The following is a 144,179-nucleotide window of genomic DNA, read 5'->3' on the forward strand; positions in this document are numbered from 1 at the left end:
CCGTCGCCTCGAGTTCACTGTCATCGATCTTCCTCCATACACTTCCGCCTTGGCCTTATACGGTTTTCATGTGTTTCCAAAACTTAAAGAACATGCAAATACAGTAGAGGCTGTGGCACTGTCAACATAGTCAAACATTGTACAGTGATGGTATAAACAAACTGGGCTCTAGTTAGAAGAAATGTGTTTGTAACTGGGATGAATATGTTGAGAAATAAGGCCTTGGATTGTGTAAATCATGGAATTCTTTTAGATAAGCTAAATCATTATGGTTTGAGTGGGGCAGTGCACAAATGGTTTAATTCATACTTAACTGGAAGAATGCAGAAAGTTGAAATAAGTGGTTCATGTAATGTTAAAGCAACAGCTGATTCCTCAAACTGGGGGGGCTATCAAGTACGGGGTCCCACAGGGTTCAGTCTTAGATCCTTTACTGTTCTTGATATGCATTAATGACTTACCAGTCCACATTGATCAAGATGTAAAGTTAGTTCTTTTTCCTGATGATACAAGTATAGTAATAACATCCAAAAACCAAAAACTAAGTGATGTAATTGTAAATGATGTTTTTCACAAAATTATTAAGTGGTTCTAAGCAAACGGACTCTCTTTAAATTTTGATAAAACACAGTATATACAGTTCCGTACAGTAAATGGCACAACTCCAGTAATAAACAGAGACTTTGAACAGAAGTCTGTAGCTAAGGTAGAATTTTCAAAGTTTTTAGGTGTGTCCATTGATGAGAGGTTAAACTGGAAGCAACACATTGATGGTCTGTTGAAACGTCTGAGTTCAGCTATGTATGCTATTAGGGTTATTTCAAATTTTGGTGATAAGAATCTCAGTAAATTAGCTTACTATGCCTACTTTCATTCACTGCTTTCGTATGGCATCATATTCTGGGGTAATTCATCGTTGAGTAGAAAAGTATTCATTGCTCAAAAACGTGTAATCAGAATAATTGCTGGAGCCCACCCACAGTCATCCTGCAGACATCTATTAAAGGATCTAGGGATCCTCACAGTAACCTCACAGTATATATATTCGCTTATGAAATTTGTTGTTAATAATCCAACCCAGTTCAAAAGTAATAGCAGTGTGCATAGCTATAACACCAGGAGAAAGGATGATCTTCACTATGCAGGGTTAAATCTGACTTTGGCACAGAAAGGAGTAAATTATGGTGCCACAAAAGTCTTTGGTCACCTACCAAACAGCATCAAAAGCCTGACAGATAGCCAACTAACATTTAAAAACAAATTAAAAGAATTTCTAGATGACAACTGCTTCTACTCATTGGCTGAATTTTTAGATATAAATTAAGGGTGGGAAAAAAACAACTTAAACATTAGTGTCATGCAATATTTTGTGTAATGTAATATCTTGTACAGACATCTTTTATTAACCTGACACATTCCACATCATTACGAAGTGTCGATTTCATGATTTATGGAACAAGTATTAATCTAATCTAATCTAAGCAAGATGATAAAGATGTAAAACGTTAATAACGTTTTGTTCTATTTAAAGGCTTTAGTAATCACACAAAAATTTGGATGCATTAATTTTCAGCACGCCCTCGTTATCTTCTCTTTCAAGAAACACCATGGATGTTTTCTCCTTACATGATGTCGCAAGTCTGTAGTGCCTCCTTCCGTCTTCAATATTTTAAGACAAATGTACTTCCAAACTAGGGATGGTACCGTTCTGCAGTACAACAGATGTCTGGGTAGGTTAGCGCGAAACTGTCGTATAGATCGGGTTGGGAGCTAAAGGAAGGAAGGAAGATTAAGGTTTAACGTCTCGTCGACAATGAGGTCATTAGAGACGGTGCACAAGCTATGAATGTTTCAAGGATGGGGAAGGAAATCATTTGTGTCGTTTCAAAGGAACCATCCCAATATTCACCTAGTGGGAAATCACGGAAAACCGAAATCTGGATTGCCGGATGCAAATCTGAACATCTCCCTCCCAAACGCGATTCAAGGGTGCTAACCACTGAGTCACCTCGCTCGGTGAGGTGGAGGTAAGTCTTGCACACTGGGCATTCATGCGTACCGCAACGCCACACGGCAACCAATTCGTTATTGTCAGTGCGGAATTGCGCCGATTCTTATGTCACGTGTTTGTTGCTAGTTTTTAACAGTAGGCGTTGTTATCAAAATAGTGCTGATAGCTTCTCTCAGTTTCTCTAACAATCGAATATTTAAAAGCAATGTAAACTGTATGAATAAGCATTGCCTGTTTTCTAAAAAAGTTTTATTTAAAAACCAAAATTTTCACCATTGCTGCATGGAAAACAGATATGCCGCTTTTTTACACGGTTGTCAACAGAAAATGAAAAAAAAACCTATATAACCAGGACCAAACAAATGTCGAAAAATACCGGTTACTGGGAACTAAAATACCGGTATCGGTTTTAACGTTCTCCCATCTCTAGAAGGTTAAGTGGGAGTGGTTCTGGAAAGAGCCATTTAGGTGAAATATGGAACGAGTAGCCATTGTGATTCGATAAAGGTTATAGGATCGCTCGAATCTGTTAAAGGAGGTGTCCCACGATTTACCTTCGCGTTGGGATTAAATACTGCAGATGTCTCTGCAGTGAATAACTAATTCTTTGAAAATCACAGATCATTTCGCAAATCTTAACAAGACCCCTGTTCTTCAACCATGTCGGTGGGAATGTTGTACACTTTACTTTTGAAACGACCCCACAGAGAAAACTGCTGACAATCGAAGAGTACAAGGTAAGCTCTGCTCAACCTGCGCATCTTCAATAGTATCACTACATTCCCTAACAAACCACGGTCATAGGATCAAACTGGTGAAGTGCACTGCCCCGCCATAGAACTACCTTCATGAATTTTTTCCTACACAGAATTAGACAAACTTCATCATTTAGTGGCTGAGTCTACAAAACGCATCATTGAAAAATTTCCCTTACATAAACTAGGTTGATGAAAAATATTGCACACAATAAATTAAATGAATCAGAGTTGTAAATAAATTACTAATTGTTTAAATTTTATGAAAAATTGAAAATAAAAAAATCTGTATCTTGTTGTTAATAGTAGATTTGTATTAAAGTGTGCACTCTTTATAATAAAGAATATATTCTTATTTGATTCTCATAAATTGATTATTCATTAGAAATAAATTAAAAGGGCTATTATTAAGAGTTAAGGAAATATCACTTTACAGAAATTGTGTTTTCATTTTAGTAACAGTTTACACTTCATTGCTTTGAGCAAAGCAAACTAACACTGTCTACAGCACCTTTGACGTCCTACATTGCAGCAGGAGTCCATTGTTGAACGTGAGCAAACAGTAGGCGGCAGTAGGGGGACAAGGGTGGAGTGGCCCCATTCTGCATTGTTGCCAAATTTATGCAAGATGGCGTATCCAAGATGGTGGCGATCGATTTGGCAACATCGCAATGATGTTGTGGTGCAAAGATCAAATTTTTTAGAAAGATAGGTCAATTGGGCTACCTCCATGAACCTAATCCCCTTCCCTCCACCCTCTCCTCTCCCCCATAAAACGGCGGGAAATTCAAATTTTTGCGGAAAAAGGTCACTTTGGCTACCTCCAGTAACCTGAGAAAATGGCGGGAAAATAAGATCAGTTGGGCTACCTCCACTAACCCAAGTCATCTGACCGCCAATTCTTCCTAGGAATTGGTGGGAAAAGGACTCAGCTCATGCTGGGCTGCTGGATAGGATGGATATAAGTCTTTATTTTGCAGGCAATGTTTATTTAAACAATTTGAGTCAGTAGTTACATCCAGTGTGTTCACCATGAGGTCTGGAGTCCAGCAGACCTAGGGCACAGTACTGCCACCAGAGGACGCTGCCATTCCTTCCGTGACATAATCCAAGATGACAGTATGTTCTGGGCTGCTGTATACAAAGAAGAGTACTTTATTTATTTTGGAACAGTTTATTTAGGAATGAATTTCATGTAGTTTATTTATTACACAAATACAAACCACTTGCTCTGACATGCTTGGGGTCACAATATACAGCCTACAAACACAACCTGCAAACTACTCAGAAGTCACTGAAATAATGCAGTACACTGATATGCACACACGAAAAGAACTCGTAAATTGGCAAAATAATGCATGCAAAATGCTCTGCAGACACACTCACCTAAACTGTCCAAGTAATGCATAGCACAGCCTACAGCCCTGTTCACAAAATAATGGAACAGACATGTCCACTGCATGTGAAATTGTCAAAATAATGCATATATAACGCTCTGCCAACACTCTCACATGTTTAAACAGCGAAAAACAGTGTAGTGCACAAAAACGCATTGCTTTTAAAAAACGCTTCAAAAATACCGTAAATCACAACGTAACAGAGGCTCCAACGCACACACGCGCCGACGATGCTGTGAGACACCGCCAGACAGATGAACATGGGGACGCAAGCCATTACTCTCAGGCAAGACACCCTTTGTTCCAGGACATAGCTACTTAACAGTGAGAACGTTTGCATTTTGTGTAGATTTTCCCACCATGCTATAGTTCTGGGTGGAGATTTTAATTACCGGGTATAGACTGGGAGACTCAAACGTTCATAACGGGTGGCAGGGACAAAGAATTCAGTGAAATTTTTTTAAGTGCTTTATCTGAAAACTACCTTGAGCAGTTAAACAGAGAACCGACTTGTGGCGATAACCCGAACTATTTGAAACAGTTCACGCAGAACAGAGAATCAGCGATCATAAAGCGGGTACTGCACTGATGATTTCAGCCGTAAATAGAAATATTTAAAAAGGTAGGAAGATTTTTCTGTTTAGCAAGAGTGACAAAAAGCAGATTTCAGAGTACCTGACGGCTCAACACAAAAGCTTTGTCTCAAGTACAGATAGTGTTGAGGATCAGTGGACAGAGTTCAAAACCATCATACAACATACGTTAGATGAGTATGTGTCAAGCAAGATGGTAAGAGATGGAAAAGAGCCACCATGGTACAACAACCGAGTTAGAAAACTGCTGCGGAAACAAAGGGAACTTCACAGCAAACATAAACATAGCTAAAGCCTTGCAGGCAAACAAAATTTGTGCGAAGCGAAATGTACTGTGAGGAGGGCTATGCGAGAGGCGTTCAATGAATTCGAAAGTAATGTTCTATGTACTGACTTGGCAGAAAATCTTAAGAAATTTTGGTCTTATGTCAAAGCGGTAGGTGGAACAAAACAAAATATCCAGACACTCTGTGACAAAAATGGTACTGAAACAGAGGATGACAGAGTAAAGGCCGAAATACTAAATGTCTTTTTCCAAAGATGTTTCACAGAGGAGGACTGCACTGTAGTTCCTTCTCTAGATTGTCGCACAGATGACAAAATGGTAGATACCGAAATAGACGACAGAGGGATAGAGAAACAATTAAAATCGCTCAAAAGAGGAAAGGCTGCTGGAACTGATGGGATACCAGTTCGATTTTACACAGAGTACGCGGAGGAACTTGCCTCCCTTCTTGCAGCGGTGTACCGTAGATCTCTAGAAGAGCATAGCGTTCCAAAGGATTGGACAAGGGCACAGGTCATCCCCGTTTTCAAGAAGGGACGTCGAACAGATGTGCAGAACTATAGACCTATATCTCTAACATTGATCAGTTGTAGAATTTTGGAACACGTGTTATGTTCGAGTATAATGACTTTTCTAGAGACTAGAAATCTACTCTGTAGGAATCAGATGGGTTTCGAAAAAGACGATCGTGTGAAACCCAGCTCGCGCTATTCGTCCATGAGACTCAAGAGGGCCATAGACACGGGTTCACAGGTAGATGCCGTGTTTCTTGACTTCCGCAAGGCGTTCGATACAGGTCCCCACAGTCGTTTAATGAACAAAGTAAGAGCATATGGACTATCAGACCAATTGTGTGATTGGATTGAAGACTTCCTAGATAACAGAACGCAGCATGTCATTCTCAATGGAGAGAAGTCTTCCGAAGTAAGAGTGATTTCAGGTGTGCCGCAGGGGAGTGTCGTAGGACCGTTGCTATTCACAATATACATAAATGACCTTGTGGATGACATCGGAAGTTCACTGAGGCTTTTTGTGGATGATGCTGTGGTGTATAGAGAGGTTGTAACAATGGAAAATTGTACTGAAATGCAGTAGGATCTGCAGCGAACTGATGCATGGTGCAGGGAATGGCAATTGAATCTCAATGTAGACAAGTGTAATGTGCTGCGAATACATAGAAAGAAAGATCCCTTATCATTTAGCTACAATGTAGCAGGTCAGCAACTGGAAGCAGTTAATTCCATAAATTATCTGGGAGTAAGCATTAGGAGTGATTTAAAATGGAATGATCATATAAAGTTGATCGTCGGTAAAGCAGATGCCAGACTGAGTTTCATTGGAAGAATCCTAAGGAAATGCAATCCGAAAACAAAGGAAGTAGGTTACAGTACGCTTGTTCGCCCACTGCTTGAATACTGCTCAGCAGTGTGGGATCCGTACCAGATAGGGTTGATAGAAGAAATAGAGGAGATCCAATGGAGAGTAGCGCGCTTTGTTACAGGATCACTTAGTTATCGCGAAAGCGTTACGGAGATGATATTTAAACTCCAGTGGAAGACTCTGCAGGAGAGACACTCAGTAGCTCGGTACGGGCTTTTGGTGAAGTTTCGAGAACATACGTTCACCGAGGAGTCAAGCAGTATATTGCTCCCTCCTACGTATATCTTGCGAGGAGACCATGAGGATAAAATCAGAGAGATTAGAGCCCACACAGAGGCATACCGACAATCCTTCTTTCCATGAACAATATGAGACTGGAATAGAAGGGAGAACCGATAGAGGTACTCAAAGTACCCTCCGCCACACACCGTCAGGTGACTTGCGGAGTATGGATGTAGATGTAGATATAGATGTAGATGTTTGTGGAAAGCAGAACGATTTCCAGGAAGGGTAACACATGATGGATGGCATGTCACATTAGGACCAGCAGGAGAAATGCATTCAGCGTTATTCTGGGCTATTTTTGTAAACAGCTTCTGTTAGGACAAGAATTTCCAAGCGGACAAGCTGAGACATCATGAAAGCTCCTACAACAGTGACCGTTAACTATTTATGTGACACTTTACAATTTTGGAAAGGTCAATTTGGCTCTTATTTACATAGGCATGTGACATCAGTATAATATTGAGAACCTTTTAGATGCGCCTGCGATGGTGACATCAGTATAACACTGATAACCTTTTAGCTGCATCTGCGAGGGTGAGTTGCTCGGCAATTAGGTATTCGCTGAACCACAGGTAGAAAGGCATCACACCACCAATGGTAAACACTTGCCTGTCCAGAGGGTGACTTGTCTCTTATTTATGTAGGAAGATTAGATGGTTAGATCACATAACTAATGATGAAGTATTGAATAGGATTGGGGAGAAGAGAAGTTTGTGGCACAACTTGACAAGAAGAAGGAATCGGTTGGTAGGACATGTTCTGAGGCATCAAGGGATCACCAGTTTAGTATTGGAGGGCAGTGTGGAGGGTAAAAATCGTAGAGGGAGACCAAGAGATGAATACATTAAGCAGATTCAGAAGGATGTAGGTTGCAGTAAGTACTGGGAGATGAAGAAGCTTGCACAGGATGGAGTAGCATGGAGAGCTGCATCAAACCAGTCTCAGGACTGAAGACCACAAGAACAACAACAATGTGACATCAGTATAACACTCGAAGAACTCTAACTGTATACTAAAAAATAGACGTGACTTTCACCTGCTGACTGTAGGTGACAACGGCCTGAGAGTAATGGCTCGCACCCTGGGTTTCATCTGTCCCGCGGTGGCTCACAGCAGTGTCGGCGCATGTGCACATTGGAGCCTCTGATACATTGCGATTGACGAAAGTTCGAAAACGTTTTTTACGTGCAATGACTGTTTGTGCACTAGATTATTTTCGGGTGTTTAAGCGCTGTGGGCGTGTTGACAGAATGTGTTATATGCATTATTTTGACAATTTCATATGTAGTGGACGTGTCTGTTGCATTATTTGGTGAACTGGTCCATAGGCTGTGCAATTCATTATTTGGACAGTTTAGAATTAGTGAGCATGTCTGCAGAGCGTTTTACATGCACTATTTGATAATTTACGAATTGTTTTCGTGTCTGCACGTCAGTGTTATACAATATTTCAGTGACTTATGAATAGTTTTCAGGTCTGTAGACGGTGTATTGTGACCCCAAGCAAGTCATAACAAGTGTTTTGTGTCAGTCTAATAAATAATCTACGTGAAATCCATCCCTAAATAAATTGTTCCAACATAAATAAAGTACACTGCTTCCTATCCAGCACCCCAGAACAGACTGAGTCCTTTTCCCACCATTTTTCTCACAGACCGCCATCTTGGATTATGTCACAGAAGGGATGACAGCATTCTCTGGTGGCGGTACTGTGCACTAGGTCAGCTGGACTCCAGGCCTCAAGGTGAACACACTGCACGGAGCTACTGCCTCAAATTGTTTAAATAAACACTGCCTGCAAAATAAAGACTTAAGTCCATCCTATCCAGCAGCTCAGAAAAGGCTGAGTCCTTTTCCCACTAATCTCTAGGAAGGGGTAGCGTTCGGATGACTTAGGTTAGTGGAGGTAGCCCAAAGTGATCTTTTTCCGAAAAAATTTGAACTTCCTGCCATTTTCTGGGGGAAGGATGGGGGGGAGGAGGGGGGGTTAGGTTAGTGGAGGTAGCCCAATTGACTTATATTTCTGCCAAAATTTGTACTTCCCACCATGATGTCATTGCAACGTTGCCATGTCTATCGCCACCATCTGGAATACATTTGGCAAAAATGCAGAGTGGGGCCACACTGCCCTTGTCCCCCTACTCACGCTGCTATGTGAAAGAAACGCATTATTACTAGGCAAAACCATGTTATTGGCAGATGTCTATTCGATAGTAGTTGTCTCTTTATTTACTTGGACAAAGCAGCTATCTAGAAAGGATGCTGTACCAGTCATCGGTCTGGAGAGGCTTCCTGTTATAGGCAGCAGATAGGAACACAAAGTGTATGAGAGCACACGCATCTCCCTCGGTTAAATTTTAAGCGGCCTGTCTTTCTTGCTTATTTTGTTGATAAGTTTTTGCGCACCCTGTGTGCCTGTACCTTTGATGGGGGTCTATCTCGCCACCCTGTCCATACAGCTCTGCATGCCTTATAGATGCAATTTTAGACCAAATTGGATGAGATCTTAACTAACTAGTTATTTTTTTATTATTTTCGTACTGACCAGCTAGGATCACGTAACACCCTCGAATCCTCTTTTGTTGTTTTCTATTTTTTCATTATTTCTTCATCTTCTCCCCATGTTGTATTTTCCTTTCTTCTGCTCATGTTGTTCCCGATTTCTTATTTCTTCTGCAATGAAAGCCTTCTAAATTCAATGTTTCATTCTTCTATATACGTCTACATACATACTCCACAAGCCACCTCAGGGTGCTTGGTGGAGTGTACGCTTTACCACTACTATAACCTGTTCATCATAACAATAAACCTGATGCAAACAAACACAAACGCGATGATTGGTCGGAAGCCATACCATATGAGTTGTTACGCTCTTGGAAGTAGGTCTTACTTATGTACTAGATATCTTGTTGCTAAATTACGTTAAATGAAACTTTAAGATATTCTAATGTATTAACAGCCATCAATTTTTTTTAATCGCGCTTTAGCTGTGTAGTTTTTACTTCAAAACTGGTCACCGTCTCTGTACTGTTGTGCCCTGATTGTTGCGCTGTTAATTCGCGGTATGAAAATGGCTGAGGTTGCTTCCTGCTCTGTAGTGAAACACGAGTGTGGAATACGGTTAAAAAGTGCTAAAACATAGGTTGTTCTTACCGTTTTTCATAAATTTACAGAAAAAATCGGTTTTGAACTTTCCAGAGTGACTGTATTTGATACAGTTGAGACGCAAATGAATATTGTTTATACAGCGGGGTCAGTAGCGTAGTAGACTGCAGGTCATTGATCGTTGGTTCGACTCACCTTGCTCAGATTTTTTTTTTTCGTTCAATTTGAAATATCGACAACTCGTGATTGTAAATTTCATCATTATGTTTTATGAATAATGCACATCTTCTTGTTTCTAATTATATGCATGCGAAATTCCTGTTTTCATTTCAGATATAAATTCTTGATTATCGATATTTTATGAAAGATTGTTAATAAAGGTTACTTAAATTTAGAAAATATAACAATTTAATTCTTAGGGAAAAATGAAAAACCAAATACTCTTCTTTTGGGCTATGACCATTGTTTTACACCACATATGTAGTCTCACACGAACCAGAGTGATAAGTGTCGTAGAAACACGGAAAACAATCATTTTCACAGCATCGAGCACACCATAAAAATACTGCATTATTACATTTGCCACCGTACCATTACAATATTAAACAAATAGAACTGATTTAGAACCAAGTTAAGGGTTTTTTCGCGAGAAGTAACAAGACTGTTAAGTTGCCAGACGTACTGGAATTAACGCACGCTGCTTTTTCACATGACGCAGCTGAACGCTGGCGGAATATAGTACGGTACGTCATAAAAGAAGAGGAGAAAATGCGGCGCCTAGATGGCTTCGTGGATTGTGTTGTTGATCGACTCGTTATCAACGTAGCAGATGACAGTTCCAGATCTGAAATGTATTTCTCGGATTCGGATAAGGAAGGAACTAAGAGATTGCCAGACGACTGATTGTAATTAATACCTTCAGTGGCTTCAGTATTCAATAATACGATGAAATCCCTGAAGTATGCTTTTACATCACACAGCTCGCTCGGAATAATAACCATTTGTTTAAGTTAGGAATTTTCATCACTCTTGTTTGTAATTAGAATACTATGTTAGGGAAGAACGAGAGTATTTTATGCTTTCCGACTGGTCACCTAAGAAGCGTTTGGTAGTGCTGGAGTTTTATCGAATATTATTTCACTCTCTTTAAAAATTAAATGACATTCGAGTCTATATTGTTTCTCGGCTCGTCTCTTTTTACATCTGATCTGCAACTGCTCACATCATTGCAGTTTAGTTGGACCAGCTGGCTCGCCAGTGCTGTCCAAGTTAAACGCGCCGGTAAAACTGTTGTCCCGCATTATCGCTCAATCTGTGTTCGTGAAACACAGGATAAAACGTATTCTTATGATCGTGCTTGACTGTACTCGAGACAGTTTCGCTTCTGGTCCATGTGAAAAGAAATCCAATTAGATTCTAGCAAACACGGAAGAATATATGGTGTAATGTTTACATCAGATTTATTCTTATGATGAACACAGTATAGTCGTTTCCTTTCCTGTTCCACTTGTAGATAGTGCGAGGGAAAAACGACAGTCTATGTTCTGCAATCAGCTTCAAGCGCCGGTTCCCTAAACTTTTTATTTGTGTTCTTCAAAATGAATGTCTTCTTTCCTCCAGGGATACCCACTTCCGTAACACTTGCATGCTGATCGATCCGACCGGTAACAAATCAAATCTAGCAGCTCGCCTCTGAACTGCATCGATGTCTTCTTACAATCCGATATGGTGTGGAACCCATACACTCGAGGAATACTCAAGAACGGGTCGCACTAGCACCCTACATTCGGTCTTCTTTACAGATGAACCACACTTTCCTAAAATTCACCCAATAAACCGAAGTCGATCATTCACCTTTGCTACCGCAATCCTCACATGCTCGTTCCATTTCATATCGCTTCGCAATGTTACACCCAGATATTTAAATGTGACTATGTCCAGCAGGACACTACTCATGCTGTATCCGAACATTATGGGTTCGTTTTTGCTACTAATCCGCGTTAAGTAACATTTTTCACCATTCTGAGCCAGTTTCCATTCGTCACACAAACTAATCACTGATCGTCGACACCTTCCTATACAAAGGGCGTTCAAAACATTTTGCAAAGTCGCCTCTACATTTTTTATTTTTTGCAGGAGGAGAATGAAATTTTTTGTGAACATAATTGGAACATTTAGCTATACACTGAGCCTACTCAATGTAGCCTCCATCAGCTGTGACGCATCTGGCGCAACGTTCTTTCCATGAGGTAAATGCACTTCGGTAAAATTCTGGTGATTGACTTTTACACCATCGCTTGACACAGGAAATCAGGTCTTACTTACTATCAAATATTTTACCACGCAGGTGGACCTTCAGACGACCAAGGAGGTAAAAATCAGACGGAACCAAGACCGGACTGTAGGGAAGGTGAGGAACAATTTTCCAGCCCATTTTCCTGACTTTCTCCTGCGTCATAAGGACTTTATAGGGTTTGACATTGTCATGGTGCAGTCTGATGAACTGACCCTGAAGCTGTGGTCTGTGGGTCTTGATGCCACGTCGCAGCTTGTCCAATGGCAAACAGTAACGGTCCCGGTTAATTGTGGAGCCAGGTTCCAAAAAGTCAATGAAAATGACACCACACTGATCCCAGAAGAAGGATGCCATCACCTTTCAGCCTGCTGTTCGTGAAAGTCTTGGTTTCTTCTTCCGAGGGGAACCCGGATGACGCCACTCCATGGATTGGGTATTGCTCTCAGGTTCGGACGAAAACAACCATGTTTCATCCTGGGTAATGACGCCGTCAAAACACTGTTGTCACTCTTCAGTAAAGGTCTTCATGAAACCCTCGCACACATTCTTCGTCATCGTTTTCATTTCTCTTGTCAATAATCTAGGCACCCAACGTGCACAGATTTTTCTGTACCCTAGTGACGGTATCAGTGATACAACATTATACAATGACAAACGAGTCATTTCAACACGCTACCGTGTCCTCACACATCTGTCATTTTGGATGATTTGATCAATGGTCTCCTTATTCACGTCATTCACTGTCGTCGATGGTCTGTCGCATCGTAGATTGTCTAGTAGAGAGAAATCACCTTCTTTGAACCTCTGAAACCACCACTGGATACTGCTGCGATCCACTGTGTCCTCTCCATAAACAGGAAGCAACCTCCTGTGAATCGATGTAGCAGAGTCATCGCCAGTCTTGAAGAGGCGCTCGATCACCGACCGTTGTCGCAAACTGACATCTACTTCACGATCCATAATGGCTCACCTGTAAATAAAAGAAAATACTTTTATATACCAATTTATAGGTAAATGTTCCAAGTGTGTTCACAAAGAATTTCATTCTCCTCCTGCAAAAAATTAAAAAATTATAGACGACTATGCAAAACTTTTTGAACGCCCTTTTGTACATCACAGCATCATCAGCAAACAACTCCAGATTGCTGCCCACCCTGTCCGCCAGATCATTTAGGTCCATAGTAAATAGCAATGTTCCGATACTTGCATGGGGCACCCCTGATGTTACCCCTGCCTGCGACTAACACTCGATTTCTAGGACAACGTGCTGGATTCTATTACTTAAGAAGTCTTCGTGCCAGTATGCTCGTACCTTCGTTAAGAGTCTGCAGTGGGGTACCGTGTCGAATGCTTTTCGGAAATCTAGAAATATGGAATCTGTCTGTTGCCCTTCATCCATAGCGCGCAATATATCATATGAGAAAGGAGCAAGATGGGTTTCGCACGAGCGATACGTTCTAAAACCGTGCTGATTAATAGACATGATCTTTCCGGTCTCTAGGAAGTTTATTCGAAGAATAGTGGTCTGTAACTTTGCGGGTCCGTTCTTTTACCCTTCTTATAAAATGGAGGCACCTGCACTTTTTTCCAGTAGTTTGACAATTTGCGCAGGTGGAGAGATTCGCGATAAATGCAAACTGAGTAAGGGGCTAATGAACTTTTTTTTAAAAAAAAAAAAAAACCAATTGGAAATTGAAATTTAATCCAGACCTGGCGACTTATTTATTGTCAACTGTTTCAGTTGTTTCTCTACGCCAGGGATGCTTATTATTATGTCATCCATACGGAACTCTATGCAATGGTCAAATGACGGTACGGTAGTACGATTCTCCTGCGTGAACGATGTCTTCAAGGTGGAATTTAAACCTTCGGACTTGCTTTTGCTATCTGCTACAGCCAAACCAGACTGATCGAGTGACTGGATGGAAATCTTAGACCCGCTTAGCGATTTTACATAGGACAAGATTTTTTTCGGGTTCTCCGCCAGGTCTTTAGCCAATGTACGACGGTGGTAGCTGTTGTATGCTCCACGCACAGAAAAAAGAATTTTGTTGAAAGATTTCTGTCTCGTATTTCCGCTTCTTTGATATTGTTTCTTTATAGATCTTTCCTTATTTCTGTAATACACCGCTACAGTCGATTTCTTCTTCCAGAAACAAGGAATATTTGTTTCATGAGCTTGTTCTCATTCATTCGGTAGAGGAGTCCAAAAAAGATTAGTTTTCTTTTAACCATTACTTTTGATATTTTCTCTGTATTTTTGTAGACCTCCTCATTACTTCTCATTTTCCAGTCATCTGTAGTTTGTATTGCATCGGTTATTTTTCTATCAGTGTTTCAAGAACCTCTGTTCTGTCCAGCTTATAGTTCATTGTTGGGCATTCACATCCATATAAACCTTCTGATCGTACCACTGTGGTATAGTGTTTCAGTTTGTTTTTTTTCTTGACATGTATTTCTTGTTGCAAATATTCTTTGTCGAACCAAACGCGCTCTCCATTTTGATAACTCTTACATCTACTGCACATTTTTCTAGTCCCTTCTTTTGCACAGATTCTCCAAGATATTTGAATTTGTTTGCTAGCTCTGTTTCACCTATTTGTATTTCTATGAGTTTTGGCGCATTTTTTATGTTTGTCATGAATTTTTTTCAGCAGAAATTTTGAGAACAGATCTATTTGCTATTTCTTTCAGAAGATTTGTTTGAATAACTGGAGAAGGTATTCTTGAAGTCTTGCAAAATCGCCTGCAAAAGCCAATCAGTTTATCTTAATGCCATTTGTTTTCCTTTCTACAATTACTCGTTCAGTTTTGTGATTCTTTAGCTTCAAATTCCAGATCCTTACATTTTTTTCTAAGACGCAGATAAACAGTAAAGGCGATAAACCGTCTCCTTGTCTAACTGATAAACCATCCCCTTGCCGAGCACCGCATTAGCCGAGCGACCTAAGGCGCTGCAGTCATGGACTGTGCGGCTGGCCCCGGCGGAGGTTCGAGTCCTCCCTCGGCATGGGTGTGTGTGTCCTTAGGATAGTTTAGGTTAAGTAGTGTGTAAGCTTAGGGACTGATTACCTTAGCAGTTAAGTCCCATAACATTTCTCACACATCTGGACTTTTTTTTTTTTTTAATTTCAAATAGCTGAGATACTTCTCCCATAAATTTAACTTTAGATGTCGTATTTGTAAAAGTTTCTCGGTTTAGGTTTGCTTATTTTGCTTTACCACCAAATTCTCTAATGATTTTTTATCTATTGTTTCTCTGCCTACAGAATTGCTTTTTTGAAATCGATAAATGATACTGTTATAGGTTTGCTGGTTAACATTCTTCAGCGAATTATTGATTTTAAGTTAAAACTCTGTTGTGTGCAGGGTCTTCCCTGATATTCTCTCAATTGTTTGTCTAAAGTTTCTACAACTCTGTCTAAGAAAACTTTTGATAATATTTTAAATGCCACTGGGAGAAGTGACAGTCATCGAAAATTGCTGACTTTGGACGTAACGGGTGGATTAATGCTTGTTTCCACCCTTCTGGAAACTTTTCAGTTTTCAAGATGTAGCTTCTATTTTAAAGAAATTTGTACTACTGGGATACTATTACAAATTGCAGTCGTTGCGGTCACTCATTCGCAATTATCTCGCAAAGGTTCGTTTGCACATCCATGTTTTTATGGAACGCTTTCGCTTGTGTTATCACGTAATTTCTCTTGTGTCAGTTATCGTTACCCACTGTGATACTCTTGTAGCTGATATAACTAAAAGCATATAATTTAGATGAAACGACGACTATTTTGTAGGAGGTCGTTGGTAAGCTGCACAGTGACGTTGATGCCTCTGTCTATCAGTTGGAGGATGTTTCCAGGCTAGCTGGCGAACACCAAGTAGCTAGGTTTGTGGAACGGAATAAAAAGTAAGGAAAGTGAGATACAGAGATGGGAATTTGTAATGCTTAATTCCAAAAGTTGTGGTAAAAAGGATTTGTTACAGCAAGCGCAATCAGATAAGTTTGTCTAGGCGGGAGAAAGTGAAATGAGCGTAGTTCCGTATGTTTCCCTGACGTAGGTCATCACTTATTGTCAGAAAGCCGTATTTAAATCATTTTAAAAAAATTTGCGATTGATGTCAGAACAAATATTACACATTTAACAGGTCCAAAAGTGTTGGATATGTGCGTTAGATGAACGACTTTCTGGCAGACCAAGAGAATTTATATGTTTTAGAACACGATGCGCGCTTCGGTCAGGGACAGTGTACTCTTGTAATAAATTAACTGCGACAGCGCTGCCGGTGAGCGCGCGACAAGTTGCTTTATTCATTTGTCAACGGCGTGGAAAGTTTGAATGGTCAGACGAAAGTGACTCACCCCGGCGTACCGATATACACTTCACAAATCTGATAACACTTACTTTCGGGGTAAAAATGTGGTTATCTCACAGGTCTGAAACGTTACTAAGAGTGCCGCTGTTTGGACGCAAAGGTGAGGCATGTTCTTCGTAGAAATCCTAAACGCACAGATAAGATAAGTTAGTGTATGAAGACACACGGGCGCAGCTAAGTTACTACAGACTCCCATCGTGCGAGTACGTTTTAGTGTTAGCGTGAGTAACGTCTTTCCCACGTGTCCTAGGAGCTTTATTGAAACAAAGTGATCTGTTCAACGGTGCTTACCAGTTTTACTGATTTGCATTGTAAGAGAGTTCTTACACTGGTTTTAAGTAAGTTAATACATCGTGAACAGAATTTAACATTGTCAGCTTAAAGTTATGTTACTCGTTTTCCGCCCCACCGCCAGAGGAAGAATGTTTAACAAAACGGGAATAACGTCCAGTCTGCTCGATAATTTACCGTAGTGTAAAAAATTACGCCGAAAGTCCCTTCTGTGGTGCTATTAAATCATTTTACTTTAGACTGGCTGTTAAACATTAGAATAGAATTTAAATGAATGTAAGACTGTTGGCTATCTTTCTATTTGTTAGATTGAAGGTTGGCGTACAGATGCCAGTGTATGTATAATTTAGCTCATTTCACACCCCTAAAGGATCTCCTTCATTATAGGTTTCATGGGGCGTGATATGTATGAACGAATAAAAGAATGAATGTATGAAACTCACTATCCCGCTGGCATGAGTCAAAATAGGATAACATAAAATATACAGCTCGACCTTCTGGGTCAAACAGAATCATTTTATTTTTCAGGAAACGAATATGTCGGCTGGTGAAGGCATTGAACTGAGGCAGCATCCAGAGGAGACCGAAGTTCCTCTTCATCCAGTAACACTTTTTCTATGTTTGTTGCTCTACTTTGACGTTACCATTGTACAATTATATAGACATTTTTATGCAAATCATTTCACTTGCAGCACTGGCGGAGAATCTTCAACAAGTATGATTTGAATAATGATGGACGAATATCGCTCATAGAGCTGAAGAATATCATCAGAAGTGCATCATATGAAAGAGATATTCCTGATGCTGCTGTTAGAGAAATTCTGAGAAAAGCTGACCAGGACCAGAATGGCTACTTGGAGTGGGATGAGTTTGTGCGATTGGTATGTTTTATACTGATTAGTTTATCTAATGTGTTTGAATAACAATTCACTGCAGCCTAATCTAGAATAGTCTGCTTAAAAAATAGTCATATGACTAACTAAATACATACTGGACAAATATACAAGTCAAAAACATATTTATCTGTTTTAAAAGAAACAAAAGACATGCTTTATAGCAGAAAAACCCTAAGATAAATACACTGAACACTAGGGGCAAAGTAAGTGCATTATTAAAATTATGCACCTCAGAGGAATAAAAACTTTGACACTAAGAAAAGCTGTGAGAATTAACTAACCACTAATACAGAGTAGAATGTGATACGTTTGATTTTGGTGACAGACTAATCTGCACCATAACAGGTCTATGTTATGCAGGAACTTAACAATTTGGTCGGGAACTGACAAACCCAAAATTGTGAACAGATTGAGCTGCTAGTGAAGCACAACATCTGCATTCATTTCACAGTTAATGCACTTTTTGATGTAAAAACTGAAACTATAAAGTAAATTCAGAACAATTTTATTACACAGTTTATACAGACCTCCTGTACTATTTTGGTGCAGTCTATATTATGTATAAATGTCATACATAAAGTATGAAAAATGCAACATTAGGGGGAGGCACTTTGTAACTCTCATCCTACTATGTACAGGTGGTGTTGTGTTGTGCAGTATTCTACATGTATATTGTGCAAACCATTGTGAGGTTCACAGCAGTGTGTACATCCCATTGTACCAATTGTTAGTGTTCCTTTTCATTCCATCCACATATGGAGTGCAGGAAGAATGATTGTTTGAATGCCTCTGTGTGTGTAGTTATTATTGTAGTATTATCCTCATAATCCCTATGTGAGCATTGTATGGGGGGTGTGGTATATTACTAGAGTTGTCATTTAAACTTGGTTCTTGAAACTTTGTTAGTAAACTTTCTTGAGATAGTTTACACCTATCTTTAAGAATCTTTCAGCTCAGTTCATTCACTATTTCTGGGCCACTCTCACACAAATCAAACAAACCCATGACCATTCATGGTGCCCTTCTCTACATACATTCAATATCCCTTTAAGTCTTATTTGGTATGGTTCTCACACACTTGAGCAATATTTTACGACAAGTTGCACAAGTTATTTGTAAACCGTCTCCTTTGTACATGGATTGCATTTCCCCAGTATTCTACCAATAAACTGAAGTCTAACATGTGCTTTACTCATGACTGAGCCTCTGTGACCATTTCATTTCATATCCCTACAAAGTGTTACATCCAGGTATTTATATGGGTTGGATGATTACAACAATGACTTATTGATATTATAGTCATAGGATATTAGGTTTTTTGATTTTGTGAAGTGCAAAATTTTACATTTCTAAACATTTAAAACAAGTTGCCAAGCTTTGCACCACTTTGAAATCTTATCAAGAACTGACTAAATAATCATGCATCTTCTTTCAGACAGCACTTCATTGTAGATAAACGTATCATCTGCAAAAAGTCTGATATTGCCATTAGTATTGTTCACAAGGTAATTAATATATAACATGAACAGAAAGGGTTCCAACACACTTCCCTCGGGCATACCCGAAGTTACCTCTACATCTGACAATGACTCTCCATCCAAGATAACATGCTACGTCCTCCTCAGCAGAATTTTAAATCAGAAACTTGCTTATATACATTTGTGAATAGGCTTAATTTTTGTAACGTCTTTTTTTGATTTTCGGTGATTTAATTGATTTATTCTAGCTAAAGTATTATTTTTGTCATGAGTGAGAAGTGCCTGACTTGCCATAGAATTGTTAGTTCCGGGGTTTGGTGTGATGGATGCAGTAGTTTTTTTCACTGGGGGGACTGCAGTGGCATGGGTGTCGGGGAAGTGGATCAGGCTCATCAGTGGTTATGTAGGATTTGCAGCAGAGAAAGGAAGATAGTGGAACAGGAGGGGAAAATTGCTGCCCTTCAGGCTGAGCTAGATCAGGCTAGGAAAGATCTGGACAGGTTAATGAGGGAGAAGGGCAAAGAGAGGTGGGAAGTAGCAACAGGTAACAGAAGGAACAGGCCTAGAACTAAGTCTGACAGTTTTGTGGTGAATGTCAAAAATAAGTTTGACCTGTTGCTTCAGTTAGAAACTGATGAGCCTCAAGCACAGGTAGGTGTAGACAGGACACAACAAACTTTCAAAAGGAAATTGAAAAAGAATGTAGGAAAGTCATCGAAAAGGAATAAAGTTTTGTTGTTAGGCAGTTCTCATGCCAGAGGTATAGGCCAACTTCTGCAGGAGGAATTAGGACTAGAATACCAGGTCACAAATTTTTTCAAACCAAGTGCTAGTCTGGATCAGGTGACAGAGGATTTAGGTTCACTCTGTAAAGGATTTACCAGGGAAGACACCATGGTTATTGTGGGAGGGCCAGGGAATAGCATCGACAGAGATCCTGGGTACAGTATAGAGTGTGACCTGGTAAAGATTGTGTCGGCATCAATACACACCAATGTTGAATTTGTATCTGTCCTGAGACGCCATGACCGGCCTCATTTGAACTCTTCTGTTGGGAGAGTTAATTTGGAGTTGGAACAGCTGCTTGGGTCGGGTGCGGGGGCTCATATTGGTGTGGTTCCTGTTGATTCTCTCAGTAGGTGGGACTATACGAGGCACGGCCTACATCTCAACAGGAAAGGGAAGGGGAAACAGGCTGGGGTAATAGCAGGAAATTTAAGGGGGGGAGGCACTGCCATGAATGGTAAAATACCAGTGGTTACAGGTGTTGGAGCAGCACCTTTTTTAGGATAGGTAAGACAGAACGATGTCAAGTTCTATGAGAGGTCAGGATTGAAACAAATCTTCAGTTTAGGAAAGAAATTAAACAGCACAATTCTAGCACATTGGATCACCAATCACAGCTGTCAATTATAAATTTTCACCAATCACCAGAAATTTTATCTCCACCAAGTTGTATCTCAGTCCTAGGTAATTGCATTGATGAATTAAAGTCACCCAACCCAGTTGACATAATCTGCCTCTCTGAACACCATGTGACCACTGGTATAGGAACTAGGCCTAAGCACAATGAGAAACTCAGACAGGAGAGTACTGCAAAAGTTAGAATAAGGAAAGGTTCTCATAAAAGTATAATTAAAAATAATGTAAGTATATTTCATCAAAATATTGGGAGTTTAAAGAATAAAATAGATGAGCTTCTGGTTTGTTTAGAAGATTTAGAAGTTGAGGATGAAATAGATATACTATGCCTGTCTGAGCATCACATTGTTACTGATATGGATAAGGCAAATGTAAGTGGATATAAGCTCTCTGCACATGTAATGAGAGAAAATATGGAGAAAGGAGGAGTTGCCATATATGTCAAAAGTTATCATTGTGCAAAAAGTATAGAAATAAAAAAGTTTTGTGTAGAGAAACATATAGAAGCATGTGCCTGTGAGCTTAAATTAAATAAAGGCACATTTATAATTGTTACTGTATATAGATCCCCATCAGGAAATTTTCATCTATTTCTGAAAAATTTGGACTCCTTGTTGTGCTATCTGTCAGACAGGGGGAAGCAAATTATTATTTGTGGGGACTTCAATGTAGATTCTCTGAAAGAGGGTAATAGGAAAAATGACCTTGAAGTATTACTCGGTTCTTTCAATTTGAAACCCGTTATTGATTTTCCTACTCGAGTGGTAAAGGATAGCAGCTCACTGATAGATAACTTCTTTATAGACCAAGATAAGTTTAACCAGATAAATGCTCAGCCTGTTGAGAATGGTCTTTCTGATCATGGAGCACAGCTAGTTACAATATATGACATAGCTCCATTCAGCAATACTAAACAGTCCTCCAAAGTAGTACGTTCAGTCAACGATTTAACAATTGCAAATTTCAGGGAAAGCCTACAGCAGTTAGACTGGGATGAGGTGTACCATGAACCTGATGCCAATTTAAAATATAATTTATTTCATGACATTTTTGTAAATGCATTTAAAAACTGCTTCCCAAAGAAAATAGTTAAATATACTCGTAAGAAACCTTGTAACAAACCATGGCTTACTAAGGGTATAAAAATATCTTGTAACCGGAAAAGGGAAATGTATCTGACAGCAAGAAAGAGTAGTGACCCAGAAACTATCAAACATTATAAAAACTACTGTGTTACATTAAGAAAAGTTATTAAAAAATCCAGAAGTATGTGTATCATGTCTGAAATCAGCAACTCTGATAATAAAATTAAAACAATTTGGAATATTATTAAAAGAGAAACAGGTCAACCAAAAGCACAGGAAGACAGTATTACCATAAAATTGAATGAAAACTTTATGAACAAAAAGTCAGAAGTTGAAAATATTTTTAATAATCATTTTCTAAATGTTGTGGATATAGTAGGATCCAGGTGCTCATTAGAAGATGCTAGGCTGTTAATGGAAGAGGCCATACCTATGCAATTTGATACAATTGAAATCTCACCCACTTCTCCCTCTGAAATTAGGAAAATAATAAACTTGCTTAAAAGCAAAAACTCACATGGAATTGATGGCATTTCCAGCAAAATACTAAAAGCTTGTTCTCAACAGATAAGTAAGATTCTCAGCCACCTGTGTAATAGCTCTCTGGAACAGGGCATTTTCCCTGATAGACTGAAATATGCTATTGTTATACCTTTCCATAAAAAGGGGGATAGATCTGATGTCAACAATTACCGTCCAATCTCCCTTCTAACAGCTTTATCCAAAATTTTTGAGAAAGTAATGTATTCAAGAGTAGCTTCACATATCTGTAAAAATCAAGTACTAACAAAATGTCAGTTTGGTTTCCAGAAAGGTTTTTCAACAGAAAATGCCATATATGCCTTCACCAATCAAATTTTGAATGATCTGAATAACCAAACACCACCCATTGGGATTTTTTGTGATCTCTCAAAGGCTTTTGATTGTGTAAATCATGAAATTCTACTAGACAAGCTCAAATATTGTGGCATGAGTGGGACAGTGCACAAATGGTACAATTCGTACCTAACTGGACGAGTGCAGAAAGTTGAAATAAGCAGTTCTCATAATATGCAAAGATCAGCACATTCCTCAAACTGGGGAACTATCAAGAATGGGGTTCCACAAGGGTCAGTCTTGGGTCCTTTGTTGTTCTTAATATATATTCATGAAGAGGCAAAGTTAGTTCTCTTTGCTGATGATACAAGTATAGTAATCACACCTGACAAACAAGAATTAACTGATGAAATTGTCAATACTGTCTTTCAGATAATTACGAAGTGGTTCCTTGTAAACGGACTTTCATTGAATTTTGATAAGACACCGTACATACAGTTCCGTACAGTGAATGCTATGACGCCATTAATAAATATAGACCTTAATCAGAAGCATATAGCTAAGGTAGAATATTCCAAATTTTTAGGTGTGTCCATTGATGAGAGATTAAATTGGAAGAAACACATTGATGATCTGCTGAAACGTTTGAGTTCAGCTACTTATGCAATAAGGGTCATTGCAAATTTTGGTGATAAACATCTTAGTAAATGAGCTTACTAACGCCTATTTTCACTCATTGCTTTCATATGGTATCATATTTTGGGGTAATTCATCACTGAGGAATAAAGTATTTATTGCACAAAAGCGTGTATTCAGAATAATAGCTGGAGCCCACCCAAGATCATCCTGCAGACATTTATTTAAGGATCTTGGGATATTCACAGTAGCTTCTCAGTATATATACTCTCTTATGAAATTTGTTATTAACAACCAAACCCAATTCAAAAGTAATAGCAGTGTGCATAACTACAATACTAGCAGAAAGGATGATCTTCACTATTCAAGATTAAATCTAACTTTGGCACAGAAATGGGTGAATTATACTGCCACTAAAGTCTTTGGTCACTTACCAAATAGTATCAAAAGTCTGGCAGATAACCAACAAGTATTTAAGAAGAAATTAAAAGAATTTCTGAATGACAACTCCTTCTACTCCATAGAGGAATTTTTAGATATAAATTAAGAAAAAAAAATTAAAAAAAACACACAAAAATAAAAAAAGTTGTTATATTTACTTAAGTATGTTGTTAAATTAACTTAATTATGTCATGTATTGGAAAACTTGACTCATTCCACATCATTACGAAATATCATATTCATGAGCCATGGAACTAGTATTAATCTTATCTAATCTAATCTAATCACCAACAAGTCCTCAATCCAGTCACAAATTTCACTTGATATCCCATGTGACTGTACTTTCAACAATAAGTGTAGGTGTGGTACTGGCTCAAAAGCTTTTCAGAAATCAAGAAATACTACATCTACCTGACTGCCTTGATCCAAAGCTTTCAGTATGTTGTGTTAGAAAAGTAAGAATTGGGTTTCACATAATCGATGTCTTCAGAATCCACACTGGTTGGCACTGAGGACATCATTCTGTTCAGGACATCTCACAGATCAATGTCAAATATATTTGTAGTTTTGTGGATCACTTCTACTACCCTTCCCGTAGACAGGTGTGACTTTTGCTTTTTTCCAAGATTATAGTTTATAAATTATAGTTATGGGAGGGGCTAACTCAGCCACAAATTCAGTATATAATCTGATAGGGATTTCATTGGGCCCTGGATTTTTGTTCAGTTTTATTGATTTCAGCTGTTTCTCAACAACACTAATACTAATACTTATTTAATTCCTCTTTTCAGTGGTATGAGGATTAAGTTGCGGCAATTCTCTGGGGTTTTCCATTATAAAGGAACATTTGAAAGTGGAGTTGAGCATTTCAGCTTTTGCTTTGTTATCCTCAATTTCTGTTCCTGTCTTACTCATGAGAGACTGGTCACTAACTTTGGTGCCACTAACACACTTTATGTGTGACCAAAATTTCTTTGGGTTCTGTGAAACATCATTTGACAGAATTCTGCTATGGTAGTCTACCCACCAGGGTAGCCGAGAGTGCTAACGCACTGCTTTCTGGACTCGGGTAGGCACGCAGCAGCCCTGGATCGTATCTGCTTGGCAGAGTACCGACGAGGGTCGGTGTACCGGCCAGCCTGGATGTGGTTTTTAGGCGGTTTTCCACATCCCACTTGGTGAATACCGGGCTGGTCCCCATGTCTCACTTCTGTTACATGACTCGCAGACATTTGAAACGCATTCACACTCTTTCATGATTTACACTAGATGCAGACAGCTGGGGTACACTAATTCCATCCTGGGGAGTATGGGGTGGCAGTAGGAAGGGCATCTGGATACCCCTTAAAATTAACCATGCCAAGTCCATACTTAGCCCTGCCGATCCTACACATGATGTGGGGCTAAGGCAGTAGCAAAAGAAGAAGAATTCTGCTATGGTAGTCACTGAAGGCTTCATGCATTGCTCTCTTGACAACCAGACACATTTCATTCAGTATCTCTATATTTATATCCCTATGCTTTGTTTTACACCTATTAGGAGTAATCTCTGTTTCTTTAGAAGTTTCCTTACATGCTCCCATTATGACTGTTCTACTGGGTACATATTTATCCAGTGCATAGTCAACTATTCTTTTAAACTTGAGTCATAGTTCCTCTACATGCTCCTGCACTGTGCTGAAAGTTTCAAGTTTCTCACTGAGATTTCACATTACTGATTTTCTATCTATTTTATTGAACATATATATCTGCTTGTTTTGGTTGTTCTTTGTACTTTGGTAATCATTGCTGCCACAACTGTGTCATGGTCACTGATACCAATTTCAACATGGACATCTTCAAAGAGGTCAGCCTATTTGCTGCCATTAGATCCAATATATTTCCATCATTTGTGAGGTCCATAACTATCTGTTCTAGGTAGTTTTCAGAGATGACATTTAGTAATTTTTCACAGGATGTCTTATCATACCCAGCAGTAACAGAGTTGTGATTTAAGTCTTCACTCATGGTTACAGTATGATTGTGAAAGTTATGTACAAGAGAACTGAGGTTTACTCAAAAGTTTTCAGTTACATCAGGAGATGAGTCTGGAGGGTGATAGAAGGATCCAGTTATCATTTTATACCCACCCCTGATATTGAGTCTTGCCCAAACAGTCTCACATGCAGCTTCAGTTTCTATCTCAGAGAATTTAAGTTTCTTGTCTACTGCTACAAATACACCACCTCCATTTCCCATTTGTTTATCCTTTCGATATACACTCAGATTTTCCGAAAAATCTCACTGCTGTCAGTTTCAGGTTTCAACCAGCTTTCTGTACCTAGTTTGTGTGAGCTTCACTGTTTTTCATGAGCACTTCAATATCTGGCACTTTGTTGCAAATGCTTCAGCAGTTTACCATTACGATTTTAACACTCTCACATGTGGGAGGTATTTCTTTGAATCTTACACTGATACTTCTGGGTTTCCTATAGCTATAATTATCTGGATTTGATAGAGAGTTGCCTGATCCAAAAAACCCTTGTGTGCACACCATACAGAGTCAGCAACCTGAGTAGCAGCCTCTGATGTGTAGTGCATGCCTGATCTGTTTAGTGTGCTTCATCTTATTTTTATGTCAGAAAATGCATAACATGTTCACATTTAATTAATTAGTACTAGTGACTTAATCCCAAGTGCATAGTTGTGTAATGAACACAGAAAGTTTGTAAAATTGTCTCTTTCCATGTCATGTGGTCTGTTTACATTATGGATCTGTGGAACAAGAAATAAATAAAACTGTCTATAAGAAAGAGGCTATAGAGTAGGAGACCATCAAGGGTTACACAATAAGTAAAAAGGCACATTAATAGGAAAAAGAGCTGTTACAAATCTCATATGTAATTTTCCAGGGATTTCTGGTATCACATTTTGTCTGTACCTGCCTCTGTAGTTGTCATTGCTACAGTGCACTTGTGCAATTCGAATGTTGGTGATGGAAAATTTTTGCTGTTATTATTTGGCTGGCAAGGGGAGGCGAGCTGCTTGTGTAAAGTTCCTGATTACCAATCTTTGTGCCAATGTCCTGGATTAAATCAGATACCATCATTGCCTGATGCCTTGTTGTTTTTGAGGTTTTTAATTGCTTCCTCTACTTCTGCCCTGTTGTGTGCATTGTCTAGATTATTCTGACTTTCGTCCCTAGAGAATTAGTGTGTCCACTTTACTGTCGGTGCTTCTGCTTTCAGCAAATCCCTAAAATACCTAGTCATTTCCTCACACAACTCTTTCTTGCCAATTTTTATTGTGCCATCTTGTCCTATTACAAAGGGTTCTTTTGCCTCGAAGCTTTTAATTCTGCTCTTCATTTCTCTGAAAAAGACTCGTGATTTATGTTTCTTTTATTAACTTCAATAACCTCATAAATGTTTCCCTCCCAGTTTTCACATCTCAGCTGATATCCTGTCTTCACCTGTTGCTCTATTATTGCTTTTCAGCTGCCCAACATGTTGTTCAATTTGATGCAGTGACTGTGGTTCTGAAGGTGGGTTTTCCTTTTGAGATTTTCTGAAAATTAGTTGTCATGTTGGTTCCTCAAGATTCTTGAAGTACTTTGCTAGTGACTGGCAGTTGTCTTCATCCTTTGTAATCATTAGCCTGTAGAATCTTTGATGACAAGGCTCACCTGCTTGTACCCACTTATTTCTTCTTTGGAAACTTTGTAGAATTCCCTAGCTTTGTTCTGTCTGAAGTTTGTATCTGTTTCCTATTTTTGTGTCTGTTGCATGATCTCAGTGAATGTGTTCCAGCCTCTCTCCTTTTTGCAGGAGTCCCATTTTTTCTAATCTGCTAGTCTGCACTCTATCACTTTTTCCCATATCTTGTTCCAACTTCTATGTATCCTTTTTCTTGATGTTTGTTCTAACTCTTTGAGAAATCTTAGTCAGATTAATTTTCACCAAACAACCTCTTGTGAAATAAGGAAAATTATTAAATCTTTGAAAAATAAATGTTCTGTTGGAGTGGATAACATTTCTAACAAGAGACTGAAACAATGTGGAGCAGTTACAGCTGACGTTCTGAGTCAAGTATGTAATGTATCACTAGCTCAAGGTATTTTCCCAGACAGGTTAAAATATGCCATTGTCAAGCCACTCTACAAAAAAGGGGACACCACAGATGTCACTAATTACTGGCCAGTATCATTGCTTACAGCATTTTCAAAAATTGTTGAGAAAGTAATGTACTCAAGAGTGGTTAACCATCTCAGCATAATGAGATACTCAACAAGTCACAATTCGGATTTCAAAAATACAGTTCCACTGAGACAGCAATATATAGTTTCACTGCCCACATAATAGAGTTTTTAAATAATAAAATGTCACAAATAGGATTTTTTTGTGACATATCCAAAGCATGACATTGTGTTACAGAAATTACAATTCTGCAGTATAAATGGAATAGCACATGAGTGGTTTAAGTTAAATCTACAGAACAGGAAGCAAAAAGTTTCTTTATGTGGTTTAAGTGATTCAAAGAAGTTTGCCACATAATCTAACTGATGTGAAATCACATTAGATATTCCACAGAGTCAGATCACAGGCCCCCTTCTGTTCTCGATATGTATGAAAGACCTCCCTTCTTATCTGGAACAAGAAGCTAAACTGACACTTTTTGCTGATGATACAAGCATTATTATTAATCCAGTAAAAGAAACTCCAATAGAAAATGATACAAATAATGTCTTTGGAAAAGTTATTAATTGGTTTTCTGCGAATAGGCTTGCTCTGAACTTTGAAAAAACACAGTACATCCTATTTTCTGCTGGAAGGAGTACAGTCCCTTCAATAAATATAACACATCAACAGAAGTTAGTAGCCAGAGTAGAGCATACTAAGTTTTTGGGTGCACATACAAATGAGAAACTTAACTGGAAAATTCATATTTTGGATCTCCTACAGTGACCAGTTTCAGCAACTTTTGCAATCAGAATAATTGCCATTTTTGAGGATATAGAAATTAGCAAGTTAACATACTTCTTATACTTGCACTTTCTGATGTCATGAGGAATAATATTTTGGGGTAACTCAGCTCTTAGGTCAAAAGTATTCACTGCTCAAAAGAAAGTGGTTAGAATAATGTATGGGGTTCATGGACACACATATTGAAGGCCTCTGTTTAAAAGGTTCGGAATTCTTACAACAGCCTCACAGTACATTTACTCACAAGGGAACCTCCCCATCGCACCCCCCTCAGATTTAGTTATAAGTTGGCACAGTGGATAGGCCTTGAAAGACTGAACACAGATCAATCGAGAAAACAGGAAGAAGTTGTGTGGAACTATGAAAAAAATAAGCAAAATATACAAACTGAGTAGTCCATGCGCAAGATAGGCAACATCGAGGACAGTGTGAGCTGAGGAGCGCTGTGGTCCCATGGTTAGCGTGCACAGCTGCGGAACGAGAGGTCTTTGGTTCAAGTCTTCCCTCGAGTGAAAAGTTTAATTTTTTATTTTCAGTTTATGTTACAAACCCTTATGTTTTCATCACTTTTTTGGGAGTGATTACCACATCCAGATGAAAACCTAAATCGGGCAAGGTAGAAGAATCTTTTACCCATTCGCCAAGTGTACAAGTTAGGTGGGTCGACAACATATTCCTGTCATGTGACGCACATGCCGTCACCAGTGTTGTATAGAATATATCAGTCATGTTTTCCTGTGGAGGAATCGGTTGACCTATGACCTTGCGATCAAATGTTTTCAGTTCCCATTGGAGAGGCACGTCCTTTCGTCTACTAATCGCACGGTTTTGTGGTGCGGTCGCAAAACACAGACGCTAAACTTATTACAGTGAACAGAGACGTCAATGAATGAACGGACAGATCATAACTTTGCGAAAATAAAGAAAGTAAAATTTACACTCTAGAGAAGGCTTGAACCAAGGACCTCTCGTTCCGCAGCTGCACACGCTAACCACAGGACCATGGCGCTCCTCAGCTCACACTGTCCTTGCTGTTGCCTATCTTGCCCATGGACTACTCAGTTTGTATATTTTGCTTTTTTTTTTTTTTTTCATAGTTCCACACAACTTCTTCCTGTTTTCTCGATTGATCTGTGTTCAGTTTTTCAAGGCCTATCCACTGTGCCAACTTATAACTAAATCTGAGGGGGGTGCGATGGGGAGTTTCCCTTGTCAGTAATGAAATTTGTTTTTGACAACATGGACCAGTTTAAAAACACCAGTGATATTCATGACATGATTATAATAGCAGAAGAAAGACTTACACTGTCCTCTACTTAACCTATCCTTGGTACAGAAAAAGGGTAAAAACATGCTGCTCTAAAACTTTTCGATAAATTACCAGATGAAATAAAATATCTGACAGACTGCAGTAATAGTTTCAAAAATAAACTGAAATCATATCTCCTTGACAACTTCTATATCACAGATGAATTCTTCAATATGAATAAATAAATCTATAGGTCTAATATATGCATTTTGTGCCATTTAAGGGTCTGGGGTAGGTAACAAAAATTTTAAGCGTAAAAAAAATAAAAAAAATACTTGATTCATGTGTGCATTTCTTATGCACTTGACACGTTCTACATCATAATGGTTGCAATGAGATTGATCAATGGGACACATAACTAATTAACTAACTTTTATCATTTCTATACTTCCTCCTTTGATCTCATCCCAGTTTTCCCATCTTCTTTGTGTGAAGCTTTTTAATTAATTCGTTCCTGTTGTCAGGCAAATTTTGTGTCAATTGTATGGACATTTTTATTTTGGGGTTTGGACTTTTAGGTTGAAATTTGGCTCTGACATCTGTTAAATTTTGGTCCAAGTCTATGTCTAGTCCTCTTCTGACTACATGTTCATGATTTATCTATGCTTTTGTTTGGTTGTTGCCACAAGATCCAACTGAAGCCTACCTGAATGTTTATTAGGAGATACCAGGTCTTCTTTCTCCTTGTTATTTTTCTGAAAAAGGTTGAAATTAGGTTTAAGTCAAATTGTCTGCAGAAGTTGATGACCCTTCCTCCACTTTTATTCGTGCATTTGTGTTCAGCAAAATTTCCTGCTGTTTCCTTGTATTTCTCTTATCTGCCGACCTGTGCTTTGAAGCCTCCCACTATTAATTTTATGTGGTTTTTAAATTCTGTATCCTTCTGACACAAATACATTCTCATCTCCATTCTGGTTTCCTGAAGTGCTAGTTTTAGTATGTTGCATCTGTTTAACATATCCGTCAGTTGTTTAAGTTTCCTAATCTTTAGTAAGGTGTTGATGTTCATATGCCTAGCAGATGTTTTTCTCTTGGGCCTTATGTGAGAAATTGTAGGAAGCTCAGATACTTCTTACCTCCTAGAGTACTTTCCCATTCATTGTTTACCTTCATGTCTTAGTTGAAAGTAGATTAGGAAAGGATTTCAATTGCTTCTTGGGATGTTACAACTGTAATTTCATTGCCAGATGGGTTTTAACAGGCAGCCTTTTATGGGAGCAGACATCTTTGTAGCTGATCTCTTTGGTAACATATACTACTGACTTTTGCAGCCACCATACTGATCATATAGCTAGTTGTTGCAGGTCAGACACAATGTGGATTTGTGGGTTGCTTGGCAGGTTGCTTCTTCTACTAGATGTGCCATACTGAGGTGCAGCCTCTCCACCTTTACACTGAGGTATCACCGTCAGGAGAAAATGACTCATCCACTTTCTTTGCCATTGACACTGATATCTTCATCTGCCACAGAAGCTTTTGATCTTCTTCACTTTCTCTCCCATGTTGCTGACTAATTAACATCCTGTCACCCATTACCAAGCAACCGGTTATTTGAAATAGACTGTCCCATGCCGGACATCTGGATCGTTGAGTACTGAGCCCCCTGCCACATAAAGGCTTAGTCCATTGGGGGGGGGGGGGAGGGGGGGGCTGCAGAAATAACTTGAAAGAACATAATTTTATGGTGAAATTGTGTATTTCATTCTGTTTTAAGCATTGTTCACCTGCACACTTCATATGTGGACAAATTTCAGTCATCATTATTTCACATCCATTGCACATATTAATTCCTTTTTTCTGAATTGCTATTTGAAAATTGTTTATGTGAATATGTGCATGTTTTCTGTTCTGAAGGCAGCTTTTGCCAAAGCTCAAATGTGTCAATGTGTTCTGTGTGACATTATTTATATTTATATAGATGTATGACAGATACATAAAATTAATGAAAATAAATCTAAAATAAAATAAAAAGCTTTCTAGAGAATGAAGCAAGTAAATGTGAAATAATGTATATATGCAGACTAAAGTGATGGATGAAAACTTGTACCAAAACCAGGATTGGAACCTGGGCCTTCTGCTCACTAGGCAGATGCTCTAACCACTACACCACCATGGCACAGTGGCTTTGTGCAACTACACAGGCTACCCTCGTGAACATCCCTCCTCAGTCCAAACACCCATAGACACCTCAGCTCACTTGGTATTCCTCCTAAAATCGAACAGCATTGCAGAGGCTCTCCAACTGTACTGGAATAGCACCTCAGCATCAAATTAAACTGGGTTAGTATTCCAATATAAAATATCTGCTTGATAAGCAGGAGACCTGAATTCGATTCTCAGCCTTGGTACAAATTTTCATTCATCACTTCAGACCACGTAAATACATCATAGATGTTTGAGAACAAAAAGGCCTCTGGAACCATATAGTTTCATTTGATTAAATGAGAAATAGTTGCAGGACAAAGACATTTTATCTGTAAATATTGCCATGACTCATCCTGTGCTATTAAGTTTTACCTTTGTCTGATATTTACTGAATGCAAGACATACTACAAAGTTGCTTATCTGTAATTACCATTTTTCTTACTTTTTCTTATACCTTGGTATAGGTGCACATGAAAGAATACAGAAGCTTGTTTGCAGCTGTACTTGGCAAATATATCCGTGCAACTGTAGTTCCACGCCACAGATTATATGAAGTTGATGTAGTAGATGGTACTGGGGAATATGAGGAGCAGTACAGTTGTTGGCCACCAGCTGTTGCCATGATCTTTATCAGTATTGTAGAGGTACGTGAATTTATTGTGAATGTATTTGTAGTAAAACTGCTTCTGTCACATTAACAATAACTTCAGCTGACTGCACTACAATGAAAGAAGAATTTTAATAAAAGATTGCTTAAAAGAAACTAGATGTCACTGCATTGCTTTTACTACCTTGATGATAGTGAGCAGAAGGGTAGGAGAAATGAGCTGACTGCATGCATTGTATCTTACAATAATTTGCAACTGATTAATCAGAGAGAACAGATTACAAAAAATAACTAAAACATTTATGCCAGCCATCCCTTATTTCTGCTAACTGGGAATTCAAGTTTTAAACAAACCAAAATATGTAAATCTAATTAATTATGTTTCAGAAGGAAAGTTGCTACTTACCATATAGTGGAGATGCTGAGTCATGACGGGCACAACAAAAAGATTCGCACAATTATAGCTTTCAGCCATTAAGGGCTTTGTCAGCAATAGAAACACATACACACACTCGCACAAACGCAACTTGCAAGTTGTAAAATTGTTTACCTTGTGTACATAAAGACAGCTATTTTTTCCATGTGCCCACTCATATTATAAGACACAGCACGCATGCTTGAGGGGTACCAATAAGATCTAGGAGTAATAACTGGGAAATGATTGTATGTGGAGACTTCAATATAGATTTTGTTTCAGATTTATTTTATTTTATTTTTTTATTTTTTATTTTTATTTATTATTATTTTTTTTTAATTGACGGAAACTGCAGTTCCCAATGTCTAGCTTTGTTTTGATTTCCAGAGTAACATTCCAAGCAAGAATTCTGATTAAATAGATGTGAGCTTTATAATATCTGACCAAAATGGTCAAATGCCAGCAATAAAGTATCCCCATCAATCTGGTTTAACTAAAATAGGAGTTAAGAAAAATTTCACAGAAATACTGACTCAGTTGCACTATTCAAGGAGAAATTACAGGATGAAAAATGGGATGAGTTTACCAGGGACACACAGGGGATGAAGAATTTAATTACTTTACTAAAATATTCTTACAACACTATGAGTCCTGTTTTTCTTTACATCAGAATAGGGAAAATTACAATGGGAAAGCCAAGAAGAATGGTAGCTACCTCTAGGTTGCAGACTGGGCTGTTTTTTAAACAGTTGTAAGCCTCTTCCATTATTCTCCTCACTGCTTTTCAGCCTTGTAATAGTATAGCTTTTCACTGGTGAACATCATGACTTTTTAAGAGTCTTCCAAGTCTTTGGTAAATCATTTCCATATGGTAACAACAGAAATGTCCCAGGTACTAAACCTTGTGAATCACACATTTAATGTACGTTCACCTGCATAGAACTGTTTCCTATAGCTTTTGATGACATATTTTTCTGAATATTCCAGAGCTGTGGAATATTTACAATATAATAGGTAATATAACAATTTTGCAATAATTAGCAATCTGAATTAATAAATCAGTTACTATTGCCAAAAGTGAGTCACATGACTTCCTAAAAATGAAAATAAAACAGTAAAACTACTTGAACTGTTCAAAGATCAAAAACTTTCTTGAGAAGAACATACAAATTATCTGTGCAGCAGAATAGATTGTGTACTTTTTTATTATATAAATGAAGGAACAGTGTGAGCAAACAGTTATTGCCCCGCTCATAATTTACTTTCTTCCATTCTCATTTGCATTATGGCATATTGCTCTGTGGCAATTCCCCAGGATCGAAATGTATTTTCAGGTGGCAGAAGAAGGCAGTCAGATGTTTAGTTGGATTATCACCCAGAGAGTCTTGCAAAAACCCACTTTGAATTTCTCAGCATAATGACAGCATGTCAGAGAAAATTTTTCAATAAGTTACCATACTGCACTCTTACAGTAACACTAAATAAATATAAGAGCATATTACAAACACGGCTAAAATGCAGTGAATTCTACTCAACTGAAGAATTCCTAGAAAGTAATGATCATAACATATGTTTTTCCTAAGTGATAAATAAAATTGTTTACTTCTTAAATAAGCTAGTTATTTTATGTGTTATTTTTTGTATATGTAAATGATTATTCTATGAAACTTAACAACAATGTAAACTTTGATTAAGCCAATCATATGAAAAATACTGAAAGGCAAATATTCTATTCTAGTTGAATTACATTTTGTCAATCCTAATTTATTTTTATTGTTGCAAGAATAAGGTTCACTCAGTGCTTTCACAAGTAGTTGTGGCTAGTGATTATGGCCATTGTGGGTTCTTGATGGTGGAATTGGTTGCTGTCTGCAAACTACTGGAAGCTCCTTTGTCCACTTTCAATCACCTTCATATTGTTGTTGCAGGTTTTTCTGATGAAGTGCCAGGGTGGTCTTCAGTTTATGCAAATGTGCTGTGTAAATTTATCTAATGTGATCCCCAGACTGGTATCAGGTGATCATCTAATGGAGTTGTCAGGTTGTGCACAGATCTGGAGCTGTTTTATGAGGAAAACAACTGAAAGACTAGCCACATATTTCTAACAGACAGGTGTGAGTCATTGTCTTTTGATGATACTGAGGCCTTGATCTCTTTCTTGCATGGTGGTCAAGTTCTGGGTAGCTTTAGAGAGGACTACTATTAATATTAGGCAGTTTGAATATTAGGAACGTAACAGGTGTTCTTACCAAAGTAGGTTAGGTTTAGGAAATATTATCTTTCAGATGGAAGAAGACATCCCAAGAGAAAGTGAGACTTCTTGTCTATGAGCTGCAATTTGTTAATGATGCCAGCACCAGCGACTTCTGTCACCTGGGATCTGAAATAATTGTTAGTCCTATGCGAAGGCTGGCTGAAGTGGTGAAATGTATACATTGGCAGTAGTGTCTCAGAATAGCTGTCAATTTGCAGCATCATTCTGAGTACTGACATGGTCCTCTAGTCTGAATTTGAATGGAGAATATAAACCAGAGCAACTTCTGATTTTATGATGAGGTTTGCTGTAGATTCTTCAACCTGGGCTGTAGGATGGAGACTTGTCAGTCTGGATAAGTCAAGTGTCCACTATTCACCAGAATTGGCTTTTCAGGTGAAATATAGATTAGTGTAGGTTAAATAAAACTCTGAATTCCCCCAAAGAAAACCAATCATCAGATAAACCATTTAATGTAGCTGTCTGGATAGCAAATGCAGACAATGATATTCATAAAATATTAGTTGTTAACTGCCAGCGCATTGGCAGTAGAACGCTTGATCTTACATTTCTCCAGAAAGTAGTTGTCTCTGCATTATATTACAAACTGAGGGTAGATTGAACACTAAAGGAGAAAGTAAAGAAATTCTTAAGACCCTATTCAGAAGGTTTGGGTTTTTGTGTGAAAATTTTTCTTATGGAAGTCATATATTCAAAAGATTTCCCAGTGCATTGAAAATATTGAGATAGATAAGATGCATTGGATGTCAAGTGGGTTGTTATCTGGAAGAGTCAATCTGAAAATGTATGCTTTCCACTAGAAACTAAATACTTTTAATTATTGCTAATGAACTGTAAACAGCAGTGACACTTCATTGACACATTTCTTTTTTTTGTAGAATACAGCAAAGTGTCCACTTGTATATGACCCCCACCCCCCAAGTTGCTTTACAGTTGTGTACCTTTCTTCTTAATTATCTCCTCAAAGTAGAAGACACAATGTCTCCAAGCACTTTGAATAACCTTTCATGCCATTTAGGCTAAGTAAACTTTTTAACTTATTTGTCTGAAATTCTCATCATCTCTACCAGTGATCTTCAGCACCATTAAATGGCCTATTTTAGCACTTGTAAGCCTAAAAGCTCATCTACCATCTTCGTGTCATCCATCTCCTCTACTAACTCATATTCATTCACAAAAATGGAGGAAAGATATTTGGATATTCGGAAATACTACTATCTTTCTAGCAATTTATTTTCATTGGAAAATTTACTTTTTACATGTCAGCTGCTAATCCAACAGAGGTAGTAGAATAGGTACCATAATATTTCCAGCAGAAATGTTTTGACACTTGGTGTATAATGAAGAAGCAAAAATAAGTTCATAATACACGACTCTATCGCCACATTGCCATGAACTGCAAATTAAATTAATAATGAAAAAGTGATGAAACATTAACCAAAACTGTGAGTAAATTGGTCACAAAAACTTGAACACATCCCTATTTATTATTTAGATAAATTAATTTGGAAAATTACAAAAATTTCTTATGAGGCAGACCACTTCAGTAATGCAGTTCTTACAATGATCACTGCACTGATTGTCTGCAATGCTTCTGTTTCATGACCAGTTTATAACCAGGAACAGGTTTAGCTTCATTATTCCAGAGACAATGGCGAGTGTAGCGTATGTGACTTCTACTGCTCTTATGTTTAATTTATATTCTTTTGCCTGCATCCAACATGCCACATGATCTAAGTGAGAATTGTTGACATTGATAAAAATTTAGTAGTAACAGTGTGAATATTATGATCCACAGTAGAAGAAAGGCAGTGTAAGTGCTATACACTTTATTACCCCAACAGACACATAAACCAAGGAGACAGAAAACTGAGGAGAAAACCAAAGAAATAACTCAAACAAAGTCATTAAATGTAACCAAAGGTATTGCCAGATCATCCTTCACAAGCACAAAGAAAGCCCACACTTTTGATAACATGTTTGACTGCTTGAATGCCATGCCGTGCTCCTCTGGTAGAGGGGAGATCCTGGGATGAAAGGGAATTTATACTGAATTGTCCTGCCCACTCTCATGCATACCAGCACCGGTGTGGGTGAATGAGAGTGCTCTTTGAGAGTATAAGAGCCCCATGGTGTGCAAGTGTCTGTGACTCCATTGGTGATGATACCAGGATGGCTGGCGGGGTACCAGGGTGAAGGCCTGGTCAGTGGGGGAAGGTCTGAAAGCAGGCATCAGCTGATGGAAAGACTGCCCCTGTGCAGTGTCATCTGACAGGAGCAGATCTGTTAGTTTTACCTGTTCAATGGAAACCCTGTTTGAGATGGTATTAATTAAGAGTGCCATTGCATGAATGTCTCTTTCTAAGACTGGAAAGGAGTCAGCACAAGGTAGCTGCAAGGGTGCTTTTGTGACATCTGTCTGGAGCATTACATGCTTACATTGACTGAGGTCTTTACGAATGAAAATGGGTGGGTTTTCACGGCAAGATGCCTTTGGAGATAAGAAATTAGAAATGCAGTTACTCATTTTGTAGCATCAATGAGCAAGGATCTTCACAAGGCAGCCCTCTTATTGTATGGAGACAAGCTCCAATTGAAGTATATGTTATTTATCAAGTTTGTGAGGCATTCTCTCTTATGAGAACAAGCTTGTATCTCGTATTAATGAAATCTCAAAAGGAGCTCCTTCCAGAATAAAAATTTACCATCTTTCCTATGAATTGATTCCAACCAATCCTATTGAGATTATATAGTTGATTTAACAATGAACGAAATCCACATACACTATATTGCAAGGAACACAGATTATAAAAAAATATTTATTCTGCAGTTATTACTTAACAGACCAAAGATCGTAAACAACAAAACACATAGTTGTTTCCAACACACCCACAAGCTGTTGAGAAGTTAATTCATGAACACTGAAAGCCCCACGGCTTAGCAGAACCACTGGTGCGTAATCTTTGGCGATGCCATCAAAAAATATCAGCTTGCTGTTTTTTGGTACTGACCAACTTGATACTGAAGTTTCCCTGCAATAATTAACTCATGATGAAGTGGTGCCTCATGTCAGTGTGTTTTGGTCAAGTGTGATGTGCACCATTGTGACTCAGTGCAGAAGCATCTGAATTTCCAAAGAATACACTGGCTTTTCACTGTGTGTAATACACAGTTCTCAGAGTAACCCCTGAAGGTATACTGCTTCTTGCACTGCTGTTGACAGGGCCTTGAATTCAACTTTTGTAGTTGACAGAGTAACCATTTGTTGCTATTTTGAATTCCATGAAAATGCTGCCTCAGCTAACTTGAAAATACAGCCACTCGATGATCATCATTGATTGAAATCTGATGCATTATCGACATGATAAATGCCTTCAGTTTCAATTGTTCCTTTTTTTGGGAAGTTAGTCCTACATTGACTGTGCCTTTCATGTATCTCATAATTCATTTTACTGCTTCCCACTGGAGTTTTTGATAATTATAGTTGTATCTACCTACAACCTCAATATGTTCAGTCTTGTGCTTTGAACCAAATTTAGGAGTGACCTAGTGGATTGCTAATAAGGAATGATATGTAACACAAGTTCTTTCTCAAATGAATGGCTTGCTGACAAGAAATCCAATGTAAAACAAGTTTTCCTCAATTGCCAATTTTTTTTCCACATTTTTTGCAGTTTCAAATGAGGTTTGAGTGGATGTGAAACCAAATTGCAAGCTTCCATACCAAATTTCTTGAGTAAGTTTGCTGCACTTTTTTTTCCACTCAGTGCTAATCATGTCTCGTTTTTCACTTTGTTACATTCTCATGCCAAGACACTAACTGAGTTTGCTGAGATGTGTCATTTACACACATCAAAAAAAGTTTTGCATCACCCCAGTTTCCCGACCTCCTGAAGATAGACGTTGACTGTATCACAGACACAGTCCCTTTGACTGTTCAGAAATGTCACTAAACCCACACAAAGATGTAAACAACCACGCACGAGCAGCACCTATTAGACAGAGGGGGTCCAAAAACCGATCAGTTCCAGTCATTCCAGCAGGAAGGAGGTACACGGCTGGTGTTGTCTGTAGTTCAACCATGCTTAGATGGCAATACCATGGTTCAATTGCATCCACATTGTTACTTTGTGCCAGGAAGGGCTCTCAACAAGGGAAGTGTCCAGGTGTCTCAGAGTGAACCAAAGCGATGTTGTTCAGACATGGAAAAGATACTGAGAGACAGGACTGTTGATGACATACCTCACTCAGGCCACCCAAGGGCTACTACTGCAGTGGATGACCACTACCTATGGATTATGGCTCGCAGGAACCCTGACAGCAATGCCACCTTGTTGAATAATGGTTTTCATGCAGCCATAGGACATTGTGTTATGACTCAAACTGTGTGATGCACAACTTCACTCCCGACGTGCATGGCGAGGTCCACCTTCACAACCACAACACCGTGCAGCGCAGTACAGATGGGCCCAACAACATGCCAAATGAACTGCTTAGGATTGGCACCATGTTGTCTTCACCAATGAGAGTCACATTTGCCTTCAACCAGACAATTGTCAGAGATGTGTTAGGAGGCAACCCAGTCAGGCTGAATGCCTTTGACAGACAGTCCAGTGAATGCAGCAAGGTGGAGGTTCCCTGCTGTTTTGGGGTGCCATTATGTGGGGCCAGCGTACGCTGCTGGTGGTCATGGAAGGTGCCGTAATGGCTGGAAGATATGTGAATGCCATCCTCCTACCGATAGTGCATAGTGCAACCATATAGGCAGCATATTGGCAAGATATTTGTCTTCATGGACGGCAATTCATGCCCCATCTTGTGAATGACTTCCTTCAGGATAACGACATCGCTTGATTAGTGTAGCCAGCATGTTCTCCAGACATTAACTCTACTGAACATGCCTGGGATAGATTGGAAATGGCTGTTTATGGATGACATGACCCACCAACCAATCTGAGGGATCTACACCAAATCTTCATTGAGGAGTGGGATAATCTGGACCAACATAGCCTTGATTAACTTCTGGATAGTATGGCCAAATGAATACTGGTATGCATCAATGCAAGAGGACGTGCTACTGGGTATTAGAGGTACTGGAATGTACAGCAATCTGGACCACCACCTCTGAAGGTCTTGCTTTATGGTGGTACAACATGCAATGTGTGGTTTTCATGAGCAATGAAAATGGTCAAAATGATGTTTATATTGATCTTTATTCCAATTTTCTGTATAAAGTTCCAGAACTCTCGGAACTGAGCTGATGCAAAACTTTTTTTGATGTGTGTGAATTGATTCATTAATTCTTTCTTCAGTTCTTTCTTCCACCTATTATTTCTATTCAAAAAGGTCATCATGTTGCCTATATAAACAACCAGAATGATTATAATGTTGCCTCTCAATTCCGTGGTAAATGCAGGGACCATATTCTGACTTTTTGGGTTCATTTTACATAATGTTACAACCAACTTCTGACATGGTACCAAACATTTTATGAATATTTTAGACACTAAATTGTCTTCATTAGTTGCGAAGCCTTTGTCTGCCAAGGAGCTGCTGCATGATCACCTACGATTATCCTTCATGACCCAAGAATTGGGGCATGAAGGTTAGAATTTGGTGGATGGTGTCACCTGGGCCCAAACAGACTGGACAAGCTCAAAATCCCTGGAGAAGCAGATCACTAGGCCTGGGAACAAATACTAAGCTCTATCAAGGAGCAACAGTGCAAGCAGACACAAGATCATTCTGTGATGGCCACTGAAGAGATACTGAAACCTCCCCTCCCCCAACCACCACCTACCCCAGGCTCCATTCCCCCACCACTGAACATGCCATGTGCCATTGGCACATGGGATCAAACCTGGACCCACGAGAGATAAATACTAATGGCAGAGAGCAGACAGATTATTGCATCAGCACCATCTGATGATGGCAGAATGATTATTCGCTGAAATATCATAGCATTCAACAGTATTATCTGGTTGGACACCTGACAATCCTTCAAAAAACATTCTAAAATTGTTTAAGCCTCCTCTCAACTAGGAACCTGAGGATCATGATCTGTTCTGGGTGAGATGCTGCAAATTGTGATTACTTCTTCTGTACTGTGAGAAGGGCTAGCTGTCTACACTAGCTCAGTTAGCTGTTTAAAGGAAGGTGCCATTTATGCTGACACAAGGTACAATTTGTGTCTAGTTGCATTGAGTGCATTCAATGGCTGCCAGCAGAGTCTGCTCCACATCTCAGATGAGACCTACAGCAAACATACTAAGTGCACACAGGTTTTCTTTTTCGATTTGCCAGTGATTTTCCTGAGGGGCTCACATTACTTGCCTGGTGTTGGACTCCTGGTGATCAACATACTCACCCTCTGTGCATGCTCAGACTTTGCAATATCATCTACAGGGCCAACAGTCGAGATATCCCTCCCTGGCTCTGATCTATCAGTAGTGGCAGTAATCCACATCTGTTGCTAAGGCATAAAGAGACAGCTGTGTGACTGACATCCACATTCACTTTGTGCTCATTATTTGTGAATTCACTTCATCTGCCCTTTACATTCACACTGGGGGGTTGATGAACTGGCCATGTTATATATATGAGAAGTGTCATCCTATTTTCGAGAGGACACCAGACATTTTTCGTCTTAAGTACCTCAACAACACTGCAGGCCTCGCAAGCAGCCTGAATCATATCAACAGTGGTCAGCACAGCTCCTAGCTGCTTCCAGGTAGTGCTCAATTTCCATTCTACCTGCTGAGCTGGCATCTCCTTTTGTCTTGTCATTTCTACTACCAACAACATTACATTTCAGAAATTCCTGATAGCAAACTGACAAAGTGGCATTCATTGCAAAGGCTTGAAACAGTCTAACTGGCACTTGAAAGATAAAGAAAGAATATGAAAAAGAACTTCAGGGAGTTTATTAAATGAAATAAAACAAGAATTAGTGAAGCTAATTAACAAACTGTTTAACCAACACAAAGTCATAAACCTGTGTAGTAGATCAAATTTTGTTTCTGGAAGTAACAGACACTGAATATCAATTACTTTCACAACAAAATGGATAAAGGAATAACTCAGTGCCAGAATTTTGACTCTGTCACTCACCTTAGAATGACTATTGTTGAGGGAGTATTCCACAACAGCACATTTTTCAGGCTGTAAAAGCAACACGTGTGATCAACATTACTGTATCTCTCACAAATTGTTTCCATGAACTGTCTGATGAGTAAAAGGCCAGATCTGTAGGGACTCTTGTAAATCCGAGCATCATGGATCATCAAATAGCCATTTAATAAATCTAGAAGTGCTGCAGTCTTCAGTAGAGAGCAATAGTTTACTGTAACTTAGTGCCTATTGATAATCCAGCGTACCTGTGAGAAAATACTTCCTTCGATGCAACTTCTGATGTCAATTGTGTTAGAAGCAGTGTACATTTGCCTAATGAAGGATTTAATTAAATGTGGTGTTGGTTACAGCCTTGAGAAATGAAAGAATGTGGTCTTTGCTTTGATTCCCTCTCAAAGATATAACTACAGTGCTATGTCCATCATCAGGCCAATAACTTAGCATATTAAGAGTGTTTGATCTTACATGCTATTCACTGACTGGTTACAAGAAGTTGATATAAACTTCTTTGCCACCCATCAAATAAATGTATCCAGGGCATGAACATCAATGACTGCATGTGTCATGGCATGGCCTTCATGCTTAATTGGCTGGATGTGCATGGTGCACCTTCAGTCTGTAGGTTCACTTAGAAGATAGGTGGAACATGTAGAGCTGAAACATTAATGAAGCAAATGGATTTTCTACAGCTGCATACCTGAAATATAATTAGAGTCACAAATATAAGTTTTTACATAACTGATGTTCTCTCCCCGCCCCCCCCCCCCCCAATACACACACACACACATACAAAATACCAGAACATCAGAGAAACAGTACGAAAATCTATAGTTTGAAATATTTGTCTCTATTATGAAAAGGATAGAGTGCTACTCCTCATATAGCAGAGATGTTGAGTTGCAGATAGGGACAACAAAAAGACTGTCAAACAAGTAAGCTTTCAGCCAAAAATGCCTTCACTGGAATTAGACAACACACACACACACACACACACACACACACACACACAAACTCAGACACATATGACAGTCTCTGCCAGCCAGAGACTGTGGTCAAAAGTGTGTGAGATGCGTTTGCGTGCGCGCGCGCCTGTGTGTGTGTGTGTGTGTGTGTGTGTGTGTGTGTGTGTGTGTGTGTTTTTCCACCTGCATGTGTGTATGTGTGTGTACATTGTCTAATTCGATGAAGGCCTTTTTGGCTGAAAGCTTCCTTGTTTGGCAGTCCCTTAGCTGTGCCTATCTGTGACTCAACATGTCCACTATATGGTGAGTAGAAGTCTATCATTTCCATAATATTGTCTTATACCATCCTGGATTTTTCTAACATTTGTCTCTGGTGAATAAGATGCTCTGTTTTTCTTTGTGTAGGTTATAACATTTCTCTGGGATGTTATTGCTGTGGGAACTATGGCAGCAAATGGCCCTGCTGCTACTGCTCTTATGTATAATCCTCATAAGAGATATGAAGCATGGCGTTACCTTACATACATGTTTGTTCACGTTGGGTGAGTTTCTCCTCTAATAATATCTACAGAAAAATTATTGTGTGACTTCTTAAACTTTTTCATTAATTACTATTTTGTACCAATGAACCATTTTTTATTCTGTTTCCTCCAACAAATAGTACTGCTTAGATCCACTTGAACCTCAATAGACATACAATATTTTTTTCTTTTTTTTGCACATGTATCTACATTTAATGTAGCCCTTAGAATAAGCCCTTTATTGATTCTGTGCATTGCACTGCAGCTTTAAATTACTTTAACAAAGCATACATGGTCATGACTATGTATCTGCAAATGAACAATCTTGAAAACTCAAGGGCTGTTGTATTTTGACATGCTGTTATATTTCTCAGGATTTGACATAATCACTGAAACTGCTACTTGGCAACAGAGTAATAGACCCATGTCCATCATTCAGGAACATGACTATCAGAACCTTTGTCTCTCTATAAAGCAGAATATTGGATGGAACTGAGAGTGGAGTACGATTCTGTGGAAGTGTCAATAGTTCAGAGGATACTGTTCATTGCATTCCATTGCAAGAGGGACATCACGAAACATGATCTAGCTATCCATTCTTGTTACCCTCATGAAATCAGCAGTTTAGATAAAAAAAACTGCCACAGTAATAGCATCATTGGAGTACAGAACAAGAATTTAAATTGTTATATCAGATGAGTCATGCTTCCAATTACATAATGTTAATTTCATTTTGGTACATTCTACGTCCCAGGAGAACACTTGTGCAGTAAGATGTACACAGACTGGCAGTTATAGTGTTATATTATGGTGACATTCATCTGGTCCATCTTGGGGCCTGTGGATGTTACAGACACTGCCATGAAAACTGGACTTTACAAATATTATAGCTAAGCATTTATATACTTTCTTGGCATATGTCTCTATAACATGTGTAATTTTTCAAAAAAAAAAAAAGTGTGAATCAATTTTTCAAGGCCAAAATTATTCTGTAGTGGTTTTGGAAGTATGGTAATGACTTCCATTCGACGTTATGGACACTTAATTTAGATTAGATTAGATTAATGCTTGTTCCATAGATCATGAATACGATACTTCGTAATGATGTGGAACGTGTCAGGTTAATAAAAGATGTCTGTACAAGATATTACATTACACAAAATATTGCATGACACTAATGTTTAAGTCGTTTTTTTCCCTCCCTTAATTTATATCTAAAAATTCAGCCGATGAGTAGAAGCAGTTGTCATCTAGAAATTCTTTTAATTTATTTTTAAATGTTAGTTGGCTATCTGTCAGGCTTTTGATGCTGTTTGGTAGGTGACCAAAGACTTTTGTGGCACCATAATTTACTCCTTTCTGTGCCAAAGTCAGATTTAACCCTGCATAGTGAAGATCATCCTTTCTCCTGGTGTTATAGCTATGCACACTGCTATTACTTTTGAACTGGGTTGGATTATTAACAACAAATTTCAAAAGTGAATATATATACTGTGAGGTTACTGTGAGGATCCCTAGATCCTTTAATAGATGTCTGCAGGATGACCATGGGTGGGCTCCAGCAATTATTCTGATTACACATTTTTGAGCAATGAATACTTTTCTACTCAACGGTGAATTACCCCAGAATATGATGCCATACGAAAGCAGTGAATGAAAGTAGGCATAGTAAGCTAATTTACTGAGATTCTTATCACCAAAATTTGCAATAACCGTAATAGCATACATAGCTGAACTCAGACATTTCAGCAGACCATCAATGTGTTGCTTCCAGTTTAACCTCTCATCAATGGACACACCTAAAAACTTTGAAAATTCTACCTTAGCTACAGACTTCTGTTCAAAGTCTATATTTATTACTGGAGTTGTGCCATTTACTGTACGGAACTGTATATACTGTGTTTTATCAAAATTTAAAGAGAGTCCGTTTGCTTAGAACCACTTAATAATTTTGTGAAAAACATCATTTACAATTACATCACTTAGTTCTTGGTTTTTGGATGTTATTACTATACTTGTATCATCAGCAAAAAGAACTAACTTTACATCTTCATCAATGTGGAATGGTAAGTCATTAATGTATATCAAGAACAGTAAAGGATCTAAGACCGAACCCTGTGGGACCCCGTACTTGATAGCCCCCCAGTTTGAGGAATCAGCTGTTGTTTTAACATTACATGAACCACTTATTTCAACTTTCTGCATTCTTCCAGTTAAGTATGAATTAAACCATTTGTGCACTGCCCCACTCAAACCATAATGATTTAGCTTATCTAAAGGAATTCCATGATTTACACAATCAAAGGCCTTTGAGAGATCACAAAATATACCAATGGGTGATGTCCGGTTATTCAGAGCATTTAATATTTGATCAGTGAAAGCATATATAGCATCTTCTGTTGAAAAGCCTTTCTGAAAACCAAACTGATATTTTGTTTGTACTTTATTTTTACAAATATGGGAGGCTACTCTTGAATACATTACCTTCTCAAAAATTTTTGATAGAGCTGCCAGGCAAAGCTCACTCATCTATGGTAAACTTTAAGCTCAGAGTTCAAAGCTAAGAAAAGTGACTCCTCATAACTTACAATAATTATATGACTGTGCTTAGGCACTTAATGCCTTCCACATTTCACTATACTCTGTCATGTTTTGGAATACTTACTATGTCAAACTGCAACTGTCTTGCTTGAAAAAGATGATGTAACACTATATTAGAAGGTAGACTTAGTTTGACAGGAACAAGTGCATTATAAAATAAGGGAAACACAACCACTCACCTATATTGCATCAATGTGTGGAGCACAGAAATGTACAATGTACAACAGAAAGCAGCATTCACACCAGCTTTCAAGCTCTAGCTTCTAGCTCTTTTTATAGGAAAAGGACACACTCACCCAACTGCAGCCACTCCCCCCCCCCCCCCCCCCCTCACACACACACGCACGCACACATTACCATGGCAAATCCCTTACCAAGCCTATGAGAGTGTGCATTTGGGCATTTGTTTCATTGTATGTGCAAATGTGTGTATGTGTGTACTTTTGCTAGAAAAAGAGATAGTGCTCAAAAGCCAATGTGAATGCTGTTTTTTTGCACTTTTGTGCTCTACACACCAATCTGCTTTAGGTGAGTGGTTGCTTTTCTGTTTATTTCAGGTATTGCTCCATCCAGGAATTTAAATTATTGTTTAAGAGCTTTATAATGAGGATGAATTGCTTATTTAGCTTGTAGAGTATGTACTGTAGTTAACTTGAATGAACTGCAAGTATTCATGGTGTGATCTTTACATAATATAGCCAATACCAATGAGAGATTACATTTATACTTCAGCTGCCAACGTGTTATGCTGTTTAAAGCTGGAACTCAAACCCAGATACCTGCCTGTTATGGGCAGTGTTCTATCATTTGAGCTAAAATGGTATTATATGAAAGAAACAGGTACCTACATATGAGTCAAAATTCAACATGCAGGTTTAGCTTGTCAAGTATGATCTACACGGTTTGTACACTGCAAGTTGTCAGTATCTCAGATGCATGTTGCCACCCAGGATTTTTCACATGGACAAGCAACCAGTTTCCTTAATTTTATTCCCCCTGTTGTGGACTGACTGCCTTGTTTATTTACTATAACATGTTCTATCATACTCCAAAAAGAACCAGTAAACAGATTCCAGTTGATAAAGTACTGTCACAGGCCAATCCTTACGGCTGTTCAACATAGATGACATCCAGTTTCCCGTTCTCTTCCAGCACACTTTCTTTGCCATTTGCTTCACACATAATAGGTCTTTTATGTTTCTTCTTTTCCATTTACTAACTTATGCCATGTGTTTAGCTGCAGCAACTAGTTCTAGCTGTAATCTACTAATTCTTTTATGAAAAGGAACACATATTTATGTTTTGTGAATTGTACATTTGTTTTATAATCCGTTCTCTCTCTACAGACTTACCAATGTCATATTTTCTATTAAATAAAGAAAGAAGTAAAGGTAACCTCTCACCATATATTACTTGTTCACTTTATGCAGACTTACAGCTCAGTGGCTGATAGGACTAGCTGTTTCAGCTGAAGGTGTATGACTTCAGACCAATATTCAGTTGTTTCCACTCACTACCAACCTTAGCTTTCAATAATGTCTGCAGCATGTATCTTGATTGAACCTGTCAACAAATTTATTCAATTTCATATTCATTTACATATAATATTTCTGTGATCTCTAATTCAGTGTATATGTCAGTGTTTGTTTATGAGTATGCAGACAAGCTGAACACATTGTTGTCAGATAATTATGGGTTTTGTGCCATAAAGCTACTCCCATGGTTTGAATCAGCTCCTATCATGTCACCATTCCATAACTTTTCATAAGTGAACAAGTAATAGCTTTGGTTTTGATGAGTTAACAGACATACAAACAAGACTGAAGTCATTTTTAAGCATTCAGACAAAGCTCTGAGCTTACTAACAAAAAGCACATGTGTCCAAACATTGTCTCCTCCTGCTGGGTTCAGAGGGTAATAATAATAATAATAATAATAATAATAATAATAATTTTATTGTCATTCGGCCATTACAGCAATAGACAACGTCATATACATACTAAAATACAATTAATAGTTTGAAAGAAACAACAGGTTTCTTGTTAACATTATAGTATTATATTACAGTTGATAAATTCTCTTATGTCATAGAGTGGATGGAGGACTAGCCAGTTATGAATTGTTTGTTTGAATAATTGTTCAGGTAATTCTTGAACAGATTGAGGAAGTTTATTAAATAATTTGTACCCCATGATTTTGTAGCTGTTGAGTGACTTTGACAACCTGTGGTAAGGAATATAGAGGCACCTATTCCTTCTTGTATTGTGGCTGTGTACATTTTCTCTGGTTTTTGTTTCTGGTAATTTCTTCTTCGTATAAATTAGAACATAGTATATGTACAAGTTTATAACAGTCATGATTTTCTGTTCACAGAACAATGGTTTACAGTGTGCCTTATATGCAGAACAAGTAATTATCCTAATAGCTTTTTTTTGCAGTATTAATATGTCATGTACACAGCTAGAGTTCCCCCACAAAATAATTCCATATGTTATTATATTCTGAAAGAATGAAAGATAGGATGTTCTAACATATTTTTCAGGAACACAATCCATAAGTCGCCTTAACAGGTAAATAACTCTTGACAATTTACCACTAATATATTGTACATGTTGACCCCAAGATAATTTATCATCAATGTATACCCCCAAAAATTTGACATAACTTGGATCATCTGACAGAAGCTTGTCTCTAAGACTACAGACCATCTGCTGTGTTTTGTTTTCATTCAGCAGGAATCCATTTGCCTTGAACCAATAGGATGCTTGGTCAATTGTCTTTGCTGCACAAGTTTTAAGGCTATTGAAATCCTCACTAGCATGAAGAAATGTTGTATCATCTGCATACAACACAGTGGTGGACTTGATAAATGACGGCAGATCATTTATCATTATCAGGAACAAAAAGGGGCCCAGCACAGATCCCTGCGGAACACCTACCTTGACTTGCTCTATACTCGACATTTCTCTCCCTACACAAACAACTTGCTTACGATTCTGAAGATATGATTTTATTAATTTAAGGCTGTTATGTCTAATGCCATAGAATTCCAGTTTTTCTAGGAGTGGCTTATGCTTTACACAGTCAAAAGCTTTGCTTAGATCACAAAATGTGAGTTGAGCATAGCCCTTATCCTCAAACATTTGATGTAAGTATTTGACTACAAAGTCTATAGCATCCACAGTAGACAACTTTTTCCTAAAACCATACTGAGATTCACTAATTATTCCTAATTTTTCAAAATAGACAGATAGCTGTTGGTAAATTACACATTCCAGTATTTTAGAAAAAGCTGGGACTATGGAGATTGGTCTGTAACTGGAAGGTGAGTCCATATCTCCCTTTTTATATATTGGAATTACCCTAGCCACTTTGAGTTCTTCGGGAAAATATCCTTCAGATATGCATTTATTTATACAGAATGTTAAGGGGTAAACAATATAGTCTATTACTTTCTTTAGTAAATTACAGGATATGCCATATATATCTACACTGCCTGAAGATTTCATCCGTTTTACAATGCTTAGGACATGACTAGGTGAGACCTCGGAGAACATAAACGTACCTGTGTCTGTTGGTGTTCTGCAAACATTTTTAGAAAGTAACTCTGATGAACTGATATCAGGTTTGATTATAGTATTTCCTACATTTTCAACAGATTTAATAAAGAAATCATTGAATTTTTGGGGACTTATATTAATTTTTTTGCTTCTTACATCTTTAGCAACACCATTTATTAATTTCCATGCAACTTTGCACTTATTTGTGGAATTATCAATGGTATTGAAATTATGTGCTTTTTTGGCTTCCACGGTGGCTTTTTTATACTCATTCCTGCATTTTATATAGGCTAATCTGGCATGTTCTGTTTTCTGATTGCTACATATATTGTGCAACACCATAACTTGGTTTTTCATACTTGATAATTGTTTAGTGAACCATGAATTTTGTCTGTTTAGCCCTGTTTGTAAAGCCTCTGTCAGTTAATTTGCATTTCTTTATGGGGATATTGTCATTAAATTGCGTCAGAAATGTTTTAAAAAATCTCTCAAATAATAGTTTCCCTGACAAATCAGCACTAAGACTATAACTTGTGTCACCATGACATTGGTTGAACCAGTCTCTCTCAGCAAGGGACTTACAGAGCTGAACAATTTTGTCATCTGTGACAGGCCTGGTGATTATAACTTTTGGGACAGGCTTAGGAATATTACTATTATCAATACAGAACCTACTTGTATAGTTTAAAGATACAGAGTCATGATCTGAAAATGGAAACGCTGTAACAGCACATGATTCTTCTGTAGTTTTAAAGTTGACAAAAATATTGTCAAGACATGCTTTATCTCTTGTAGGCCTGTTATTGATTGAGTGCAAATTGCACTGTCTTAAAAGGTTTTTCAACTCAGTCACAGTACGTTTATGTGTTGTTATATCAAAATCTGCATTCAGATCTCCACCAATTACTATGTCATAATGCAACCATCTGGTCCCTCTTAGTACATCTAACAGCATGTCCAATTTTTCTAGAAATACATTTATGATACCTTTAGGTGACCTGTAAAGGGATACTATTACTAACTTAAGACTGTCCATAACTATACCAGTGGCTTCAAAGTTCTGTTCCTCACATAAATAATCTAGGTCCAACTTAACAATGGAGCAGCTGAATGACTGATTAATATATATTGCCACACCACCTCTTATATGAAGTTTTCTACAGTAACTATTTGCTACATTATAGTTATCAAGTTTGACAACTGGAAGTACACTCTCAGTAACCCAATGTTCACTCAGACAGAAAATATCAAATTTGTTATCTAGTCCAAAACTGTTTACAATAAATTCTTTATCTATTAGTCCTTGAACATTCAGATAGCAAATTTTAAGATCATAATTGTTGTTTATTTTAGATTGAACGTTTTGGTGAGGTGTTATGAAATTTGTTACACTACTTATCTCCTGGGCTGCTTCATCTTGCTGCCTTCCACTAAAAAATCATTTAGACGGACAGGAGGTGCTGTTTTCCGTCTACACGTAACACTTGATGCTGCTTCTCCTGCTGCAATTCTCATTTCTCCTTTTAGAGGCACTATAGTTACTGTTGCTGGTGAAACTTCTGCTGTTGATGCTACTGTTACTTCCTTTTCCACTGCTGCTACTGATAATGCCACTGGTGACTGTGACGCTTTACATGTTTGCACAGTTGTAATTTTTTCATCGTAGGGTGTATCTGCAGATGTTTCTTCCTCATATGCTGTTGGTGCACTTTTCTTTTCTGTTGTCATTGGCAGAAAACCTGTTGCAGGTAGTGCTATTTTTACATAGGCACCCACTCCTGCTGTCTTTATCACCTGGAGAATTTCTTTGGCCAGCACTTTCTTGCCTAGGTTGTTTCTGTGCAGTCCATGTCTAGTAAAATGCTCTCTTACTGAACTCATTGCTTCAGTGAAAGTTGTGTGCACAAAACCGCTACAAATCTTCCTGAATTTCCGATTTGTCGTGATGATTTCTTTGTTTACACACGAGTCTTCCGTTAAGTCGTGTCTGTAGGGAATGTTTACAACAAATACCTTCGCCTGTGAAATTTTTCCTAGCGATTCTTTCAGTGTTCTTACAGCAAGGCTGCTTTCATTTTTATAGACATCGTTTCCCCCTCCGATTATGACACAGTTGACATCGCTTTTCACGGAACTTTCACAGTTTTTCAGCACTTCTCGTAGAGGAGCACCAGGTTTCGAAATTCCAATCACTTTATATTCGGACTGCATATCAGACATGATTGTAGCCAGTCCCTTGCCATGACTCGTCGATAATATGTATATTTCTTCCTTCTTCTTCTCTGTTTCCTTTTTTGTCTCGTGTTCAGTTTTATTACAAGTTGCTCTCACACGATTTTTTCATTTAATAGTATTTGATGGTAACGTGTTTCTGCTGGCACTTTTTTGTTCAACAGATCTTTCCGAGCAGTTACCTGTTACACTGAGATTTTTTGTCCGTGATTCTGAGCTGTCTGCACTTAGAACATCATATTTATTCATTAGTGGAACACGAAAAACATTGGTATTTAAGACAGGTCGAGAGATTTTCTTAGGCCTAGTATATACACACTCTCGTTTGCCTGTTTGCGTATCTGTGGGAAGGTCCATATAGTCGATCAAACGTTTCAGCATTTCTGCATATTGTCTAGCTTTACTTAAGTCACTTTGCAGTTCTTCCCTCACACTTATTTCGAGTCCAGCGTTGCACATTTCAAATGCAGTTTCAAGACCGTTGCACTCAGTTCCACAGTCACGTGTAGGCCTATGTTGACCGAGATTTGCTTCCACGAAACAACCAGAATGATACCATTTATGCACCACTACACATATTTTAACACCTTTTATCACTTTTTTTGCACATAGCATACAATTCACTGATGGTAATTTACCGATATTCACGGAGCGATTTGCCACTACATCCATCTATGCCGCCATCTTGTACACATTTGGAAGAGAAGAACAAGGTAGAAGGGATCAGAAGGGAAGGGTTGAAACATACCTATCGCTTCCATCAGCAGCCAGCTCTTGTAATTTATTTAACTTGTGAATATTACTCCTTGAACTGCAATGGCTGCATAGTTACCAAAGTCATTAATTACTAATTGAATGATTATGCAAACAACACAAATTCATTTACTTCATTCTTAAACACCACTGACCTAAGTACAATGTGTGTTTCTATTAATCTGCTTTCCCTAATTTAAGAAATTTCTATGCCACAGAACAAACATCAGCCTACACTTGAGTGTGGTTGATGTAAGAGTTTTCATTCATTATGATAAGTTTCCATTCTCTAAAAACTTCTACAATGACTCATACACTGTTTTTAATTTCTTCTAACTTATTGATAACTACGTGAATTACTGAATGTACTTCTACAATAATAGAATAATAAACTTACCTTCTCTTTTATGCTTAGATGAGGCTACACTAATCTTCACAGTACCCTTACAGGGTGTAGAAAATGGAGGATGGAAGCCGACAGCTAGGGCAATAGTGGAGGCTGCCCTGATGCAGGCAGGGAAAGTTGCATGTGACACATAATGAAACAGAGAAATGGACTGTGATAGAGGCTGGGGAGGGGGCAGAGGAAAAAGGAGACTGTGGAGACAAAGGCACATGTGCACATTAATAGAGTGAAGTGCAGGGGCATGATAACAGGGGTGGATGTGTATATAGAACATGGGCTAGCAGAGCTTGATGCCAGGATGATTGCAGGATTGAAGGCGTTGTTATAAGAACAGTTCCCATCTATGCAATTTAGATGGCATTCATAATGGTTCAAATGGCTCTGAGCACTATGCGACTTAACTTCTGAGGTCATCAGTCGCCTAGAACTTATAACTAATTAAACCTAACTAACCTAAAGACATCACACACATCCATGCCCAGCGCAGGATTTGAACTTGCGACCGTAGCGGTCGCTCGGCTCCAGACTGTAGCACCTAGAACCGCACGGCCACTCCGGCTGGCGCATTCATAATGAATCATCCATTTAAGTCATGTGCATTGTTGTAAAAAGCTTCCAAAATAGAATAATTCCTTGCCCAGATCCCAGTTGATAGATACCATGATTACTAGTTCCAGCAAAGTTAAATTGCAATCTTCTGATATGTAAGTGTTACAAATGTGTTACAAGGTCTATAATTACCATACATAATTTCTTACATACCATTGGATACTTGAATCATAAAGCCACTATGTGTAGATTGTCTTCTGACCATTGAAAACTTGGAGGTAAATTGTGAAATTAAAAATATTATGTAAAAAAATGCTAAAAATATTTAAAGACCAAATATGTCTGCTTGTGTCTGTATATGTGTGGATGGATATGTGTGTGTGTGTGTGCGAGTGTATACCCGTCCTTTTTTCCCCCTAAGGTAAGTCTTTCCGCTCCCGGGATTGGAATGACTCCTTACCGTCTCCCTTAAAACCCACATCCTTTCGTCTTTCCCTCTCCTTCCCTCTTTCCTGATGAGGCAACAGTTTGTTGTGAAAGCTTGAATTTTGTGTGTACGTTTGTGTTTGTTTGTGTGTCTGTCGACCTGCCAGCACTTTCATTTGGTAAGTCACATCATCTTTGTTTTTAGATATATATACTTTTTTTTATATACAATACAAAAATAAAGCTTGTTTAGGTACATGATGCCATGCAATTACAAAATCTTCTAGATGATATCAGAACAGTATGAGGAGCATAACGATATAAATTACAATATTGACAATATGCACAGAAGCTGGAGCCATGATTATTGGTGGTCAAAATTTTATACGAGATGCAGCAAGTTAGAATAATGATGATGACAAACCACATGAGTCAGCATTAGACATTGCGAAAAGCTCGTTAATAAATGATTAAGGCTTTTAACATCATTATAATATAAGCAGTGGCGAATCAAAAAATATCTCATAGAAGTATTAACCAGGCTATGCTGATGTGCAAATTTACCTAAAATGCTAAGTATAAAATGGTTATTACACTTTATTAAATTGATTTAAAAGTAGTTACTGGTACTTATGTAATAAACAGAAAATTGAGTAAAAAAAAAAGATAGTCCAACTATATACCCAAACAATAATAAAACATTATGTGCAACATAAAAATGTAGAGAAGGCCAGTCTACAAAATAAGTTTACATGCTGAAGCAATGCATGTAAGGTATGAGAACTCGACAAGTATTCTGAGGTCTACGTCTGAGATCGATGGAAGTAAGTGTAAGGTGCAGGCTACTAACGTGCATAGTAATATGAACACCACAAGCCTTGCAATGATTTTTATTTAAAAAAAAATAAATAAATATGGGGATGACATGAAAATAAAAGTTACACAAATGAAAGATAAGTGCTACCTAATGTATAGTATAGACAAGTACAATACGTAACCCGAGGTCTGGGTCATATAGACCTCATGGTATGTGGGCTAGATCATCGTTGTAGGTATTATGTTATACAGCCTGTTATTGGGTTAACATAATATGTCATAAAAATAAAAAGACAGGAAACAGGAGTTAAACCATGTCATCAAAGTACTGTCACATTACTATACGGGAGCACACAATATGAAACCAGGGGTCTAGGTCATGGTAGTAACATATGTCCATCCAAATGGCAAGGAACAATCTTCAAACCTACTTGAATACAACATCTTAACAATATATAATCTGATAGGTTCTCATGTTTATGGCATACAGAAAGTAGAACAGCACTAATGTTACATTTAACCTGAAACTGACTCAGATTATTGACTTAAGTATGCAAAAGTTTGGTTCTTGAAGTCTGGGAAAGCTTAAGCATCAAATGTATTTGCATAACATGGAGTACAACCCAACTGAGTGGGTTGCAAATCAATAAATGGCTGTATAATATAATATCTACAATGAGGTTCTAGCCCACATATCATGAGGTCTGTATGACCCAGACATGGAGTTAAATATCATACTCTTCTATACAGTACATTAGGTAGCACTTATTTTTCATTCTTATAACTTATATATTCATTTCATCCTTGTATTATATATATTTTTAATATGAATCATGTTACTATGATCATTAATAGCTGACACCATTGGTCTAACACCTAAATCTCTCAATACTTGTCAAGTCCTTATGTCTTACATGTTGTTTTACTATGTAAACATATTTTGTAGATTAAGTTTCTCTAAATTTTTATGTGGCACATAATGTTTTATTGGATATGTACTTGGACCCCCTATTTTTACTTTTTAGTCAAATTTTGTGCTTATTATATAAGTAAAATTGACAAGTTTTAAATCAATTGTGTGTGTGTGTGTGTGTGTGTGTGTGTGTGTGTGTGTGTTCGGGGGGGGGGGGGGGGGGGTCTTCAGTCTGAAGACTGTTTTGATGCAACTCTCCATGCTACCCTATCCTGTGCAAGATCTTCATCTCTGAGCAACTATTGCAACCTACATCCTTCTGAATTTACTAACTATATTCACCTCTTCATGTCCCTCTATGATTTTTACCCCCCCCCCCCCCCCCCACATTTTCCTACAATACTAAATTGGTGATCCGCTGATGTCTCAGAATGTGTCCTATCAACCGATCCCTTCCTCTAGTCAGGTTCTGCTACAAGTTTCTTTTCTCCCCAATTCTGTTCAGTACCTCCTCATATGATCTACCCATCCAATGTTCAGCATTCTTCTGTAGCACCACATTTCAAAAGCTTCTATTCTCTTCTTGTCTAAAATGTTTATCGTCCATGTTTCACTTCCATACATGACTTCCGTACAAATACTTCAGAAAAGATTTCCTGGCACTTAAATCTATACTTGATGTCAACAAATTTCTCTTCTTCAGAAATGTATTTCTTGCCATTTCCAGTCTATGTTTTATATCCTCTCTACTTCAACCATCATCAGTTATTTTTCTGCCCAAATAGCAAAACTCATCTACTACTTTAAGTGTCTCATTTCCTAATCCAATTCCCTTAGCAGCACCTGGTTTGATTCAACTAAATTCCATTATCCTCATTTTGCTTTTGTTGATGTTAACCTTATATCCTCCTTTCAAGACACTCTCTGTTCTGTTCAACTGCTCTTCCAAATCTGTTGTTGTCTCTGACAGAATTACAATGTCATCACCAAACCTCAATGTTTTTGTTTCTTCTCCCTGAACTTTAATTCCTACTTCAAATTCTTCTTTTGTTTACTGCTTGATCAGTATACAGATTGAATAACATTGGGGATAGGCTACAACATTGTCTGAATCCCTTCTCAAACACTGCTTCCCTTTCATGCCCGTCAACTCCTATAACTGCCATCTGGTTTCTGTACAAATTGTAAATAGCCTTTTGCTCCCTCTATTTTACCCCTGCCAACTTTAGGATTAGGAAGAGAGTATTCCAGTCAACATTTTTAAAAGATTTCTCTAAGTCTACAAATGCTATAAATGTAGGTTTGTATTCATTAACCTATCTTCTATGAGAAGTCATAGGCTCAGTATTGCCTTGTGTGTTCCTACAGTTCTCCAGAATCCAGACTAATCTTTCCTGAGGTCAGCTTCTATCAGTTTTTCTATTCTTCTGTAAACAATTAATGTTAGTATTTTGCAACCTTGATTTATTAAACTAATAGTTTGGCAAATTTCACATCTGTCCACATCTGATATTTTTGAAATTGGAATTATTATATTCTTCTTGAAATCTGAGGGTATTTTGCCTGTCTCATACATCTTTTTCACCGGATGGAAGAGTTTCACCACGGCTGGCTCTCCCAATGCTATCAATAGTTCTAAGTCGTCTATTCCGGGGGCCTTGTTTAGATCTATGAGCATTCTGTCAAATTTTCTTTCAGCATCATATCTGCCATCTCCTCTTCATCTGTGTCCTCTGTCATTTCCATAATATTGCACTTAAGTACATCTCCCCTGTACAGACCCTCTGAGCTCTTGATATTCCTACATGTGGTTGTCTTTTCTCCAAATGTCTCTTTAATTTTGCTGCAGGTAGTATTTACCTTTCCCTTAGTGACATATGGTTACAAATCCTTGCATTTGTCCTCTGGTCATTCCTGTTTAGCCATTTTACACTTTCTATCAATCTCATTTTTTTAGACATTTGTATTCCCATCCTCCTGCTTCATTTACTGCATTTTTATATTTTCTCCTTTCATAAATTAAATTCAGTATCTCTTCATCTACTAATTTTCATTCTCTCCCTTTTCCTATTATCAAATTACAGTCCACAGTGACTATTAAATTTCCATCTCTCTTAACTGTCTGAATAATTTCTTTCATCTCATCATACATTTCTTCTATCTCTTCATCATCTGCAGAACTAGTTGGCATATAAAGGTGTACTACTGTGATAGGTGTGGGCTTTGTTTCTATGAGGGTAATCCCAAAAGTAAGGTCTCCTATTTTTTTGAAGTACATAGACCTGTTTATTTCTACAATTGTTTACATCAGTTTACAGCTTGAACATTTTGCTATTTTTTGACATAATCACCATTTATGTTGATGCATTTTTGTAGATGCTGTGGCAGTTTTTGTATGTCCATGTCATACCACTTCGCTGCCAAGCTACCTTCCGGTAGTTCAATGTTTCCATTAAAATTCTGTGAGCGGTGCTTGAGAAACCTCAGGAACCAACATGCAGAGGTCATCCAGGGTGATCCGCTGATCTTCACGCATGCTTTGCTCAACCTTCAACACTGTCTCCTCAGAAATTGATGGTCTCCCACTCCTTTGCTCATCATGAATTTTGGTCCAACCAGCTGCAACTCTCTACACCACTCATGAACATTTTTGACATCAATGCATGACTCACCATAAACTTCTATCAATTGACGATGGATTTCAATCGATGCAGTGTGCTTTGCATTCAAAAACCGAATAACTGCACACAATTCATATTTGGCGGTAACATCCAACAGGAGCTCCATTTTCAACGGCTGCCAAGTCAAGACTGAGTGCCTCAGTGTGGCGTGCACATGTTTACACACAGTGCATGAAGCATTCTTCATAACAATGTGACCAACCGCCACACAAACAGAGTTCTTTACTTATAAAAAAAATAGGAGAATTTGCATTTTGGTTTACCCTCGTATCTTGGCTACAGTGATACATTCACTACACTTATCTGCATTCCTACTTGTTTATTCACTATTAAACCTACTCCGGCATTACCCCTACTTGATTTTGTATGTATAACCCTGTATTCATCCCTGTATTCATCCAACCAGAACTCCTGATCCTCCTGTCACCAAGCTTCGCTAACTCCCACTACATCTAACTTTAATCTATCCATTTTTCTTTTTAAATTTTCTAACCTACCTCCCCAATTAGGGGATCTGACACTCTACACTCTAGTCCATAGTAGCAAGTTTAGTTCCTCCTGATAACAACCCCTCCTGATTAGTCCCCACCTGGGGATCTGAATGAGTGACTATTTTGCCTCTGGAATATTTTACCCAAGAGGATGCCATCATCATTTAACCATAGGGTAGGAAAAATTACGGCTGTAGTTTCCCCTTGCTTTTAGCCATTCGCAGTATCAGCACAGCAAGGCCGTTTTGGTTGATGTTACAAGGCCAGATCAGTCAATTGTCCAGACTGTTGCCCCTGCAAGTACTAAAAACATTGCTGCCCCTCTTCAAGAACCACACTTTTGTCTGGCCTCTCAACAGTTACCTCTCCATATGGTCGCACTATGGTACAGCTTGGGGGGAGGGGGGGGGGAAGGGGGGAGGATTTATATATTAATTTTTATAAAGTTCACTAAAATATTGTGAGAAGGAAAGTTGCCACTCACCATACAGTGGAGATGCTGAGTCACAGATAGGCACAACAAAAAGATTTTCACACTTACAGCTTTTGGCCAATGGCCTTTGTCAACAATAGACACACATGTGCACACACACTCTCACACAAATGCAACTCACACACACGACTGCAGTCTCAGCAGCATCAGTGCATGATGGGAGTGGCGACTGGGTGGGGGAAAGGATGAGGCTGGGGCGGGGAGGGGAGGGATAGTATGGTGGGGATGGCAGACAGTGAAGTGCTGCAGATTGGGCGACGGGCTGGAGAGGGTGGGGGTGGGAGGGGGGAGGGGGGGGGAAGTAGTGGAAAAGGAGACACATAGAGAGAAATAAATTTAAAATTTATTTATTTATGCCTTGATGATAAAGTTATGGCTTTTATTTTAGGGTACTTAGCATTGCATGGAAGTGTCTTTTCTGTGAGGTAAACATTATTTTAGTCAGTGATGTTGGAGACCCCATAAAAATTTTGTAGTGCTTTCTCTTATGTAATATTTTTAATTTCACAGTTTACCTCCAAGTGGCCAGATGGTAACATGCCACATATAGTGGCTTTATAATTCATGTATCTGACAGTATGTAAAACTGAATTAAGGTTTTGTTTTAATTATATATATACATATATAAACCTTTTAACATATTTGTAACACTTACTGATCCAAAAATGGCAATATAACTTTGGCAAAACTAGTAATTGGTATATGTATCAACTGTGATCTGGACAATAAAAGTTCTAGCCTGGAAGTTTTTTTTACATGAATATAGAGATCTCCCTCCTACTGACAATGTCAGGTAATTCAGGTGCATTATGTTCAGCAGAATGTTCTGTCAATGTATGGTCAACATTGCTCATGGTCACAGTTTGACAGTGGATTTTCACTCAGATAAACACCCAGCTGGTGATCATGTCCACATAGAAGACTGAGCAGAAGTTACAATATAGTTGATATGTGATATGACTGCTCCAAGAGGTGGCCCTGTCTCTGATATGGTAAGATACATGTGTTATTGGTAGGTTTACAGAACAGTCTTGCTGTAGGATCTTCCACTGGGATATGACCCATGGGCTTTGTTGGGGATAAGTGTGGCATAAGAATGAAATAGAAAATTTTGAAGGTAAAGTGGGTGGTAGAATACCACTTTAGGGAGGTGTGAAGAATTTTGAGACTTATGTTCCTCATTTCAGGTCATAATGAAATGTAGTTGAAGCCCTGGCGACAGATGTGGTTAAGTTGTTCCAGAAAGGGTGTGGATGGGTAATGAAGGGGTACATAAGTGCCTCACAGTGATAATGGAAGAATTCCACGTATACAATGAATGTGGCACAGGAGATCTGTATGTGGACTAGGTTGGAAGGATAGTGCTTCTCTGTGAAGGCCTTAGTAATACCTTCGGTATACACTGAGGTGACAAAAGTCAAGGCATAGTAATTTTCACATATACAGAGGGCACTAGTATCATGTACACAATGCATAAAAGGGCAGTGCATTGGTGGAGCTGTCATTTGTACTCAGGTGATTCATGTGAACAGGTGATGTGATTACTGCCACACGATGGGCATTAACAGGCTTTGAACATGGAATGATAACTGGAGCTAAACGCATGGGACATACCATTTCAGAATTTTGGAAATCATTAGGGAATTCAGTCTTCTGTGATCCACAGTGTCAAGAGTGTACTGAGAATACCAAATTTCATGCATTACTTCTCACCACAGAAAACGCAGTGACTGAAAGCCGTCACTTAATGACTGAGAGTAGTGGCATTTGCATTGTCAGTGCTAGCAGACAAGTAACATTGTGTGAAATAACCACATACATCAATGTGGGACATACAACGAATGTATACATTAGGTCAGTGCAGTAAAATTTGATGTTAATGAGCTATGACAGTAGACGACCAACCTGAGTGCCTTTGCTTACAGCATGGCATCACCTGCGGTGCCTCTCCTGGGCTCATGACCATATCAGTCGGACCCTAGATGATTGGAAACCATAGCCTGGTCAGATGAATCCCATTTTCAGTTTGTAAAAGCTGATGGTAGGCTTCAAGTGTGGCACAGACCCCATGAAGCTGTGGACCCAAGTTGTCAACAAGGCACTGTGCAAGATGATTGTGGCTCCATAATGGTGTGGGCTGTGTTTACATTAAATGGTATGGGTCCTCTGGTCAAACTGAAACAGTCAGTGACTGAAAATAGTTATGTTTGTCTACTTGGAGGCCGTCTGTAACCATTCATGGACTTTGTGTTCCCAAACAAGTTGCTGGGACAGTGTTGTTCGCTGTTGTTTTGGAGAACATTCTGAACAATTTGAATGAATGATTTGGCACATCCAGATCACTGAGATGAATCCCATTGAACAATTATGGGACATAACTGAGAAGTCAGTTCTTGGACAAAATATTGCATTGGCAACACTTTCACAACTATGGATGGTTATAGATTCAGCATGGCTCAGTATTTCTACAGGGGGCTTTCAATAACTTGTTGAGTCCATACTATGTCAAGTTGCTACAAACACAAGGCAAAAGGAGGCACAGAACAATATTAGGAGGAATCCTAGTACTTCTGTCACATCAGTGTATGAGTATAGGGCAACGGACTGCTTCTCTTCAGATGATTATATAGGAGAATATTCTTAGTGTGGATAGGATGGTATCTGTTGAGGCACAGGTAGTGTTAATGAATAGTATGCTATATGGGTGGAGATTTTTAAGAAGCACTTAGGGAGATGGAGGTCAATGACCATTAAGGCAGCAAGCTGAGCAGAAGAGGGTCAGATGAAATGGAAGGAGAGAAGTTGTTGGGACTCTGGAGAAAAGAGGTTAGAATTCTTTGACACTGAGTCCAAATATGGAGATATTGCCAATGAATCTGAACCAAACAAGAAATTTTTAGATCTTGGGTGAATAGATATATTGCCTCTAAATGCCACAAAAACAGGCTGGTACTAGATCTAGAGTTAGTGGGGCATTGGGGGAGGTAGTATTTGATGATGGCGAGGTCAGTGCAAAATGAGAGGTGGCACATGAAGAAGACAGTAAGTGTCATAACCTGTGTCTGACATAAGGTGTGTCAAACTACCACTTTGGTATGCGAATCATTATATGGTTCTTACACATATATAGCTGAGGTAACATCATGATTATATCCCTCTCGCAATATGTGACAGCTGCAAAGCTTGGATTCAGCACAGTGTTTAAAATGAAGTATGTACACTTGTCTGCAAAACTTAAGGATGTAAGTAACTTTCAAGTGATGTGTCACTGCCAACTAACATAGCTTAATGAAACTTGGACCATGCATACAATGAACTGCTATAGTACAGTACAGTACAGTACAGCACAGCACAGAAGGTAACTGAAACAGATATGCAGTGAGACAAGCAGGAATGACAATTTTATTCAGAGACAATAATTACACTGAAGTCAGCATGATTTATGATGGTCACCTGGACATTGAAAAATGCTGGACATGGTTTCTAGTAGGGTGTGTGATTATTATAGACAGCAGTGTGTGCTCTGTAGTGCGCTCCCATGCTGGCCACAAGGCTAGAAAATAGTTCTTGTGATAGGGTCTCCCATTCCTCTGTCAACACAGTTGACAATTGCTGGATGTTGTTGATGCATGTGAACACAGTGCACTACATCTAAATGCCTCTCACACATGTTCACTGGGATTTAAGTCAGGAGAATAGGCAGCTCAGCCCATTTGCTGTACACTCTCTTGTTCCAAAAGCTGCTCCATCTGTTCTGCTAGATGCAGTCATGGATTATCATCCCTAAAACTGAAGTCAGAGCAAAAGGCAACCCTGAAAATATGTACATAGGGAAGGATTACAGTGTCACAATAACACTGACTGTTGAGTGTGCCATGTTCAAAGATCTAGGGGTAAGTATGCACATTTTACATCATGCCTCTCGACACAGTAACATCTGGATCACCAAAACAATCATGTCTGACAACATTCATTGGTGCATTAGCTGTTCCCAATTCTCACCATATGAGGCTACATACAAAATCATTATTCAAACTTGGAAGTTAGCAGGGGCGGTGGAGCAGTTTATTAGTCTGAGATTTATTCCACCTGACTACCATTATGACTGAACTGAATCCTAGAATGTGATATAACATGAGTTGTATATTATTATTAATGTATCTGCACAAATGGTTAGTCACTTGAGAGCCTTGGTGCCACATAGATTGTATTAAATTGGGTGCACAGCAGGCTAATGTCCATCAACATTTACAAATAATCCTGTTGGCAGGACATCCATAACTGAGCATTATAGCAGAGATTGAAAATACTACTTCAGTTGTAAATTACTTTATTTTCACATGACCGATTTCAGACTGTTATAAGCCCATCCTCAGGTGTCATACTGGAAATAGCAAAACACAGGAGATAATTTTCACATGCCACAATACACATAGAAAACAAAAAACAAATTTTTCCAAATAGTTTTAAAAACTTTTAAAAAACATTTCAAAACCGCCGGTCGGGCTAGGTGCTATGAAACCTATGTCAATGCTCAAGTGCCACCAGACAGTACTACGAACAACTGACTGAGTAGGTAATATATGCTAATGATATCATGACACTTGCGCTGTGCTGTGGTCCCCGAGCGCCGCATATACCATGCACAGTGTGCTGCCTATGAGCGCAGAACAGGGATGTGAACGGGAAGGCAAATTGGTAAGCCAGAGTGGCAAAAGTGCTGCCATCTATTGATGGAGAGAAGAATGCGGGGCCACTAGCCTGGCCACTCACAATTTGAATTTAGTGGTTTGCATTTAAAATGAAGAAAAAACAAAAAATTACATACAAAAAACACACGATATAAGTTAAGAGTGGATTATGCGTAATAAAGGAGTGTATTGAACAGGTTGGTGCAGAACTGTGGTAAAACTGAGTAGAAGGTGAGATATAAAATTATTATATAAACTGTAAAGTGCAATGAAACTTTCCTTTTACGTGAGTGGCAAACAAGTTTTAAATTTTGTGGGGATATATAAGTGGCAATGTAGAACAACGTGCCACAGTCATCAGTTAATAGAACATGCACATGTGCCACTCCTATTTACAAGCATATGTGAATATTACATATCTCATTGATTGTCTGAAGGATAATATTACTAGTTCTCATGTGAGGAAGCTAGAAAGATCAGGTTGTTATATCCTGGGTTATTGGTCTGTGGCTTCATACGATGTCTGACATGATTTTAAATGTTTCAAAAACAAACAGAAACTTCATAGGATATTTGTTTGTTATTATTAGTATCTGCCTCAAAATAAAAACAGACATGTGCCCCATATTAACATAGCTACATCAGTGTTGCCAACATACTATTACACAGAATAAAATATACACAATTTAATATGAAACATTCAAACCAAACACCAACCTGTTGCTCCCATCACTCTGCTAGAGCTGCCAAAACTAAATAAAAATTGTCTCCATTGAACTGAAACAGATTCTATTATTATAGCGGATTGTGACATTATTCTTATGGCGTCAACCAAGCCCTTTGCAGACTTATGAAGCATCTTTTGAATCTATTATTTATGCAGATTTCCGTGACACAGAAGCTTAATTTTAAGCTTTATTCAGTGGATCGAAATATAATATGGGTTGATCAGACATAGCCAGTTTTGTGACATGGGAATGAAAGAGAAAGAGACATACAAAACCGAAAATCATTACAAAATAAAAATTAAACAGCATGTGATTGAGATACATATCTAAATATTGCTTTTGAATAGTGAAATACAAATCTGGAATCTGATTTTGAAAAGGCAAAGTATTTTGGAGTTTATTGATGTACATTTATTAATCTTTTAATCAACATTAATTAAAACATTTCCTTTTACATTAAATAAACTGCCAGTATCAAGTTATTTTTATCTCTTACTTTGACTGTTATACCTCAGTTGCTTCAGAATGGTTTTTAACGAAAGTGTCAAAAGTAATCTGAGCAGTGGTCTCATATCAGGCTCCATGGGAGTAGTTTATTTATTTATTTGTTTTCAGATCATTTTATATGGTATCAGACATGACAGTTTATCAAGCAAGAAACAGCAAGATGTTGTGTTACAAGTCTGATCAGAGTTATACAGATACACTCACATACTTAGAAATTTTTACTATACTTATAAAAACAAGAAGTACTTGTGGAAGATACACGCCACAAAACATATTATGTGACTGCATATAAGAGATGGTTCTGACTTCTGTTACATGTTAGTTACGTTGAGCATAATTTCTAAAAAGGAAACCAAACCCAATAAGTTGAATCACATGATGAAAGTTGATAAAATAAATATAAGTTAAAAGGACTGATATGAATGCCTCTTATCTTATTTGACTCAATGGCAGAGAACATGAAGAACACTAATAAATATATGGAATCAAACCAGTATGATGAAAAATCTATTTGTTGCGGTGATCACCTAATGGACTCAGTTTTTCAGTATCTGTATGAATCACACCAGGAAATCACTTGGGAATCAGTCATGTAGAGGAGTTCTTACAACATAGGTTATCTAGTGGCTAAAAGTAAAGACTGCAAAAAAGCAACTAAGTCTTGCTTAGAGCTAGTGTTCTGTGTTAAATAAAATTTTCTCTTCCTGGCATAGGATACTTTTACCTGATATGTTAGCTATCATTTCATTTAACTTCCATGTAATTGTAAGTGAAAACATCAAGATACAGTTCAAGACAGATTCATTATCATTAAATTTTAATAATTCAGTATTTCTCATAGAACTCCACAAGTCATGTGAATGATCTAACAATGAAAGAAGACATAAGTAGCACTCATTTTTGGGGACAAAGATATATCATAATCATAATTGAAAAACAAACTCTTAATTTAGTGAAGCACCTCATTTCTAATAGATCTGCAGTGTACATGATACATCTACAGGTCATTTAAAAATTAATAAATTATTCTATCCTGAATATCTCCATTCAATAATGAGTCACATAATCATGCTTTGGCGAAACTCATTATTTTTAGAACACAGAAGTGTGTGGCTATTATGTGTCGTAGGGTGATAACAACACACTTTAGATTTTGAATATACATTTATTTGGCACAGAAGTAAGCAAATACAATATGGCAGTACAAATGTAGCACGCCGTGTCAATGTAGACAAAGATAAATCAAAGATGATCGAGTCCAAGGATATGTCATAGGGTGATAATAACACACTTTAGATGTTGAATATACATTTATTTAGCACAGAAGTAAGCGAATACAATATGGCAGTACAAATGTAGCATGACGTGTGAGCATGCCGTGACAAAGATAAATCAAAGTTGATCTAGTCCAAGGATATGGCACTTTACGCCAGAGGTGTGCGCAGAAGTTTGGAAGCGTTAGAATGCCTAGCTTTATAATGTACATGTGGGTCATCCTTTGTGTGGATTCTATGACAAGTGCCACTGCTGATGGCCAATACCTGCGAAGGGAGGCAGGTGGGGGGGAGGGTGTGACGGGGGCTGGTGAGATGAAAGCTCACTGACCTTGCCAGGCCGGAATGGTGTTGGGGGGGGGGCATCAGCAGCAGATGATGATGGAGGGCATGGCATGTCATCCACGCGATATGAGGAATCCCATGAAGCAAGAACATGAGCGTCCTGTAGATTCACCTGTGATGACACGGACATGGCCATGGCAACAGCCAGAGGGAAACTCAACACAGCTCACTGACCTTGCTGGGCCAGAGTGGCGTTGGTGGGGCATCAGCAGCTGATGAATATGGAGGGCATGGTGCGGCAGCCACATGATACAAGGAATCCCATGAAGCAAGAACCTGAGCGACCTGTAGATTCACCTGTGATGACATGGTCATGGCAGCAGGCAGAGGGAACCTTGACACAGGAGTAATGTAGTGCGAAGGCGCAGTATATGTGAGTAATGGTTCCGCACATTGCGGCTCTGTAGACAGGCTGCAAATCGCACTCCGTGCATGTGATAATTCAGCAGAGGCACCGACAATGCGAGTGCGTAACATCTCGTTATGTGTGCAGAGCTTGTCGATTTGTGTAGGCAAGTCCAATAAATCAGAGAGTCATGTAGTAATACGCTTGAGGAGAGATGCACATGTGGAAAGCGTAGCCAAGGAGGTCGAGAGCGGGGTCATGTTGAACTTGTTCGAGCATGGAATGTGGTGGAATGTGGCAGCCTGCAGGTCTGGCAAAAGTTCGTAATTGTGTAGGAAGTCCAACCCAATCACAGGTTCATTCACGTCGGTGGTGTGGAAAGTCCAAGAGGAGGTGGTGACTGGTCATAGGCGAAGCAACATCTTGATGAAGCCAAGGATCGCAATAGGAGAGTGGTTTGGAGCAATCAAAGTGAGGTTAGCAGGTGCAAGCATGTTGCCCGCGTGCTTGGCTGGGATAACACTGACATTGGCGCCGGTGTTGATGAGAAAGTGAATGCCCAATGACAAGTCCATGACATAGAGGCATCGTGCCACTGGAGCAAGTGGTGCGGTGTCGAACGATACATGCTGTGAACGATTGTGGTGGGACGTGGCACATAAACATGCCTGCTGGAATCATTTGGGTACGTCCAAGGTATGCGGCAGTTGTGATCGTCATCCCTGTAAGTGGCATGGTACCAGCATAGCAGGCAAGCTTGGAGGTGAAGCACTGTGGAGAGGGAGGGGTACACAGTGGACTGCATCATTGCTTGAGACCACTCTGGCTACTGCTCGGGCAGGGTCGTCTGCTGCTGTTGTGAGGCCACAGGCAGTACCTTCTGTAGGCTGCTAGGTGGCAGCTCCTAGCAGGCTGCTGAGGTACTGAGGCGAGTGCACTGGCCTCTGCTGGTAGAGCATGGAATCGAAGGTACAGGCATGCCATCTGATGGTGACGGGGATGTCGTCCGTGACAGGCGGTGTTGGTGACAAATGATAGCGTAGGTGTGGTCAGCCAAATCTCGAGAGGGTTGGTGACGTGAGATAGCAGGTGAAGTTGTAGGGCCAATGGCAGTTGGGCCATCCACAAAGTCCAAAGCACGGTGTCCGGTAGTACTTGATCATTGATTAATGCACGAAGGCGCCACCAAAGCTGCAGAGGTGTGCGGTCGCTGAGGTGCTCGTCATGAATAATGTGGTGGATAGCCTCCACTGGTGGGTGAGAAAGGCATTTGATGAGCAATGTTTTTCCTGTTAAATACTTGGGCGAGGTGGACAGTGAGAGGAGCAGATCACTCATGAGGTCTGGATGAGCAAGGAGGTGGCTTACCAGGCAGCGAAACGTGTGTCATTGTGCAAAATCCCTTGGATAAGCAATAGGTGATATACCAATGCAAACCAAGTCTTAGTGTTGTCCTTTTGCAAAGCAGACAGCTTAGGAAACCTGCTGTGTAACACATGTTGATGCAGCACTGGTAGGCGATGATCTGTGTGAGCAGGGCAGGAAGCCCCTGGCACCTGGAGTGCAGTAGTGGTAGACGGTGTGTCTGCGTGGAGGGGGAGGGAGGGGGGGGGTGGAACAGCACACAACATGGAGTGAGCAGATGCAAACGATGGCACGACGTGCCCAACTGCAGGTCCGATGGCGAACATGGCACGGATGTAACGGCCGGTGACGTTGCAACAGCGGGCGGAAGGCAGTCACGATGCAGCCACAGCGGATCTGATCCAAATACCGGAGTGGGGGGAATGGCTGGTGCTGTTATGAAAGTGGGCAGAAGGGGAACGCAGTGTGACCATGGAGCAATGGTTGGGGAAACCAGCACGGTTGAGGTGACCTTCATCGCCGAGACGGTGTGCAGGGGGGGGGGGGGGGGGGGCTTGCGACATTAGGTATATAAAAATGTGCAACCCCATGCATTGGAATGTTCAAATTTCAGTTCTTGAACTTTGGCAGCACACCAAACTGAACTGAAAGAGAAGGAGACTGCATAGCTGAGGAGTGAACCACAATGTCCTTCGTTGGATTATCGTTCAAAATGTCACTAAGCGGTGTGCACTGTCCATGTAGCAGCTGTTGCTATGTAGTTGCACTTGATGGTGGCCATGTTGAGCTAGTTAAGGTTAAGTGGCTGCCAGCATGCCTGGGTGTAGGTAATTGTTCACTTTTAACTAACTTATTAGGTACACTTGTAAATATGCAAGCACAGTTAACAGGGTGCGAGGCACTAGCACAGAAAGATGCTGGTAGATCCATTGTTCCAAAGACAATGTGGGCCAGCACACAAAGTTCACTAATGATGAAAAGGAACACAAAATAATTCGCGAACATACAATGGCAATGCCAGTGTCACCACTTGGCTATTATGCGGCGTAGGGCGGTAAGACACACTTTAGAAGTCGAATATACATTTATTTAGCACAGAAGTAAGCAAATACAACATATTCATTTCTCTTAATGTTTAGAAGGGTGCTGATAATCTCACCGTTCATCACCCATGCACCCCAAAAACAACAACAACAAATTTTTCTTGTTTGTGAACAGCAATGAACACATGAAAGCCCTATAAAACTGTAGTAGACATACCCTGTCTGCTCCCCAAGATCTGTGGCTAAGGCACTTTATGATATGCAGTGCCTTCTGAGTTCTGGCTTTCAGGTCTCTTTGGTTTGGCAGCCAAGGCAGTTTGGAGTCAAAAATGAGACCCAGAAATCTCACTGAGTCTTTAAAATGTAGTATGGTGTCCCTCATATGCAAGTGAGATAAATTATAAATACAACAACAATAATTAAAATGAACACACACACACACACACATTATTATTTTCAGAAAACTGAGAAACTGTCTTTTCAGCCCAGTCATTTAACCTCCACACTGTAAGCTGCAACTGAGGGGTCACTGTTGCAACACAGGAGGACGAACAGAAAACAACAAAATTATACACAAATAAGGAGCACTGTACAGGACTCTACTGTAGGCATGATATAGTTTATGGCTATAGCAAAGAGGGTAGCACTTAAAGCACTGCTCTAACAAGCACCATTCTCCTGCTCAAAATGATTTTATTTATTTTTTATTTTACACGTCTAGTTCCATAGGACAAAACTGAGGAGCAAATCTCCATGGTCATGGAAGTGTCAGCAAATGAACTTACAACAAAAAGTAATAACAGATAAAATAAAATGGTTATGAATCCTAAAAAGACACCAAGCTATAAGTTTATGTAAGCACAGTCAACAATATAACACAGAAATAATCTTAATTTTTCAAGGAACTACATGACGGAATAGGAGGAGTGAGCCATGAGGAAACTCTTCAGTTTCTATTTGAAAACACGGAGATTACTGCTAAGATTTTTGAATTCTTGTGGTAGCTTATTGAAAACGGATGCTGCAGAATACTGCACACTTTTATGCACAAGAGTCAAGGAAGTTTGATCACTTGTTGCCAAAACTGTCTGTTTCTGAGCCAAAAATACATTGAGAATGGAAAGAATTACTCCAAAATATAATGCCATGCATCATAAGTGAATGAAAATAAGCAAAACAGACTACTTTTCATGTTGAACTATCGCTTACTTCAGCTACTCTTCTAATAGTAAAAAATAGCAGAACTAAGTCTTTGAACAAAATGCTGAACATGGGAATTCCACGACAGTTTACTATTTATCTGAACATCTAGAAATTTGAACTGTTCAGTCTCACTAATCATATGCTCATTCTGTGTAATTAGAATGGCAGGTTTTGTTGAATTGCGAGTTAGAAACTGTAAAAACTGAGTCTTTCACTGATTTAGTGTTAGTTTATTTTCTACAAGCAATGAACTGATGTCTTGAATTGCACTATTTGAAACAGAGTCAACATTGCACACAATGTCCTTTACTACCAAGCTAGTGTCATCAGCAAACACAAATATTTTAGAATCACCAATAATACTAGGAGGCATGTCATTTATATAAATAAGGAACAGGTGTGGTCCAGCACTGATCCCTGAGGCACCCCCCATCATAGCCATTATTAGTACTGTGGAGAATGATCTTTTGCTGTCTGTTCTTAAAGTAAGAGGTGAAACAGTTGTGAGCTACTCCCCATATTCCATAATGGTCCAACTTCTGGAGCAATATTTTGTGATCAACACAATCAAACACCTTAGCTAAGTCAAAAAGATGCCTAATATTAAAACTTTTTTAATACATCCAGTACCTCACAGAGAAAAGATAGTATAGCATTTTCAGTTGTTGAATCACTTCTAAGACCACACTATACATTAGACAGAAAAATATGTGAAGTGGAATGATCAATTATCCTTCATGCACAGCCTTTTCAATAACTTTAGCAAAGACTGATGGCATAGAAATATGTATAAAATATTCTACAATATCCCTTTTTCCATTTTTATAGCATGGCTTTACTACTGAGTACTTTAATCATTCAGGAAACTGACCATTCCTAAAGGAAAAAATGACAAATATGGCTAAGTACAGCGCTAACTTGTGCAGCACAGTACTTTAGTATTCTGCTAGATATTCTGTCATATACCTGAGATTCCTTAGACTTCAGTGATTTAATTATTGACTCAATCTCCCACTTGTCAGTATCACAGAGGAGTATTTCAGATAACAGTATCAGAAAGGCATTTTCCAAGAGAATTATATGATTTCCTGTAGAAACTTAAGTTTTTTTTATTTTTTCAATTTTTTAATTCACCAGCTATGTTCAGAAAGTGATTGATAAATACTGTACATATATCTGACTTATCATCAATAGAAACATTTTTACTACATACTGACTTTATATCCTTGACCTTGTGCTGCTGACCAGAAACTTCCTTCCTGACCATATAGTTTTAATTTTATCCTGTGAATTAGGTATTCTGTTTGTGTACCAAATACTCTGACAGCTTGTCACCAACTCAATACCTAAAAAAGTACTTAGACAGGAATGGCCATATGAAGATGGGAAGGTGGCCACAAAAGCCCCACTGATGGAGTTTCATGAGAATACTGGGTCTCTAACTAGTGTCACACACCTTACTGATATCAAAAAACTACTGAGAGCCGCGTGGGTTAGCTGCGTGGTCTGAGGCATCTTGTAATGGTCTGCGTGGCTGCCCCTGTTGGAGGTTTGAGTCCTCCTTTGGGCATGAGTGTGTGTGTTGTCCACAGCATGAGTTAGATTAAGTAGTGTGTAAGCTTAGGGACTGAGGACCTAAGCAGTTTTTTCCCATAAGATCTTACCACAAATTTACAATTTTTTTATATACTGAGGAAGTTATGTTTTTGTAGAGAAGCCTGCTGAATAGCAGCCTCTAGTAGAGTCAGGTTGTCGACAGGGGACCAAAATCTCCACAATCCACACTGAGAGCAACTAAGGAGTTGCCTGGTCTCTAGCAAGCAGATCGTATGATGGTTGACCATTCATGCCAGGGTCTTTCCTACATAGCTTGTTACGTAGGACTAGTGCAGTCCTTTCCTGGTTTGTGGAGAGATATCAGAACTGCCTCTCTCTATGAGCTGGAAGAGCTGCCTGTCTGCCTTCCTCCAACAACTGGCAAGGATTTTCTTTGATGCTGCTGGCAAACATAGAGCATTTGGTCATGACCTGGTTGTCCTGAATTGGCCTTGAATTTCATTGGCTCTGAAGCAGAAGCAGCAGAATTGTCATGTCGAATGACATCAACATGGTCTGATGGTCTACCACCTGTTTTTGCCTCTGATGGAAACTTCCCATTTGCTTTCTTGGCCTGGGAGGGTTTCATGGGAACCACTGCATTGGTGATAGAGCCAGTGCTGGATATTTTACCAGACTCTGCCTTTGATGGTAATGGTAGCTCTGCAGTGGTGGCAACCATGGCTTTATCTGATGTTCCTGAGGGACTATGGGTTCTGAAACAATTGCAGCTTGACAAATGCAATGGTGAATGCGATGACACTAGCAACCTCCATCTGTGTAGAAGCATTGGCTGTTGAAACATGCTTTTTAAGGGCCAAAGCAAAAGATGTAGTGAATATGAGAGGCTGCATGGCCCTATACATCTTTCCGGCCTCACCATATGGGATGTGTTTCAGTGTTTTAATCTCCTGTGTCTTCCTTTCTGCAAGTAAGAAACTGCAGTTCCTACACCAGAGAGGGTGATTCCCAGAACAATTTACACACTTAGGAGGAGAAGACCAACCAAATCAATCATGGGCGGCCTTGCCATATTTACCACAAGTCGCTTCAACCTTACACCCTAAGGTGGTGTACCCAAAATGCATTTAAAGCAGCACATTGGATTGGAGACACAGGGCCATACACTTAGGTGAAGGAAATCTGTCTTGATATGCTCTGAGAGTTTCATGCTATTGAACATAAGAATGAAGGAGTCAGATTTTACTAGATCCCCATACACCCTTTTCAATACATTTTGCACATTAATGACCACTTCTTGAACCCACTCATCATTCAATTCCTTCTTGGGAATTTCTACCAGATTTTGACATGACACAACACCATTGCTTTAGTGCAAGGTGTTGTGGAGCTCTGTTTCTATGGCATATTCCCCAAGGGATTTAGCTCTCTGAGGTTTTTTCGCTTGTTGGAATTGGTAGCTTCAACCAGGAGTGTTCCATTATGCAGTCACTTGATGGATTTCAGTGTACATGCAATGCCTCTAAATCTTTTTGTATGTGAAAAGGCGAAACCTTCTCAGACTTCCCTCTTCCCATTTCACACACACACACACACACACACACACACACACACACACACACACACACAAAATCTACCAGCAGCATGCATTCTGTTCTTATTCAATGATAAATTCTGTGTTGCCCCTGAATCTGGAGGGCTGGCTAAACAAGCCCTCTTGTTAGGTTGGGTGTTCATACCTACCAGCAGCCCTTCCATTCCACTGGGAAGAAGAAGAAGAAATTTCAAGGGTCACATCATGGTCCAACAAATAGCTATGGGCATTTAAAAAAATCCACCTGTACAAAGCCCTGCATGGATAGGTTAGTCTTACACAACTGAGGTGTGGCAAGTTCACCAGTTGTAGACCACTAAAGACTGTTCCACCTCAACAGCCATGCATCCTGTCAGCGTGCAGCACACTTTCAGTTGGAGTTTTTTTATTGAGCTTCTTTCCAGCTTCATGATCTGGCAGTCGAGCCAAGATCCTCATTCCCTGTGACACACAACATTCCACAGCTGCACCGTACAGTGGTTGCTGAAGCATGCCCAGAGCTTACAGTGACAGGGGACTGGTGGTGTTTACCAGTCCGCAGCTCAGGAATCCTGGGGTCACCAAGCCCATATCCAGCAAACGAATGCTGAGCCGCTGAGGACATGAAAAATTGTGGCTATAAATTACATGTGTTACATTATTTATGTACTATGAACATAATCCTTTTATCAAAAAGTGGAGCTCTTAATGGAACAGGAAGCATCGTGCACTTCATTTATTGTTTGCACTAACTGCCTATGACCTTTAGTTTTTTAATAAATTATATTTTCTTGTGCATATTTCTCTCTTTCATGGTCATATTTGTGTAACATGATTTTTGTGCTCCTTCTGCAATCGAGATAACTATTTTTTATAAAATGTATCATTAAATACATACATCAGAGGGAAAGATCATAATCTGGGCTAAATAGAATGCTTACATTCTTTTTCCTGTTGTGGTTTCTCAGAGAAGAAATTCATTTGTCTGCGGATAAGACTTCAATTTCTAAAGAGCTATAGATTTTGTGCCTTTGATTTTTTTATAGGTGCCTTGCTTGTGTTATTGCACCACAAATCGATGCAGACTAACCTCTTTGTTTGTTTTCCATGAATTAGCATACAGGGATGACCAATGTTTTGATTGCTTTGACTTACTGGACAGTACATGTAATGATGACACTCCAGTTTTCAGAACTATTTCTAAATATATTAGACATTTTTAAATTTGACCAGGATTTCATCACTAAAGCAGTGAAGAAAGTTCCTGCCATTTGTTCTCTTGATCGACTTTTATCCTCATAATTGTGCGGAAGTTTATTCAGAGTTTTCTATGACCGTTCTTGTAACATTTTTTCTTCAAACTGTCACATCATTTGGTAATTGTAATTTTTATAGACATATAACTTGTTTGCAGTGCATTTCACTTGGTAGTAAACTTGCTGGTCCAAATACTTCTTGGAATACCATTAGAAATGGTGCACCGAGGCTGGAGAGTTCTAATAGTGTACTTCGCAGGAGTAGTTGCTGGTTCCTTGGGAACCTCAGTATCTGATCCCAATGTATACTTAGCTGGTGCTTCAGGTGGTGTATATGCTATCATCACAGCCCATGTGGCCACAATTATAATGGTTAGTTTCACTGATGTTACATGAATTTATACTGAACAGTTTAAAAAATGTGCTTCAAATTTGGAGTGTATATCACAATTTATATGCAAATTTAGTGAGACAACTTTCATTTATTCATTGTTTCAGAACTGGAGTGAGATGAAACTCGCAATTCTGCAAGCTCTGATATTTTTTATACTAGCTGCAAGTGATATTGGATCTGCCATATACAATCGTTACGTCCTTAAGGAAGCAACACAGGTAAGAAATAGGTAGTTGCTGGCCATGTATACGACTAGTTTTACATACAATTAGTCCTATGTTAGTGGACTTTATCATTACAGGAGAACCTTAGCCTGCAGATAAATCTGTAGTGTGTAAAGATAAATCTGGTATTTCGTATACTACAGTTTCCAAACACATTTTTACTCTGCAGCAGAATGTGCAGTGATGTGAAATATCCTAGCAGAATTAAATGGTGTGCCAAACTGGGGATCAAAAATGGGACTCTTGTCTTTCGTGGTGTGACTCTAGCTTTAATCTATTAGAAAGTTTCAAATTATACTACAATTATTAATTGTTTACCTAACACTGAGAAAAATTTCAGAACTTTTTATTTGAACTCACATTCCATGATGCAAAAATTGAGAAATTTTGCCTGTAGTTAAATATGTTGTGTGATATATCTTAAACTCTCTTTAATTCCATGGACAATCCTGTTTGTCACCAAAAGAGTTGGGGTGGTTGGCTGTTGCCATAGAAACAGACCTACAAGGGTATTCTTGTCTTCCAGTAGAGGGCTAGTAGTAATTGTTCTTCCGCTTCACTTACATGTCACACTTATGCCCCATCCTAGGATATTGATATTGACTGTATACAGAGAAGGATAGTATGAGTGGTCATAATTTTGTCCAGTCCATGAGAGAGTGTCACATAGATACTGAAGGAACTGAACTGAAAGTCTCTTGGAGGTGATGATATGATTCACTGAGAACATTGCTATCCTCAGTGAAAGTGAAAAAGAATCACAATAATAACCGGATGTGTTGAATGGAATGAACAGTCCTTTGAGTGCAGCATATGCACTGACAGCAAATTGAAGAAAGACGAAACTAATTAGAAGTACCAAAAATGAGAACAACATGAAACTTAACATCAAAATTGGTGATCACTAAGTAGATGAAGTTAAATAATTTTGCTACCTAGGCAGCAGAATAACTCATGGTGGATGGAGTAAGTGGTTAAAAAAAGCACAGAAAGCACAGGCAAAAATGGCATTCCTGGCCAAGAGAAGTCTACTAGTATCAAACATAGACCTCAATTTGAAGAATAAATTTCTGAGAATATATGTGTGGAACACAGCATTGTGTGGGAGTGGAACATGGACTGTGATAAAACAGGAACAGAATCGGACTGAAGGATTTGGAAGGTGATGCTAGAGAAGAATGTTGAAAAATAAGGTGGAGTGATAAGGTAAGGAATGAGGAGGTTCTCTGCAGAATATGTAAGGAAAGGAGTATATGGAAAACACTGACAAGAAGAAGGGACGGAATGATAGGACATGTGTTAAGACATCAGGTACTAACTTCCATGGTATTATAGGGAGCTGTAGTGAGTAAAAACTGTAGAGCTCCGTCCAAACAGGCCATGAAGCCCCAACGGTACCGACCGGCTGTCATGTCATCCTCAGCTCAGAGGCGTCACCTGTTGCAGATACGGAGGGGCATGTAGTCAGCACACTGCTCTCCCAGCCGTGTGTCAGTTTCCAAGACCGAAGCTATTACTTCTCAATCAAGCAGCTCCTCAGTTTGCCTCACAAGGGCTGAGTGCATCCTGCTGGCCAACAGCGTTCGGCAGACCAGATGGTCACCCATCCAAAATGGTTCAAATGGCTCTAAGCACTATGGGACTTAACATCTGAGGACATCAGTCCCCTAGACTTAGAACTTCTTAAACCTAACTAACCTAAGGACATCACACACCTCCTTGCCTGAGACAGGATTTGAACCTGTGACTGTAGCAACAGTGCAGTTCCGGACTGGAGCACCTAGAACTGCTCGGCCACAGCGGCTGGCATCACCCATCCAAGTGCTAACCCAGCCCGACAGCACTTAACTTCGGTGATCTGATGGGAACCAGTGTTACCACTGCGGCAAGGCTGTTGGCTCACATCGAAAAAATTTTTGCATCACCCCGGTTCCCCGAACTCCTGAAGATAGATATTGTGAGTGGATATTGCATCACAGACACAGTCCCTTTTACTGTTCAGAGATGTCACTAAATCTGCCCAAAGATGTAAACAACCATGCATGAAGCACACCTATTAGATGGAGGGGGTCTGACAGCTGATCAGTTCCACTCATACCCCCAGGAAGAAGGTACATGGCTCATATTGTCTGTATTTCAACCATGCCTAGATGGTCAATATCGCAGTTTGATCACATCTGCATTGTTACTTTGTGCCAGGAAGGGCTCTCAACAAGGGAAGTGTCCAGGCGTCTCAGAGTGAACCAAAGCAATGTTGTTCGGACACAGATGAGATACAGAGAGACAGGGACTGTCAATGACATGGCTTTCTCAGGCCACCCAAGGGCTACTATTGCAGTAGCTGAGCACTACCTACAGATTATGGCTCAGAGGAACTCTGACAGCAATGCCACCAAGTTGAATAATGCTTTTCGTGAAGCCACAGGATGTCGTGTTATGACTCAAACTGTGCACAATAGGCTGCACGATGCGCAACTTCACTCCTGACATCCATTGCAAGGTCCATCTTTGCAACCACGACACCATGCAGCATGGTACAGATGGGACCAATAACATTCCGGATGGACCATTCAGGATTGGCATCACATTCTGTTCACCGATGAGTGTCACATATGCCTTCAACCAGACAATCGTCGGAGACATGTTTGGAGGCAACCTGGTCAGGCTGAACACCTTACACACACTGTCCAGCAAGTGCAGAAAAGTGGAGGTTCCCTGCTGTTTTGGGGTGGCATTAAGTGGGGCCGGCGTATGGCACTGGTGGTCATGGAAGGTACCATAACAGTGGTATGATACATGAATGCCATCCTCCAACTGATAGTGAAACCATATAGGCAGCATATTGGCAAGGTATTCGTCTTCATGGATGACAATTAGTGCCCCCATTGTGTACTCTTGTGAATGACTTCCTTCTGGATAATGACACTGCTTGACTAGAGTGGCCAGCATGTTCTCCAGACATGAACCCTATCGAACATGCCTGGGATAGATTGAAAAGGGCTGTTTATGGACAACATGACCCACCAACCACTCTGAGGGATCTACACCAAATTGCTGTTGAGGAGTGGAATAATCTGGACCAACAGTGCCTTGATGAACTTGTGGATAGTATGCCACGGCGAATACAGGCATGCACAAATGCAAGGGGATGTGCTACTGGGTAGCAATGTGAACAGCAATCTGAACTACCACCTTTTAAGGTCTTGCTGTTTGGTGGTACAACATACAATGTGTGGTTTTCATGAGCAATAAAGGGGCGGAAATGATGTTTATGTTGTTCTATATTCCCATTTTCTGTACAGGTTCCAGATGGATTCCTGAAAGGTGGGAATGGAGGGGGAAAAATCCTACATGTGTTGAGAAATGCATTACTGCCACAGTAGATGGCACTGACAAATAAAAGTTCCTCTGACCATGGGTTCTTTGTGTGTTGCAGGCTGTGTGATTGATGCAGCAGATTGGTCCAGTATTCATGTCAGAAACAAGCTAAGATAGTGTATGTGTATGGCCAAGCAGATTTAAATGGCCAAGAGGTAGTGGAGCATATCAAAACATGTACTCTTACAGACCCCAGCCCACCACACATTTCGAGTCCTTTTTGGGAGTTTGTGTGATCATGGGTCCTTTCAGACAGACGAAAGTACAGAGAGGTGGCAGACTGTGCATAGACCAGAGCTGGAGAACCAGGTTCTGTGGGATATTGAGACGAACTCTAGTGCAAGCTCCAGGCAAGTGGTCTACCATCATGGTGTTAGCCAAAGTGTGATTATGTGTATCTTACGTGGCAACCACTACTATCTGTATCACCTGCAGTGAGTGCAATGTGGTTGGAGGAACCTTCATTCGTCAGCACTACATACCATGGCAGTGATGAATTTCCAGACACATTTTTGTAGTAGCTCCTTTCCTCCATTTCCAGTCAGTAATCTGTCCTTACAGTTTGTCAGTTTTATTAATGTTCACCCTGTGTATGAACTACAAAATATTTCTGTAATGTGTTTTGAAGAGACTTTAATAAAATCTGTCTCCCTGCAAAATTTCTCTCTAGGTGACTGTTATTGTAGACCAGGTAACCTCTATGGATATAGAAGTTACTAATATAGCTAATATTACTCACCAAAGTTGTGAAAAAGACTTTGATGACAGCAATATGACTTCCAAAATTAAATTTAATAGTAGTCACTGCATCCTGTCACCACCAGGAAAATTTGAAGTATTTCTAGAAAAAAATGGAATGGTTCCAAAATAAAGTAAGGACAACAGTATATGATGCTATTAACATAGACTTTCTCAATAAATGTAAATAGAGAGCTGCTTTAGCCAATCTCATAAAATCACATAATCTTACCGTCACAGTAAACCCTGCAACAAGATTAACACCAACCAGTCAGACTGCCTTTAATCCAGTCATGATTGATAAAGACAAATTTAATTTGTCTGCAACAGTACGCAATAAGAGATTTAGTGACCATATATTTTTAGTAATGACCATCACCATTCAAGGATGGTAGGCAAACAACCACATACTTAAGATCAAATGTAGGATCTTCCATCAGGAAAATATAAACTACTTTAATACATTACTGCACAACGAAGACTGGTGTGCTGTCTACAAAACACAAAGTCTGAATACAAAATTCAACATATTTGTAGAAACAGCCTTCCCTCTAAAATGGTAAATATCAGAAATAATGCAAGAGTAAATGGCCAGATTACTAATGGAATTTGAGCTTCTTGCCAAAAAAAAAAAAAGAAAACTGCACCAAATATGCAAGGAAAATAATGTCACAGCAAACTCACTACAACAGATACATGAAAATTTTACAAAAGGTCATAAAACAGACAAAAAGAATGCACAAGTATATGTGTACAAAAATTCTATGAGTAAAGTACAAGCTATGTGTGACATAATAAAAAGAAAAGAAAACAGAAAACAAAACCAGTGAGAATATTGTCTTGTTACATGACAATAAAAAGATTACTGAACCAAGTGAAACAGCAAATATATGCAACAGCTATTTCACTGGAATAGCTGAAGATTTAATAGAAACTAATTTTGTTGGAAATCAGCAGCCAGCAAAAAACAAAATCAACAGCTTTCAATTAAAGTTTATGGATTGTGTAAGCAGGGAGGAAACAGTCAAGGCTGTTGCTGATTATTGAGCCCCCTCACTCATACCTGTAACTGATAATCAGAGATGGCCATCTTTCCCGATCAGCTAAAACCATTTAAAGTTATTCCAATATTCAAAGCTAGTGACAGAGATAAAATGATAAATTATCACCCCATTACAGCAAAACCCTTTTTTCAAAAGTTTTTGGGAAAAATTATGTACAATAAGTTAATAAAGTTTATAAAAAATAATATATGCGGGTTGAATGAAAAGTAATTTCTTCCACCTTTGTTAATTGGGTTTGGATGGGAATATTTTAATAAATCAAATGCAGAAATAACCCTTAGAATATGATCTATAATTACCAATATTCACTTTTCCACATAATCACCAGCCAATTGGATACATTTCCACCAATGATGAACAAGTTTTCTGAAGCTGCAACCACAGTCTCACAGTTCTCCCAACGTCTTCATCAAAAGCGTAATGATGTCCCCACAGATAGTCTTTGATTATGGGGAATAGATGCAAGTCAGACAGTGCTAGATCTGGACTGTATGGAGGATGCCTTACGATGGTGAGATTCAGTCTCTGAAGTTCTGCTGTGGTGGCACGTGAAGTGTGTGGTTTGGCACTGTCATGTTACAGGAAAACATTTCCTTTTTCCTTTCAGACCCTTGTTAGCCGGTTATTTCAGAGTTTGCAGCATTGTGATGTAACACTCTGTATATGTTGTTGTTCCACAATCAAGAAATCAACATGGATAACACCATCTGCATCCCAGAACACTGTGGCCATGATTTTTCCAGCTGAGGGCTGTGTCTTGAATTTCTTTTTCTGGGGCAAGTCTTTGTGTTGACATTCCATAGACTGACATTTCGTCTCAGTGTTGTAATGGTATACCCACGTTTCGTTTCCTGTCGCAATTGAATGGAGAAAGGTGTCACCTTCATTCTTGTAACATGAGAGGAGTTCCTGGCAAATTTCGAGTCTGTGCACTTTCATTTCAGGAGTCAGCATCCGGGGTGCCCGTCATGTACAGAACTTCCGATAGCCAAGCAAAGCAATAATGTGACCCACACGTTCTTCTGAAATGCTGATTGTGCTTGCAATTTCTCTCTGAGTGATATGACGATTGTCCTGAATCAATCAGCCAACATTTTGCTTATGAATCTCGGTAGTTGCTGTCACAGGATGTCCAACTTTGTTTGTCACACAGGTCAGATGTTCCTGCCTCAACATCTGTAAACTTACTCATCAAAAGATGCACAGTACTCACATCAACACAATCATCATGAACTGCTTTCATTCTCTGATGAATCTCCTTTGGGGTGACACCTTCTGCTGTCAAGAATTCAATGACTGCAAATTGCTTAAATTGCATTGACCGACCATCTGCACAGGGTTCCATACTTTACACTGTAACATCACAACTGTTCAATGCTAAGGCTTCCCGCCAACTGGAGCTGTAGAGAAGAGGCTATGGAACAAGCCAGTACCTGCCACATATCAATGCTACCAACTGTTGAAGAGTTATGAAGGTGGAGGCATTACTTTTCAGTCACCATTGTAGTATTAGGCAATTCTCAACAAGGTTTCCAAAGTAAGAAATCAAGTTAGATGGCCCACAGTTTTAAAAGCCACTGATGAAAAATAATAAACAGCAGATACCTTTTTTTAAATTAATTAAAGCTTTCGACATGGTAAACCACTAAACTGTTCTCAGCACTACTTGAATACTACGGCAGGAGGGGGGTAACAAATTAATGGGTTTGTTCACTTCTCAGTGGCTGCAAACAGAAAGTGTGCATTAGACTTATAGGTGAAAAGGCACAGATAGTCTTAGAATACCTGCCAGAAGAACACCCAATTACCTCAAGGGCCAGTAATGGGACCTCTTCTTTTTTTATATGTGTCAATGATCTGGATGTGCATGTTGAATGCTACAGAGTAATTCTGTTTGCTGATGGCACAACAATATTAGTAAAAGCTGCAAAAATGATGATATACAATGTGAAGTAAACTCTATTACAAATCAACTAAGTAAATGATCAGCTATGAATCAGCGCATAATAAACAACAGAAAAACAGTAGCATTAAATTTCCGTAACTGTCAAACCAACACCTTGCACTATCCAGGTATCACCATCAACCAAAAACCCATTGTGAATAAAGAAGTAACAAAATATCTCGCCATTTCGATTCAAAGTCATCTAAAATGAGACAAACATATTGAACACATTAATGCTAAGCTGAGTGCAAGCTGCTATCTTCTAAGGGCTCTAAAGGGATGTATAAACGAACAGGCTCTAATTTCTGCCTATTATGCATATTTTAATGCATGTTTAAAATATGGACTCATTTTCTGGGGAAATTTGCAGCAGCTCTAGGGACTTTCAGAATCCAAAAAAGAGAAATTAGGATTATTATAAAGTGCTACCACTATTATGCATGTTTATTCTTGACACACTAAAGTATATTTTTTTTAAATGTAACTGGAATGATGACAGTATTAGAAAAACCTCGGACTTACATAATCATAACACTTAATTAAAAGGCAACTTGCATTTACTCCCAGCCAATAAAAGTCTGTATGAGAAAGGTATAAACCGTATGGGACTAAAACTATTCAGTAAGTTGACAAATGATGTAAAATGTATACTAAATACTAATTCTTTTGAAAGATGTGTTATAAAATGTCTGCAATAGCACTGCTTCTATTCAGTAAGTAAATACTTTAGCTACAATAAATGTGCAAATCTGTATATAGAATGTAGAACCATATACAATCTTGAAAACTGTTATCTGCAATGACTAGAGTTAAGTATAATATAAATTTGTACATTGTACTACATATGATCAAAGAACTAAATAAATAAAAATAATAATCAATTTTTGAAACTGTGATGAAGATGAATAAACAAAAAAAATCTACTAACCAAGCCATGGAAGGAGAATATACATATAAAGGTATTTAAATTTGCAAGCTTTTGGAATCAGTTGCTCTTTCTTGTAGCAGAACGGTGAAGGAAAGGAAGAGGGGAAAAGAAAATTGGCTTGAAAAGCCTAACCAGACGGGATGAGAAGGAAAGTTGGGGTCCACACCGGATAAGATTTGAAAACCTGAGAGTTTAAAGGTGGAAAATAGGATTATATGCAAGACTACGATTACTGCCAAAACATTATACATGAGTTAATGAGAGCAGAAAGTTAAGTGCATTGCATACAGTAGAGTTGGGAGGTAGGGGGGAAAATGAAAGGTATGTAAAACTAAAAGGAAGTGAAAAAATAAGTGCTGAGACCAAAAAAATTAATGTAAATCGAGGCCAGGTGGATAGCGAGAACCAATTGTTGTAACACCAGTTTCTGCCTGTGGAATTTGAGAAACTGGTGTCTGGGGGAAGAATCCAGATGGCATATGTGGTGAAACGGGCACCGAGGCCATGATTGTCATGTTGTAGAGCATGATCTGCAACAGGGTATTGTGTGTTACCAGTGCACACCCTCTGTCTATACCATATTCATCCTAACAGATAACTTGGCAGTAGTCATGAGGTCGTAAAAGGCAGAACAGTGTATGCATAACAGTTGGTGTATGACCTGTGTCATACACAGATGGTGCACCCTTTTATAGTATATGTTTTGCCCATTACAGGACTGGTGTAAGTGATGGTTGGAAAGTGTATAGGACAAATCTTAAAGTGGGGATGGTTACAAGAGTAGGGAAATGGGTGCAGAAGGAGCATAGAGTCTGACAAGGATATTGTGGAAATTGGGATGGTGACAAAATGCAATTCTAGGTGTGGTGGGTAAAACATCAGACAAAATGGACCTCATTTCATGGCATGATTTTAGAAAGTCACAGCCTTATCGAAGTAGCTGATTAACACATTCAAGACCAGGATAATACTGACAGGAGATGCACTGCTAAAAAACAACATTACTATCATTTTGATTGTTGCCATCCTTCCCATGTCAGGGTCCCAACACATCTCATCAGGGCAAATCTGAAGTTACTTTTACTTCTGTCACTGACTTGTAAAACACTTCCTTTTCTGTTAAGAATTACCTTCTTTACATTTAAAGAGAAACATGAAAGCAATTCACCACTGAAATTAAATGTTCCATGAATTTCCATAGTTCATGGCACCCTTCTAACAAGGTCAACACTAATATGATGCATATTATTTCCATGAGGAAGATGAGTACTCAAAATAAATGTCATGGCCGTCTTTATTTGATGTTCTCTGCAGAAAAGGCATCATTGTTCATGAGTACCAGGTTCTATAATAAAGCAAATGATAACTTTTGTTGTTCTAGAATTCAGATTTATTTTTCTTCATTCCTTGGTCAGACTTTTGTCTTAAATCAACACAAAATTGATTTCCATTCAAAAGTCACATGTTGCAAAATAACTGGCAATCACATTTTTAGAAACTTCATAACTAGTGAAGGATCATTTTATAGCATAAAAGTTTTTGTAATGAACTTGAAACAATGTAGCCAGACATAAGAGCTGTCTAGAAAGAAGTAAGGAAGTGAAATGCACTGTCATAACAGAACTGCAGACAGAGATCTACAGGATTGTGTTCTGGTGTGATTTTAACAACTGTATATTATTTACAATTACTTGCTAGAACATTTGAGTAACCCCTAATGTTATTTAAATTATTTTAATTACATCTAGTTTTTAATAAAACTATAAATTTAAATATAACAGAGGGAAACAATCCACGTGGGAAAAATATATCTAAAAACAAAGATGATGTGACTTACCAAACGAAAGCGCTGGCATGTCGATAGACACACAAACAAACAAACACAAATATGCACACAAAATTCAAGCTTTCGCAACCAATGGTTGCTTCATCAGGAAAGAGGGAAGGAGAGGGAAAGACAAAAGGATGTGGGTTTTAAGGGAGAGGGTAAGGAGTCATTCCAATCCTGGGAGCGGAAAAACTTACCTTAGGGGGAAAAAAGGACATGTATACACACACACACACACACACACACACACACACACACACACACACACATATCCATCAGCACATACCCAGACACAAGCAGACATTTGTAAAGGCAAAGAGTTTGGGCAGAGATGTCAGCCGAGGCGGAAGTACAGAGGCAAAGATGTTGTTGAATGACAGGTGAGGTATGAGCAGAGGCAACTTGAAATTAGCGAAGGTTGAGGCCTGATGGATAACGAGAAGAGAGGATATACTGAAGGACAAGTTCTCATCTCTGGAGTTCTGACAGGTTGGTGTTAGTGGGAAGTATCCAGATAACCTGGACGGTGTAACACTGTGCCAAAATGTGCTGGTCGTGCACCAAGGCATGTTTAGCCACAGGGTGATCCTCATTACCAACAAACACTGTCTGCCTGTGTGCATTCATGCAAATGGACAGTTTGTTGCTGGTCATTCCCACATAGAAAGCTTCACAGTGTAGGCAAGTCAGTTGGTAAATCACGTGGGTGCTTTCACATGTGGCTCTGCCTTTGATCGTGTACACCTTCCGGGTTACAGGACTGGAGTAGGTGGTGGTGGGAGGATGCATGGGACAGGTTTTACACCGGGGGCGGTTACAAGGGTAGGAGTCAGAGGGTAGGGAAGGTGGTTTGGGGATTTCATAGGGATGAACTAAGAGGTTACGAAGGTTAGGTGGACGGCGGAAAGACACTCTTGGTGGAGTGGGGAGGATTTCATGAAGGATGGATCTCATTTCAGGGCAGGATTTGAGGAAGTCGTATCCCTGCTGGAGAGCCACATTCAGAGTCTGATCCAGTCCCAGAAAGTATCCTGGCACAAGTGGGGCACTTTTGGGGTTCTTCTGTGGGAGGTTCTGGGTTTGGGGGGATGAGGAAGTGGCTCTGGTAATTTGCTCCTGTACCAGCTCGGGAGGGTAGTTAAGGGATGCGAAAGCTGTTTTCATATTGTTGGTGTAATGGGTCAGGGATTCCCGACTGGAGCAGATTCATTTGCCACGAAGACCTAGGCTGTAGGGAAGGGACCGTTTGATGTGGAATGGTTGGCAGCTGTCATAATGGAGGTACTGTTGCTTGTTGGTGGGTTTGATGTGGACGGACGTGTGAAGCTGGCCATTGGACAGATGGAGGTCAACATCAAGGAAAGTGGCATGGGATTTGGAGTAGGACCAGGTGAATCTGATGGAACCAAAGGAGTTGAGGTTGGAGAGGAAATTCTGGAGTTCTTCTTCACTATGAGTCCAGATCATTAAGATGTCATCAATAAATCTGTACCAAACTTTGTGTTGGCAGGCCTGGGTAACCAAGAAGGCTTCCTCTAAGCGACCCATAAATAGGTTGGCATACGAGGGGGCCATCCTGGTACCCATAGCTGTTCCCTTTAATTCTTGGTATGTCTGGCCTTCGAAAGTGAAGAAGTTGTGAGTCAGGATGAAGCTGGCTAAGGTAATGAGGAAAGAGGTTTTAGGGAGGGTGGCAGGTGATTGGCGTGAAAGGAAGTGCTCCATCGCAGCGAGACCCTGGACGTGCGGAATATTTGTGTATAAGGAAGTGGCATCAATGGTTACAAGGATGGTTTCTGGGGGTAACAGATTGGGTAAGGATTCCAGGCATTTGAGGAAGTGGCTGGTGTCTTTGATGAAGGATGGGAGACTGCATGTAATGGGTTGAAGGTGTTGATCTACGTAGGCACAGATATGTTCTGTGGGTTGGTAACCAGCTACAATGGGGTGGCCGGGAACAGTTCTGTCCTTCGTCACAGCGGGACCCACCTCCTCTTCCTCAAAATCACCTTCTCCAAACCTTCCAGGAATTTCTCACTTCCAGCCTTGCCTCTCAGTCCTTCTTAAAAAACCTTAATCCTACTCCCAACATCACCACTGCTGAAGACCAGGCTATCCGTGATCTGAAGGCTGACCAATACATCGTCATTCTTCCGGCGGACAAGGGTTCCACGACCGTGGTACTTGATCGTTGGTAGTATGTGGCTGAGGGACTGCGTCAGCTTTCAGACAACACTACATACAAAGTTTGCCAAGGTAATCCCATTCCTGATGTCCAGGCAGAGCTTCAAGGAATCCTCAGAACCTTAGGCCCCCTACAAAACCTTTCACCTGACTCCATCAACCTCCTGAGCCCACCGACATCCCGCACCCCTACGTTCTACCTTCTTCCTAAAATTCACAAACCCAATCATCCCGGCCGCCCCATTGCAGCTGGTTACCAAGCCCCCACAGAATGTATCTCTGCCTACATAGATAAACTTCTTCAACCCATTACATGCAGTCTCCCATCCTTCATCAAAGACACCAACCACTTTCTCGAACACCTGGAATCCTTACCCAATCTGTTACCCCCAGAAACCATCCTTGTTACCATTGATGCCACTTCCTTATACACAAATATTCCGCACATCCAGGGCCTCGCTGCGATGGAGCACTTCCTTTCACGCCAATCACCTGCCACCCTACCTAAAACCTCTTTCCTCATTACCTTAGCCAGCTTCATCCTGACTCACAACTTCTTCACTTTTGAAGGCCAGACATACCAACAATTAAAGGGAACAGCCACGGGTACCAGGATGGCCCCCTCGTATGTCAACCTATTTATGGGTCGCTTAGAGGAAGCCTTCTTGGTTACCCAGGCCTGCCAACCCAAAGTTTGGTACAGATTTGTTGATGACATCTTCATGACCTGGACTCATAGTGAAGAAGAACTCCAGAATTTTCTCTCCAACCTCAACTCCTTTGGTTCCATCAGATTCACCTGGTCCTACTCCAAATCCCATGCCACTTTCCTTGATGTTGACCTCCATCTGTCCAATGGCCAGCTTCACACGTCCATCCACATCAAACCCACCAACAAGCAACAGTACCTCCATTATGACAGCTGCCAACCATTCCACATCAAACGGTCCCTTCCCTACAGCCTAGGTCTTCGTGGCAAACGAATCTGCTCCAGTCGGGAATCCCTGACCCATTACACCGACAATATGAAAACAGCTTTCACATCCCTTAACTACCCTCCCGACCTGGTACAGAAGCAAATTACCAGAGCCACTTCCTCATCCCCCCAAACCCAGAACCTCCCACAGAAGAACCCCAAAAGTGCCCCACTTGTGCCAGGATACTTTCTGGGACTGGATCAGACTCTGAATGTGGCTCTCCAGCAGGGATACGACTTCCTCAAATCCTGACCTGAAATGAGATCCATCCTTCATGAAATCCTCCCCACTCCACCAAGAGTGTCTTTCTGCCGTCCACCTAACCTTCGTAACCTCTTGGTTCATCCCTATGAAATCCCCAAACCACCTTCCCTACCCTCTGGCTCCTACCCTTGTAACTGCCCCCGGTGTAAAACCTGTCCCATGCATCCTCCCACCACCACCTACTCCAGTCCTGGAACCCGGAAGGTGTGCACGATCAAAGGCAGAGCCATATGTGAAAGCACCCACGTGATTTACCAACTGACCTGCCTACACTGCGAAGCTTTCTATGTGGGAATAACCAGCAACAAACTGTCCATTCGCATGAATGCACACAGGCAGACAGTGTTTGTTGGTAATGAGGATCACCCTGTGGCTAAACATGCCTTGGTGCACGACCAGCACATCTTGGCACAGTGTTACACCGTCCAGGTTATCTGGATACGTCCCACTAACACCAACCTGTCAGAACTCCAGAGATGGGAACTTGCCCTTCAGTATATCCTCTCTTCTCGTTACCCACCAGGCCTCAACCTCCGCTAATTTCAAGTTGCCGCTGCTCATACCTCACCTGTCATTCAACAACATCTTTGCCTCTGTACTTCTGCCTCGACTGACATCTCTGCCCAAACTCTTTGCCTTTACAAATGTCTGCTTGTGTCTGGGTATGTGCTGATGGATATGTGTGTGTGTGTGTGTGTGTGTGTGTGTGTGTATACATGTCCTTTTTTCCCCCTAAGGTAAGTTTTTCCGCTCCCAGGATTGGAATGACTCCTTACCCTCTCCCTTAAAATCCACATCCTTTTGTCTTTCCCTCTCCTTCCCTCTTTCCTGATGAAGCAACCGTTAGTTGTGAAAGCTTGAATTTTGTGTGCATGTACGTGTTTGTTTGTGTGTCTATCGACATGCCAGCACTTTTGTTTGGTAAGTCACATCATCTTCGTTTTTAGATATATAAATTTAAATAAAATGATATGTTGTCTCGTGCAGAAAAATCAAAGAGCTGAAACAGTGACCATAGTTATTTTTAATTATTACAATTTTATGTTGGAATGATCAGAATATTTAAATTTTAAAAGTTGATTATTTCTGTACAAATGGATTTTTAACAAAATAAAATGCTTACTGATAAGAGAATGATGAGGATCTTTTAAACTGATATGTAACAAACTATTTTTATAATTTTTAGCTTTGAACCAAATGTTAGTAATGCACTTTGCTTCACAATAATATTACGGGGTTTTTCATTAAATAAAAATATTTTTTGTTAAGTCAACTTCATTTCCATAATCAAAAGGTTAATATTTAAGTAATGAATAATAAATTGTGACCATCGACAACTTAAATAAAATTTCATGGTTTCACATGTTTATGTGACATTTGCTATGGCTTGCAAATTAAGTAATGGAAAGCTACACCGTTTTTGACATACATTTATCTCTGAAATTATGCCCTCATTAATTTTCCTCTATTTTCAACTGAAATTACTAGGATCACTAGCTATGAGACATATTACATCTACTTATTGTTACTGACAGAAATGTTAATATTAATTATAAAAAGTAAATAAAATTATTCTTCTTGAATAAGCTCAAATCTATTATATGCATCAACACATAACATGTTTCATGTATTATAAAACTTAAATAGTTTGAAACACTACAAAACCAAAAGTGGTATAGATTTTTCGTTTTGGGGAACAGGCCTAAATCGGGGTACGGTACTTCACCGTCCCCATCCAAGGTAACATGCTGCATCATCACAATCAAGAAATCCTCAATCCAGTCAGAAATTTTGTTTGATTCACAATAAAACTGTACCTTAATTAATAATCATTGGTTTCGTAATAAGTCAACTTTTGTTCAGAAGTCAAGAAATACTGATCCATAGCTTTCAGGATTCATTTGAGAAAAGGGCACACTACATTTCACATGATATATTTTTTGGAATCCTTGCTGGTTGACTTGGAGAAGGTCATTCACTTTGGGGTTACTCACTATGTTTGTATTCAGAATATGGTCTAAGATTTTATTACGTTGGTGCATAAGTTGGTAGTGTTTTTGTTTTGCATCTGGGTATTCCTTTTGATATTGGTATATTTATTGACTGTTGTTTTTTATTTGTAGTTCCCTGTTGCTATTTGAGTTTACGCACTGTCATTTTGGGACAGTGAGGAGCTGTGGACATTAGGAAATGGAGTGCCAATTGGACAAACCAGAATAGTTCCTACATACCTTTCTGTTTGAGTCCAATACACAGGTGACAGCAGCAGAGGCAGCCAGAAACATTTGTGCCATGTATGGGGATAATGCCATTGGACAGGGCATGGCAAGAAAATGATTTTCACATTTCAAGAAGGATTGTTTTGATGTTAGTGAGTATTCACATTCAGGAAGACATTTGATGTTTGATGAATATCGTTTAAATGCATTACTCCACTCAAGAATTGGCAAATTTGATGAACAGTGATTATTCCACTATCATGCAACATTTCCATGCAATGGGGTGGGTACAAAAATTGGGTGTACAGATATCACATGCTCTACGCCAAAATCACAAAACTCAAAGGGTGGCCGTTTGTGCATCTCTGTTTGCTCTTTATCAATTGGCTTGTGAACAACACCATCATTCCTATCCTACATTGTTATTGGTGATGAGAAATGCTGTCTTTATGCTAACATAAGGAGGAAAAACGCTCTAACAAAGCACCAACTCCTCGTACAAAGACACCTGCATATCCACAAAAGATAGTACTGTGCACCTGTAAAACAGCAAAGTTGTGTTGTACTATGAATTGCTTCCCTGAGGTGTAACCATCACTGCTGACATTTGTTTCAACAACTGAGACGTCTTGCAGATGCAATCCAAGAACAACAAACAGGAAGACTGTGTGATGTGATGCTACTCTGTGATAATTTCCACCAGCATTCTGTGAGACTGATGAAAAATGCTATTCAGTAGTTGTGTCAGAAAGTCATTCCACACACAACTTATGCACCTGATCCTTCACCCTCAGATTTTCACCTTTTGTGCTCTCTATCAAGCAACCTTCAAGGAACATCCTTTCCAGATGAAAATCCACTTCAAACATGGCTGGAGTTCTTTGCCCCAAAACCACATGATTTCTACAATCAAAAACTCAGAAAGTGCTCCTGGCATTGGCAGACTGTTGTAAATAGTGAAGGAGAATACAACTGATGACTGAAGTTTCTGTTGTGTGTATCTTTTGTGTTTATTAAACTTATGGAAAAATGCTGCAAACCCACTAATGCTACACCAACCCACTAATAATCTGAAGCATGTGTTGTATTCTAAAATAACCGAGGTTAGGTGCAGTGTTGGAGATCTGACAAAGAGGTTAGAAAACAAACTCAAAACTAACGTCTGGCAGTATAATACCATACCATCACTGAAGACTTGTCTAGCAGTATAACACCATACCATCACTGAGAACTTGATACATGTGTCTTTGACTATCCAGCTGGAAAATAAACCATTCATCTTTGAAAAATGGAGATATGATAGTTTAGTGCGAAAGTGCACGAAAATAAAGTCAAGGGGAAAATGGCAGATCAGTAACTAAGCCACCTCCCACTATGCAAGAATGTTTCTACATCACAGTTCAAGCTGATCAGCCACCAACTTTATATTTTGTGACAGAAACATCCAATTTTCTTTTGCAGTATTCTACATGTACATAGTATTTTAACACAGAAACTATAGATTGTAGAGTTTATGTGAAAATTATAACCATATGAAAAATCTTTTATGTCTTTCTTCAGATTGGATATGCAGCCCATATTGCTGGTGCTCTTGCTGGATTACTTGTTGGTGTCAACATTTTGCGCAACCTTCAAGTGAAGCCTTGGGAGAAAGTTCTTCGGTGGACATGTTTTGTCCTTTATTTTATTCTGATGATTGGTGCTATTATCTGGAATGCAGCATTTCCTGACTACTTCCCTGTGTCTTATTATAGAAATTAGTGCCCTACTATTAAAATTTTTGAAGAAAATTAAGGGTTTTTAGATACACAAACTTGTATTAAAAGACACTGTTTTTTACACTACAGTTTTTCTACCACAGTCTCAGAATTAAAATTCATAACAACTGGCATTTTTATGAGTGTATGCAGTCTGTATCAAGACTATCATGTGCATATCCCCAATATCCTAGGTTATTGTCACATTTTATTGTTGGTACAAATGAAATGACACAGCCATAAATAACTGTTAATGCTTGATGACCTCTGTTCCACAGGCATGGTTTTACAAAGTGTTCATTATAATAATTTTATTAAACTTTGAAAGATTATCTAGTAAGCAGTGAACAGAATTTACATGTGTAACATGTTTCCCAATGTCGTTCAATTAAGTTCCATGACAGGTCTGTGATTACATCTGTTTTTATATTAGAGCTCATTTATTTGCCAGAATATAAAAACAGTCATAAGAAAATCCTTGAGCCACTATGACATTGTCTGATAGCACATTTTCATCACGAGAATGTGTATTGGTCATCAGAATTTCTTTAAATTATTTTTTGAAAATTATTTAACTGTGCTGCTAGAGTGTGCAAATGACTTGTGAAATTAAAATGCATGAATTTTGGATTCCTCACATAACCTGGAAGAGTGAAATGATTGATTATGGTGCATTCATTTTTGTACTCTATACATGCTTGTACGGCATTGTCTAGATAATTGTTGTACATGTCCTGCAGGTGTGTTGACATTAAGTACAGTATTCAAACTGTGCATGCTTCTGCAAGTGGGCAGTCATAATTGACATTTGAATAGTGTGAATCAAGATTATAATTTTTAGTGGCATTTGAAGCATGACAGTTTGTTTAACATATCTTACACTGGAATTCATTTCTGATGTACTCTCTGCCACCCCTCTTGTACCTGTGTTATTGGTTATTCATTTTGTGAAATATTTTCATAATTTGTTTTGTGGATTCAGTGTTTTACCTATAATTTATACTTGCATTTTGAGAACTTTTAAGTTTCTGAATAGAAATAAACACATACAAAAAGGAAGGAGAGATAAAGTGTAAATCTGGATAAGCACATTTTGAATCAACAGACCAAAGTCAGATCCTGAAGAAAATATATACCTTCTATTGTATTGTTTGATTAAAATTCTTTCTACTTTCCAACAGCTTCACCAAGCTAATTTACTTTGCATTCTGTGTCACCATAATGTGATTTTCTTCCTCCTATTTATCTCATTCCCCTTCATTTCTTCTACAAAATTTTCCGTCATTAACAGATTAGTTTTCCATTTTCACCGTAGTGTGCTTCACATCTTCTTCTGTAAAATGCATTAACAGCTTTAATCCAGTCTTCCAACCTGAAATGCAATGTTTCCAATGTTTATACATCTGTATTAGTTTGGTGTATTTATATATTTATTTCATATTTTTGTATTTATTTGGAATCTTAAAATCTTGAAGTTCATTAAATGTCAACATATATTGACACATTTGCAGTAATTCTTCATATTTTATTGCTGTTATTTAACTAAAGATCAAAGATTAATGCCCTGGAGTAAGAAAGTTTCATTTTCCTATTTCTTCCCTAATTTATGTTTGTCCATAGACACTTTTATTTTAGTTACATCATTTTGTGCCTCACAATTGTCTTCATGTTATATTTTTTAAATATCCAAATTTAAAATTTGGATTATAATCATTTCACATCACTGATACATAAATGTCCCAACCCACAGACAAAAGTACAAAAACAATTGATTTGTACACCCATTATGTACAAATATGGGCTCACATATTTTTCAGAGATATTTTATATGTGTAAAATATTTACTCCTTGTCATTAGCAATTGATTTATCTGAAAGTGCATAGATACTACCTGTTTAATTAAAAAATTTTAAACAGTATATCTCCCAGGAAACATTAAATAAACAAATGCTCTGCATTGTCTGCAGCCATTAAACATAAAAAGTTCTCACAGACTAGCATGTGAGTCACAGCTTATAAAAAAGTCAGTTATAAAAATTCAGCAATGCAATTTGTTTCTTAATGCTTTTATGTGACACCATCAGTACGACAATTAGTATGGACAAGAGGTAGAACAATCATCTCATTACAGAACCTTTGAAGACTTTTACCTGAAATCACTTTTCTCTCATTTGTTGCAATTAGTCACATTTTCACATCACAAAGATTGTGAGAAGTTTCGGTACTGTGGCATAATTTCCTCTTTAATGAATGAGAAACTTCCAGGATATTGAAAAAGTATATTTTTATATTAACAAAGAGAAATGGCTGTTACCAACTAAGTCAGTAACTAATTATTTTTAAGAATGAATTTTCAGTCCACAATGGAGTGTATGCTGTTTTGGAACTTACTGGCAGATTAAAACTGTGTGCCACACCAGGCCCCAAAGCTGGGACCTTTTCTTTCACGGGCAAATGCTCTACCAACTGTGCCATCCAAGCATTACTCACTATCTCTCCTCATAGCTTTACTTCAGCCAGTACCTTTCTGCTGCATTCCAGACTTCACAGAAGTCCACATACATGCCTTGTAAGACTTGAATTCCAGGAAGAAAAGAGACTGCAGAGAAGTGGCTTAGCCACAATTTAGGAGACTGGAGATTTTTTAAAATAAATTTTCACTCTCCAGCAGAGTGGGCAATGATCTGAAACTTCCAGTCAGATTAAAACTGTGTGCCGGACCAGGACTTGCAGACTGCATCATTATCTCCCTCCCACTATCCAAAATAGAAAGAACAGTGTATATACGAACCTGGGACAACTGGGAGATCTGGGAAAAACCCAGTCATTTTTTCATCTGGGAGAAAACCTGGGAATTTTTAGAATTCATTTTCATTGTTTTAGTTTTCAGTTAAATTTTTGTAATTTTGACTGGTAAGATCCAATACTCTAACAAGGGATATTACTATATGCCGCTACTGCAGAATAGTACTGCAGCAATAAAACTTGAACAAGAGAAAAAAACGAAAATAAAACTTAAGTTGCAAAGGAAATGTGCCATATACAACAACAAAATACAGTACTCACAAAAACGTCTGCCAACAGCAAAATCTGTCAAAGGTTTTAGGAAGACTATGCAATGATTCATAAGAACAAATTTCCTCTGATGAGCATGACATCACAACTGTTTGCATTAGATTCGTTTGAGCAGGTGTGAACGAGCTCACGCGCATTTGAATCGCGTATGAGTACTACCTTCTCCCGCTTCTGGCTACAGAAGTGTGGCTATTGGCTGTATAAGCAGTAGCAACAAGCAGCCAGATGCTACCTGGAAAAATTTTAATGGTGTGCCCAAGCTGCCAGATTCATGCAGGCGCAACAGGCCTTGAGCTAGGGAGCCCCGGGCGGCAGTTTCAGGGGACGGAGCGCCAAATTAATTTTCTTGATGATGAAAACCTTGTTTAACAAAGCGCCTAGCATCCAGCGAATGTTGGTCTATCGATTATTCTTAAGATTTTGAAATGCATCGCTGCTGGTTTTTGAACATTTTTGATCACATTCTAAGTTGATTTCTGAATGAATAATAAGTTAATTTATGAATGCGTCCATAGTGTACGTGATGTCTCTGCCAGGGGAATCCACATCGCATCTAGATATAAACTTTCCTGCAGACAAAAGTGGATGGGGCTATACGAGCTGAAAAGCCGAACGGGTGAATGCCAATCGCTGTTTGTTTATGTGGTTGACCTGGGTTTGTGAATGATCAGCATTGTTATAATTACTAGCAAAATCCATAGAGTACCAGAGTGGAAATAAACGACTAACAGGATTAACAGGTAAGAAAGATTATGTATTATCTTTTCGGAGTATACAAGAAAATAAGGAGAAAATATAAAAATGCAGTAAATGAAGCAGGCAAAAAGGAATACAAACGTCTCAAAAATTAGATCGACAGGAAGTGCAAAATGGCTAAGCAGCTAGAGAACAAATGTAAGGATGTAGAGACTTATCTCACTAGGGGTAAGATAGATACTGCCTACAGGAAAATTAAAGAGACCTTTGGAGAAAAAAGAACCACTTGTATGAATATCAAGAGCTCAGATGGAAACCTAGTTGTAAGCAAAGAAGGGAAAGCAGAAAGTTGGAAGGAGTATATAGAGGGTCTATACAATGGTGACGTAATTGAGGACAATATTCTGGAAATGGAAGAGGATGTAGATGAAGATGAAATGGGAAATACGATACTGCGTGAAGAGTTTGACAGAGCACTGAAAGACCTAAGTCGAAACAAGGCCCCGGGAGTAGACAACATTCCATTAGAACTACTGACGGCCTTGGGAGAGTCAGTCCTGACAAAACTCTACCATCTGGTGAGCAAGATGTATGAGACAGGCAAAATACCCTCAGACTTCAAGAAGAATATAATAATTCCAATCCCAAAGAAAGCAAGTGTTGACAGATGTGAAAATTACCGAACAATCAGTTTAATAAGCCACAGCTGCAAAATACTAACGCGAATTCTTTACAGACGAATGGAAAAACTAGTAGAAGCCAACCTCGGGGAAGATCAGTTTGGATTCTGTAGAAATACTGGAACACGTGAGGCAATACTGACCTTAAGACTTATCTTAGAAGAAATATTAAGGAAAGGCAAACCTACGTTTCTAGCATTTGTAGACTTAGAGAAAGCTTTTGACAGCGTTGACTGGAATGCTCTTTTTCAAATTCTAAGGGTGGCAGGAGTAAAGTACAGGGAACGAAAGGCTATTTACAATTTGTACAGAGACCAGATGGCAGTTATAAGAGTCGAGGGACATGAAAGGGAAGCAGCGGAAGGGAGTGAGAAAGGGTTGTAACCTCTCCCCGATGTTATTCAATCTGTATATTGAGCAAGCAGTAAAAGAAACAAAAGAAAAACTTGGAGTAGGAATGAAAATCCATGGAGAAGAACTGAAAACTTTGAGGTTCACTGATGACATTGTAATTCAATCAGAGACAGCAAAGGACCTGGAAGAGCAGTTGAACTGAATGGACAGTGTCTTGAAAGAAGGATATAAGATGAACATCAACAAAAGCACGATGAGGATACTGGAATGTAGTTGAATTAAGTCGGGTGATGCTAAGGGAATTAGATTAGGAAATTAGACTCTTAAAGTAGTAGACGAGTTTTGCTATTTGGGGAGCAAAATAACTGATGATGGTCAAAGTAGAGAGGATATAAAATGTAGACTGGCAATGGAAAGGAAAGCGTTTCTGAAGAAGAGAAATTTGTTAACATCGAGTATAGATTTAAGTGTCAGGAAGTCGTTTCTGAAAGTATTTGTATGGAGTGTAGCCATGTATGGAAGTCAAACATTGACGATAAATAGTTTGGACAAGAAGAGAATAGAAGCTTTCGAAATGTGGTGCTACAGAAGAATGCTGAAGATTGGATGGGTAGATCACATAACTAATGAGGAGATATTGAATAGATTGGGGAGAAGAGGAGTTTGTGGCACAACTTGACAAGAAGAAGGGACCGGTTGGTAGGACATGTTCTGAGGCATCAAAGGATCACAAAGTTAGCATTGGAGGGCAGTGTGGAGGGTAAAAATCGTAAAGGGAGACCAAGAGATGAATACACTAAGCAGATTCAGAAGGACGTAGGTTGCAGTAAGTACTGGGAGATGAAGAATCTTGCACAAGATAGAGTAGCATGGAGAGCTGCATCAAACCAGTCTCAGGACTGAAATCCACAACAACATACAAGAAAATGAAATTTTGACAGAAAATTTCGCCAGACAGCTACAGTAGTAAGAGCCAGTTGTACAGTCCCCCGCTAGCAGCCGCAGTTCTGTTCTGGCAGCAGCAGCAGCAGCAATTAAACTGCTGATTATGGCTGGGTTAGTGGAGTTAACCAGAGAACAAGTTTTGACACTTGCAGGAATAGTTACAGAATTAGTGATGACAAGATTGTTTGTCAGAACAAGGAAGGGCAAGAAACAAGGACATCACACAAATTATGGAAGAATATGACGATTTAAAATTTATATAAATATTTCGTACTACTACTGTTAGACCTTATGCTTGAGAAGCTGGAGCGCGTTAGTGAAATGTGAAATTATTTCCTAACATAAAGCTTTTTGCTTGTAGTAGGACTAATAGGCATTTGATATTGGTACTTTGTAAATTATATTCTTTGTGTTACAAAAATGACCATTTGTGCCAAAACAGCCTCTTTTATTTGATGTGTGTTACAATTACTGAAATACATTCCTTTTTCGTTTTATCTAGCTGACAGTGACAAAATACACGTAATCAGATCAAGAAAACACACCAATCTTGGGTAGCCTACTATATGTATTAACAACTTTTTGAGCATTAGACGACGACATTTCGATTTTTCATATAGCAAAATGTTTGACAAACTTTGATGAGGTAATAGATTCTTTCAAAGGAAGGAAAGCACACCATGTAAAGCTGTAGGAAGATTTTAGAGGAAAAAAAATGCTAGGACTTAAGGATTGAAGAAATGTGTACGGTCTTGCTTGTCTCTTGTCTCTACTGGTTTTATGTATCCTATATTTAATTTTGTGTCACACAAAACAGCAAATTATTAGCTAATAGGCAATAAGGAGTGCAAAATTTCTGAAGAGTTCTTGTTCTCCCAATTACAAACAGTCCCATCCAGTATTAACTGCGAGTCTATTTTTAAGAGGGGCAGTATGTCAAAGCGACCGACTGGGAGTAGGAGAGGCATCATAGGATATTTTAATTTCCACTGTTCTGAATATGGTTAGATGGAATTCATTACAAAATATACATATTTAAATTCCACAGAGTGAAATACAGTGACGTGCGATGGATGAATGCTGTGACAGGAGGCATGGCGCTTCACTTTGACGCATTTAAGACCAAATAACGTGTTACGTTTTCTTGAACACATATGTTTTATGTATTAGACTCTTCAGAAAATGAACATATTTTTGAAAAGTCATTTTTTTTTTCTTCTGTGGAAGGCGTGGGGGGGGGGGGGGGGGGGGGAGCACTGTCTAGTATTGCCCCGGTTCGGAAATGTAGATCCAGGGCTGATGCACAGCGCAAGCTGAGTTGTACTGGTGAGGTGGGTAGTCTGTCCCGTGTTTACGTTTAGTGATTTGCTGTTTTTTCTTCATTTATTACTCTCACATCAAATGAAAACAAAACGGATTTCAGTGGCCGGGAGCTATCAAGTGAATTAAAATACATTCACATAATTACGGAAGGCTAAAATATGTTATTAGTTTCAGATTTTTTATTTCCACTTTTCTGTCAGTCAAGCATTAATCGCCTTGCAGAACAATAAAGTTATATTTGTCGGTTTGCTAAAGAAATTTAGCTTTTGTTAGCCTTTTCTGCTGAGGGAGTAAAATTACTTGAAACGAGGTGTTTAATTCCACACCACTGGCTAGTTTCAACTGGTCACTGCAATTCAAGTGCACGTTTTCATCTTCTGGCGCATATGGCAATATGCCATAATAAACAACCAAGCTTGAGATAGTACAGTACAGGTACTCCAAGACAAATTACATCCGCATCTGGACATACTAACGTGCACTTTAAGCCGAATTATGCATTTTAGTGTGGTTCACGAAATTCCGATGCTCTTGGAGTATCCTCTAAGGATTGTTTCTTTTATGACGTTATATAATTGCTTTTCATGTTTTACATGTATGTACATACGGGCTTCTTGTGTCATCGTAGCTGCGCAAGCGCGGTGACGCCTGTTATCTGGCGCTCTCTGGCAACTGCTGAGACGAACCTGTTTCTAACAGGTCGTGGAAAAACATGGCGAATTGTGGTTTGAAAAGCGTTGCTTTCAAAGTAAATTTCCTTTATGCAAGATGAACTATGTGCGAGAATGTACGATGGATTTCTTAAATCATAGAGCGTTTGACTGTCATTTAAAAATTAACTCTTTGAGGACGCCCATTTAGAAGAATTTCGAGCCCAGAAGATTTATGTTATTATTAAAAATTTTACTGGCACAATTGTGTGATGTATCTTAAAGTGTAAGACGTGCAGAAAAGATCAACATTATATGTGAAAGCTTAGCTTCCCTCACAGCATATTCATTTTTGAGACCATCAATATATATGAAATCTTTGCTTTTCTTTTAGCAACACTTCGTATATTAATTTAAGCCATTACTTTTCCTATTTGTGTTTGCCTCACGTTGTAAAGCGCCTCATCAGCTTCATGGGCCTACATCTCTATTAATTTTGTTCAAAAAAATGGGTTCAAATGGCTCTGAGCATTATGGGACTTAACTTCTGAGTGCATCAGTCCCCTAGAACTTAGAACTACTTAAACCTAACTAACCTAAGGACGTCACACACATCCATACCCGGGGCAGGATTCGAACCTGCGACGTAGCGGTCGCGCGGCTCCAGGCTGTAGCGCCTAGAATCGCTCGGCCACTCCGGTCGGCTTATTAATTTTGTAGTTGTCAGGACACACCAATTGTATTTACCGGCAATGTTTATAAAAACACTATAGACGACAGAACGCTGCAGCCATGCTAGCGCTCTATGTGTTAACATGTCACAGTGCAGTGAACGGAAGACAAGCGACTTCTTTGATCAAATCTACAGCGAAGCCCTAGATTTGATCAAATCATCAAATATTGGACGACATTTGACAAAGTTCCCTATGACACCATCAAATATCTTTGACAAAGATATCTTTGACAAAGATATTTGACATAGAAATTTGGGGAGATGCCATGACGTCACAAACTTGAAGCCGACAGAAACCGAGCTCCGCCATTGCAGTTTGGTCAGAAGACTCGTTTCCGATTGTGCTACTGTCTAGAGCTGCTGAAGGTTTTTTCATTTTAAAATGCCGGTTTGCGTTGTTTACGGGTGTACTAACCGTTGGAATAGTGCTACCAAGTTAAAAGGAATCACGTTCCATGCGTAAGTGGCCCCGTTCGTAAAATATTGTCGTTTATATTCGTGCAATGTGCGGCCTTGTTTACGTTTTGTGAAACTGTTTTCTTCTTATTTTATTTCAGATTTCCGATCAATGAAGCTCGTAGGGCTCTGTGGGTTCATATGCTTATTTTTCTTGACAAAGCACAAACGATGTTTGTATTTACAAATGAAATTTTGTATAAGTGTGTAAACGAGTAAGAAATATCATCCGGTATGTAAACTAGCATAGCTTTCGGGTTCTGCTTTCAGTTTACATCGACACAAATACAGTAAAAGATGATTTGAGTTTGAATTTATTTATTTATTTAGCGTATGGCAAGTACAAATCACGTATGAAAAATCTAAAAGTACATAACACACAAAACAGTTACAATATCACAAACAAACATCTAGGTTAGAAATATAATCGATTGCACTGTTAGTCGCATCCATGAAGTCCCTTGTTGGCCCAGGGTAGGCCCTCAGAGGGCATTCTACCACGATATGGTGAATTGTCTGCCTGTCAGCGCCGCAGTCGCACTGTGGTGATGGCACTATGCTCCATTTGTACAAGGAGTCCGCACAACGGCCGTGGCTCGTCCTGATCCTGTTAAGGGTAGACCAGATTTTGCGGGGCAAATCAAAGCCCCGAGGTCTGTTAGATGTTCCCAATAAGGTGTTAACCTGAGGCGGTGTCTTTTCCTCCCATTCTTCTCTCCAGCGGTCCTCAAGAATAAAAGCGTTCTTTACCAGATCTTTGGCACTTGCGAGAGGGGGGTGTCTGGATTTCAATCTCTTTTGCTCAATTCCATTACTCAGGGTGTGGATAGGAAGATCTGGGCTATTTTGGATTTTTCGACACTCCCTGACAAGTGCGTGTTCTCTGCGCAAATGTGGCGGCGGGATATGGCTCAATACAGGCAGCCATTGGACAGGAGTTGACCTGATCGTTCCAGAGAGTTTGAAACGAGCTTTGTACACTGTTATTTTTCGTCATTCGAAGTTCGTATCCAAAAGAAACACTGAAGTTAACGAGACCAAATCATTTGTATTGCTGGGGCAAAAACGCATTAAAAACAAAACGGAAACACCTGAAAAAGCTATTCTGACGTTGTAACACTCATCTGAAATTATTTCGCAGACATAACGTTAAATATGAAGAACACGCAATTCTAACAAGAGCTCTGTCACTGTTTTGACCAATCAAACATGGCGGCCCACCGGCTTCAAACAGATGTACAGCAGACGGCCATAGTGCCATCTCCCCTCCATATACCTCCATGGTAATACCGGATTTAGCAGTCATGTTGCAATTGGCTGACTACATCACGTGTACTATGCTCTGAATATCCGCTGTCATCGGCTGGCGAGATAACGTGACATGAGCTATGACGGGCTTACAAAAGCGCATCGCAATCTCGATCTCAGTGCTTTGGAAAGTGACATGTGGTGTTTAGTGGAATTCGAATTTATATTTTCGTAACACGAAAATATGCAGTGTAAATGTTACGGCACATCAAAGATCTTTCCAAAACGCCCCCGCCCCTCTCCGAGTTTAGTTTTCTAAAGTGCCGGGAAATTTCACGCCAGCATATAAAACCATAACCATTCAAAGATTTGATAAGTTTTGAAAGATTTTCTCCCATTTACCTTTCATGATTAGTACTCTTTTAACAAAGGACATTGTGGAGAAGAGCTTTGAAGGCAGGTCATATGCCACACTTTGATATCTCAGTCAGTAGGGTAATTGTCCATGAAAGGCAAAGGTTCTGAGTTAGAGCCCCAAACCAGTTTTAATCTGCCAGGAATTTTCAGATTTGATGACAGTATTGTGGTTCAGTTCTGCTACTCTTCTTGTAGACAGGTGTGACATGTACTTACTTTCTATCACGTGGTAACAGTTTTGATTGAGGGACCTCCAGTTCTTTATGGTTAAAATGGGAGCTAATTCAGCTGGAAATTCTGTATAGAATCTGACAGTGATTCCATTGGGCCCAGAAGCCTTGTTTAATTTAGGATATTTTATCTCTTTCTCGACACCACTCGCACTAATAATTATATAACTCATCTTTATGGTGGCATGAGAATTAAACTGAGGCGGTAATGCCATATCTCCCTTAGTAAAGGAACATTTGAAAACAAAATACAACATTTCTGCTTCAGCTTTCTTACTATCAGTTTCAGTTCCTGCATCATCCATGGTATACAGCAAGACCAAGCTGGCACTCGATAATCTGGCAGATCTGATAGTCTTACAAGCATCAGAAATTTTCCTGTATTTTTAGCTTGGCATGGTCTGCAGTCAGTTAGACACTTCTGAGAAACATCGGAACTGTTCAGTGCGGCACCTCATCAGTCACAGTGGTATCCCTCACTGTTTAATTATATCCTCACCACCAGAAATTGAGACTGACGAAGAAGGAACTCCTACAACTTATATTTCTTGGGCTGAGGCTTCGGAACCCTTAAACATTTTTGTGAAATTCACTGAGAGTAACAAACAATACAACACTTCTGCAGTTATGGATCTGCACATCATACAAAATTATGTTCATCAAAAGGTAGCTCAATCCAATAATGTGGTAGGATTTATGCAACGTTTCAGAGATCTCAGATGATAATTTCAGCTAAATTATGAATGGTGGGTACCAGTCTGACATATTACATGCCCTTGACAATGTCAGATATCTGTGCTATTTGTAGAGACATTGATTCCAATTAAACTTCACCAAATCCTTGGTAATAATTTTTATTAATTAACTTGTTCTTGAACTTTGTAAATCAATGGCACTTATTTTATTGTGTAACTAGTGTACAAAAAGCTATTTGCATATACTGAACCCTTCTAAGACTTTTAGCCTTAAACAGATTTAACAGAGCAGTACAGTATTTGAATTTCAATTCAATTCTGTTTCTACAAAAAAAAAAGTAATATATACTTTTAATTTTATATGCTGAAATCTCTCCTGTTGCGTTTAACAGAAAATACCTACTTGTTTTTGTATATTAAAACTATAGGTTTCACTTATATTCCTTTCTTAAATCATATTTTTAAAAATTACCTTGATAATTCAACAAATCTGATAATTTAGCATTGACAGGTTCTTGAGCATACTGGATTATCTAGGTCCTCTTCTACTAACTTCAGTGGCACTGGCAGTCTTTACATATGACAAAAATTTCTCTGGATTTTTGTGAGAGATTCCACTATGGCAGTCATTGATGGCTTCATACATTGCCTTTTTTACAGCGAAACACATCTCACAAAGCATCTCTCTATTTATAGCCCTATGCTCTCTATCTACAGCCCTTTTAACCTGTCATTGTGATATACAGTGATGTGACAAAAGTCATGGTATACTTCCTAATATTGTGTAAGACCTTTTTCGTCGCATAGTGCTGTAACCCAACATGTCATGGACTCAACAAGTTGTTGGAAGTCCTTTCAGAAATATTGAGCCATACTGTTTCTATAGCCATCCATAACTATGAAAATGTTGCTGGTACAGGATTTTGTGCACTTGATTATGTCCCAAAAATGTTCGATGGGATTCACGTCGACAATCTTGGTGATCAAATCATTCACTCGAACTGTCCAGAATGTTCTTCAAACTAATTGCAAACAATGTGTCGTGATGAGATGGCACATTGTCATCAATAAAAATTCCATTGTTGTTGGGAACATTAAGTCCATGAACGGCTGCAAATGGTCTCCAAGTAGCCGAACATAACTATTTCCAGTCAGTGTCAGTTCATTTGGACCAGAGAACCCAGTCCATTCCACGCAAACACAACCCACACCATTGTGGGGCCACCACCAGCTTGCGCAGTGCCTTGAATTTATGGCTTCATAGTGTCTGTGCCACACTTGAACCCTACCATCAGCTCTTACCAACTGAAATTTGGACTCATCTGATAGGGCCAATGTTTCCCAGTCATTTAGGATCCAACTGCTATTGTTATGAGCCCAGGAGAGGCACTGCAGGCGATGTCATGCTGTTCGCAAAAACGTGTTGGTCGTCTGCTGCCATAGACCATTAACAGCAAATTTCGCGTCACTATCCTAACAGATATGTTAGTCATACGTCCCACATTGATTTCTGCTGTTATTTTACGCAGTGTTGCTTGTCTGTTAGCACTGACAACCCGACACAAACGCCACTGCCCTCGGTCATCCACTGCATTCTCCATGGTGAGAGGTAACGCCTGAAATTTAGTATTCTGAGCACACTCTTGACACTGTTTATCTCTGGATACTGAATTCCCAAATGATTTCTGAAGTGGAATGTCCCATGCATCTATCTCCAACAACCATTCCATGTTCAAAGTCTATTAATTCCTTTGTGCAGTCATAATCATGTCAGAAACCTTTTCACATGAATCACCTGTGTACAAATGAGAGCTTTGCCAATACACTGCCCTTTTTTACCTTGTGACCTGATACTACCGCCATGTACATGTGCAAATCGCTATTCAATGACTTTTTGCACCTCAGTGTACAGTATGTTTGATAAGCAAAATATCTTGTATTCTTACAAAAAACAGTACAGATCAGAACTAGAAAAAAATACCCTAAAAACATATGTCTGGAAGCAAATAATTGTTGGCACCTGGGATGCAATATCTGTGTCAGCGTTCAGTGGTGAGGGCTGTCCTCTGGATGACATTTATTGGTCATTTCTGTTGTTTTGTTTTTCTTTGTACTTAGCCCTCTGACCGCAGTTCTGTGTCAGACATTGCATTTACAATTGCTTCTTACATCAGCCATTCTATATATATTGTTTTGAGATTGTGCTGGCATCAGAACAGGATCAGTGATTCCATAGGGAGTTAACAATGTAAACAGAGGAATTAAGTCTCACGTGGAAAGTGACAGACATAGTATTCTGCTATGGCATGTGTCACAGAGGTTAACAACATCGTCAACACCACATTCCATCTGAAAAATGTTCAGTATATTGTTACAATGACTAAAGTGCGCGTCATATATCTTGGCGGCCGAGTTTAGGTTCGTTCTGCGCATCTGACGTCAAAACATACTGTCAGCCAATGAACAGAGAACGACGTTGCCAGATCTCGACTGTAGTACAGAGCACGGACGAGTGTCTTCAGTTTTAGAAACGTTCAGTCATAAATAAAGTAATAGAACAAAAGCAATGTCTTGATAGCAGACTTTGTTTTTTGAAAGTTTGGAAAAACCATTCTTTATGCCAATTGCTTCATTTTCTATTAATTAATTAAACCAAACAAGCAATAAGACTCTTAATTCAGGCGATAGCAAGGAAAGGTGTTTGTATCAATTTCACGAACCGCTTTTTCGCAATAAAGAACAGCGGTAATTGTTTATTTCCTATTGTACTTCGACGAAGTGCGAGTAATTCATAGGCATACCAACAGTGTTTGTCAGAATTTTGCGTGACGCGTTACAGTCCTTATGAAGAAATATTGCAGGACGAGCTGCATTAGCGTAATGGTTAAGGCGTTGGATTAGAAGGCGATAGGTAACGAGTTCAAACCTTGTGGAACGCTAAATATTTTTTTTATTTTAAAACAATATCGAAGTGTCTTACTTCACGAATTTAATCGTTTGAATGCAGTTTTTTGAAATTTCTAGTGCTTTGTCTCTTCATTAACCCTTTCGCTGCTGCAGTCACGTGCTCCCCGCATTCCGCGCTGTGCGCGATTTTGTCATCACTGCACTGCTCGCCTGTGCAGACACATGGTGTTTCCACTGCTTTGACACACTTATCATTCGATTTCACAAAAACTATTTGGCCCAAAAATTAGATTTTTACACATCTTCTTGACTGATACCTTCCCCCCATAAATGACTTAATTTTGTTTCGATGTTCAACCCAGTTATTGTGCAGCATTAAATGTAGTAAACCATTGCACGAAATTTTGAAGAGTTTGCAGAGGTAAAAGTCCATAGCGTATACTTTCCGTATGGTCGATTTTAGTTGTCACAATGTTGAGAATGAAATGTGGACAAGGCACCTAAATTTCATATAAAATTTACTGTATAACAATATCTCATTTAATTTAAGTACCACATAGGTGTCGTATGTAATATTGAGAAATATTCCGTCTTTCGCGACTGTAATAAAAGTTTTATTTACACTGGGCGCGTTTGGCTTTATTTTAAAGCACTTCAGTCAGTCAAAGGAAGTGGGGGGGGGGGAGGTATCAGTCAAGAAGATGTGTAAAAATCTAATTTTTGGGCCAAATAGTTGTTGTGGAATCGAATGATAAGTGTGTCAAAGCAGTCGGAAACACCATGTGTCAGCACAGGCGATCAGTGCAGTGACAAAATCGCGCACAGCGCGGAATGCGAGGAGCACGTCTCTGTAGCAGCGAAAGGGTTAATGCGGCCGTGGTGGCTTTACTTCATACACTGCGCGCTCCCCCCTTAAAGGTAAGCTTGCGAACTATACTGTACTATGGCGCTGTTTCTCTTGGCGCGTGCGTCGTGTGCAGCTGGCAACGCAGCAATCTCCCGCGTCTGGGCGGGCATGCGCGAGCCGCCAAGATAAAAGAATTCAACTATAGCAGATAGGGAACTATTCACAATAAACGCAGTGGATCATGGTAGACATCATAGAGGCTGCACACCAGATTAGGAGAAGTAGGGGCTGCCACTTGTAGAAAATTGTCCTACAACAAGTGTGAGAAGAACTGAAACTGTGAAATGTATAATCTATGAACATACATGATCAATTCTGTACCATCAATCACTTTATGATATTGTTTACAATGAGTGCAAGCTCTCATGCCAAAAGACCGGGATCAGTGTACAGTTGGTCGAAGTTTCCTAGCCTAATTGGACGTCGTGAACCTCTACACTAATATACCAATAGCGGAAACTTTGAAAATTATAAGGAAAAACCTGATAAAAAATAGGTAAATGAGCATGGGTGAAATTGTCGAACTCGTGGATATGCTAGAGTTCACACTGAGTTTTAATAGTTTCATCTTTAACGATAAAGTTTTTATTCAAGATGAAGGTTTAGCTATGGGAAACAGTCTAGCAGGCATTTTAGCTGAAATTTTTATGAATGACTTTGAGAACAAAGTTTTCAGCTCTTTTCCAGAAATTAAGGAGAAGTTAATTTATTACAGACGGTATGTTGACGATACTATTTTATTATTCAAAGGGAAAAAAGAAGAAGTAGAGGAAATGACTAAAGTTTTAACCGAGCAGCATCCAAAAATTCAATTCACACTAGAAATGGAGAACAATGGGGCGATTAACTATTTAGAAATGGTTCAAATGGCTCTGAGCACTATGGGACTTAACATCTGAGGTCATCAGTCCCCTAGAACTTAAAGCTACTTAAACCTAACTAACCTAAGGACATCACACACATCCATGCCCGAGGCAGGATTTGAACCTGCTACCGTAGCAGTCGCGCGGTTCCGGACTGAAGCGCCTAGAACCGCTCGGCCATGACGGCCGGCAACAATTTAGATTTGACCGTCAGAAAGGAGGGAGGTAGGCACGTTTTCGGCGTCTATAGAAAAGACACTTGTTCTGACAACATCATAGAAGCTACGTCGCACCACCCGGCACAGCATAAAACAGCGTACTTTCATGCAATGTGCAACGAGCCCTGAGATTGCCACTAGAGGAAGATGAGTTGCAGAAAGAAATAGGTATTATTAATCAAGTAGCAGCAGCTAATGGATACAGGACACAAGATGTTACACGTATATTTAACAAGATCAAAAACAATTCCGCGAGCATCAGTAACGATTCTAGGAAAATTAAAGTTAAGAAGAAGTTTGTCACCCTGACAAACAAAGAGCGTGTGTCGGAAAAAATCGCTAAATGCTTTCCAAAAAACATTGTGGCATTCCAGAATGAAGGGCAAATGGCACATAGACTAAGACATAAACCAGCAACGACAAAACAAATGAAATACAACAATAAGATCAAAGGTGCTGAATGTGAAAGTTATTATATAGGAAAGACAGGGCAGAATTTTGAAATTCGATACAGGGAACATTGCAGTCATAGCAATCGGACAGCATTTGGAGCACATGTAAAGGATAGTAAACATGAAGTGAGTAATATAAATGAACAAATGGAGGTGCTACATAAAGCTCCAAAAAGTCTCTATCTCGACGTGCTCGCCGCGCGGGTTTAGCCGAGCGGTCTCAGGCGCTGCAGTCATGGACTGTGCGGCTGATCCCGGCGGAGGTTCGAGTCCTCCCTCGGGCATGGGTGTGTGTGTTTGTCCTTAGGATAATTTAGGTTAAGTAGTGTGTAAGTTTAGGGACTGATGACCTTAGCAGTTAAGTCCCATAAGATACCACACATTTTCTCAACGTGTTCGAAGAGATTGAAATATACGCTCATCAAAGAAAAACCCCAGGCCTACTAATTAATGAGCAAAGTGATTTTATGCACAGGAGTTGTTATGAGATTTTTAAAGACCTGTTTTAGGCTTACTCTTGAATGCAATAGCACGCTCCAGTAAGAACCAGCTGCAGCGGAACGGCCCTCAGCGTACTGGCGGCGAGGTGAATTGGGCGCGGCGGAAGCGGACTTGGCGTGGCGTTGTATACGTTGTGACGTAGGGAAATCCTCTCCACTACCAATCAAAACAAAGAAGAGGAAATGCACATTTTCGGAAGAATATCTACATTTTAATTATATTTTTAAGTTTCTGTATAAAGAAATTTTAATTAGTGTAAATTATTTCGGTTCATGGTCCACTCAAAAAAAGATTATTTATATGTTATTACTTTAAAAATTGTTTTATTAAAAAGTATATTCGCCATTATTATGTACGGTGAAATAATAACATATGCACAATTCTTATAGGTAGAGGGCACTTTTTACTGTCACCATTCAAGTTTTTCTAAAACTGCGAGGTTTTAACAGATTAAAATTTACTTTACTTATGACAGCGGACCGATAGTTCTGTACTGACAAGTTACTCTGTAACTGCAATATATGGTATATTGGCATTTAATATGTTCCAATATTATTTTTTGTAAACTAAGATATTCCTATCACTAACTGTATCTCTCTTGTTAATTATATTTTTAACTTTGACTAACAGATCTAAAGATGGGGAGCTAGTTTGAAACCGGTCATTGAAAATAAAAAATAGCGATCAAAGACTGAAATGCCATATTTTTATTTAAATAATACTTGCTCCATATATTTTGTGACAATTATAGGAGCGCATCATGATGTAACTAATGTTTAGTACCAAGGTAAATGTTCTATGTGGATCATACGTGCAAGTATGGGAGTGACTGATACCAGTACATATTTTAATTTGTGCTGTATCATGTACAAACCAGATGCGGGCTGAATGGATCATATCTGAAAGGCTACAAAGAAAATAAAATGGAAAAGGAAAAAAAAAACTTGATTGATGTGATGGCACTCCTGTTGTAAATATTAGTATGCACTGTTTCATTGCTGAGACTCATTGCCACTGTGGTGAATGCAACGGTCAACGACCAAGAAGCCAAACATTATATTATGAGATACATTATTCGTTTGATTATCTTTTGTATCTTCTTTGTATTACTGTCTAGCTGCGGAAACAAGTCTGTGTTGTGCTCTATCGTTAGGGAAGTAAATTGTGGTAAATAAAGAAGGATTCATTAAAGTGCATACTGTGAACTCTTTTCATCTATAGTGGTGACCAAGACGTCATATGTTGTGAAATTTTGTGTTTATTCTGAACCATAATTACACTTTGACATTATGATGATACCACACGCCATCGTCAAGAAAGAAGAACAATGATTGCCAGTAACTGGCTCTTCCTTACAGTCTCCTACTGTTGCCTGTTCCGGCAACACCTCGAGACGGGATGATGTAAAGCTACCATCTTTTTTGCGTATGAGGCCGCAAGTATGGTTGGCGCAAGTGGACGCCAGTTTTCAACAGCAAAAGTTTACTTCAGATGTAGATCAATTAGCCGTTGTTGTTTCGCAGTGGACTTTAACATTATTGAGCAAGTAGAGGATAGTCTGCTTCATCGTTCTCTTGTTGTGTACAGAGAAACTGTTTTGCAGCGTTTTCTTGCGTCTCCAGAATCTCGTTTGCAAAAGATTGTGGACAGTAATTTTGGTACCGGTGAACTCCCTCCCAGCTACTGCGCTCACTTCATACTTTGATGGGCCCGGAGCTCCTTCCAGAACAGTCAATGAAATTATTTTGGTTACGTTGTCTCCCATGGGCTGTTCGCAGTGTTTTGTCCGCATTTCCCGAACTAGCTGTGGATGAATTGGCGTTAAAGGCAGACGCTGCGGCAGTTGCATGTGATGAAGCGGTTAATTCAAGCACATCAACTGATGAGGTTATGGACCCCGGTCCTGAACCACGCACATGTGGCACACCAAGTTATGTTCCTGTGCTGGTCACTCGGCCAAGCAACTGCCAGACACGTATGGAGCAAATCCTTGCTAAACTGGCAAGATTCAACGCCAAGCCGGCAGATGGCAGCCCAAGGAGCATACGGTTCCCTTACAAGTGGCCACAACGAAAATTCGAATGGGTTTCGTTCCATAGATGCTTCAGGTGTAATGCTACACAATGTTCCAACCACGTGGGTTCCCAAACGACAACAACAGATGCGTATAGGTGTGCATGCCGTTCTGCAACCAGTAAGCGCCTACCTGAAATGCACAGTGCCATAGTTTCTGCTAAAAGTGAATTTTCACGTTTATTCGTCTTGGATAAGGCGTCTGGTACGGAATTTTTGGTCGACAGGACACGAGGGACAAGCCTCAGTTTCCTGGTGTCCCTGTAATAATGGCTGCAAATCAATCTTCAATTCACACGTATGGTTGGCCGCATATGATATTGAATCTGCAGGATAGTTCCTCAACTCCGTGGGATTTCTTAGTGGCTGACTTGCCTTGTCCCTTATTGGCTGCCGATTTTCTTACATCTTTTTCGTTACCTGTGGACTTCCATAATCATCTTGTCCAATCTCCGGCTGTAGCCACGCTCCCTTCCACGGTGGACACAAGATGCCATACCGCCAGATTGAAAGGCATGAAGAATCCCGCGTTCTCCCACATTGCGACAACTTCTGCCCATTCTGTGCACGCCTTGATGCGTAGTGCACATCCGCGCGCCATGCAAGAAGACTGTGTCACGACTTCCAGATGACTATACAAAGCGGGCTCCCAAAAGCAATGCACTCAACTATGACAGAAAATTACTCTTATCAATGAACTTTTCCTCAAAGAAGAAGAATCTGTAAGAGGCCTAATTGACAGCAATGTATACTAAAGCAAGGAATCACTGACATGGAGAAGGCTCTGTGCGAAGCTCAGGCATAATTATGAGGGTTGACGATGGCGCCCATCGACACTCCCCAAATAGCCCATGATGGCGCAGCAACTGCTTCAAAAATTCCCTGTGATCACGGATTCGGTATTGGCACTGAGCCAGTGGCAACATTCCACTGTTCATCACATTCACACAGTGTCGGGACAGCCTGTCGCTTTCCACCCATGCGGACTACCTCCAGATCGCTGGTGAACTAGCTGTTTAGCGCCCTCCGCCATAAATCATCATCATCACCTCCGGATAAATTAAGGGATGTTAAAACTGCTTTCGAAGCAGTGCTAACAGACAGAACAGGGTCTCGCTCAACAGCGCTGGGCTGCCCTCTTAAAAATGGTTCTCAAAAACGATAAGTCACATACAAAGATTTATGCTGGTTTGTAGGTATGGCCAATCATTACTGGCGACACCTGCCGAAGTTTGCAGAAATTACAGAACTTATTAATGACCTACTAAAGATCAAACACATTTCTGCTGTCAGAAAAGTCCCCTGGTCGCGTCCGGCAGAGGTGCCTTTCAAGTCCGTGAAAGTGTCTCTAGCAAAGGCTGTCTTATTCATCCAGCCCATTTCCAGTACACACACGGCTCTTTTTCTTGATGCCTGCCAATCGACTATGGGGGCAGCACCCCCACAATTAGTATCAGGAGTGTGGGAGCCACTGGCTTTCTTTTGAAAAGGTCTATCTACAGAGAAAAAAATGAAGTGCATTTGACAAAGAGCTCCTTACTTTTCGACATTACCTGGAACGTGTGGAATTCAAATTTTACATGGACTACGAGCACTTAACTTCACTTTTTCAGCAGGTGTCTGAAGTGAATTCCCAGCATTAATTCTGTTATGTGGGATTTATTGCCCAGTACTCTACTGATGTCAACCACGTCGCTGGGTCTGAAAAAACTGTCGTGGATTACTTACCGCACAATGGTACATCTTTGACGTGTATTGATTGGACAGCTACCGGCAAAAGGACAAGATTCTGACGCAAAAAAAAAAAAAAAAAAAAAATGGCTCTGAGCACTATGGGACTCAACATCTTAGGTCATAAGTCCCCTAGAACTTAGAACTACTTAAACCTAACTAACCTAAGGACATCACACACACCCATGCCCGAGGCAGGATTCGAACCTGCGACCGTAGCAGTCCCGCGGTTCCGGACTGCAGCGCCAGAACCGCTAGACCACCGCGGCCGGCGATTCTGATGCACTTTTACAGCAGTGTCACCTTGAGCCTGCATCCACTACTCTCAAACTTGAACGTGTGCCACTACAGGATTACCAATCCCGCCTAACGCGCGACAGTTCTCACAAGGGAACCTCCCCATCGCACCCCCCTCAGATTTAGTTAAAAGTTGGCACAGTGGATAGGCCTTGAAAAACTGAACACAGATCAATCGAGAAAAAAGGAAGAAGTTGTGTGGAACTATGAAAAAATTAGCAAAATATACAAACTGAGTAGTCCATGTGCAAGATAGGCAACATCAAGGTGCTGTGAACTCAGGAGCGGCGTGGTCCCGTGGTTAGCGTGAGCAGCTGCGGAACGAGAGGTCCTTGGTTCAAGTCTTCCCTCGAGTGATAGCCGGCACGGTAACTCAGCGTGTTCGGTCAGAGGGTTAGATGCTCTCTGTAATAAAAAAACTGATTTAATGGATCAACGACGAACTGAAACGGGTGTATTGCGACGTCCGCACCGAGCAGATACAACGAATAAAAACGAGACCAAAAAAAAAAAAAAAAGTGAAAAGTTTACTTTCTTTATTTTCGCAAAGTTATGATCTGTCCGTTCGTTCATTGACGTCTCTGTTCACTGTAATAAGTTTAGTGTCTGTGTTTTGCGACCGCACCGCAAGACCATGCGATTAGTAGATTAAAGGACGTGCCTCTCCAATGGGAACCGAAAACGTTTGATCGCAAGGTCATAGGTCAACCGATTCCTCCACAGGAAAACACGTCTGATATATTCTATACGACACTGGTGACGGCATGTACGTCACATGATAGGAATATGTTGTCGACCCACCTAACTTGTACACTTGGCGAATGGGTAAAAAGATTCTTCTACGTTGCCCGATTTAGGTTTTCTTGTGGATGTGATAATCACTCCCAAAAAAGTGATGAAAACATAAGAGTTTGTCGCATAAACTGAAAATAAAAGATTAAACTTTTCACTCGAGGGAAGACTTGAACCAAGGACCTCTCGTTCCACAGCTGCTCACGCTAACCACGGGACCACGGCGCTCCTGAGTAAACACTCTCCTAGATGTTGCCTATCTTGCACATGGACTACTAAGTTTGTATATTTTGATTATTTTTTCATAGTTCCACACAACTTCTTCCTGTTTTCTCGATTGATCTGTGTTCAGTTTTCCAAGGCCTATCCACTGTGCCAACATATAACTAAATCTGAGGGGGGTGCGATGGGGAGGTTCCCTTGTCAGAATGTTTTGCGCCCTTTTATTTCATTACGTTAGCGGCGCACCATCTTTGATGTTTTGCACGCTTTGTCACTCCCTGGCGTCAGCACTTCTGCTAAGTTTGTGGTCTCCAAAGTGGTGTGGCCAGAAAAGCGGAAAGATTGCCAGCACTGCGCAAATGATTGCATTCCGTGTCAGAAAGACAAAATCGGTCGTCACACGACGTCTCCCGTGGACGCATTACCCACCCCTACAGGCCGCTTTGCCCATATTCTTGTTGAGCTCGTAGGACCGTTCCTTGCTCACAGGAGTTTTGTTATGTTGTCACCTTAATTGAAAGTTTACAAGGTGGCTGGACCCGCGCCCAGTGTCTCCACATGGATTGCTCCTACACCAATTACATTGACAGAGACCATCAATTTGACTCCCAGTTATTTAATTAACTATTATGTGTGGCAGGTTGCAAACATCTGCAGACTACGAGCTACCATCTCTGTAACACTGGGATGGTGGAAACCATGCACTGTACTCTGAAGGATGTGTTGGCATGCCGTGGTGGAGCGTGAAGAGTTGCCTTCCCTATGGTTTTCGTGGGACTCCATAGCATGTTAAAGGAGGATATCGGGTGTTCTTCAGCACAATTAGTCTACGGCGAAGCACTGAAGGTGCCTCTTGAATTTTTTGCTTCATCCTCTTTGAGCAAATGGGGAACAGGCGAGTACGGCCAATTTCTGCATCAACTGCAGGTTGTAAGATGCTTACTACACCCTCCTCCTCCATTGCAGCACGGTTGTCAATCATCCTCTTTTCCCCAAAGATATCTTCCTTGCCCTCGAGTATGGATTAAATGACACTGTCAAGCCCCCATTGGCTCCTTTTTATTTAGAACCATTCACTGTGATTTCCCACAACACCCAGACCTTCACAGGTGATAAAAATGGAAAACATATCACAGTCTCAGTTGACTACCTGAAACCAGCGTTTACCGAGTTACCACAGTCCGCCCCTTCCCCCAGCATGCGGATCCTCCAGCCAAACCTCCCCAGCCTCTCAGGTCGGATATCTCTCCCCCTCCAGCCCCTCAGACCCGTTCTGGCAGATATATCAAATGCATGTACCCTGAGGTTCGGAGTGCTCCAGGTTTCCAGAGTGACAGTGTCTCGTTTGTTTGAATATAGCTCTCCAAAATGGAGGGGTAGAGCTAATGTGGCGAGTGCAACAGTCACTGACCAAGAAGCCAAACATTATATTGTGTGTTATATCCTCTGTTTGATTATCTGTTGTATCTTCTTTGTACTACTGTCTAGCTGTGAAGACATGCCTGAGTTGTGCTCTTTTGTTTCTAAATTGTGATAAATAAAGAAGAAATCATTGAAGCGTGTGTATACCTGTCACTTGTACCACTATTCTTTGTCGCAGATCCTTTGTGGCATACGTTTTCGCGCAACGACGCAAATAATCATGTTTGCATTGATGTCTGATTTAAGGAAAGCAGAAAGCAAAATGCTGAATCATCTGCTGTGCTACTGAAAAACTTTCTTTGTGTAAAAGAAACTAAGCTCCACCCCAAGCTTAAGTACGATAGTTTCTCAGAAAACGCTTTATTTTTTGCTTAAAAATTTGGATTCATATGTTTTTTCGCTGTGAGGTGGTTCTGAAACGATTCCAATAAATTGGTCGTCACTTCGGTGACATGCATGTTCCAAACCAGTTTTCCAGTTGGGGAAAGTGGACCTGCACTGTAAAATGGAATCCTTACGAAGTGTCGTTTCTGCCTGATCTCCTCATTGTTGACAAGTGAATGCTAGGTTAAAAGGCAGCGAACACAGTTTTACCTCTAGACCACCACACCCAGTATGGTAATTAGTGAAGCTTCTCTGTTCTATGAAATCACTGCTGCTCTCTCGAATAGTAGTGACTGTATTGCTACGTGGCTATGGCACCATTTTCACAGCGGCAGTGGACTTTCAAAAAAATGTTTCACATCGCTGTGAGCACTATGGGACTTAACATCTGAGATCATCAGTCCCCTAGAACTTAGAACTACTTAAACCTAACTAACCTAAGGACATCACATACATCCATGCTCGAGGCAGGATTCGAACCTGCGACCGTTGAGAACTTTCAGTCATTATAATTCCGACAACTTCCGCGAATTATTTGTAAATTATATACACTAACCTTCCTCGTGAACGAGTGCATCTATTACCGGTAGTCAAGATCGGATCAAAATCTGATCCTGAGATTATCCTGAGAATGGAAGTGACCAAGCGACTTCACTTATGGGAAACATATTACCGTAGTAACCAACTGTGAAAACATGCAAATCCTTCAGTGATCATAGTAGCATGGCTTAGGGTCCGCTTTAGTGTTAATGAGTGGGTAGGTAACGTGGGTGACAGACTCATATGCCGATGGTGATGTACTTTTACGATAATAACTGCTAGCATTCAACCATATTTCTGTCCTACATACAGCCTAACAACGCGTTTCGAAAGATAAAGATCTCGTCATCAGGTTGTAAAAACTTAACTCGTGCAGTTAAAACACTAAAAAAGTCTAGCAACAAAATTTAAGCTTTAATAAAATCAAATAGAATAAGAACAAATTGGCTGTGGGTCCTCGTATTACATTAACAGCGTGAGTTTGTGTCAGTAGTCATCCCATCTCACACCAGACACTACACCAGTTTGCGTTCTGCTGATCTGCTGTGGGTTCCAAGAGTGTCAAGTTGACAATACTGCAGAGGTCTGGCGGTTGTTGTGTACTGACGTGTCCGCGATATTATTATGTAGAGTGAACGCAGAATAACGTGGGCGGTAGACGTGCAATCGGAGAGACATGAGTGGGGGTTGCAGGCAGGTACTTCATGGGAAATGCCAGACCCTGCAGGAGAAGTGCCGTTTTAAACTGGTGCCCACGCACACATTTTTTGTAAATATTATGCGGAGCTCCATGCCCATATTTGCAGGGTGACCATTCAAAAAGATCTACTGTCACTTATGCTTAGTATCTAAAAAGGATTTCGCTGAAAATGCGACAAAAGCAGGGATTTATTTTTTTCTGGCTAGTTAACCTTTTGTGAGTTTTTGAGAAGTGTTGAGTGCGAATTTTGAGTAAAAGCTACATTTCTCTTACTGCCATGTTAAAATTTTCTTCTTTTGACAAAACAGAGCATAGTTTACACGTCGCCTCCCTAATATGTTGTGCAGAAGCAATTGCGAGAGAATTCTGGAACAGCAAAACTGGTTCTGAGCACTATGGGACTAAACATCTGTGGTCATCAGTCCCCTAGAACTTAGAACTACTTAAACCTAACTAACCTAAGGATATCACACACATCCATGCCCGAGGCAGGATTCGAACCTGCGACCGTAGCAGTCGCGCGGTTCCAGACTGAGCGCCTAGAACCGCGGGACAACCGCGGCCGGCTCTGGAACAGTACCTTATTAAGTTTATTAAGTAAGGAACTGAGGTAAAGTAAGGTCAATAGCTTATGAAAAAGTACATCCTCGGTACGAAAATAAACGTTTAATATCTTTACTTGTGTTTTTTCCAAAACCTAAATTATTTCTCGTTTCACCAGCTATGGATGACACTTAAAATTTACATTCTTTCATCGAAAAAGTCTCTAGTTAGTGAAATAACATGGTAAATAATGAAGTTTTACGTAATAATCATACGCAAAATATCTCCTCTTTGCCTGCTATCATTTGCCAAAATCTCATTTCAATATCTCACACCGTTTATATAATATGAACATTTTGTGGATATTTTATTCTGGATTTATCGCTGGCATGCAGCAGCGTGTTATGTGATATGCACCAAGCGCAAAATCACAGCGATTCCCTACTTTTCATTGCAAACGTTTTGAATTTTTCGCAATGTCTTACTCAAACACAAATATCACAATAACTATGATCATTAACTAAATTATTGGTATTATCATAAAGCTGACATATACAGCTACAAGTAACACAAAAATTATTTTTCTGACCGAATAGCTTCTGTAAAATTGTTTGAGAAAGATTGGAGGATGTGCACCACGATATTGCCACAGCGGGCAAGCAATTTCGGCCTCCCCTTCCGAATAAAGGAATGAACACGTCCTGTTCAGCGCTTCCGACGAAATATGGTCACTTCGCATTGGCCACCGTATACTGCGCGAACAGCTATTGCCTCAACCATAATGCTGTTTGTTGGTCGCCTACTTTTTCTCATTACCTGAAGTTTACGATGATCAGTCACTAGCTATTTCGTATAACAGGTACTGTAAATTTATAGTTATTTATCTGCCATAAAATAATTTTTTGAAGTCATTTAAAATTTCGTTGTGTTGGGTTTCACTTGCACGCCCAGAATATTTCCTTGTTTCTTTTCATGAATGGCGATCCACTGTTATTCCAACAGCTCGAGTTTGCTCCCATTTTTTGCTTTGTGCAAGATTTCCATGTCTTCTTCCGTTCCCTTAAGGGGCTAGCCTGTTTCATATACATGACTCACAACAACTGATTCGTCATAGTTACTTACTCTGACTGCATCTTTATGATAATTGTATCTGGTCGAAAAAGTTATTCCTGTCTGTCCTATATACTTTGCATCACAGGACGGACATTGAATTTTATAAACTCCTGATCTATCGAACTTATTCGTCTTTTTATCTACATCATGCATCAGGGTATACCTCGCTATATTATTTGTCTGGAACGCTATTCTAACACCATGTCGTTTGAAAAAGTTTGCGGTCTTTTGCGAGACCTTCCCATAATACGGCGATGTGACCCTTTTCTTTTTCATTAAGTTCATTCTTACTGTTATTATTACCTTTTGCGCAGCAATTTATTAACAATATCTACTTTGTAACTGTTGTTGACTGCTATTTCCTTAATGATGTTTAGTTCTGTCTGCCTATATTTCCTACTCCTTGGCACATTGATTGCATTAAACTGCAGAAGGCATCTCATGAATTACATGAATTATTAGAGGTCGCAGCATCAGCTCTTGTCAGTTTCCTGTAAATATGTGCCTATTACTCTGCCTTTTAATGATCGAATCGAAGCATTGCAAACTTTCAATTTCGAGCTCCACAGGAAACTGAATTTTTCTATCGGTGTGACTGAACTTTTTTTACTATGAGGGAGGATCGGAAAGTAACGCACAATAATTTTTTTTCTCCCCTGGTATTGCAGCTAGAATGTGGAAATTTCACGACAACATAGTTTGAAATTTGCGCTGCAGAGGATATGTTGTTTTCCTGTGCAGCTCTAGCGAAAGAAGTCTGAACGACGAAACAAACCTAATGGGTATGTTACTGCCATCAACTTGTGAAAAGCAGCGAAATCTAGTTCGATGTTTGTGCACCAGAGGACATCTCCGCCCAAACAGGCCTTGGAACGCCCAACGGCACCGACTGGCCGCCGTGTCATCCTCAGCCCACAGGCGTCACTTGATGCGGATATGGAGGGGCATGTGGTCAGCTCACCGCTCTCCCAGCTGTATGTCAGTTTGCGAGACTGGAGCCGCTACTTCTGTCAAGTAGCTCCTCAGTTTGCCTCACAAGGCCTGAGTGCACCCCACTTGCCAACAGCGTTTGGCAGCCCAAATGGTTACCCATCCAAGTGCTAGCACAGCCCGACAGCGCTTAACTTCGGTGATCTGATGGGAACCGGTGTTACTACTGCGGCAAGGCCGTTGGCTGCCAGAGGACATAAACTGACCTTGAGTCAAATTCACAGGGACATGTATGGCTTGTATGGGGACGACTATATGTACTGTAGCAATGTCTCTAGGTGGGGGTGCATTCTTCCATGAGGGTTGTGTGAACCTTAGTGATTCGCCACGCTCCGGGCGGCTGGTAACAGCTGTGACCCCGCAGAATGTCAAAGCCATTGAGGCAGTAATTTTGAATGACCGGCGTATTCAGCTGCGAAACTTTGCGACAGTTCAACATTTCCTATGGTGTGGTGTACTACAGTGTTCATGACACGTTGAAATTTCGTAAATTTAGTGCTCTCTGGGTGCCTAAGAACCTGACTGAAAACCACAAAGGCCAGCGAATGACGACAAGCTTGGACCACTTAACATGTTATACCCCAGATGAGCACGACTTGCTGAAAGGAATCATCACTGGTGATGAGTCGTTGTCGTACCACTACACGCCCGAAATCAAGCAGGCCTCTGTGGGTGGAAACATGCTGGTTCCCCAGTACGAAAAGAATTCAAACTGACACAATCTGCTAGGAAAGTGCTTGTGACAGTATTCTGGGATATGCATGGTGTGTTACTTGTGGACTTAACTGAACACAGGACCATTGTGGATGCTGCACCCCATATTAAAACGCTGGTTATGTTGCGTTGTGACCTTCATGACAAACGCCACAACATTAATGCTGACGGTATCAAATTTTTTCTTGAAAATGATCATCCCCATGTTACTGCTCCTGTTCATGAGAGAATCGTCAAATTTGGGCGGGAGATGCTCCAGCATCCACCATACAATCCGGACCTTGCACAATCGGACTTCCATCTGTTTAGTCGGAGACAGAAATTGCTGGCCGGCTTGTGTTCTGCGACAGATGCGGAAGTGAAATTAGCAGTCTGCGGATGCTTACACTCAATCAAACAGCGTTCTACAAACAGGACATATTGAACCGCGATGGGAGAAACGTTTTGAGAACGTTGACGACTATGTAGAAAAGGAGGTAAAAGATGTAAGTACATTTGTGATTTTTTTATTTTGTTATCTACTAAAATTTTCGTAATAAAATTATTGTGCATTACTTTCCGATCTTCACTCGTATTTCTTCTAAATCTTCCTCAGAACTGTCAACAAGCAAAGAAATGCCGTCTATGTAATTTATAATAAAGATTTTTTACCCACAAACTTTAAAACTTCATCTTGAAGGCCAGTGGCAGTCAAACTTTTTGCTCAAGATAAATACTGACACTTACTGTATGTACTGATGTCATTGTGAATTGTTAACCTGCATAAATTAGGGTATTATGAGCCCCAATAAAATAGGTATAGTAACAGCGTAGTAAGTTGGCTGCCAGCCCTGAAGTACTGAACACTTCAATCGACTGTTCTCTATTCCAGATTGCTGCCATTGTGACCAACCCCAAAGCTGTGATACGGCAATTGCCTGACGAAGTTTATTGTCTGTATGAGATGACGATTAATCGATTAAGTAATGTAATTGTAATTATATTTAAATATATTGTGCAATATGCGACATGGTCACAGATATTTACTTAATGTTTTGGATTCCATTTTCCTTCTACACGTTGTGTTGTATAACAACTGCCTAAATTTAAGTTCATATTCTTTGCTGCAGATATATAACGTATTTGAAGATGACCATTCCTGTAATGCGCATTCACGAATACATGTTACTTCTATGTTAAAATTCATAGCATAGCAGCCAGTTGGTACGAGTCATGCACGCCCTTTAATTGTCAGTACTGAAAGACAAACAATCAAACGTTGCCCCCCCACAACCTCTAACCAAGCAGCGCCCACGTTAAGTACCTCTGTCCCTCAGGTGAGTGGTAAACTTTACTTAGCTCATGGCCAAAACCGCCAGTGTTGATTAAAATTAATCGTTATCTTAAAATATGATTGTCTCTGTAAGTATTTTTGTTTGTTACTGAACAGGAAAATTATGCTGTTAAGAAGTTCTTGGTGTTAGATGAAGTTGTTTTTTTTTCAACTTTTAGTCACCTGATGCATATTATTATGAAATATGAGCGAGAACTCTGGGCCTACGGTTACTTGGTTCAGGTTACATATGGCCCGTGGGTTGCAGTTTGAGGACCACTATAACAGACTACCGATAAAAAAGTTAGCCATAGTCCCTGAAATGGTGGACCCCATGCTTAAACCATTGTTTTGAATATGAAACTTATGATTAAAAGTGGAATAGTTAAAACTTGTAATCAGCTGCAAAAAATCAATGAATTCGGAGGATTCCTGGCTCGAATTTTTACGGCATTAAAGGAAATTTCTTCTGATTAACTTGATCGTTTCTTTAACAACAACATTGGTGTACAGATTCTTAACATGTAGCGAAACCAAACAAGAAGAGTCAGTGATTGGTTTCTCTGTAATATCATTGATCAGACCAGCTATAGTATAAATTGCACACAGAGTAACAAGGTTTTATGAAAGCACTTTATACAATGTTGATATCCAGATGTGTTACTTATAGGCTATTAATTTATATCGCAACTGACATACAACACAACAAGACCTCACCATACTGCTATAATGCCGGAACTGTCATATCTCTGAAGTTGCTAGCAGTTGCAAATGTAAGACAGTATACTGATCTTTACCAACATGCACCCATGAGAACTAGGAGGCTGAAGCTCATATTCCCCCAGATAAGCAGATAATCTGCATGAGCCACCACTAAGCCATTCTGTTAATTGGTAAGTAACTAACCAATGATACACGACATACAATAACAAATTAACAAGTACAACATATTTCCCTATTTTCGATAGTAAAATAAAGATCCCATCAGTAATATACATGTAACAAAACAATAAAATGTCCTTGTTTATACGTTTTATTGAGAAAAACCACACTGATATGCCTATAACATCAACAAAAGCAAAATCATTAGTATTTGGAATTTTTATCTGTGTGAATGATTATTTGCATAGGCACCACAAGAAAGTTATTAAAGCAAAGCTGCGCAAGGAATTGCTCCAAGACTAACTCAAGAAACAGTTTTTGTTTAATCGGGTTTTAATGCCTGCAAGCTAATTGTGAGATCTAAAATGAGTGGCGCATGTGTAGCGCGTTCAATTGAAAATGGCTTTCATATAAGAAAATATCGTGAATTAAATCACTCGCAAACACAATTTATCCTCACGCATACACACCACCAAAAACTTGGTAATTTTGAAGAAGGTGGTCAAAGTGATATACATTGGGCAGGATATGGAGAATTATGTGCCTATGGTTTTCACTTAGGTAGGGAATTTTTCGGCCTTAAATAAAAGACTGTGATTGCCATACTACTGCTCACATGTAACTCGCCATGCACCAACTACACTTTTAATGAATATATATATATATATATATATATATATATATATATATATATATATATATATATATATATAAAGTGGTCTGTAAGGAACTCATAAGTGATGAAATCGAACTATGGGCTCATTGGCCAAGTATATTGCACATATGTAGTTAGATTTCGAAAACACAGAAGTAGAAACACAATCTCTTAAAGTTACAAGAACACTACGATACCAATCTTTATAGTGTGTTTGTATTTGCACTTCGTTGGTTGGGGTGTTGGAGAGAGATCCAACCAACGTTTTGTAACTGTGATTAAAGTTACACAAGGCAGCTACATTAGCCTGAAACACAGGAAACACCTACCACTGCATGAAGTAGTTCCTGAAGTCCCCACAACATCCAGAGCTAGTTTATTGCTCCCAAAGGTTTCAGAAAATTGTTTGGAAGTAGGTGCTACGTTTTTACAATAATTACTAATTTTGTTGAATTTCTTTCTCCTTACTCTTCTCTTTTTCCTTTGCTTATACGATTTTGATGGCCCAATTTCTTTTTCTTATCTTCAGCACACATTTTCAGTGATCAGTAACATACTACAACTGAATTACACTTATTTAAGATTTAGGCGTCCTGCAGTGACTGTTTGGTGCAGCTTCACCCTTTCATGGGTTTTTACTGAATAATACAACCTGATTGTTGTGGCTGTCTATCAAAACTGTACATATTGCAAACATGCGAAACAGGTGACACGTGGCCTCAGTGTCAGAACCATTCAGAACCCTTCATGACGATTGCTCTGAAACTCATGATTGTGTCAGTTTTTGTTCTGCTCATTGCATAGGATCTACATTACAACAGCTTTAATTTAATTTCAAAGAACCTCATTTCAGGATGACTTCCTCAATTCATAAGTAATCCCTAGCTCATGCTGCTCATTGGTTCTAATATGCATGATCACCCTCCCCCCCCCCCACCAAGAACCATGGACCTTGCCATTGGTGGAGAGGCTTGTGTGAATCAGTGATACAGATAGCTGTACTGTAGGTGCAACCACAACAGAGGGGTATCTATTGAGAGGCCAGACAAACGTGTGGTTCCTGAAGAGAGGCAGCAGCCTTTTCAGTAGTTGTAGGGGCCACAGTCTGGATGAATGACTGATCTGGCCTTGTAACACTAACCAAAACGGCCTTGCTGTGCTGGTAGTGCGAACAGCTGAAAGCAAGGGGAAACTAAGGCCGTAATTTTTCCCCGAGGGCATGCAGCTTTACTGTATGGTTAAATGATGATTGCGTCCTCTTGGGTAAAATATTCCGGGGGTAAAATAGTCCCCCATTTGGATCTCCGGGTGGGGACTACTCAGGAGGACGTCGTTATCAGGAGAAAGAAAAGTGGCGTTCTACGGATTGGAGTGTGGAATGTCAGATCCCTTAATCGAGCAGGTAGGTTAGAAAATTTAAAAAGGGAAATGGTTAGGTTAAAGTTAGATATAGTAGGAATTAGTGAAGTTTGGTGACAGGAGGAACAAGACTTTTGGTCAAGCGAATACAGGGTTATAAATACAAAATGAAGATAGACACGAAGCCCACGCCTACTGCAGGTCAACTACCTCTGCAGATGATGAAGAAATTGAATAAATGTGTGATGAAATAAAAGAAAATATTCAAATAGTGAAGGGAGACGAAAATTTAATAGTCATGGGTGACTGGAATTCGTCAGTAGGAAAAGGGAGAGAAGGAAACGTAGTAGGTGAATATGGATTGGGGCTAAGAAATGAAAGAGGAAGCTGCCTGGTAGAATTTTGCACAGAGCACAACTTAATCATAGTTAACACTTGGTTCAAGAATCATATAAAAGAAGGTTGTATACATGAAAGGAGCCTGGAGATACTGACAGGTTTCAGATAGATTATATAATGGTAAGACAGAGATTTAGGAAGCAGGTTTTAAATTGTAAAACATTTCCAGAGGCAGATGTGGACTCTGACCACAATCTATTGGTTATGAAATGTAGATTACAACTGAAGAAACTGCAAAAAGGTGGGACTTTAAGGAGATGGGACCTGGAGAAACTAACTAAACCAGAGGTTGTACAGAGTTTCAGGGAGAGCATAAGGGAACAATTGATAGGAATGGGGGAAAGAAATACAGTAGAAGAAGAATGAGTAGCTTTGAGAGATGAAGCAGTGATGGCAGCAGAGGATCAAGTAGGTAAAAAGACGAGGGCTAGTAGAAATCCTTGGGTAACAGAAGAAATATTGAATTAAATGATGAATGGCAAAAATATAAAAATGCAGTAAATGAAGCAGGAAAAAAGGAATACAAACGTCTCAAAAATGAGATCGACAGGAAGTGCAAAATGGCTAAGCAGGGATGGGTAGAGGACAAATGTAAGGATGTAGAGGCTTATCTCACTACGGGTAAGATCGATACTGCACACAGGAAAATTAAAGAGAACTTTGGAGGAAAGAGAACCACTTGTATGAATATCAAGAGCTCAGATGGAAACCCAGTTCAAAGTAAAGAAGGGAAAGCAGAAAGGTGGAAGGAGTATATAGAGGGTCTATACAAGGGCGATGTACTTGAGGAACAATATTATGGAAATGGAGGTGGATGTAGATGAAGATGAAATGGGAGATATGATACTGCGTGAAGAGTTTGACAGAGCACTGAAAGACCTGAGTCGATACAAGGCCCCAGGAGTAGACAACATTCCATTAGGACTACTGACAGCCTTGGGAGAGCCAGTCCTGACAAAACTCTACCATCTGGTGAGCAAGAGGTATGAGACAGGCGAAATACCCTCAGACTTCAAGAAGAATATAATAATTCCAATCCCAAAGAAAGCAAGTGTTGACAGATGTGAAAATTACCGTACTATATGATATTAATTTGAGTGATGATTGATAATGCTCTTATGCAAAATATGTTATTTCCAAATATTTCATTTCATTAAAAGGCATCAGAAGTTTTACCAAGCCACAGTTAGGGGTGCCTCATGGCGCTCCTGTATACTTGGTGTCTGTGTGTGCCATATGGATTGCACACACTGCCTGACTGACAAAGCCTCCCTGTGCGCCCCTGAATTAAATTGACTTCTATCGGTATTAGACGATTTGTACAATATTTCACACCTTTTACTCCACAAAATATTGTACAAGATTTTATTGTCCCCATACTACTTGTAAAATTAGAAAACACACACAAAATTGTGTGTGTTGAGTCTTAATTTGTGAGCATAGAACGTCATTAAGAGTGGCGCGCCAAAAGTATACCTTTACCAGGATTATCATATGTCTTTCACTGTACATGATTAACAAAAAATAAACATGTAAGCGGAAATACAGAATCCAGCAAGGCATATTGAAAGCATTTAACGACTAAGTTATAAGAACAACGATTTATAAAATTAAGTATGCATTATATAAGAAGTACTGTAATCCCTCAAACCATTTACTGTTGTATATGCCAGGTGTATATTCGACAATAAAAGTAAAAAGTCAAAACTTCAAAACTAACTTTTTAACACACTGCTGATATGTGTCCACAAAATATTAGTATCAGATTTTGTAGTACCTATGCCACCTGTAAAACGGAAAAACACTCGAAACTGCGTGTTTTGAGTCATAATTTTTGTGCATAGGACGTTGTTAAAAGTGACATCCCAAAGATATACCTTTGCCAGAATTATTATATGTCCTTCACTCTACATGTGTAATAAAAAGTAAACATATAAAGGAAAAGACAGAATAAAGTACAGCTAGTCTAAGGCATCTAACAATTAATCCATAAAAACGGACTATAAAATTAAAGTATTCATAATATAAAAGTACTATAATCCCCCATAACCATTTAATGTTGTATGTGGTAGTTACATAGTCGATTACAAAAATAAAAAATTCGAAAGTAACTTTTTAATGAACTTCTGATATCTGTTTGATATGTCAAACTCTATCACCCAGTTTGAAAATTTTTATTTTGATACAGTTTATTTATTATTAATATTGTGACTTTTTCATATAAGTCTGTCCATACAGTGTTGCACGAAAGTGTAAATTAGTATGAAGGTTGAAGGGGAAGATTCTTTTTTCCAATTTTCTTTACTTTACAGTCAACTGCATTTCACTGACACCATTCGAGCTTGACTGGGTGTTGTGTGATGTCCTTAGGTTGGTTAGGTATAAGTAGTTCTAAGTTCTAGTGGACTGATGACAATCGATCTTAAGTCCCATAGTGCTCAGAGCCATTTGAACCATTTTTGAACCATTCGAGGTCCAAGGGATCACAGTGCTTTTACTAGAATCCGTGAGTATATGTGTGTAAATTGTTACTTACCCTATTCTCAATAAGCATGTACACTGTTGTTTTTCTTCACAGTGAAACCAAGTTCTAAACGTAAAACAGTTCTGTACCTATTTTTGTTCAATATATGATATCAATCAACAATCACTGTCTATTTATGTAATATTTACAGTTTTTAAACAATGAATCACACTCATTTGCATTTAACAATCTGTCAGAACTACAAAATAACATAACATGAAATAAGGGCACATGACTGCATGTGGCACTCTGATAGGTTCTCTAGCCATTGAGAAGCATGAATGTAGATATAACCTGTCACCCACTTCACAACTGCCTGGAATTTTCACCTACAATTTTGGTTTTATCCTAATTTCTTCAGCAATTTTCCCTAAAATACCGAAATAATGTTAAAAGTCGCTGCATTCAGGGCATATAATTACAATAAAGAGCAACATATTATTTCATGTATTTAATCACATAAAATACCTGTAGTACACTGCAAAAATATTCATAGATTTACAGAATCAGACAGTGAAACATCACTTTCACATGTATTTGCTGCATTTAGCATAGCACTATTGCTGAATTGAGCAGTTGTTTGCCCTAGAATTCCCAGTTTTCTATGAAGCAACCTGTTAAGGGTTATGTTGTTGAGTGTATTTCCTTTTTATGTTTTCACATTTTTGGGAACACTGAATAACAGTTCTATGCAAATATTTGAAGATGGAACTGCTAGAAAAAATGAAATGACGACTACAAGGTTTCTGTAAATAAAATTGACATGATGATATTTAAAGCTTAGAATCTTATTCCAATAAAGTTCAGCAGGCAATTTTTTAATTTTTTGCTCGCTTTCAATCGCAGAATGTTTAGCTTTGATGAGAGACTGATGCCTCCACTCATTGCCTACTTTTTGCATGTTGCTTTTTGCCACAAAAAATTAAAATGATTAAACACATCTTTCAAAGACTGTTTCTCCAGATTTCTTCCTACATAGGGATCTATATATTTCAATGAATCTAAAAATTTTTTTCCAAGATGATCCATTGTTGTACCTGAACTATTGTTCCCTCTTAAAATTCTTGGCCATTGCATAAAATTTGTTCACTTCTTCTACTGAGCTGTTTGTCTTTAAATCTTCCAGTATTACATGTGCTTTCAGTCCAACATAAATATGGTCATTATTTATGTGAATTTTTGTTTTAGTCATATCCAATTTCATGAGGCTGTTTAAATCAGATATTGGGCTCAACTTTGCTTTTTTGACAAAGTTGCACATAAAAGTTCGTAACATTTTCCGAACCATCTCGAGCATTGTAGTGATTTTGACTCAAAAAGGTATTAGAATCATTGGTTACAGGGAGGACATAACTCATAAAATTTAATAAAGCATTATTGAAGAGTTTATTAAGGTTGTCTGAGGTAGAACCATTAGTATTAGACAGGATCTCATAAACTGGTTTTGTGAGTAATAATTACAGGACATCATATTGCTGCTATTTTCGAGAAATTACTGAGAGTATGCATGACCACATATGCTTTGAACCCTGCATTTTGTTACACAGCACCTGCATTGTCTTGGGACATTATGCTCAAGAAAATGAAACTCGACATCACACTATTGACCAATGTTGTAATGCTTCTTTTCTTTGAGTGCGGGATTCGGGGATGGAGGGGGGGGGGGGGGCTATGCTAATGTGCCCATAGGCACACCAAGCCAAGTAACCCACATATGGGTGAGAGGTTCAACACATCCCTTGATTCGAGCTACATCATGTTCTTGTATGTGAATAATTTACACGGGCATGCCATGCAACAATTGCTTCCCATTTGCGAGTTGCCCAAAAAAGAATGCAAGGGATTAGCCTATTAGTTTACATGATGTGCAAAGCAATTTGCCACTGTATCCAGAGCAACTAGTTCTGCGCCATCCCCAAACAGATGAAGATGCAGAGGGACAAGCAGAGATATATCAAGCATTACAGAAACCTCCAGCACGTCTCAGCTAGGGATGGAGCTCGTGAATCGCTCATCCAATATCATTCAAGCATCGTCCTGGTTGAAGGAATATATTGATTTAAATACTGAGAACAGAGCATCTGCAAATAAAACTTTAAAAAAGGTTTTATAAAAAATCGACGAATAATGCGATTTTTGTCAAGGCAGTGGACAATTTGGGAAAACACCATGAAATTCTTATTAGAATACAATGGAATGGGCGTTTGGCGTAAGGAAATGTATCGCCAGACCAAATTTTAAATGGGCCACAATCTTCAATAAGGACTTTGTTGCTGTAGAGATGGCGAAAACTGCAGTAGAGTTCATGAAACCTGTGTAAGAGCAGATTTGTATATTAGACCTATCGAAACTCCACATTCCGATTTCATTATCAGTTTGTGAAAATTCATTTCACTGATCCAAAATTACTTTATATGGATACAGATAGCTATCTATTAGCTGTAGGGCTGCAGTCCATATCAAGTAATGAGGTGCTATGCCAATACATTCCACACATCTTCATATGTGGTTGATAACACAGGCCAATGATGAAAAAACTTTTTTGTTCAAAATACCTTATTCTTATGTTTTTCAGGGTGGGAAATTCAAATATGATACTTAAAAAACTGCATCACCCACCATTTCGTCACATTTTACAGTTAAATTTATTAAATTAAGCCATTTATTAAAGAATTTAACAGCTCTCATGTAGTTAAAATAATTTTAAAAAAAGGTGTAATGAATGAAGATAACGTTGGTAGCACTGCTGAAAAAGATTTGCTGGCAAAAAAAGGTCGACTTTATTTGTGTGTTAACAAATGGCTCAAATGGCTCTGAGCACTATGTGACTTAACTTCTGAGGTCATCAGTCCCCTAGAACTTAGAACCACTTAAACCTAACTAATCTAAGGCCATCACACAAATCCATGCCCAAGGCAGGATTAGAACCTACGACCGTAGCGGCCTCGCGGTTCCAGACTGTAGCGCCTAGAACTGCTTGGCCACCACGTCCGGCTTTGTGTTAACAGATGGTGTTTTGTTTACTGCCAACCTAATCTCACTTTCCCGTTTGCTATACATGTGCTCAGTACAATGTCTAGTCGTGGTTGTAAAAGCTCTGCTGACGTTTTTGTTATATTTGTGGTGAATTTGTGATTAAAAAACACCAAATAAACATTACAGACTTTGTGTAAAGGGTTTATCTCTCATACTTTAGATCTAAACTTGGTGATCAAGATAAATCTTGGTCGCCACATAAGGTATGTTATGTGTGTGTTGAAGATCTGAGAAAATGGTCCAAAAAGAAGAAAAAAGTCTTTAGATTTGCTGTTCCTATGATATGGAGGGAGCCAAGAAATCATTCCGATGACTGATACTTCTTGCAGCGTTGACATTACTGGTCATAGTTCGAAAAACAAGACGTTTAAAAGCTACCCTAACCTTCCATCCGACATCTGACCAGTAGGGCATGGTGTAGATTTCCTGCTTCCTGAGCCACCAGATGATTTAAATTCTATTTCAACAGAAGTATTTTCTGGTGTACAGTGTGACTTAGATGAACTAGATGATGATGAATTCCATTTTAATACAGAAAGTCTATAGCCCAAATTGTTTACTCAGACTGAGCTTAACCATTTGGTTAGGGATCTGGACTTAACAAAAGAAAAAGGTGTATTGCTTGGCTCTAGATTAAAAGAAAAGAACTTTTTGGCAGTTATAACCAGCTTATACATGTATAGAAAGTTAGAGCAGTAATTTTCCGTTTTTTCAAGAAGAATGTGATTTAGTGTACTGATCAGGCATTCACAGTCTGATGAATGAGTTTGGTATTGAATACAAAAAGGAAGACTGGAGGCTGTTTATTGATTTATCCAAAACTAGTTTAAAGGCTGTTTTATTACACAACGGTAACTTATATGCATCTATACCTGTTGGACATCCTGTACACATGAAAGAAAGCTATGAAAACCTAGAAATAGTGCTAAATAAAATATGCTATTCTGCTTATGGTTGGATGATATGTGGCGATCTGAAAGTAACATGCATGTTCCTTGGTCAGCAAGGTGGCTTTACCAAATTTCCCTGTTTCTTGTGTGAATGGAAGAGTAGGGCTAGGGATCAACACTGGTGCAGAAAGAACTGGCAGGTGAGGGAGTGTTTGAAACCTGATGCGAAGACAATTCTATGCAAAACCCTTGTAGATCCAAAAAACGTACCCCTATCACCTCTACATATAAAGTTAAGCCTAATGAAACAGTTTGTAAAGGCTTTGCCTAAAGATAGCTCATGTTTAAAGTATCTCTGCCAAAAGTTTACACACCTTTCAGAAGCTAAACTAAAAGATGGCGTCTTAGTCGGACCTGACATTTCACATTGATGTTTGATGTTAACTTTGAATCCACAATGACCTTAAATGAGAAAGAAGCATGGGTATCATTCAAGCAAGTTGTTACAAAGTTCTTAGGACATGAAAAAGACCCAGAATATGTTTCTGTTATAGCTACAATGTTAAAGAAGTTTCAAACTTTAGGATGTTCAATGAGCCTGGTAGTTCACTTTTTGAACAGTCACCTTGATTACTTCCTGGACAATATGGAAGATGTTGGTGAGGAGCAAGGAGGGCGTTTACACCAGGACATTAAAGTGATGGAAAAACGCTACCAAGGCCGCTGGAACACCATCGTGATGGGGGACTACTGTTGGTCACTTCACAGAGAAGTTCTGCAGGCGAGACTCATCAGAGGAAAAGCGACACAAGAGGCTTCAAAGAAAAAAGAGAAAGAAAATACAAACCAATTCCAGCTGACAAGTAAACCTCTATTGACACATATCATTGTTTGAAGTAGCCTAGCCGGCCGGTGTGGCCGAGTGGTTCTAGGCACTGCAGTCTGGAACCGCATGACCACTACGATCGCAGGTTCGAATCCTGCCTTTGGCATGGATGTGTGTGATGTCCTTAGGTTAGTTAGGTTTAAGCAGTTAGGTTTAACCAGTGATGACACTCGCACTGGCAGACCATTGTCAGCAAAAACTGATGCAAACATTGAAAAAATCGGTAAACTTGTTCGACACTTTCCTTGTCAACTCCTGTTAACTCAGACACTGCTCTGATTGTTAAACGGAGATCTTGTCGAACAAGTTTACCGATTTTTTCAATGTTTGCATCAGTTTTTGCTGACAATGGTCTGCCAGTGCGAGTGTCATCACTGGTGTCTTCGCGGCCATCTTTAAATCGTTTAAACCACTCGAACACTTGTGTTCGCGATAAACAATCATTGCCGTACACTTGTTGTAACATTACAAACGTTTCACTTGCAGATTTTCCTAGTTTGAAACAAAATTTGATGTTAACACGCTGTTCTTTCTGTACACTCAACATTTTCCGACGCACAGACAAAACGTCAACTACTTAAAACAGACGCCATGGGCAGACTGAGTGCAGGAGGCAGATGAAACTCGAGCAGTAGGCAGAGCGAGAGTCACGTGACAGGCCACGCGACTTTCAGCCTTATTGCATTCGTTTTATTGTTTCACCAGTACTAGTCCGGTTTTTTTCTAGCCACACCTCGTATATCCATACCACATATACTGACATAGTTGTGCACTGAGTGCATGCGAATATGTGCACACCATGTGTGCAGTGATAGTGAAAATAGACCACAAATCGTGTAAAAAATGTTCACACCATGTGTGCTGAAATACTTCTGCCCTTGTAAATATATGCACAAATTGTGGGCAGTGACAGTATAAATAGACTAAAAATCCTGTAAATATACAGTGAAGAGTCAAAGAAATTGGTACACCTGCCTAATATCGAGTGGGGCCCCCTCGAGCACGCAGAAATGCCGCAGCACGACGTGGCATCGACTCAAATAATACCTGAAGTAGTGCTGAAGGGGACTGACACCATGAATCCTGCAAGACAGTCCATAAATCCGTAAAGAGTACGAGGGGGTGGAGATCTCTTGTGAACAGCATGTTGCAAGGCATCGCTGATATGCTCAATAATGTTCGTGTCTGGGGAGTTTGGTGGCCAGCGGAAGTGTTTAAATTATGTGTTCCTGGAGCCACTCTGTAGCCATACTGGACGTGTGGGGTGTCACATTGTCCTGCTGGAATTTCCCAAGTCCGTCAAAATGCACACTGCACATCAATGGACGCAAATGATCAGACAGGATGCTTACATACATTTCACCTGTCAGAGTCGTATCTAGATGTATCAGGGGTCTCATATCACTCCAATTGCGCATGTCCCGCACCATTACAGAGCCTCCACCAGCTTGAACAGTCCCTGCTGACTTGCAGGTTCCATGGATTCAAGAGGTTGTCTCCATACCAGTACACATCCATCTGCTCGATACAATTTCACACGAGTCTCATCTGGGCAGGCAACATGTTTGAAGTCATCAACAGTCCAATGTCGGTGTTGACGTGCCCAGGTGAGGTGTAAAGCTTTGTGTCGTGCAATCATCAAGGGTACGCGACTCGACCTTCGGCTCCATTTGACCTAATAACTGATGTGTGAGTGTAGGAGATAAAACTGCATTCGCTGTTAATAAATACTTCCACAGAAAAACGAAAGAAATTAAAGTACGACAATAAATCTGACACCCAAACATCCAGATGTCAGACATTCAGACCGATACCAAACGCTGTATGTCGATAAAGTATGAACCAAGACACTGACTTAGTGCGCGCTGTGTGCTGTCGTCCAGTAGAACATGCGTAAACGGTACTTAACAGTATCACCAGAGCTACGGAACACAGGAAAAGCATATCTGTGAGTGATTGCATTGCAGATCTCGCATGTGTGGGAAGGTAGAGCGTTCAAACCCCAATAATGATAATTTTTTTAACTGTTTACACATGAAACTGTTATATGGGAGAACATTTTCCTGACATGTAAAAGGAGTTTGTAGCAATGTTTTATTGGCAGTCTGCTTTCGCTTCGGTAGTTGAACGTTATGTACTTGCTATTGATCTTATTATTTTGTTTATTATTAATTATTATTATTACTATTTCATCCAGATGTGCGATGCAGTTGTTCCTTTATTTTTCTGTTCCGAGAGTATATTCTGTGAAACTACAAATGTACTCTATAGGTTTACTACTTTCAGAGAAACAAAGCTAAATTAGACTGCCAAGAGAACACCACTGTAAACCCCAAACAGCCCATTTACATGTCACAAACATAGTGTCTCATGTAGCACTTTCACGCATAAAAACGTAAAAAAAAAATGTCATCATTGGAGTTTGCGCGCAGGACCCTTAGTACAGAGGTTATGCTCTACCAACTTTCCCACGGAAGCAACATATATTAGTTACTCACAGTTGTGCATTTTATGTACTCCGTAGTTCTGGTGTTGATTTTAGTTAACGTTTACGCCCGTTCTGCTGGACGGCAGCACATAGTACGAACTAAATCGGAGTTTTGGTTGATAGTCTATCGACATTCAACGTTTGGTTCGATCTGAGAGTCTTGACATCTCGAGCTTTGAGTGTGAGCAAGCAATGCAACTATGTTCTCCCTCTGTTCCAGTAACGTTATTCAGATTTTAAATTTTTTCAAACGAAATCCTATTTCGTTTACAATTTTGCAGGAAGTATTTCAGCTCCCTGTGGAGTTAAATGTCTGGATCTTCACTGACATTTCACATTACGAACTATATTGTTGCATTACTTCCTGCTGTTGCTGCTGCTCTCTCCAGCGTTCTCATTAATGGTATTAGCAGAAATTTGCTTTTTTTTTTGCCACGACAGAATTGATCTACGTTATTTCTTAAAGCTATACCATCTGATCGTTTTCTTCCGTCACATATGTGCATTGATCGTTCTTTTCAGAAGACGCTGAGTATATACAGTGGTAATAACATACGATGAATATTACCATTAGTATACAGTGCCGAGCTGGGTGCGCCATTCATATTCCCTCGAACGCCTACGGCAAACAAAAAGTTTAGCTCGGCATTCCACCGTCGGCAAACGTACGTGTGACGTTCAATAAGTAAGCAACAAATCTTTTTCCGTGGACAATTTAGGTTGAAAAAATACGGAATTTATTGTGGGACATCGTGGAATATTTCTGCTAGAGACTCTATAGTTTCATGAAGTCCCGATAGATGGCGGCGCTGTACTTAGCCTTCAAAATCGCGTCTGTAACAGAGGTGTGTTCCAAGCAGACAGCTGTCATTGGGTTTCTTTTGGCGGAAAACCACAGCATCACACATATTCATAGGCGCTTGCAGAATGTTTACGGAGACCTGACAGTGAACAAAAACACGATGAGTCGTTGCGTGAGGCATCTGTCATCACGGCAACAAGGTCAGACAAACCTGTCCGATATCCCGCGTGCTGGAACTGCCGCACAGACCTGTGGAACTGAAGAAACGACTGAGCGTATGTAAAAATGCAAACAAACTTCTCCTTCTCCATAACAACGCAAGGTCTTACATAAGTTTGCACACCTGAGAGGCGCCCACAAAATTTCATTGGACTGTTCTTCCTGATCCACCCTACAGCCCAGATCTTGAACCTTCTGTCTTTCATGTTTCGTCCGATGATGGACGCACTCTTTGGGGAGCAGTATGTGGATGATGGAGAGGTCATTGATGCAGCAAGACATTGGTTATGACGTCGTCCAGTAATGTGGTACCGAGGTGGCATACTAGCCCTTCCAGTAATGTGATGTAAGGCTGTCACATTGAGCAGAGATTATGTTGAATAACAATTTTTGTAGCTAAGAGTGTGGAATAATATTGTTTATTGGAATTCTGAATGAAATCAACCCGCTTTCAGCAAAAAATGTGTACTCTTACTTATTGAACATCCCTTGTATAACGGGCAGGTATCTACAATGCAAAAAGAAGGCGCCTAGGCTCAGGGGCAAGCAAGGAGAGACAGACAATCACTAGGCGTCCATTGGTGGCCACAGCTGGCAACCCACTGACGCACGCATCACATACCAATCTGCAGCTATGGTATAAACACATATGGAAAGAACAAGGATTCATGTAAGTGGATTCTTAAGATGGTCAACTTCAAATGCGGAACAGTACTTCACCGTTGTTATTCTCCAGATACCAGCATTGTGCGACATGATTTATTATCTTCATAGCCCTCATCATGAGTGACACTTCGTCTGTAGCTTCCAACTTCTCTAGGTGTTGTAGTGGAAGACATTGATGGGCTAGCAATTATTCGTCAGTCATTATTCATTCTGTATATTGTCAGTGACACATAACAAACATTAGCAACACGTAGCACTGTGGCATCACGTATCGATACCACCCTTCAAGTGTTAAACGGGCAGCAGAATAGCAAGTTTCCAGCTTACACCAACAGCAATTATTTTGTTAGTTACTTTCATATTCCATGAATCATTTTGCACGATAAATCGTCAAGTGTGGAATGAGTCATTTTACATTCATACTGCACATTAATTTGTACATCTATTTGTACTCTAAACAGCACTGTATAACTATTTTTCCCCAAAATGAAAACAAGATATAAATATTGAGTTAGCAATTCCTAATCACCAGCTTTTACACATTACAAACATACAATTCTTCTATCGAATAGAAGGAGTTGTCAAGGAGCAACTTTTTCAATTTATTTTCAAATTTTATCTTGCTGTCTGCTAGACATTTTATATCAGTGGGTAAGTGGTCATACATTTTTGTTACAGCGTTGTGAACCCCTTTCTGTGCTAAAGACAACCTTAATGTTGAGTAATGGAAGTCATTTTTCCTTCTAGTATTGTAATTATGTACCTCATTGTTCCTTTTGAACTGTAGTGGATTATTTGCACCAAACGTCATGAGGGTATAAATCTACTGTGAAGCAGTATTCAGAATTTCAGAATGAGATTTTCACTCTGCAGCGGAGTGTGCGCTGATATGAAACTTCCTGGCAGATTAAAACTGTGTGCGCCGACCGAGACTCGAACTCGGGACCTTTGCCTTTCGCGGGCAAGTGCTCTACCAACTGAGCTACCGAAGCACGACTTCTGTAAAGTTTGGAAGGTAGGAGACGAGATACTGGCAGAAGTAAAGCTGTGAGGGCCGGGCGTGAGTCGTGCTTCAGTAGCTCAGTTGGTAGAGCACTTGCCCGCGAAAAGCAAAGGTCCCGAGTTCGAGTCTCGGTCGGCGCACACAGTTTTAATCTGCCAGGAAGTTTCAGTATTCAGAGTGTCCAACTCCTTAAAAAAATGTCTACAAGATGATCATGGGTTAGCACCACATATCATTCTTACAGCACGGTTTTGGGCAATGAAGACCTTCCTAGTTGTGCGGAATCTGGTGGACCCAACAGAGTGCGCCTGTTGAGCCGCAGGAACAACACAGCCCTCTCCTGCTAAGAGCCACAGCTACAGGAAGCTACGCAGACGCTGCCTAGTCACAGATCTTTCACCATCGTTACTGCTGTTGTAATAGCAGGACTTTGTTTCTTGCTGCACTCTTTGTACTGAGTCTTTGTTCGTGTAGAGAAATACGAGGGTCGGTCAAAAAGTAATGCCTCCCATTTTTTTTCTACTTAAAGAAATTAAGTTAAGTGAAAAATTTGAATTTGGCGCCATTCCTCAAACCTTCTTCTGCAATCCACTGCAGTAGTAACTTTCTGTGTCAACAGGTGGCAGCACAGCAGAAGTTTGTAAGATGGCCGACATCGATGTTCGTTTGCGACAGCGTTGTGTGATTGAATTCTTGAATGCAGAAGGTGAAACACCCATACGCATTCATGAAAGACTGAAGAAGGTGTATGGTGTTGTGACAGTGGATGTCAGCACTGTTAGACGATGGGTTCGTCGTTGTAAGGAAGCTGAAGGGCAAACACCATTGACTGACGAAAAGCGGAGCGGCAGGCCGGTGAGTGCAGTGACTCCACACAACATTCAGCAAGTTGATGACATCATTCGTGGTGACCGTCGGGTGACTGCAGATGAAGTGTGTCGCATTATTTCTCTTAGTAAAGGCAGTGTGATCACGATTATTAAACAATTGGGGTACTCAAAAGTTTGTGCACGGTGGGTTCCAAGAATGTTAACCGATCAGAATAAAGAGGCAAGGAAAACAATAGCCTCCCAACACTTGCAGCGCTTCCGTTTGGAGGGAGATGAGTTTCTGAAAAAAATTGTGACCGGGGACGAAACATGGGTGCATTTTTTTGAACCCGAATCAAAGAGGCAGTCAATGGAGTGGCGTCACACAAGCTCGCCGAGGAAGAAAAAATTCAAAACTGTGCGATCGGCAGGGAAAGTTATGGCAACAGTTTTCTGGGATACAGAGGGTGTGATTCTGGTTGATTTTTTGGAGCAGGGATGCACAATAAATTCTGTTCAATACGTCACAACCCTCAAAAAACTTAAAGCACGTCTTCAGCGAGTTCGCCCAACAAAATCAATGGCAGATGTTCTTCTTTTGCATGACAATGCAAGACCACACACCAGTCGTCACACCTCTGACGAGATTGTCAAAATTGGATGGGAAGTTTTGCCTCATCCCCCATACAGCCCTGACCTGGCACCATCAGACTTCCATCTGTTCGGGCCACTAAAAGAAGCTCATCGTGGGATTCATTTTGAAGATGAGGAGGCCGTCAAAACATCCGTGCGTCAATGGCTTAGGAAGCAGAGCTGTGATTTTTACCGTGCTGGGATACATGCCCTTGTTCAAAGATGGACCAAAACTGTAGAGATGGGCGGAGATTACATTGAAAAATGACAAAATGATCCTCAATGTTGTGGTTTTCAACCTATGTAATTGCATTTAAATTTCCTGACAATTAAACGTAGAAAAAAAAATAGGAGGCATTACTTTTTGACTGACCCTCGTACAAGTTAAGTAAATCTTCTGTTTGTTGTGTTACTAATTCACTAATCATTTCTGCTCCTGTCCAACCTTACTACGATGACAGTCACTGCACCATTCTGTAGCCTACCTCTTGTTGCCAGTGCGTACGAAGTCGTACACAACACGCACTGCTACTAATATACCACTACTGTTAGATCGCTGAAGCTGGCAGCAACTGTAAACAAAGGGCGGTCGAGACCAGAAGTTTTGGGTTTACACGAAGAATACTGTGGGCGTAAGAATCCTCCTTCTTTCCGTAATCGTACTGTAGACTAAGTTTTTTTTAAAAAACGAATGTTGTAGGTTAATATTGCCAGATTTTGCTAACCATTAATTTATCGCCTTATTATGCGTAAAATCTTTACTCGTGGTCTCGACTTTTAATGGTCCTATCTGAATATTTTACACGAGTTAAAGCAAACTGCATAAACCTTGAAAGCGCAAGACACCTCGGAAAGTGAGGCCATAGTCAGTGGCCACACCTTACTCAGCTTCTGGCTTCAGGAGATTTTATTTCATAATATTTGAGTGAAAGTATTATGAAAAATACTTTTCCAAGGCTACACTAACCTTTATTTCAGTTTTGGACTGAAAAAGTTGAAATTAGCTGTGAAAAAACATTTAAGTGATAGTTTTGAAATAGCAATACAGAGATTATCCTTGTGAACAAGACAAAGCTTAAACACCATGGAAGTAAAGAGAAGGGGAGATGGCGGCCATAGAGTAGAAATATCTCTGGAGTGAGCATTGCGTTCTGCGCATATTGTCAACATTAAACTGGAATTGTCACGTGATCTAGAGACGACGTCGATTGTTTAGCGCCAATTCGCGTCCGCCATCAGGTGACGTCACGTCTCGTCACTTAACATCAAAATATTCTACAATACCTTTCGAATGAAGGCATTCGCACAGGTCGTCAATGGAACGTCACGTCATTTCACGGTACGTCAAGGTTTCTCGGGAAGAAAATTTTGACGGTACCAGTCTGTTAAAATCTTAACCTATTTTCGCCGCGCTCATTCTCCTTATAAAATTGGCTTTTGTACTGTTGTATCTTCATAATTATTTTTTTATAATAGCGCTTTGTTTTAGTGACAAATTGGAGATATTCCATGACGGCTGGGATTTGTTTTCCACTTTCTTACACAACTGAGGTCGTATATCTGAAGGCGAAAAGTTATTTAGGTTTTGCGATAACACAACGGCGCTGACGCCCACGTTATATATGTATAAGAACGTAAGTAGACGAAGCAAATTCCACCACATGACGTTTTAAGCAAAAAAGTCAGCTTTAATGAAGGAGTAAAATACAGTTGTTTACGACGTTATTAATTACGTAAGAAATAACATAATGGTTAAGTTTAACAGGCTTCATTAATTCGTTCGAAGCTTTCTTTGATGTGTTTGAATGTACATATTTTCCCTAGCAAATAATTGTCGATGTTTTGAAACATTGTCTCACTTCTCAGTAATTTACCAAACATAATTGATCAAGAACAGAGGTTATAAAGTTTGCTTCGGCCATTGACAAATTTTGTCGTTGTTAGCTCTTCAGTTCAGATACTATACTCTAACATTTTATACATATTATGGATGGTGACTCAAAACCCCAATTTCGCCGTTCACTACTGTGTTAAGCGACTCGACGAGATGTGACATGAAAGACATTGTAAATACATGCTGACGTGAAGCTCCTGTGACGTAATGCTCGTTCAGTTTGCTCTTCAAATCTAAGAGCCCAATTTCTTTCAAATATCAGACGTAAACTGCTATGGTGCCTGCAAAACGCCTATACTAAATTCACAGCACTTACTAAGGGAATCTGTCTTTACTAGCGATATGACAACATTCAAAATTTATAGGAAAATGTCGGACAAATCTACGGCGTCCCGAGATCACGTGATCATTGTGGCAACGTATGCTGACAACACAAAATCAATTCTGCGCTTCTGAATGCTCACTCCAGAGATATTTCTACTCTATGATGGCGGTACAGACCCTGTACATTGTTTCAAGCCGGCGCCGCCATGTTAGATGCCTCAAAACATTGAATAAGAGATATTCTTTACACTGAGGTCATTTACGAGTGAGTGCTTTTTGTTCGTAATTTCTTCGTGTGCACGCGACAGCTATTTTAAATAGTAAATATTACGGTGCTTATGCTAATAACACACTGACAGGAAGGCATTTTCAAACGGTTTTTGTGGTCTTAAATGATCCAGTAATACAAACACATTTGCCGTTCTAAATATAATTTTATTTTTGTTTACACATTTCAAATAACCAAGAAGACAATGATCTGATGTGAAAAGGATGCATCCATAACTCATTTAAATCCGCTGTCTTTTGTATTTGCTTCGATAGGTGATAAAGCGAGAACTCTGAAAACCACACTTACTTACGTATTGGCACTGAATCTTACTCATTACATACTCAGCTTTCAACTCACATGCGCAACGTATTTAATGTTCACGTTTGCAAACAAGTTACCCACGTTTTGTCTCTTAGCTCTTACATGTGTGCAATGACGAAAAAAGTAAGAGTGGTCATTCTTTAAAGGTCGAAGGAACAGACTGCATGGAGGTATACATCTATGCAGAAACGAGTTCTTGTTTTATTATCCTGTCAGTGCGTCAATGTCATCGTAGTTTACGCCACGTCTCACTTTGAAATGTGAACAATATCGATCAATTTTCGTGACGAAGTACCCCAGTACCGAGATGTGTTCAGTATCAGACAAAACAGCAAAAAATGTTAAATTCATTT

General features: G+C 39.4%; 1 protein-coding gene, 1 non-coding gene and 1 pseudogene across 8 annotated transcripts; 1 reads left to right on the forward strand and 2 right to left on the reverse strand.

Moving 5' to 3' along the window:
• Window positions 1-15,059: 15,059 nt before the first annotated feature.
• On the forward strand, window positions 15,060-94,959 carry LOC126203239 (rhomboid-related protein 2-like). Of its 7 annotated transcripts, none has more exons than XM_049937487.1 (8): window positions 15,060-15,121; window positions 17,302-17,376; window positions 17,466-17,654; window positions 32,427-32,606; window positions 43,758-43,894; window positions 75,841-76,054; window positions 76,181-76,294; window positions 93,386-94,959. In XM_049937487.1, exons 1-8 carry the CDS (start codon window positions 15,071-15,073, stop codon window positions 93,584-93,586), a joined length of 1,161 nt encoding a protein of 386 aa, XP_049793444.1. In that variant the 5' UTR covers window positions 15,060-15,070; the 3' UTR covers window positions 93,587-94,959. The 7 variants fall into 7 exon arrangements, with proteins under 7 accessions (XP_049793444.1, XP_049793448.1, XP_049793446.1 ...); XM_049937491.1 differs by lacking the exon at window positions 15,060-15,121 and adding an exon at window positions 16,518-16,582; XM_049937489.1 differs by lacking the exon at window positions 15,060-15,121 and adding an exon at window positions 16,644-16,703.
• Window positions 94,960-121,806: 26,847 nt separating this feature from the next.
• Window positions 121,807-121,924, reverse strand: LOC126204523 (5S ribosomal RNA; annotated as a pseudogene).
• A 17,565-nt stretch (window positions 121,925-139,489) lies between these two features.
• Window positions 139,490-139,563, reverse strand: Trnas-cga (transfer RNA serine (anticodon CGA)). The gene has a single exon. It is a non-coding gene; the product is annotated as a tRNA-Ser (tRNA).
• Window positions 139,564-144,179: the final 4,616 nt, after the last annotated feature.

This window comes from Schistocerca nitens, chromosome 9 (genome assembly GCF_023898315.1).
Source record: "Schistocerca nitens isolate TAMUIC-IGC-003100 chromosome 9, iqSchNite1.1, whole genome shotgun sequence".
NCBI lineage: Eukaryota > Metazoa > Arthropoda > Insecta > Orthoptera > Acrididae > Schistocerca > Schistocerca nitens.

What these genes read in the sequence shown, in the direction of transcription:
- LOC126203239 (XM_049937487.1), top strand. Translation starts at nt 15,071, where the DNA reads ATGGACTGTGCGGCTGGCCCCGGCGGAGGTTCGAGTCCTCCCTCGGCA. An exon ending in TACATGTTTGTTCACGTTGG is followed by an intron (nt 43,895 to 75,840) that starts GTGAGTTTCTCC and finishes ACTTGTTTGCAG; the next exon opens with TGCATTTCACTTGGTAGTAA. An exon ending in TCCTTAAGGAAGCAACACAG is followed by an intron (nt 76,295 to 93,385) that starts GTAAGAAATAGG and finishes GTCTTTCTTCAG; the next exon opens with ATTGGATATGCAGCCCATAT.